The sequence below is a fragment of the Equus przewalskii genome, chromosome 29 (assembly GCF_037783145.1).
Source record: "Equus przewalskii isolate Varuska chromosome 29, EquPr2, whole genome shotgun sequence".
NCBI lineage: Eukaryota > Metazoa > Chordata > Mammalia > Perissodactyla > Equidae > Equus > Equus przewalskii.
This window is the reverse complement of record NC_091859.1, coordinates 29,882,808-30,006,453: the sequence shown is the minus strand read 5'-3', so window position 1 is coordinate 30,006,453 and position 123,646 is coordinate 29,882,808. Positions and strand designations below refer to the sequence as shown.

At 44.9% G+C, this 123,646-nt stretch overlaps 2 protein-coding genes and 3 long non-coding RNA genes across 18 annotated transcripts; 3 read left to right on the top strand and 2 right to left on the bottom strand.

The window, feature by feature from the left end:
* Positions 1-2,239: 2,239 nt before the first annotated feature.
* On the bottom strand, positions 2,240-43,788 carry TCP11L2 (t-complex 11 like 2). 10 transcript variants are annotated; one of them, XM_008527011.2, is made up of 11 exons: positions 39,842-40,392; positions 32,192-32,329; positions 31,552-31,737; positions 29,266-29,401; positions 24,996-25,116; positions 23,738-23,958; positions 21,759-21,895; positions 12,357-12,544; positions 11,976-12,157; positions 9,022-9,194; positions 2,240-4,659 (listed from the first exon to the last, which is right to left on the bottom strand). In XM_008527011.2, exons 3-11 carry the CDS (start codon positions 31,706-31,708, stop codon positions 4,415-4,417), a joined length of 1,560 nt encoding a protein of 519 aa, XP_008525233.1. In that variant the 5' UTR covers positions 31,709-31,737; positions 32,192-32,329; positions 39,842-40,392; the 3' UTR covers positions 2,240-4,414. The 10 variants fall into 10 exon arrangements, with proteins under 10 accessions (XP_008525233.1, XP_070456468.1, XP_070456469.1 ...); XM_070600367.1 differs by lacking the exon at positions 39,842-40,392 and adding an exon at positions 39,270-39,645; XM_070600368.1 differs by lacking the exon at positions 39,842-40,392 and adding an exon at positions 39,270-39,620 and having other exon boundaries at positions 32,192-32,319.
* On the top strand, positions 40,386-54,362 carry LOC103555460 (uncharacterized). Of its 4 annotated transcripts, XR_011534765.1 has the most exons (8): positions 40,413-40,783; positions 41,454-41,916; positions 42,346-42,461; positions 46,837-46,998; positions 48,474-48,572; positions 49,478-49,541; positions 52,582-52,687; positions 53,532-54,362. It is a non-coding gene; the product is annotated as an uncharacterized lncRNA (long non-coding RNA). The 4 variants fall into 4 exon arrangements; XR_011534763.1 differs by lacking the exon at positions 49,478-49,541; XR_011534766.1 differs by lacking the exons at positions 41,454-41,916; positions 42,346-42,461; positions 49,478-49,541 and having other exon boundaries at positions 40,386-40,630.
* Positions 54,363-62,602: 8,240 nt separating this feature from the next.
* LOC139080326 (uncharacterized) lies at positions 62,603-67,046 on the top strand. The gene is made up of 3 exons (XR_011534760.1): positions 62,603-62,766; positions 64,959-65,133; positions 66,646-67,046. It is a non-coding gene; the product is annotated as an uncharacterized lncRNA (long non-coding RNA).
* LOC139080327 (uncharacterized) lies at positions 63,339-66,686 on the bottom strand. 2 transcript variants are annotated; one of them, XR_011534762.1, is made up of 4 exons: positions 66,554-66,665; positions 65,503-65,579; positions 65,107-65,187; positions 64,210-64,335 (listed from the first exon to the last, which is right to left on the bottom strand). It is a non-coding gene; the product is annotated as an uncharacterized lncRNA (long non-coding RNA). The 2 variants fall into 2 exon arrangements; XR_011534761.1 differs by lacking the exon at positions 65,503-65,579 and having other exon boundaries at positions 63,339-64,335; positions 66,554-66,686.
* Positions 67,047-76,521: 9,475 nt separating the features above from the next.
* CKAP4 (cytoskeleton associated protein 4) lies at positions 76,522-85,917 on the top strand. Its single transcript, XM_070600366.1, has 2 exons — positions 76,522-77,153; positions 83,439-85,917. The coding sequence occupies exons 1-2, from the start codon at positions 76,722-76,724 to the stop codon at positions 84,765-84,767; spliced, it is 1,761 nt and encodes a 586-aa protein (XP_070456467.1). The 5' UTR covers positions 76,522-76,721; the 3' UTR covers positions 84,768-85,917.
* The last annotated feature ends 37,729 nt before the right edge of the window (positions 85,918-123,646 follow it).

Sequence of the window (123,646 nt, the reverse complement as noted above, 5' to 3'; positions counted from 1 at the left end):
GATTAGAAGACTGGCTTGTGTTCATGTAGCTATTAAGTAGTGGTAGTGAATTCAAACTCAGGTCTTGTGACTCTCAGCCCCATGCTACTTTTACTGAACAATGAGTGGAACATTTTGGAACTTATCCCCGGAGGTAGAACAGGCTGAATTTTAGTTTCGAGAAGGGTTCCACTGAGGAATAAAAACACGTTCCACAAAAGGGGGTGCTGCCGGTGCCCATGGCATGCTTTGTCAATCAGCCAGAGAATTCTTTACTACTTATCCTAGATCTGGCTTCAGAATCCTCCCAGCAGTGTTCTGTGGAGCTACTACTAAAAGATGAGAGTAGACACATGATTTTAAACCTATTTTCATGAAAAGGGGGTTCATAGGGTTGATCCAAGGAAGCTGGAGGGATCTGAGGTAAAGACTGCCAATGATTACCAATACTCATGTAAGCCTCTTTCTCCTGGGCACATTTTGCTGCCTCCCTTGCAGTTAAATGAGGCCACATAAAGGAGTTCTGGCCAATGGACCGTAAGTGGAAGTGGGCAATCCTTTTCTTTCCCTATCTTCTGAGTGAATGGGGAAGACTCTGAAGATACAGGGGAGAACTGACTCACAGAGGGATGCAAGTTGGGTCTCTCAGGGACTGAATGGAATAGCTCCTCCCCCCGAACCAACCTACCCCCTGCTTTGAACTATAATTTGAGAAATAAGACTATACTGAGGCCACTGAGGCTTGGGAGCTGTTTGTTCAGCAGTCCATCTACACACACCAATAAAGGTTGACTTCTTGTGACTGTGCCCTTCCTTGAATGGTCTTTTGGTGTCATGAGGCAATGCTGGATTGAGTGGTTTCCTCACACATTTCTCACAAATTTTAAAGACCTCATGAATGTACATAATAGTACATTTTTCTTTTTCTGCTCCTCAGAATACACTTCCTATTTCAGAGAAATCCCTGGTTGGGCGACCTTGGTGGGACCATGGGAGTCTAAGTGTCAGCTACTCATTCATTCCATCCACTGCAAATTAGAGCTTGGGCACTTGATCTAGATTCTTCCAAATGAATGTTTGTACCAGGGACTGTAAATCTTCAGCAAATGGACAAAGGGGCAAGGACAGTTGAGGAAACGATCTCTGAAGCCACAGCACTGAATCCAGCTTGGCAGGAGTCCTGAGCTTGCAATGCCTTGGTTCCCACCCATTTTCCAAGCCTGATGCCTCAGATTACGTAGATTCTATGAGGTACTTAATACCTATCCAAAAAACTCCTTTTCTGCTACAATTAGCCAGAGTCTATTTCTACTGCTTGTACCCTGTGTTCATATTTGAGTGTGTGTATGCATACGCACACAACAGAGGAATCTTCCAGCACCAATGGCAAGTGTTTTTGCCAGGGCAATCTTTCCAGAACATAACGTGTCCGTAACGTTCTTCTGTTTCAGAAGATTTGATTCTTTATCTCCTTCAGGACAAAACCCACACATTTTACATGACATCCCAGAATCTTTGTACCTTTCTTGTTTCACCTCTCATCACTTTCACTCATCGACCGCATGCTGGTGCCTGGGCTCACCCTCTCTCCCCACTCTGTCCTCCCCAAGCACGTGGGCTGTGGTGCCTTTCCCTTTCTCGGTAGGCTCCTGCCTATCCTTCCTGTTGTAGCTCAGGAATGAGCTCCACGAAATGGATTTTGATGATTTTCCTCCAGCACCACGTGTACTTGTTTTATGCCGTTATTACATTTTATTGCACTTGTTCACAAGTTTGTCCTTCTCACTAGATTATAAACTTCTTGACAACAGCCTCTGTCTAGTCATCTACATGTCACAGCACCTAGGATACTTCCAGGCACATGGTAGATGCTCACTAGAGGTTTGTTGACTGACCGAATGCATGAACATGACCTGATGTCTGTAAGGCTTTGACAACCACCAGAAGAACCATTCCAGAACAACCACAATAGACTGTTCAATATTCCATCCCTGAGCTATCCATAGGTGGATTAGAGACAAAGACTACATCACGTTCACCATCCAAAGACAAATTATCATCCAACACTGTACATGTGTGCCCCATCCCCCCTTCCGCCCTCCCCCCTTCCCCTCTGGTAACCACTAATCTAATCTCTGTGAATATGATATAATCTACACAGAAATCAAAATCTAATGATGTACACCTGAAATTTTTATAATGTTATAAACCAATGTTATCTCAAAAAAAATTTTTTTTAAAGAAGACAAAGAGACACTGGTTGTCTTGAAATAATTTTTAATGTTTTAAAATTTAGTGCACACAATACATGTTTTAGCAGAAGAATGAAAATGTGTGTATGGTGTTTAATAAAATTGACATCACAAAACAAGACCATGTTAAGAAAACCTCAAAAGTAGAAGTAAACATTTAAGTAAAAACCAAATATACAACATGCTAAAGGATACGATTTTAAAATCCTAATAAATGTAGTTGCCTAAATCCAGACTTGAGACATTGAGATTTATTTTGCAGCTTAAAAAAAAAAGGAAACAGAATGCCCTTCATTTTAATGCATTTAAAAAAATGTTTGCACATTGTTTTCCTGCTGGCAACTGCAGTATAATCAAGTATATAAGAATACCAGCTGGATCCCAATCGAACAATAAAAAAGTACACCACCTGGTTTTCCTGGTAAATATAGAGTTCACCTCAGAAAGACAAAAAAAAAAAACCCACACTGTGTATTACTTTTATGTGTCAGACCCCCCCCCACCCCCGCCGCCCATGCCCCAAAGTGAACACAGTTGAAAACTGCTTCAACTTAAGAGAAAACGAAAACAAAAATCTTTAGCACCTTATGGTTTCTAAGCATAGGAAGAACATACGCAGAATGGAAATATAGAAAGGGAAAAAAAAATGGGTAAGACCAATGATGTGCTCTTCAGTAAAACTCCACTTAAACACAGCTGCTTAAACGGCTAGAATGGCTGATTTATTTATTGGTCATTGTGAGAACAAAACTGACTTTCAAAATTTCCTCAAATTTTGGCAGAACCCTCCAAAATGTAAAGATTGGGGATAATTTATTCACACAATCATTTCCTAGAACTTTCTCAAATAATTACGTAGCACCATAATGGTGGAGGTCGTGGTGAGGAAAAGGAGGTGAGGAAGAAAGGAAGACCCCTTTTGACTTCCGGCCCACTCTTCCCCACCAAACTACTAAGGTTCAATGAGTCCTTAGAAAATGAAACAACCAAAAATGTGTTTTATGCAAATCAAGCTCTTTCTAGACTGGGTCCACCCAAGTGTAGTGCTTCCCTTAACACTGCAAAAGAAGTCTGTCAGGTCAGGACAGACTCCTCTAGAATCCCCATGATGACTAGGGCCAGCCTGGCAAAGCAAAGTTCCAGTGAATGCTCAAGAACGTCAAATGATGATACTTAGAAGAGCTTCTTGGTCATAGTGGGGTAAGAATTTAGTCAGCACAGAAGGCATTTGCTAGCAAGCTATGTGGTTATATGGTTAAAAAGTCCAAATTCTGACTACTTCTTTTTCAGATGTGAGCTTCACTAAGAATGGGGATCTCGCTTTATTAACTTCGCTTCTTCTTACAAGTAAACCAATTCAAACCACTCCTGCCTTATGTAAAAATATTAAAATCTTATATAAACCTTACCAATGGCCTGAGAAATGCAGGACATTCACTAAGAGATTTGTGCAAAAACTGTTTCTCTCAGAGAGCAGGGTAAGTTACAAGGAGAAACCAACCTTTAAAATAAAATTTTAGAAAGGATTTGTTTCTATTTTCACTAGACGAATAAGGGAGATTTTATCTAAAATTTTTATGTGGCTTTAAAATGTATGTAATAAATTTAAATTCTAAACAAATACTGACAATTGGCATTATAAAATGTGATTTGGTACGTTTGTGGAAGCTGAAGACTTACTATGTAAGTTTCTATTACAACACTAAGAAAATTTAATTGTACATTTCAAATACAGTTATGCTCACGTCACATCACTTACCCAGAAAATCAATCCCCTTGGTTATTCTCACAACTTGCAATCCTTTGAGAAGTTGTACCAAAATGAAAAATCATTAAATTTGATAGTGACAAGTGAGGAAATACAAATCCTTAAGGGTTGAGTGAATAAGTCAGATATAAATGCTTACAAAGACATTTAAAAGTATTATATAGGTAATATAATTAATTACAAATTGCTTTCTGTTCATTAAAAAGTCTCTTTTGAACTTGGAAATGATGCATGAAAAGGGTCTATATGCTGTGCGTGTCTTCTGCAATGCTAATATTACTGGATTACACAGATTCAGGCTAACACTGCACCATGGAAAGGACTGAGGATGTCCTGCATCTGTAATGCCATCGATGGAAACAGACTGGGTACCGAAGTGCTCAATTTCCATCTCTTATCCAATGTCAGTTGCTCTTTATTTAGTAGAAGACGAAGTGTCCGCTTTCCCCATGGCTTCCTCACTGAAGAGCAGCTTTCGAAGTATATTTGCGTAAAATGGTCCATACACTTGTTTGTTGAGATTCACAATGTTTGCATATTGAGAGCCTAGCACTTCTAGCTCCTGCTGAATGACAGCAAGGCCTCCTGGCATGGGAGGCATGCATTTTTGAGGGCTCGTAAGACAGAGCAGACTTTTCATGTACAGTTGGATTCGCTTATCTGGGGAAAAATAAGATATCTTTATCAGTCCCATTATTAAAGCACATATTTTTTTTTAAATGAGAATACTAATTACAGTAGGTGGATTGCAATAATATTCCCAATTCTTTACCCTCCCTGTATCCATGCCCTTTACAAGGCAGCTTTGCAGCTCTTCCTATCAAGAGCTGGAGTCTGTTTCCCCAAGTCTTGAATTGGAGTTGGCCTTATAACATCCTTTGGCCAATACAAAATTTGGCAGAAGTGTCGGTGTGCTAGTTCCATGCTGAGGTTTCAAGAGGCATGGTTTGCATCTGCTCTCCCTAGCTACCACTACCATGTGAGCAAGCGTGGGCTTGATGAGAGGCCATATCAAGCGAAGCTCAGCTGTTCTATCTGAGGCCATCCTAGACCAACCAAATCCCAAACACTTGAGAAAGTCCAGCCAAGATCAGCAGAGCTAACCACCTAAGCCACAGCTGACCACAAATGCTTGAGTGAGCCCAGCAAAACCAAAAGAACTACCCAGTTGCCCCATGGACTTGTGAGCAATACTAAATGCTTGGGGTTTTTTTTTTCTTTTTTTTGTGAGGAAGACTGGCCCTGAGATAACATCTGTGCCAATCTTCTTCCTCCACTTTATGTGGGATGCTGCTGCAGTGTGGCTTCATGAGCAGTGCTAGGTCTGTGGCCAGGATCCAAACCTGCGAACCCTGGGCTGCTGAATCAGAGCCCGTGAACTTAACCACTATGCCATCGGGCCGGCCCCTGCTTGTTTTTTTTTAAGCTATGAAGTTTGAGGTGACTTGTTATGCAGTAATAGCTAACTGATAAAAAAATGTACAGCACTTTCGGGGGATGGCAGAGAATCTTTTACAAAAACTCAATACTTAATGCCCATAATTTTAGTTAGGTACACTACAGCTGAGGTTGTAAACTGGCACTGCCAGTTTGGCCCACATAGTGTTTTTTAAAAAATAGAAACCATTTAAAATCAGAAAATTTCATGTAAAAATCCAAATTTCTGGTTCCTCTTGAAAAATCTGCTTAGAGACCTAGAAACTTAGGAGCCCAAATTACCACATGGCAAGAGTGACCACATCCAGGTTTTCCCAGGACAGTCGAAGTTTACACCTGTTATCCTGGCATAATTAATAAGAGCACTCTCAAAAGTGTCCTGGTTTGGAAAACAAATTATATGGTCACCCCACAGGTGGCCGACAGCCTGGAGGCACTGAAGAAGAGCCGCCCCAATGGGCACTCCTTCTCCACCTTTCGCCTCGCTGCTTCAATGCATCTGCATTTCAGACTACTTCACAGAAGCATGCAAAGGCATACACAAACTAGGCTGCCATAGCACTGGACAAACCAGACCTGCTACAGCCCATGCTGCTCTGAGGACTTTCTTTGGCTTTGGAAACAGAAACCTCACAAACAGGAAAGTTTGCTAAGGAGAGCACACTCCATCGAATATGGACAACTAAGACATCAACGAAACTTACCTCCAAACACTCTTCCCAAAAGTCACATGTTCCAGGCAGATCTATCCTAGAACTCAAAGTTCCCAAAGTCCCATGTCCCCATCTTAGCCAGACTGTCTCCTCTTACTAGAATGCCCTTCCACCTCTCCTCATCTCTGCCCAAACTCGAAAGCATTCTTCAATAGAATGAAAAGGTCTCAAAAGATCAACACCAAACTGAGAGCAATGGGAGTCAGGCCGGAACGGGGCTGGAGGAGGCAGTCAAAGATGACTGGGGCCTTGTCTGTAACTTATCAGCAAGAAGAAATTATTCATGTAGGTATCACTTGTGTAACTGAAAACTACTTTTAAAAAAATGTACATGGCTATAAGCACGCAAATAATCCTCACAGTGGGTAATCTATAAATAATTTTTACCTGGTTTTGGTATGCATTTGGTATTGGTTTGAAAGAAAACTTTTCTATATCTTCCATAGCTAAGGTTGGTCTAGTCCTTCTTTTGTCCCAGGGATCCCTCTAACTGCTTAATTTATTCTAACTCCTCTGCAGGCAGAAAAGTAAGAGTCCACTGTGTACTAAAGTTCCCCTTAGACGGGCTGCGTGACTCAGGAGCCCAGGTCTATTTTCATTGCAGATACAATCCAAACACTTTCCTGCAAGATTATTTAAAGAATGAAACTCTTTCAAAATTGTTATTATGCTTACAAGTGGTTCTGTCTCCTCTGTAGACGAGTCAGTTTTTAGGCCAAGACTAAAGTGACAGAAGCGCTTGTCCAGTTAGGAGCAGCCGCACTGAGTCCCTGCCAAAGGCGTGCCCTTGGCTTCCAGAGCCAAAGGAGACACCCTCAAGTGAGTCAACCGAGTTGCTAGGCAACAATACTCTGAATGAGGTTAAAAAATCCCTTCAATTTACAAAAGAACAGGAACGTTGGACTGGGGATGGCTGGGTGGAAAAAAGTTGCTTCACCGGATTTTGAGAAGCCACCTCTGGGTGTGGCATCTCCTGGCTCCTAGCTTCCCTCTCCCTTCTGACATTGCAAGTACTTCCCTTATCTAGAGCAAGGGCACAGAGATGCTCTGGCCACCCTGCCAACAAGCAGCAGGGTTCCAGCTCTGACCGCAATGCCAACCAGAGCAGTAAAGAATACGAGCTCTGGAGTCAGAAAGGCTCGAGGAGAATCCTGACTCTGCAGCCGGCTGGTTATGTGCCTTCAGGTGAGAGCTCCTTAACCACTCCAAGTCTCCAAGGCATTCCCCCCTCCCACAGATATTTATTGAGTGTCATCAATGGGCCCAGCATGGTACGGGGATATAGCACCCTGTCCTCATGAGGCCTGCACTCTCGTTGGGGGCTAGCAGGATGTGGCAGAGACTGCAGTCTGCCCTCTTCCTCCAAGGAACACAACCTCCCAGCTATCAGCTGTTCAGCTGGAGATTAGAGGCTGTGAGGACAGACGCATGTCGGCAGTGAAGGTCACACAGGGAGGGCTCAGCCACGGGCGGCTGTGGTTATGCTGTGCTTGCTCCTGTTATCAGCTGTCACTTCTCAGCAGCCTGCAGTGCTGCACACCAGCATGGCTCTTTTCTGGGGGAGGGGTGGCAGCTTTGAGCTATTAAGTGGCCTGTGTGGCCTAGATGTCCAGCATTCCATGCACCCAGGGATAAGGATGAGAGAAAATAAATAACAGCAAGTATCTGTATTCTTGGCGAAGTCAATGTATTTTGAAAACTTGCAGATTAGCCGTGGAATGTTAGGATATGCTAATTCCACACTCTTTTCCGCCTTCTAGTTTTACTCCCCGCCCTCTGTAGTACACACTTGCTTTGTGCCCCACATCACCCTCTCCCCCTTCTTACGGCCACAGCACCCTGATTTTGTTTGGGGGGATTCTCTCTTCTCTACTCTCAGACCAGGTGTTACAGGTGAAGCTGACTCACTGTGCCTCCAGGAACTGAACAACATCTTGGGCCTGAGTTCCTTCCCCTCTGGCCACCATGCCTGAGTCAAGAATGGGACATGACCTACAGTCAGGCCAACTGGAGCCAATGAGACTCAATTCTGGGGTCATTTGAGCCGACAGGGAAGCCGACTCCTTGTTTTGCACCTAACTTAAACATGGGAAGATGTAGGTCAGAGCTGAAGCCACCTTGCTATGACAGGAAGAGACTGTTTGTGCAGCCAGCTCAGAGGAAGCTAGTGCTGAGGGAGGGAGGTGGGGAAACTAGGGCTGGCAACAGTGTGAGCTCTGACGAAGCTGTACCTGCAGTCAGCCCTCTGGTCTTTTCAGTTATATGAGAAAATACATTTCCTTTTTGCTTGAGCTAGTTTAGAAGTTTAGATTCTGTCACAGGTAACAGAAAAAGTCCTAACTGATACATTCTCCATTTCCCAACTCACCAATAAAAGTTGACACCAAGATGTTCACTTTTTTAGCAATCAGGTACCAAAAAAGCCCACCCACTTGCCTCCCAGTTCCACAGCCTTCTTACTTTTTGTCTCTTGAAGCCTGACCAAGAAAGGGGCCTCAGCTCGCTTTGGCTAGCTCACAGCATAACCAACATCTACTTTCTGTGAACACACTGCCAGCTGGTTTGGATCACTGTATTGATCTAGGATTTTAACATTACCAGCAGCATTATGTTATTTTCTTTGTAAAAATCTATTGGTTTGATAGGAAGATGGAAGGCCCTGAAGCATCCCCTGCCCACTACACAGAGAAGAAGCAATGAGTCCTAAATCTTTGAAAATATTAATACTTTCTTCATATTTTCAATATTTGTTCTCCAAAAGAAGCAGGTAACCTGTTTAAAACTAAAATTTGATGGACATTTATTGGTCAAGACCAGCAAGTTAAAGCAAATCGGAATTGAAGCAGAAACCAATAAAAACATGAGGACTCACCAATCAAAGACCAGACAGGATTGTCCTCCTCTTCGATGCTTGAAAATTGACCTACAAGATTAGCTTGAACCTCAGCATTTAAAGTGGGTAAACCTCTCTCCATCAGGGTCTTGTTAACTTCAACACAAGTCTGAACACCAATAGAATTCAGGACTTCCTTCAAGTTAAAGGTCCTAGAAAACAAAAGACAAAATCCCATCAGAGATAGTTTTTGTTTGTCAGTTTTTCTTTTTAATATACCAACTTGTTTCAAATATCTACCAACTTTCTCCTATAAATACAATAATTACTTCTATTAGAATGTACTTAGAAAACAGTAACTCCTTCCAACCACTAACCCTTATATGTAGTATATTTTTAAATACTTAAAACTACTCAACCACTCAATTCTGTAGGTAGTGTTTAAATAGGACAGCACAGACAGAAAAATATGGTCCCTGAAAATAAGTCTGCAAGCCCATTTTCATGCAGGGCTATCAGAAAAGGAAACAAAATACCTATTTACTTCTTAAAATAAACCCTTTAGTCTGAGTGGATTCATTCATGGATTTTTTTTTTTTTTTTTTTTAGCTTGGAAAACGAGGTAGAATCAATTCCTTTATCCATGCCTGAGCAGGAAATCTATAACACCAATGAAAAACAAGAAATGAAGATATTCAAAGGTGAATACCATAAAGATAAGAAGTTCATTCTCATTGCTACTTTCAAGTAACTGATCAATAATCCAAATATATAGAGTCCAGAAAATTGTAGAAAGTAATTAGCAGTGGGTTATTTAATAGGTAAGGAAAAAAGGGTAATTAGAAAGTGCATTTGTTGGGTCCTCACTATTGGGGAATGATCATTGAAAACTGCATCTCACTATCCAGAAAGGGTCCTTAAGATAGCTCTGCTCAAAATGGGAATTAAAGAATGAGAGAAAGGCCCAACAACAGGAGGCAGCATAATATAGTGGTTAGAGCATAAGCTGTGGTGTCAGGCAGACCTGGGTTCAAGTCCTGACTCCACCACTAAACTTGCTATGTGACTATATCAGCTCTTGGCAGACTGTCAGGCATGTAGTAAATGCTTAATGAGAAGAAGAGAAAAACTGTTTATCATTATTATCATCATTAACAACAATAACAAGTCCTTGGTGTTTCTGCCTTGTCTGGAATTTGTTATAAATCACATTGGACCTGCCTTTGGGGTTCTACAACTGAAAGATAGAATATTTATGACAAAATTTTTACCTCCTGACTTTTACCTACCACAAGGTACTGCCTTAGCTTTCTCTTGATTTTAATCAGTGAGTTCTCAGGCTAAAGAAAAAAACAAATTTTAGCATAAACTATGGCCTCCTATTCACAATAAAGGCGGCAAAATTCTTGCTACTTTTCAAGATGCTTCATCAAACCAAATGTAAATGACACCTGGGTCTCCTGATCACTTGGAACCATCTGCTTTTTTATATTCTGAATGTTATTATCCCATCCACAATGAGGATAATTGAGAATTAACTATATTCATTTCCCAACACAGGTTGGGGGGGGGCAGTTTAAACAAAACAATAATACAACCAGATAGGCAGAGCAACTGTGAAGAGGATGATATAACAACTAAATAGTTACTAACAGCTAACACTTATCAAGCATTTACCATGTCCTGGACACCTATACTAAGTGTTTCATATGAATCATCCTGAGTTCTCGCAACTCCAAGATGGGTACAATTATTACTCCTTTTTTGCAAAAGAGGCAACGAGGCTCAGGGTGATTCAGGAACTTGTTCAAGGTATAACCAACCACAGCCGAGCTGGGATTCAAACCCCTGCCTGTCTGTCCTCTTAGTAACCACTTTGCTATACGCTGTATAAAAATACTTAAGCAGCATTGGGGGATCACTAATGACTTTATTTATTAATAAAGGGTTTCTGGAAAGTAATGGTTACCTCGTGTGGGGAAACACTAAGGTAAGACCAAAAGCAAAACCAGAGGTTTCTTTTGGTTACAGGTCTTGGGCTGAGTGTGAAGCAGCCACGCCTGGTAGGTTCACACCAGAGTCAGCAGCACTCGAGGCCGTCAGGCCAGGGCCCAGGCCTTGGATTCCCTTTCTTGCTTTGCAGCCCAAGGCAAATCCTATTCTCTCTCTGAGCTTCAGTTCAAAATGAGCACTCTGCATTCTGTGACCACTCGGGCTCCTTTTGGCTCTTACTATTCTAGGATTTTCTCAGGGAATTCATGTGCTGTCTGAGTAACGGGTGGGAGTATAGAAGGATGGGAGCATCTCCCCTCAGTGAGAGGAATAAGGAGTCCAAGTCCCTGAAAACACCTGAAAGGGGGACCAGCAGCAGGAGTTAACTCATATAAGACCACAGGAAAATCTGGCCATTGACTAAGATTAGGAATCTTCTGTCTTGGACAGGATTCCCAACAGGATGCTCTAAATGGGATTCTAGTATTTAATGAAGGTATGATACTGGGAATGAATTTTTTAAAAAATAGATCCTTTCCTGGACTTGTTTAACATCTTTAATGGACAGCGATGTCACCTCTTCTAAAGACTTCACAGCAGGCTGGGTCAGTGAAGTTGGTGAACATTTCACTACAGAAAAATGGTGGAATCAGACCAACTTAATCTGAAAAGCCTCTTTGACAGGGTATTTTAAACACTGAGCTTAGTGGATTTCTAGGTTTTGTTTGTTTTTTCCACAGCCCTGTCAAAGAAGTTTTTGCACACACCCATCCTAAGTGGAAATACTACACTCACCCTGGCACTGGTCATGGAAAAGACCTCTCCCTTCCTATGAAAGGACATGTAAGCCTTCAGAGATATTAAAAGAAATTCTAGAAAAAGAAGGTGTAAGATAAGCTTCTCTAAAGCACAGTCCTGAATATCACATCCAGATGCCCAAGGTTATTCACATTCTCTGAAACACATACAAGGGTAGGCAGATAAAAACACTTGGAACTTACTCTTTGCTCATGCCTTCAAGGAGAACAGCTGAAATCCTTTTTAACCTGTCTGCAAGCTCAGGTAGGCCTTCTGTAATAGCACCTACCATGTTGTTGGTAATTAGTGACAGGCAGGCAATAACTTTCAATTGATTCAGCTTTTCTGTCAGTTCCTGAAGACGTGCTCCATCTGTCATGAGTGTCTAGCATATTTATTTAAAACATAAAAATAGAAAAGGAAGCTCAATACCATGAAAATGTAAAACAAGCAGTGTTGCATCCAAATGCCCATTTTTATCTGATTTCAGTAAAGTCATTAAACCACGTGCAACACAGACCAGCTGATTCACAGTTAGAACTTTAAAATATCGGGAAACTTGAGGGAAGAAAAAAATTACTCACCTCTGGTAATTCTTTCTTCTGATAATCCCACTGTAACAGTTTCAAATAACTGTTATTTAGCACCAATGTAGGGCTCAGGCTTGGCTTGGAGCCATTTTCAGCCCCAGGAGACAAAGCAGTCTCAGAAAGAGAAAGTAATTCTTCATTTACAGATTCTTTTATCCATTCTGTAGTTTGATCAAGAGCACCTACAAGTGAAAAGGCCACATATTTGTCCCATAGTTGATGGATCCCTTCATTTGTGCATTTGACATAGATGCTATGTCAGGTGCTGGGGAGGAATGAAAAGACAGCCACCCTACTCAAGGAGGTTATAATCCAGATAGGGAGACAGGTCTGTAAACTAACAATGACAGCAGGATACCCTGAATACCAGATGGCACAGTGGGAGTGGCGGGAGCAGAGGTTGTCCAGCACAGGGTCTAAGAGGAAAAGATCCGTAAGTGACACTTGAAGACAAAAGGCAGACAGAGGAAAGGGCTGTCACTCGAGGCCAGGAGAATAGCCCATACAAAGACCTGGAAAAGTGAGAGAATGTGGCACATTCTGGATGCTACAAACAAATCTGTATTGCTGGTCCATTAAAGAACAAGGGGAAAAAGAGTGGTAGCAGATGGCCCTGGATGGGTACACCGGCCAGCTCACACACAACCTTGAGTTTTGTGCAGAGAAGGTGTTTAGACTAAAGGCATTGATTATTAGACACTTTTGGGTCCTGGACCCCTCTGAGTGTCTGATTCAAATTATGCCTCTCTCAAAATGCACGTGCATGCTGGTGTGTGCACTTTATTGCACTTCAGACCCAGTTCTAAGCTTTCCCACCAGGAACAAATTGGTTTTCATACTGCATTTCTTATAAAATTATGTATTTGGTAGAATTTATAAGGTGACAATTGCTAAAAAAAAAAAAGTGCAGACTGAATACAGGCGCAGATTTGTTAAAATGACCCAGAGAGCAAAATAAAGAAGAGCCACGTTGAAATTCTTCCTCCTACCCACTGGAAGAGGGGTAATTTATGAGTAGCTCTGTTTGCCACACTAAAAACACACTACCCCCAGAATTTCACAACTTTGTTTCTTTGTTTCTCCTCAGATGGCAAATGTTTTTCTTGGTTTTTCTAGTTCTGTTTATAAAGACGTAAAAGACTGGCGGTCTTTTATTTAAAAGATATCCAACAGAGAGAGAAAGTGTGTGTGGAAATCATCACGGATATAATTACAATGTGGCGGTAATAAGCATTTATACTGCGAGCTTAATCATTTACAGCTGACCCAGTTAAGAGCCTACTTGGTTATCTCAAACAAAAGCCAGAGCGTAGCACAGTGGTTCTCCATCCTGGCTGATTTTAGAACCACCTGGGGAGCTTTAAAAAGAGAAAAATGATCTTGGGCACAACTCCTGGAGATTCTGATTTAATCAGTCTGAGATGGTGCCCAGCCATCTGTATTTAAACACCCCAGGTGATCCTAGTACGTAGAGAATTGAGTATGACTGGTAAAGCAGAGCACAAATGGAGAGTGAAAGATCGACTTTTCTCTGTGGGATCTGCTGAGATTTCACTCCCACAAGCTCGTACCCTGACTGCTCTAGGTGGTTCCAAAAGCAAGGTCAACATCATGAGGCACTTGTACCCTTGGTTTCTCATGTGGACAGTAATAAGAGCCTTTCCATTCACTCATTTATTCAATGATAACTGAGCACCTATCCCACACTAGGTACTGTACCAAGTGCTGGGGATTCTTAGATGAGTAAACACAGTCCTAGCGCTCAAGAAGCTTCTAGTCTACTAGGAGAAATCCAAGTACAGGCAATGGCTTTACAGGCGCATTTACCTAAGAATTTCCCACGAGCAGTGAAGGCCCAAGAGCGCCCTACCCGACTTCACGGACTTCATGCTCAATCCACGCTCCTGATCTCCTGCCAGGGAGGTGTGGCCTAACCCCCCTGGAGCTACCTCTGGTTCTCTAAGTCCAAACCCTGCCAGTCCTTAGTGGCCAGATCCCTCTTCGTGTGGGAAGCCTTTCTTGACTGTAGGGACCCATCCTTATTTCTCCCTACTTGGAGCACCCACCTTTGAATTTTCAATCTGGACGTTATTTCTCTTAAACAGCTGAACTGAAAAACAGCTCTACTTTTTAAAAATTGTCATTAAATAGTGCTTTCCTCTCATTTTCAGCTCACTAGTGAGCTCACCGAGAATCCAATCTACGACCTGCATTTGTTCTTTCTTTCCCTTGACTTAGCTCACCGCACACCTTGACAGGTAGTGGAATGTCTGCCATCGTCTTGGCAGACCCATCGGCTTGGGAAACTAATCAGATGTCCCTCCAGTGATATCAGTCACTTAGTAGGTGCTCAAAAAGCCTCTGTTCTCTATTTCTGGCATGAGAGACCTGGTAGGTTTCCAGTTTAAGTCACCACCTCCAGAGGTAACCATGGGCTTAAGGATTGGCTCAAATAGTCTCCTTCAGACTGACAAATTCATTTGGTCCTACCTGCTTGCAGCTATCTGTCCTTTCCCACTGTCATCTAGAAAAATGTTTACTAATGTACATGCTGCATGCAAATCAAACTAAAAGACATGGTGTTTTTTGTCAACTCTTTCAGAAAGCAGAGGAGGGAACACTTCCTAATTCATTTTGTGAGGCCAGTTTTGCCCTGATACTAAACTCAGGCAAAGGCATTACACGAAAAGAAAATTATAGAGCAATGACATATTTCATGAATACAGATGCAAGGGGTGAGCTAAACACCTCAGGACTGCAAAGGTGGGTTCAACATGAGAAAAAAAATCACTGTAAGTCACCACATTAACACAATAAAAGAGGGAAAAAAAACATGATTACTTCAGTAGATGCAGAAAAAGCACATGAGCAAATTTAACATGTGACCTATTTAGATCAAAACTCTCAGCAAACTAGAAATAGAGGAAAACTTCAAGCCAAAAAGCGACATCTATGAGATGCTGCAGTTAACATCATACTTAATAGCCAATGAAGATTCTTCCCCTAGAAAGGCAAGGATGCCCTCTCTCATGACTTCTATTCAACATTTGATTGGAAGGCCTAGTCAGTGCAATAAGGCAAGAAAAATAAATAAATAAAAGGCACATCAATTAAAAAAAAGTAAAACTGTCTTTATTTACAGGCAGCATGATTGTGTGTGTATGTATACGCACATACACACGCACACACGAAAGAAGAAGAAAACATTCAAAAAATCTTCAGGATCTTGGGATATGCAAAGTAAAACTGTCTTTATTTACAGGCAGCATGATTGTGTGTGTATGTATACGCACATACACACGCACACACGAAAGAAGAAGAAAACATTCAAAAAATCTTCAGGATCTTGGGATATGCAAAGATTTTGTAGATACTTCACAACATGCACAAACTATGAAAGAAAAATTTGATAATTTAGACTTCATCAAAATTTAAAACGTCTCCTCTGCAAAGGATAGTGTTAAGAAAATGAAAATAGCAAGCCACAGATGGGGAGAAATTTCCACAACTCATAAATCTGACAAAGGACTTGTTTCCAGAATATATAAAGAGCTCTTCAATTCAATAAGAAAACCTGACTTAAAAATGGGCAAAAGATTTGAATAGACACTTCAAATAAGAAGATAAATAAATGGCTGTTTAGTATATGAAAAGATGCTCAACATCATTAATTATCACAGAAATGCATATAAAACCACAATCAGATACTACTTTTACACCCTTCCTAAATAAAGGATAAAATTAAAAAGACTGATAATACCTAGTGTTGGTGAAAATGTAAACCAACTGGAACTGTCATACACTGATGGTGAGTGTAAAATGGCCCAACTACTTTGGAAAATAATTGGCAATTTCTTTAAAGTTAACCATGTATTTACTATATGACCCAGTCATTCCACTCCTAGGTGTCTACCCAAGAGAAATGAAAACACGTGCACACACAAAGACTGGTACATAAAGGTTCATAGCAGCTTTATTCACAGTAGCCTAAAAACCAGAAACAACGCAAATGTCCACCAACAGGCAAATGCATGAACAAAGTATGGTATAATCATCAGAGGGTACTTCTTGGTAACGCAAACTACTGATACAACATCATGGATGACTCCCAAAAGCCTTATGTTGAGTGAAAGAAGCTAGACAGAAAAGTGAACGCAGAGTATGATTCTATTTAATACGAAGTTCTAAAAGAGGCAAAACTAAGCTATGGTGATAAAAATTATATCAGTGTTTACCTCACTGCGGGGAGGTTGATTGCAAGGGGCACGAGGATTCTTTTTGGGGTGACAGAAATGCTTTATATCTTGCTTGTGGTGGTGGTTACATGGGCATATTCTTTTGCCAAAACTCACAGAATTAAACACTTAAAGTGGGCACATTTTATTGCTTGTATAGCATACTTCAACAAAGTTTAAAAAAATAGATACGGGTTATAAGTTGACCAACTAGGTCACTGAATCTAAGGCAAAAACCTAGTAAACTCAGGTTGAAGTTGCAGAAAGCTTTATCAACACTAAACCCACATGTAAATACTTACGTTACATAAAAGCCATTGATTGTGTCTTTAGCACTACAAAGAGTTCAGTCAGGAGACTGTCCTGTAAAATCTGCCAGTTTAGTATGAAAGACTTCAGTGTTTCAACTTTCTGAGATGAATGCATCAGGGCACCCCCCATACAGATTTATCAAGGAATACAATTCCCATCTCTGCTGAATTCTAATATGGTGCTTAAGTATGAAACCTGGTACCTAAGCACAAAATCTGAGTGACCCCTAAGGAGGCAACGACTCTATATCCTGGTTTTGGGGGATGGCCAGGCTAGCTCTTGGCCTGTACAATTCTGAGCAGGCACCATTCACATCAACTAGGAGAATGGTACAGAATACATGAATGAGACCCCCTGATGTGGTGCAAGGCTTTAGATGTCCCCCTTTTTCAATATTCTGGAAAATATTCAGACCAAGTACCCCAACTTCCAGTTAGGAGAATGTAGTTCCCTTATCCATGACACCTGCTCTTCTATGCCTAGCAACACCTCCCCTCCCCTTCTTTTGGCACAGATTTTCTTTGAGAAATCATTTTCTCTCCTTTCCACACTTTTGTGAATATCAATTAAGAGACCCCTGACCAGGCAACCTCTCCAAGCAGAGCTTGGCTTAGCTGAGTCATATGCCCATCAGACTCTTTCCTGGGACTATGAACGGTGACTACAGCATTAGAAGATGGCCCATTTTGAAGTGCACATTAACCATCCTGACGACAGAGCTAAGAACTTCCCTTGCTTCTTCCTGCCCAGATTCCGGATGCTCTCCTGGTTTCTGGCTTTGCTCAGGCTCAGGTGTTTTAGCTTTTCTGTGAACTGCCCCCATCCTTCCATTCACTTCCATTTTTGCTAAATCAGCCAGAGTTGGTTTCTGATGCTTGCAATATAACCCAGCTGATATAATATAAAAGTGAAAAATCCAAATAAAGTAGCCAAAGCAGCAGCTTGATTTAATCTTGGCTTGGCTCTGGGAGACCTGGCTTCCACTTCTGGCCCCACTACCTATGAGCTGTATGGCTCTGTCTTTGGGAAGGTCATTGCTGAGCATCAGTTTGCTCATCTTTAAAATGTTCCATAAATATCTCCTGAATGCCTTGTGCACCAGGCAAAGAAAATCATACTGCAGTCTGATGTATTTTTGAAAAATATTTATGTCCCAAAGGATTTCTGAAAGAATCACATGAAATGAAGTTCATGAGAACATTTTATCAAATATAAGATATTATCTAAATAAACAAAACCGTTTCCTTCTGAGTATCTTAAAATTTCCTTGCGGTCTGGCCCGCCCCCCAAGGGTAATCTGTTACTCCTTCTACAGGCAGTTTAGTTGTTGGCTCTAATATGGTTACCTTGTTGACGCTTAGTACACCCATCATTGCCTAAGGCTTATTTGGGTGTATTTTAAATAAGGCAATTATATAAAATCTCTCTGTTGGCAAAAGAAAATCTTTTTTGGAGTCAATTCAGAAATCCAGAGTACTTCTCTGTATTAGTTTTCCAATAATTATTTTATAAAAATCATGTACACACAAAAATCCAACACTTTTGTCCCTCTGTGTGATACTGTGAGGCTCTTATTTTGATATTAGGCACAGTGGCCGACTTTTGGCAGAGTGACTTGAGGGTATAATTAACTGCTGACATACACTCTGCTTCCTGGACTCTTGATATCTCTGGGCACATGTTTAGAGCTGGGCAATAATGACCTATAGGCACAGCTGGATTTATTCTATTCTTAAATCTCTGATTATATCCAAGTCAATGTGAAAGGTGCAAATGAATTACAGGTCACTAAGCCTGGATTTTAAGGAGAGAAACAAATCATTTGAGATGAACAAAATTATAATTTAACTGTAAATTGAGGAGTTTGCTCTAGATTACAAGTTATCTTGATTTAAGACAAGGAGACATCTGCACATGTGTGTATATACACACACACAGGCACACAGATGAACCAACCAGCACGTCTCAGGAAAACGCTAAGAACACAGTTACTGCAGTGCAGCTTTCCAATTCAGGCTCTTTGTAGGCTTCTATTTCCCTTAATCCCTCTCTCCCTTTGGAGCTGAAACAATATAGGCCCGAAGTCAGCATTTTTGTTGTAGAAAGATCCTTAAAATTCATCTAATCAGATCTGCCACCCAATGCTAGAGTTCCCTCTGCAAATCCCCCAAAGACAGCTGCTATCTCACTTGAAGAGAGGCAGTGCTGCAGAGAGGCTGAACACACATGCTTTGGGGCAGACACATCTGCATTATCCAGGCTTTACCACTTACTAGCAGTCACCTAGGGTAAGTACCTTAACCAACATTTCTTCATTTATAAACAGTAGGTGATAACAGTACCAGCCTCATAGGGCTAATGTGAGGCTTGAATGGGCTAATAAATGTAAAGTATTTGGCACATAGTAAGGACTTGGCACATAAGTGGTCAAACAAAATGTTAGCTAGCACTGCCTACTATTAGTAAGAGAGAGGCTCATTCCAAAGTTAAATCAGTTGCAGCTGTTAGGAAGGTCAAAACTGGCTGGCTGCTACTTTAGTCTTATGGATCCTAGTCTGCCCTATAGAGCTTAACCAAGTCCCTGAATCGTATCAACAGGGAGGGCAGTGCTCATGGCCCACTGAATCTCCTTGTTACCAAGCAGAATGTGCCCGGCTTCGTCAACTGTTCCTCACGTGACCCTCCACGGCCCATACCCTCGTCCTTGGACATGCTCCAGCCTGCCAGAGTCCCTTTAAAAGTGGCACCTGTTTGGCTCTGTCTACATAAGGCTATCATATTGACTATTTTCACAGAAAAGCTTAGTCCATGACGGGTAGGGTGAGGTGGATGGATCACCTAACACCGCCTTAGACTGTGGTTAATAAAAGCCCAGAGGCTGGTGTCAAGCACTTGCCAATGGGGGAACCAGTTAGCCAGCCTCTTGCCAGCTGTGCAACATCTGGCATTTCAGTTTCCTCACCTGTGAAATGTCTAACAGTACCTACCTCAGTGAGGAATTGTGAGGATTCAATGAGGTACTCCTTCCTCGACTCCCACTCTTTCTTGATGCCTCCCTTCCAGGCCGGTATTGACGCCCACTAGTCCACTGATACTGCTCCCATCAAGGTTATCAAGGATCCCTATGCAGTCACATCCCATGGTTAAGTCTTGGCCTTCATCTTTCTTATGACACTTATGACAGCTGAACACATCTTCCTTCTCCAGTTTCTTCACTTGTCTTACAGGACATCACCCTCTCCTGGCTTTCTTCACCTCTCTGGTTGCTCTTTCAGTCTCCATTCCTAGATCCTTCTCCTCTCCTCAAGCTCTGGAAGCTCCTGAGTCTCAGTCAGGCCCACTCAGTACTCACACTCTCTCTCTAGGGAATCTCATCCAGTGTAAGACTGCAGGTAAGAGCATGCACCATGGAGCCAGACTGCCTGGGTGAGTCTCAGCTCTATCACTTACAAGTTGTGTTATGGAGGCAAGTGATTTAACCTCTCTGTGCCTCAGTTTCCTCATCCATAACATGGGGAATAATTTCCTAAAGTTGTTGTTAAGATTAAATCAGTTAATACAGGTAAAGTGCTTAGAATGTGGCAAACATTTTATACATGTTAGCTACTACTCAGTTCCATGGCTTCATCTACTACAAATACACTGATGAGTCCCAAATGTACATCCCCAGTTCCCACTATTTCCCTGAGCTTGAGTCTCTTATATCTAACTGACTACCTGACATCGCCATGTTGATATCAAACAAGATCTCGAAGTTCACATATCTAAACTGAACTCTTGATTGCATACCATCTCCCAACTTTCTTTCACCTCATCTTCCGTATCACTAAAAGGCATCACTATTCACCCCATTCCTCAGGCAAAAACCTTAGTTATCCTCAACTCCTCCCTTTTCCTTCATTCAGCAATTCTCATTATTTTACTTCCAAAATATATCCAGAACCTGACCTCTTACCACTTCTACCACTACCACCTGGACCAAAACCACCATCATTTCTTGCCCAAGCAACTGGAGTACCACCTAATTGGTACTCCTGCTTCCCTCTTTGCTCCCATAGAAGCCAGAGTATTCTTTAAAAATGAAAACGAGATTTTCTCCCCTGCTCAAAACTCTCCAATGACTTCTATCACACTTGGAATGAAATCTAAATTCCCCTCATTTCCTAACAAGGCTCCATATGGCCTGCCTTTGTCTACTTCTCGGCCTCATCTCCGGCCACTCTATCCTTGCCTACCCTACTCCAGCCACACTGGCTGCCCTGTGTTTGTCCAACTTCACAAGCAAGTTTCTGCTTCAGGGCTTTCATACTTGCAGCTCCCTCTGGCTGGAATGTTCTTCCCTCACGTCTTCACATGCCCCTTCCTCATTCCTTTGCAAACTCAGCTCAAATGTTACCTCTTAGAGAGGCCTTCCCAGTCTACCCCATCTGGAAAAACAACCCCCGCCCCACTCCTGCTCCATTACTCTGTCCCTTTATCCTATTTTTCTTCATAGCACTTAACACATCTGACAATACATGTTTATTTATTTGTCATGCCTACTAGAATGTCAGGTCTTTGGGGTCACAACTTTATTCTGTTTTGTTCACTGCAGTATTCACAGCACTAAGCAGTGTCTGGGACACGGCAGGTGCTCCATAAATATTTTTTTTATGCAATAAGAAATGAAGAGTGCTTAGCACAGTTCCTGGGACATGGAAACAGCTATAAGTTTGTGACGTCAATTTTAGAAGTTAAAAAAACATTTGACAGAAAAGCCAAAATTCTTTAGTGACACTACCTAAGATGTCAAAGATAAAAATATATTTTCACCCAGTTTCAATATATGTACACATTATATTGTACTTACTTGGAGTTTCTTCAAGGATTTCTTGGAACTTGGTTCTCTCATAATCCACCAACTGGCGTTGAAGATGAGGTCTAAGACTCCTAATTGTAAAATTGACCATGTCCATTTTCATGAGGTCCAAGACATGAAATATTTGTCTAAAAATTTTAGAGTTAAAATAGTTAGAGAGATGATCAAGAAATTAAGCTGAAATTCATTAACTATTATCCATTTCATAGGCTGGAAAAGATAACCCCAAAACAGTCCTGAAATTCCAATTGCCACTGGCAAGGTCACTTTCCAGAGAAGGCATTACACGTACATTCCAGGTGTATTCTTCCACGGATCTCAAGAATATTTGCTTTAGCAAATATAATCCCTCCATCTGATCCATTACATCAGCCATAAACTGACAGATAGATGCTAGGAAGTATAAACAATGAGACAAAAGATTCAAGAAGGAGTTTTCATTTGAAAGTCTCTGAAATCTTAAGGAGTCTGAACAGAGTGTGTATGGTTTCTATGCCTAAGGAAATGAGGGGAAAAAAAGAAAAAGAAAAGCAAGAACAGGGCAGTGAGGTACAGGACAAAAATACTTCATTTTAGAGTGGGGCAACCCTGTGCTCAATTGCAGCTCTGCAACTGACCAGCTCTGTGCCCAGGCACAAGTTACTCAATCTCTCTGAGCCTAGTTTCCTCATATGTGAAAGAAAAGGACAAGACCAACCTTGGAGGGGTGTTGTGAAGAGTCAGTGAGATAATGAATGTAAAATGCACACCCAGTAGGTGGTCAATATATGATGAAGAGGAACACCAGATTTGGTATCACACTTGGGTAAAAAGATAACTCAGAGCAAGGATTCTGCCAGTGAAGAACCACAATCTAGCAGAGCTGAGCACAAATCTAAGGATACACGCAGCGCATTTTACAGAGGGGGAGAAGTATGACTTTGAGAGGTTATCAACTTGCCCAAGGTCATAAAGTATGCAAACCAGTTTCCTTCTATCTTTCCAATACTATTACATAAAACTTAATTCTCGGTGTGGCCATATTCTCAAAAAAAGGGGAGAAAAGTTCCCCTCAATGGCAAAAAGTATTGCAGGCTCTTCTTTCCTCCGGGATCAGAAAGAAGTTATTGTCTATGCAGCCAGATTAGATTCTATTTTAACGTACGCCTCACTTTCTCAGGGAAGCTGCGGCAGAGATGGCTAGCCGACCACCGAACATCCATGCTCCCTTTCCACAGTGCGGATTTGTGGTTGGGAAATATGTTTCCAGACAGCAACCACATTTCCCAGGCTCCTTCAGTCCAGGTGGGACCATGGGACTAGTTATAACCAATGGGATGTGTCACTTCTGGGCCGAGGTGGTTAAACACTGGTATGCCTTCCCCATGACCTCTTTTCCGTTCACCAGCTGAATGTAAAGGACTCCAAGGACCCGGGTGTGGCTGGAGCCAAGGAGAGAAGGAGCCTGCGTCTCTGAATGACATGTGGAAGCCTGCCTGACCAAAAACTTGGACTGTGACATGTGGGAGAAATAAACTTTTATTGGTTAAATCACTGAGAATTAAGGGTTTATGTGTCACAGCAGATAGTATTACCCCCACTAATAAAGAAGCCTTCCTAGATCCTTGACTAGATTAGGTCCCTCTGCTGAAGGCTCTATTAATCCCCTCCCCTTCCCCTTGTAATTCCTGTCCAAGGTCTGTCTCCCCATTAGACTGTAAACTCCCTGGGTCAGGGATTGTATCTGGTTTTTTTCATCCTGCATCCCTCAGGCCCAGCACATGCCAACTAACAACCTTGTTAGGTCATTATATCTGAAAACTCTATGTACACAGTAAATGACTGACTTGCTCCTTGCTGATTTGTTTTTTCCCTAGGGTCAAGGATTTCTTTGGGAGCCCAGTTATTATTCTGTGTTCCTCAATTCACACACTTCCCTTGTGAATGAACTCAAAGGTATCCTAAGAAATGGAAGCAGCGACAGTGCTAACCTCAGCACCTCCACAACGTTGCCAGTAGCCTTTAACTCTCTGATATCATCATCTCGCACGGGAGCACAAAGCTTTCCCATCGTGCTGATGACATAGTTGGCCAGGCCTTGGATGTCCACAGCACTGTGCTCAGCCTGCTGCCTAATGAGGTCTGTGTCCAAAACTTCACAGATCTGGTTGCGAAGCCGGTTGCCACCAGGAGTCAGAAACGAGAGAAGAATCTACACAGGGAAAGGAAAAAAAATTAACAGTGCCATGACATGAATAAAGGTTGCTATTTTTTATTTCAGTGTCTAGATGACCATGCTCCCTGTCCATGTTTTAATGTCCTGGATGCCAGAGAAGCTGACACTGACTGGGTGGTGGATCAGAGGAACACTCCGTGTCTCAACTCTAAAAAGAAAGCTCTATCTTCTGAATTAAAGGCCCCCCCAACTCCCATGGAAAGTCACTAACACTACCAGTATGAAAACAAATGGCAGGGAAGTAATATTACTGAAAGAACTTTAAAAAGTTTACAGATAAACTGTGAAAAGAAAGAATAAGTTGCAGACCACAGCTCCAAAAGAACCCTTTAAAGAAGAGCAAATGGAAACACCCCATGGGCTCCATTGGTATATTATATTTCACATATAAAATATTTATTATATATTATATAGGCAACCTGTATTGAGTACTCACTATGCAACAGACACTGTAGTTATACACACAGTATGTGGTTAGGAGCACAGGCTCAAGCCAGAATGCCTCAGTTCAAACCCTCTCCACCCCTCAAAGCTCTGTGACCCTGGGCGAGTGAGGGAAGGCAGTTTATTTATATAAAATAACAACAGGAGCGATGACCTCACAGTGTCATGGTAAGGATAAATGAGTAATCTAATGCTTGGCACAGAGCAAGTGTCTTGTAAATGTTAGCGAAACTGTAACTATCATCTCATTTAATTCTCACAACTACCCTGTAAGTACTCAGGAAACTGAGATGGAAGGAGAGTGAGCATGTCACGAACCAGGTCTATCCCACTCCAGAGTCTGTGCTCTTAACCGTCAGAACCACCCCTCCGTGCGCTGGGTACTGCCCTGCCTTCCTGCCACCGGCCTGTTCCCCAGCCTCCACCCCACCCCAGGAGGGGCAGGCAAAAACCCTGCCAGTGACTGCACTTGCTCAGCCTTTCAAAGAGTCTCCAATACTTTTTGGAGGACGTGAAAAGAGTCTTTGGGGAAAAAAAATGACTGATTAATACAGACAATATCAACTTGCCTCTCTGATTTCTTCAAACAGTTTGATGGCGTGTTCATACTCGGGAGGCTCAGCACACAGTTCTGATTCCAAGACATCCCAGAAGGCCTGGTGGACAATGTGCTTCACTCGACCGGCCAAGCTACAGGAATGAAACGGATTGGTTTTTAAAATAAGCATTATTTTTCCTGACTTTAAAAGACATACATTCATTGTGGAAATCTTAGAAAACACAGAAAAATGAAAAATAAAAATTGGTCATAATCCCATTAATCTTTTGACATATTTTCCTCATTCAATGCATTGTTTTAACATAGTTAAGAGTACCCAGTATGTACAATATTATATATTTTTTTCATTTAATATTCTGTCCTAGTGTTCCCCCTAGACTTTTTTTTTTTTTTTTTTTTTGCTGAGGAAGATTAGCCCTGAGCTAACATCTGTGCCAATCTTCCTTTATTTTGCATGTGGGTCATCAGCATGGCTGATGACTGGCCTAGGTCTGCATCCAGGATCCAAATCTGTGAACCCGGGTCACTGAAGGGGAGTGCACTAAACTTAACCACTATGCCACAAGGCCAGCCCCTCCTCTAGACTTCTTAAATGCTTCTTTCCTATATCTTTCAATAAATTCATAAAATTCTGTCCTAAGGAGATACCATAATTTACCTTCCCACTCTTCTGCATAGATCTTTAGACTTGTTCTAGATTTTTGGGATGAGACAGCTAAGTTGCTCTTTGCTCAACAGCTGAAGTTTCATGGCACAAAATAGAACAGATTGGCCCCAAGGAGACATGAATTTGAATGCCTGCCAACGTCAGCTTAGCTGTTCCATTTAAAGTTAGCCAGACCAAACTGCTGAAATAGGAGCCTTCCTAGGAAGAGCTCACAATAAAATAGGTGGCCACCTTGCTTCACTCTGTATGTCAATGCCCTAAAATAGGTGCACATTAAAATACACATCCCTACTGAACTCCTACACTATTTTGCCATAGCTTTCAGAAAAGCACATATTTCCCAACACTGTAATTACTTATGGGTCTCTGTCCTCCACAGGGCTCTCCACCTCTCCCAGGCAGAGGCCACAAATTCTCCTAGCTACCTACCACTGTACCTAGCACAGCACCTGGCATATACTGAGTGTTCAATGAATGCATGGTGAATGAATTAATAATTTGATAGTTAAGCATATCTTCTAATTTTTCTTTTCAAAGTACATATAGCTAAATATACAATAATGCTATGAGATATGAAAAATTAGCTTTCTGAGGAGTGTGAGTTAAAATTGTTTCTATAACTGAAAATACTATATTCAACCCAGCAACTTTCAATGTTAAAACTTATTCTAGTTGCTTGACTAGATTTATTCAACATAAATGCCATTTCCAAGGTCTGAGACTCTCCTGAGCAAGCACAGAACAAGTAGGAAGGCAAACATCGCTGGGACAGACTTTTGCTCTTGACTTTACAAGCCTCATACACTTGGCTTGAATGCACCAACCAGGAATGAGCCAAAACAATTTTATGGTTCCTTCAGGGACGTCAGAATTTAAATTTAAGTTTTTCTAAAGACTGCAAGGCACTTTTTAGCTCTTTAATTTTCTGGAGGGGAAGGGAGGAGTGGAGATGAGATCAATCAAACCTAGAAGTATTCCTACTGGGTATCAGAAACTTGACATTTTACCAAGCGTTTTCCCCAAAGACAGTAGCAAAATATGAGTCAGCCATATTTTACAAAGTAACAATTTGGCCACTGTGGAGAGTCATCTGAAAATCAACAGCTAATAATAGATTATTCCACTTTTAAACAAAGGTAATGTGTCCCAACTCCGCATGTTGTTTCCCTTACTCATATTTTCTAGCCATGGCAGAAAGTGAAGGAAGAGAAATTCATACTTTCCATCGTATCAAAGTACTTACATGCAGGGCACTTGTCTGCCCATGAGTATGCATTTGAAGTGAGTATTGTAGTCCTCACCTTATCCTTGGAGGATGTGAGGCTCAGATATGGTCTCAGCAGAACAACGATTCAAATCCCAGAGTCTGTCTGATCCTAAAATGCCTTCAACACAGCCTGTATTTGCAACTTTTGAATTTAAAGCACAAATACTCCCAAATTGGCTTTTGCCATACTTCACAAAACACATTCATTTTAAGTTCAAAGATGCATTTTTACTAGTCAGTCAATAAATATCTGTTCAACATTCAATATGTGGTAGGTCCTGTTTTAGGCGTGGTGAAAAGAAAGTCTCTGCTCTTAAAAAGCTTATATGTTAGTGGGGGCAGAAAGATGAAAAAAAACCCATCAATAACGAATAAGACAGTTTGAGAGCCATGAGGAAGACAGAGAAAGACACTGTGGTGGACAGTGATGAAGAGGGTGCTGATCTGCTGGGTGGCTGAAGAAAGCTTCTCTAGCACAGTGACCTTTGAGTTGAGACTAGAACGGGGAAAAGGAAGCAGCTGGCGAGCATCTAGGGGAAGCAGACTGAAAAAGAAGACAGAAGGACAAAGCCCCTGGGACAGGACCAACTGACCAGTTATCTTGGAGTACACCAGCGGGACAGGATCAAGCTGGTGATCAAGCAGGATCAGCAGCAAGGAAGCCAGCGTGGCTGAAGCACAGTAAGCAGGACGCAAAGGAGTCAGAGAGACAGCCAGGGAAGTGGGGCCTTGCTGGCTATACTTAAGAGTTTGGGTTTTTATTCTTAGCGTAACAGAAAACCGTTGAAAGGTTTTAAGCAAAGAAATGATCTACTCTGATTAAGCCTTTAGAAAGACCACTATGGCTACTGTGTGAGTGTGGAGGATGGTCTATGGGGAGCTAAGGATGGAGACGGGGCAACTAGTAGGACTGCAGGAGTCCAGGTCAGAGATGATGGGGGCCTGGCCTAGGGGTGTAGCTCTAGAGTTGGGACAAAGGATCATGGCGAAATGCAGTTATTATAGAAAACCAAAAGATACACCTACTTTGGCTAGTAATCTTAAAAAATATTCATGATTCTTATGACCAATATCCCCAGGAGCAGGAGGACTATGATCTACATTTTTTTTTAAAGTGAACTGACCATTTATTTTTTATTTTTGATTGGCACCTGAGCTAACATCTGATGCCCATCTTTTTCTTTTTTTTTCTCCTCCTTCTTCTCCCCAAAGCCTCCCAGTCCATAGTTGTATATTCTAGTTGTAGGTCCTCTGGTTGTGCTGTGTGGGACGCTGCCTCAGCATGGCCTGATGAGCGGTGCTAGGTCCACGCCTGGGATCTCAACCAGTGAAACCCTGGGCCACAAAGCAGGCTCACAAACTTAACTGCTCAGCCACAGGGTCGGCCCTATGATCTACCTTTTAAAAGAACGAAATTAGTATGTTTACTATTTTTCTGCTTTCAAACTAACAAAAAGTTCTGAATGGAATCAAATAGTATATATTGTCTTAATTGGTAGAGAGAATGCCTCTGGAATTAGAAATGGCACTGTGAGGTTGAAGATTCAATGCTGTCATCCATGAGCCAACTTTACCGATGAGGGTGATTTATCTGTAGTCACGGCCTCCAGCCGTTGCCTCCTCTTTGTCCCAGGGGATTTGAAGGCCTCTGAAGCCAGAGAGGTTGAGGTGGGATATAAGGGTGCGGCTCTAACTAGAGGTCTCGGGGGTGGGGGCAGGATGGGGTGCCCATGCAGCTGTGATTCCTACCCTCCAGATGCTTTTGGATCACCTACTTTTAGCACTTGGACAGCTTAGCTGCATTTATTTATCTTCACAACCTGAATATCAGTTTTTAATAAGTCAATCTACAAATATTTCTTGAGAATGAACCATATGTCAGGCACTGTGCTGGACAACAGGGATAGAGCAGCCAACAATACAGACATAGTTAATCCATTAACGGTGCTTTTGGTCAAGTGGAAAAGACAGACATTGAACATAAGATTATAAGACATCTTAGCAAAGCGGAAGTAGAGGGGGCTACAGGAGTCTTTAGCAGGGGATTTAATGTAGCCTAGTGGGCTCAGGAATGTCAGGAAAAGCTTCCCTTAGGAAGTGACAAAGAAGCTGAGTTGCAAAGATTATGGGTAACATGTACCCTAGAGGAATGGTTTGAAAACAAGTATAAGACCTTGTTAGAGAACTAAATAATGTTTACTTCCAGTGGATATTATACAAGAACTTTCGAGAATCAGTGTGAATATGTGTGTATGTGTGTGTGTGGGGGGCGCGGGTGTGCACGCACACACACACACACACAGAAGCTGCAGCACAGTTTATGCACAAAATACACCTCCAGGTTACCTATTCTCAGGGAGGGCATCTTGTTTCAATTGGAAGTTCTCATTTACAGCAATTTCGTGAGCAAGAGTCAGGTTTGATAAGTTCCTTGTTGCAGCCATCACTTCGTCAAATGTTACAACCCTGGGAGGGCTTGTTGCTGAAAGAAAAACAGAAACCAGCTAATGTCATGGAAGAAAAAATGTAATGCAATGAAGCCTCCTGATGCAGACAGAGTTTAAGCTGTTCCAACATATATTTTCAGGGTTTCACAAGTGAGAAGAATATATACTAAAATGGGTGGAGTCCTCTGCTTAATACTTAAAGACTTCAAAAATTTAAGGACTCCTCTAATAGCTTTGATTACTGTATTGATAACAAATTACCAAATGTTTCTGAGATAATCTTATTAACATAGGCTACTATAAGTTACATTTTTTTAATTAAATCACCTCATTTCTAGTGCCTATTGATATACGCATTTATTACATGACTATACAGGAAATCGTGCCTACTTTTTATTCTGTAATTCATAACTCTCATTAACTGAAACAGACTCAATATGAAATGACTAATTTTTTAAAACTATAATTTCTAAAAGTATAGGCAGTATATAGCATAATGCTTAGGTCTGAGTCTTAGTTTTGCTAATTGATACTTATCGTTTGACTTCACTGAGCCATAACTTACCTCCTCACACGGCTGTCCTGAGGTGATTAAATAAGATAATTTAAGTAAAGAAGAACACAGTAAGAACTTGATAAATGTAGATAATTAAAATAAAACAAATGTGATAAGCCAGATGACCTACTTCTCAGAAGGAAGTAGTAAATAATTATTCTAGTTATTTCTAAAGATTATTCTAAAAAATATTTAACAAATCACGTCTTTTTGAAATCATTTTTGCAACTCTTAGCATCTGTTAATTAAAAATCATTACTTCAAACAGTACTGACTGGCAATACTTTGCTACCTAAATCATTTTAAAAAGAAGGGGGGGAGGAAGGAGAGAGGGAGGAGCATGGTAATACACAGAACTAGTAAAACCCTTCTTTAGGATGCCTAGGTCCCCTGTTGGGGGCGTCAACCCTAAAGATAGTATAAAGAGTGAGAAAAAGCACAGAAACCTGAGTCACTTCTAGTAAATTCTTTTCCCAACTCTGTGTCATTAAGAGTCTCCTTAAAAATGTCTGTACCCTTTGGTCCAATAATCCAATCATATCCAAAGGAATTCCTCGAAAGGCTTTACACTCCAAGATGTTAGAAAGTGCTTTTTGAAACAGCAAAAAAAAAAAAAAAAAAAAAAAAGGAAATGAACTAAACATCCAATGACAAACCAATAGTTAAATAAATTATAGTGCATTCACTTGATGAAGTAGTCGGTAGTCATAAAAACAATGTTTCAATGTTTTAAAAATATATTATCACGAGTGAATGTTTTAGTTATAATACTAAGTGAAAAGAGTCCACACATAGATACACACACATACGTCTATGTGAGAGTGAAGATATGACAAAGTACCGCCAGCTGTCGTCTTTGGGTGATATTATAGGAAATATTTTCTTTTCCTTATACTTATGTACTTTCCAAATTTTAAAAAAGAGACTGTCTAAATTTAAAATAAACAGAAACTTTTTTGAAGTGGGCATTTGATCATATTAAACATTAGTTGCTTCTTTCTGCATTGGGTGTGTCAGTTAAAGGTGTTATATTTTCTATACAAAATGCCAATTAAAAAGCTAAAAAAAAAAAAAGATAAACACATCTGCTTTACACATCTCCAGCTTCCATACACAAAACAAGTCGTCTCCCTTCACTGTGGCCAGCCACTCTTTTAATTCTTCCTCACACCCCTAGTGTAGTAATTCTTGTGGGCACTTTTCTGGGGTGATTTGCACAACAGTTTTTGAAATCGGCAGGAAACCCTTTAGATTATTTCACTTCCTGCCCGACCCTCGAATTGGGGCAAGTTTCCTTCCATGTAAATCAGAAATGGTAAGAACAGGCCAATTTAAATTAATCTTTGCATGGGGCCCAGGAAGTGATCTCAAGGAGAGGCTTTCCCCTACCTGAGAGAGAAGACAGCTGGGGTTGGGGGACCTGATTTACAGTCAAGCCAAAGCAGATCAGGGTCAATAATGAAAATAAACTTTAGCGGCTATTTATTCCTGCCTTGGCAGTTCTATTCTGGTACGTCTAGAAAGGAGGGGGAAGTCTGTCCTTTGCTGTCACTCATTTATGAGTTTTAAAAGCTAACACACATCTAGAACCACCCCCATCCCCCAGCCCCTGCTTCCCTGACGGCTTACAAGCAGGAGAGCTGGATTTGCTGGAGGAGTCGCTTGTAAAGCTCTGCCTGGAGCACTCATAGTCACTGAGTGAAGCCATGCTTTCGGAAAACCGGGAAGAGTCTGAATCGCTTGGCTGCTCCTCGCCCACACACTGCTTTTCGCCATTGAAGGGCATTTTGTGTCACTTGAGCGTGGGTAAAGCACCTGCATAGACAAACAGACCTTGTGTCAACATTCTGTACTTTCAGTGGCAGCACAGATGCTTCTTCCGGTGTAGAAGCCATGCCTGCACGTGTCACAGCGCTGGAGGGGCCCCCAGAAGATTACCTCATCCTTCCTGTAGCACTCTGGCCAGCCTAACACTAGGCCTTCAAGCCTGCCTTCCAGAAGACTGATTCCACAGCCATAGGTGTGAGCTTACTCAGGACACACTCAGTGAGAATATGGAGCAGCTCTCAGCAATAACAGATGCTTCAAAAGAAATGTGCAGAGCACACACAGCTCTCTCGTCCTGGGTCACCAAAACACAGGAAGGTAAGAGTGTGGCACTCTGGGGTCAGACTGCCCTGGTTAGAAGCTCCTCTGTCTTTTGCCATGTGACCTTAGGGAAGTCACTGGACCACCTCCCTCGTTAGAAAAACTGGGCTGGAAGACTAACCTCATAGGGTTGCTTGAAGATTAGGATTATTCTTATTAATGTGCTTAGCACAGCACTCAAATGTTAGCTGTTATTATTGTTCTGATGTCTTTGTTTTAAATATTTTTGAAATCAGCCTCTTTAGTTCTCTGTAAGCCCCTTGAAGAAAAGAGAAGGCAAATTAAAACCTCTGGCTGGCAAGTCTTCAAGTTCTTCTCCATTTTTCCATCAACTGCCATGGTATGAAGAGTAAGCCCTGATATTTGGTTTCTACTTCACAATTTACAAAGTACTCACCACCACCTGATGAACAAACAGGCACAAAAGATCCTGATTCATGGGGTTGGGACATGGATGGGACTCCAAGGGACAAGGGGACTTACTATGCCATAAAACCAGTCCTTTGGCTCTGCATCCAGTGCTGTTTCTGGGACATCAGATTACCTCCCTGGGAAGGACAGTTGTGGCCAGTCACCCCCTAGAAAGGAGATCCTGGGCACACGGGATGCCCAGGCATGAGCCCAGGAGCCTCAGCCAGGCCCATGAGGGAGCTGGCCTTGATATGAGTGTGGTATTCGCTGACACTGAGGGGAAACCTGGGCCAGAGGAGAAAAGCATCTCAAATCCTGAATGGACAGTAACGATAGTAAGGGTTCACTGAGTCTCTTTAAACCTAATCAGCCTGTGCAAGGAGGTACGCAGAGCTTTAAAGCTGCCAGAATGTGAAACCACAACCACGCACAGTATGCCTGGAAACTGAGTGCCTACTGTGCACCAGGCACAGGGAAAAGCAACTACAAACAAAATAGGCAGGGCCCTACTCTCATGGCTCTCAAGTCCAGTTGCCAAAAACTGTGTGTGCCAGATGCTAGAAGACAAGAAAAGGGAAAACAAGGCATTGGTGAGGAAGCGTGAGAAAGGAGAGGCAGGGCTGGGACTAAGCGGGAATCAATCTAGCCTTTTTTGAGAGAAACCGTGCCATTTTTTATCCCTTGGGTGGTGACAGAGACAAGGATGGGCCCGAGAGGGACTTATTGAGGATCAAAAGCCCAAGGGCATTTGTGCCTGGCTTCACCTAAACAACTTTCTTCAGTCCTGCCACTCATAGAAATGCAACCTTGCTTGGCCCACCACCTCCGCAAACAAAAACCACTAACTCAGAGGCTGCCCCTGTAGACTGAAGGGCAAGGAGTGGACTGGAGCTGCCAGGAAGATACTGTGCAGAGACGTTCACCTTATCCTAGAGTGCCAAGGCCAACCACCACGAGCACAGGCTATATAATAGCCCTGAACCCTTGCATCCTCAGTGGTGAAACAACCTCCTTCACCCCAAGCAAACCAGATTTGACTTGAGCTTTAACTCCTGTCTGCTGGGGGTGGGGGGATGGATATAGAGAACAGAAGAAAAGGGTCTGTTCTAACCCTTTCACTTCCACCAAACCCCAAATCCTAAATGGAATGCTTGCCCTTCCCTCTAGCTTTCTCTCTCTTTACCAACATTTTACTTCACTGATGGCATTTCTTACAAATGCTACCTTCTCCAGGAAGCCTTCCCTCTACCCTTTTGGCCAGAGCTAATGGCACCCTTCTCTGTACACCTGCAGCACACCTCCTGTATCTCCACCACAGAGCTCTGTCCCTTGTACAGTTATTTTCCTCCCATGGCTACTTCCGACTCTCCTTAATAAGGCAGGGGCTGTGTCTTGTCCATTACCAGTCTCAAGTATGTGACAAGTTTCATTCGGTGTCAGCTGAATTGGAATCATTGACTCCCATTTGGTATAGCTTCAACCAGAACATTTGCAAACTGATATCACTGCACATTTCCAGGCCTGGCACTGCCGAAGTTCAAGCTGGGAGCAGAATCCACCACCTAAACCCATCTTGTTAGGCTTAAGATTCAGTATTTCCCGGTCCTGTCACACTCTTATTTGAATATCTTAAACTCTGTTTCCACTTTATTTTTTTCAGTCATTCCACTGTCACTATTGTGTTATGTATGCTCTGCCCTTAATTTCTCTTCACTTTGGCTGTTTTTCCAAGTAAAGGTGAATAAAAGCTTTCATCCATTGGAATTTATGAATGAGGTTAATAGCTATAACTGTCCATTTCATTTTTCTACTCCAGCTGAACAGCACACTTTGTAGGTTTCTTAATTGAGTTTAATAAGGCAGCAAAGTACAAAGATTTAAAAAACAAAAAGATCTAGGTTAGGAGTTACAAGTCCACGGTTTGAGGCCTGGGTCTGTCATTAATTTGCTGCGTGACTTTATGCACATCACATCTGCTCTCTTCTCCTCGTTTTTCTGAGTGGGTTGGGCAAGCTATAAGGTGCCTTTCACCTAGGTATTGCTAAAATGCTATAAACCCAGGGTCCCATGGCGCATCACTAGGAGTTCTGAGAAATTAAACATGCTCATGGCAGCCACGCTTAATAACGTGCAACTACGTTTTCTTCCAACAATTCACTGGAGATCGAGTTTCCAGTACAGGGGAGGCAAGAGAAAATTTAAAAGCTTCAAAATGTCTAGAAACTCTCGTTTAGCTGATAGAAGGCTCCATGTTTCAATTGGGCTTTGTGGATCTAAGCAGAAACTTTTCTTTGAAGCCAAAATGTCCATTATATTAAAAAATTGCCTGTTTCCTCATACGGTCATATTAAGAATACCTAACTCATAGGCTGGTGTGAGATTTCATTCAGTCTATATATGCAGAGTGCTTGGAACAGTGACTGCCACTGAGTATACAGGTTGCAGATGTTTGCTATTATCAGTATTATTTGCTTTCATTATTGTCATCATCATCATTTCAGGTAGTAAAAACTCTAGAAGGAAGAAAAATTTTATCCCATGACGATAAAAGCATGTTCTATAGATAAACAAGACCAGTGGTTAACTTGGACAGAACTCTTGGACTTGTCTGAAATACAAAAACCAAAAGCAAATGGCCCACCCTGGTAAATGGTCTTCTGCAAGTTCCTTCACACTTGGTCTTCCCTTTTCGGTCTTAGGTTTCCATATAAGTCATCTGAGGACAAAGCTACTTGACTCAAAGGGCAGTGAGGGTATTTAATCTGTTTTTAAAACTATTCTGAATTCTCTCTTAGAACAGTGATAACGAAAAGAAGCCATTTCTTTAAGAAAGGTAATGCTTCTCATACCAACAAACTTAGACCTACCTAACGTTCACCATTGTAACTCACAGGCAAACCAAACAACTTTTCAGGAACACCACATCTCATCCTACCTGGAGGATTTACTCACTGGCGAAAGGTAAAGTGAAGGTGAAGACAGAAGATAACTCCAAGCAAAGTCACCAACACTACAGTGGGTCACTATTCAAAGAGAATAATCACATTTTTCATTGTACTGTTCCATATTTTATAATAATAAATGCAATATTATGTGATTCCTTCCAAGGTCAATGACTGGGAGGCAGCAGACACTTAAATATTTATTGTTGGATGAATGAATGGCAGCGTGACTATTGACATTTTAGAGAGGAAGGAATGGGTACAAGGACCTGAAGGGGCCAGTCCTGTGTTCCACCACAGATGGAGGGGAGATGAGTTTTTAATTTGCTAGTGATTCCTCAACCTGTGTCCAGATTACTGACTTTACATCCTTATTTCTTTCCTGCAGCAAATTCTACCTTGCACAGATCCACCAGTGACAATGCACATGTCCCTAAAGCAGTAAGAACACTGGCTCTGGAGCCAGGTGGACTGGGTTCTTGATCTTAACTCTTGATATTTACTGGCTGAAGACAGGGCACTCACCATTTATAAACTGGGGAGAATAATAGTATCTACCTTACAGAATCGTTGTGAAGATTAATTTTGAAATAGTCTACGTCAAGTACTTAAGCCCCTAGTAAAAGCTTGACAGATTGTCAACCACTATTTCATTCTTACTAAAAGAAGCTATGAATTCCAAAAATGTCAATGTCATAAAAACAAAGACAGACAGACGGTATGTCCCAAAGGAAAAGAGATTTGACAACATAGTGCAATAGATGATTCTTGACTGGATCCTATAACGGAGGGGAAAAAATGCTATAACAGACATTATTGGGTCAGTTGACAACATTGCTACTATACTTGAATCTACTGTCTGTATTACAATGTTAAATTTACTGAAGTTGATAAAGGTACTATGATTATATATTTGGGAATAAAGGGCCATGATATATGCAACTTTCAAATGATTCAAATGAGAGAAAAAGAGAAAACAATAAAGCACATGGAACAAAATGTTAATAGGCAAATATGAGTAAAAGGTAGACAATAGTTCTTCGTACTGTTTTTGCAACCTTTTTTTGGTAAGTTGAAAATTATTTTCAAGCAAAAAGTTAAACGAGAAGAAGTAATAAACTGAAACTTCAAGTCTAACTCAGAATAGTCCAGTCTCCTGCAGTTCTTGGATTTTGATTTTTCCCTCCACTGCAATAGCTTAGATACCCCTCTAGTGCAAAACCTCTTCCAGACAGTCAAACTTGTCCCAATGTCCTTCTTGAACAGTACCCAGAGCATAAAACAGGAAATAGGCCAGAGTGCTTCAGAAGAGGCAACAAATCATTTCTCTTAAGAGTTCATCTCCAAGTGGTTTCCCTTTTCGTGAGAAGTGGTTGATAATCGCTCTGTGACTGGCTTCTACTCACCTCACCTGTACCACTCTCCTCACCAACCCTTCTCGCTCCACACACAATGGCCTTCTTTGGGTTCCTCAGACAAGCCAAACTTTCTGCTTTGGAGCACCTGGACCTGCTGTGCTCCTCCCCTGAGATGTCTTCTCCCTGATCGCCAGTGATTGGCACCTTTTTGTCATTCAGATTTGAAATTAAACGTTACATCTGCAAAGTGACCTTCCCTGCTATCGCCACTCACTCTATCTCAATGAGTCACGTAGAGCTTAGAACGCTACCTGGGATAGAGCGAGAGCTCAACGGGTATGGCTGAGGAACAAGACAAGCTACTCCTATTCATAAGACAACTTGGGTTTTCCTTCTCTTCCACCTCACTCACTTCACTCATTTTCTCATTACACAGTCACTTAAAGTACTAGAGTTGTTGTCTGCATAGCTATATCCCTACCAAATTTTAAGCTGCTTTCAGAAAAGAGCTATAGCTCCACCCTCCTATTGCCAGTGCCTACCCCAACACATTTCCAAGGCACCAATAATTCAACCAGAAAAGATTCATAGTTCCAGAGCATAAAGAAATGTTTACATTGTGTCTTTCCACCATCCTAAAGCTCAATAATAGCAAATATTAACAATAAGAGTTAATAGCTATTGAGCACTTATTATGACCCGGCTCCCATGATAAGTGTTTTAAATATTTTATCTCCTTGAATCTTCATTATAACCTTGTTAGCTAAGGTATTGTTATTACTGCCATTTTATAGATAAGAACTTGAGGCTTAGAGAAGTTAAATTACTTGCCTAAGGGTTTACAGCAGCAGCAGAGGCACAACTCAAATCTAGGCAGTGGATCCCTAAAGCCCATGCTTTCTACCATCCTAGAACAGCTGGAGAAAACGTGGTGTGCTGTTTGCCCTTTCCACTTCCATTCTGTCAAATCGATCTACCCATCATCACGTGGACACTTGTACATGTGGTAGCAAGCTGCCTTACCCCCAAGGGGCTGCTCAAGTGCTATACTGCGAAAGGCATCACTGAAAGAATCCATTGTCCACAATAATTCTCAACCATCCCACTAGACTGACTGAAAATCCTCCATCCGGGAGCCATTCTTTAAGCGCTGCAAAATCCCTTGTTACAACCCAAATATTATCAAAAGGGTTAACTGCCTACAACTAGTATGAGTCAAAAAATATTTTGAAGTGAATTATTCAGATTATCCAGCAGTGCTCTGAGGAATGGAACCCATCCAGTTAAGGTTAGGTCACGGAAAAAAGAAATTTCAAGAAACGTCTAGTGGTATCATCCTTGAAGACGAGATCAAGGTCAGGTGCAAGGACAAGCATCCACATATGTGTACCAAAGGGCAAGGAATCAGAGGAGGGAGGCTGGGCTTTGAAGAAAAAATTGCAGATGGTATGGAAAATCTCCCTCTGCAAAAGGCTGCTTTAGAATCAGCCCCAAACAGCAGCGTTCAGAAGTTATTCATATGCAGCAGAGCAAAAACCACAGAGCAGGGAGGTAGGTGCCTGCTCCATTCAGCTCGAGAATACTGGTCTTCATCAAATTAGAGCCAACAAAGAGCTAGATAAAAGCCAACAAGCCAGTCATTGTCTAAAAAAGCAGATGTTCACGCTACACATAACATTACAGCATCAGGGAAAGGGTTTCTAGGCACTTTTCACACTTGAAAACACTTCTCCTCCCACCCCTGGCTGGCTGGTTTTAGTACCTGTGCTTCCCCCCCTGGGGCCCTCGACCCCTCACAAAATGGCATTGAAGCTGCTTTCACACATGACTGGGTGCCTTCCGCCCTGGGCCACTTCAAGGCGGGCAACCTCCCCCGGCTGCCAGGGTGATGTATGAAATCCCTGGAGGCAAGAGGAAAAGGCAGGCAGGGGGTCTCCTAAAGTGGGAACCACTGCAGGAACCTCATTACGGTTGGCAGGTGGCAAGGAGCAAGGTCTCTGAGGGGGCTGGAGATCCTGAGGCCACGGGGATCTTGGGGGCTGAGGAGCCCACTGGGGACAAGGACAACTTATCTAGTTTCTTCAAGTAACAGGACAACCATCCAAGACAATACTTCCCAAACTTCAGTCGTTTGAGTACTACTCTGCACGCGTTTTCACATCCCCATCCTCACCTATACTCTATTTATCAATCACTTCTCTTTATCTTGACTAGATGTTTGCATTTAAATACATTTGTTTTAAAAAGGAAACTTTATATCATTGTGAAATCGCTCGTGGAATGGAAGTTTTTCCTAATACTAACAGAAACATAACCACGTTGGTCCACCTGCCACCTCGAATCATTGCCGTTACCCCAGCGCTGCCACCCAGAGTCCCCAGCTTCGGGAAGCACAAGCCATCCCTGAGAGGCCAAGGGTTCGAGCCCGGGGCTGACTGGCACTTCCCGCCTCTTCCCTCTAACTGAGCCTAAGGTCCAGGGGACTCACCGGGACTCTGCACACCCCTCGCCCACGTCCTGCGGCCGCCCCTCCCCTCCAGCAGCACGTTTCCTGTCAAAACAAACCCTGAAGGGAGGGGACCGCGGGGCCCGAGCCGAGCGCCGCGGAAACCTCGGCAACAAACCCCAAACACACGCCGCGGGCCCCGCCCGTCCCCACCGCGGCTCGGTTCGCCCATCCCGGCCGGGCCGGGGGCCGCAGGCCAGACGGGTGCCCCCTCCTGGAGCCCGGACAGATGGTGGGAAGCCGCTCGCAGCGCGGTCGCTGGCACGGGCCCAGCGGCATGGAAACAGCGCCAAGCGGCCGCGACCCCACCGAAGCCCGCGGCCACCCTGACACACGCCCCGCTCCCACGCGGGACGGCGGTTCGAGGTCAAACAAGGGGGGTGGGGGGAGCAAGAAGCGCGGCTTCCTCGCCCCCGACGCCGGCGTCCCAGGACCGAGTTCCGAGGTGGGGCGGGGGAGGCCCTCGGGCTGCCCTGGGGCGAGGTGTCCCCCTCCGCCGGCCCAGGCCCATCACCTCAGAGCCGGCGACACGCTCCCCCGGGATGGATACGCACCGGGTCCCGCGCGGAGACAGGCGGAGGAGAAAGCGACTGAGCGAGCCCGGGTCGCGGGGTGGGGTAGGTGGGTCTCTGAGTGTCCCCTCACTGAGCACGGTGAAAACACCTCGAAAACTCACCAGTCCAACAACCCCCCGCCTCCCCGACCCCCCCACGCGGTATTTAAAGGGCCGGGAGAGACTCTAGGGAGGCAGCCACGGCGTGGCCATCACACAACCGGCGAGCGGGGGGAAGACGGCACAGGGGCCAGGGGAAATCCAGGGCACTTCGGGCTCTGACAGCAGAGCGGTGACAGATTTGACCTACTACAGAACATTTTCCCTCATGTTTAGATGAAAGAGGCCGAGGAGAGCTTGGATTGGAGGTGTTTGGGATGCGCGAGAGAGCGTTCCCCCCCGCGGGCTGCGAGTGGTGCGGTCCAGGGACTGCTAGGGGCGGGGAGAGAAGTGTTTACGGAACTGGGGCAGCCGTGCCGCCCGGAGCACCCGGCGTTGGAGGCGGGGCCTGCAGGGGCCCTAGGGGGCGGGGCCGAGTGGGGCGCGGAGGGCGGGGCGGAGCGGGGGCGCTGGGGGCGGGGCGAAGCCGTCGGCGGATCGGCTCGTGGAGCGCTGGACTGACCTCCCTAGGCTTCCGGGACGCCCCAGCGTGGACCATGCTGCAAGCTTCCGGCCGGCGGGGGGACGTTTTACTGCGGAACACCCCTCATCTAGACGGGGCGATCTAAATTGGGTGCCCACCATCACACCGTCCGCGCATACAGAGACAACCCAACCGACAACGTGGCAAGTATGTTCCCACGGACGTCGGCAACCTAGCGTGTCACGGACGTTTGTATCTGCACCTCCACGTAAACACGAATCCAGATTTGCATGTGGCTGGACGGGACGATTAGCTACTGGAGTTACCCCCACCCAGGCTCTCTGAAGACGTAAACTTGGTGTGCGTGCAAAAGATAACGCATCTTACTTCCTCTAGGGTTGTTGGCAGCACCTATCTCTGGGAGAAGTTTCGACATGAGTTAATGTAAATAAGCAGTCCCAGGATGGGCTCTGTGCGGTCAGGCCTACTGTTCAGCTCCTGTGGGCATGCTGCAGGGTGTAGAGAAACACCCTTCCCCCGACCGCGCACAGGGAAGCCATTGTATCTTCTGCCGGGTGTCAGGTGGTATTATTTGGGGGAGAGTTTCCTCCAGGAATGTAAGTGAATTTTGAATAGGTTTAAGTATTTCTATTTAGTGCTGAAATTATGTCTGGATTGTGGAGGTAGAATTGATTCTAGAAGAAAACCAGACAGGCAACATTTTAAAGGAGGCTGGAAAGCAACTTACCTAGATGGAATAATTCAGTGTTACAACATAGAGTCTTCTTGAGTTCAAACTCTGGCTCTGTCATTTACTACCCATGAGATGATAACTATCTCACTGGGTTATTGTGAGGATGAAATGGGATAAAGCATGTGAAATGCTTAGAGCTATACACAGTAAGCACTCAGTGTTAGTTATTGAAACTATTTGGTAAACTACTCTGAACAAACTTAGCTGGTGATCTGTATAAATTTTTATTTGTGTGTCCTTATGCCACTCTCTCCTCCTTTTTCCTAAAATGTACAGATCAAGAGATTGAAGAGAAAATGTGGTTGCCACCAAGATTCTTTCCTATGAACATGCCCGTGTTTATATCATTTGTTGGAATCAGCAGTCAGGATGAGAGAAGCCTCCAATTTCAATTCTTGCCAAATAATAACCGCCATACAACAACTGCCATCACCACCCTAAAAACTCCACAATAGCAAGATTAACCAAAAATATCCCCAAACTTCTGGACACTGTGACAATGACACATGGCAGCTTTGCTTCCTTTTTGAGCATTGTAGGAGCTTGTTAAGTACTGTTTTTATGCTATTATGTAACTTGGAGCAGATGAGCATGAGTCAGGAATTGTCCTGCCTACCTGGGTGACCAGCTACCTGACCCTAGGCATGGCACTTACATAAAGCCCAAATATGTAACTCTCAAAGCCACAAGGAAGCAGTTTTTGTCAAAGCAGATGAGTCAAGTTTCAGCTTGTGCTCTGGTGAGAACCTTGAGATGGAAGGGGGGTTGCGGGCGGGTAACATCAGAGACTCAAGCCAGAGACAGAAAATATCCTGGAAACACAATCTTCTGTTACTTCGACATTAAATAACTTGCTGTCTGGAGACCTTCTGGTCAATTACCTGACCAACTGCCCTTGGCCTGGCTTGTATATAAAAGCACTTTGAAAAAACATGGTGCTATAAAATATTAGACAGGTCACTTAAAAAAGGAACCTTGTATCACATTCTTGCTCAGAGAGCTCAGGCAATTAGCGTAAAGTCCTTCTTGCTCAAATTATGTTCATGACCTTCTGAAAACTGTGTCTGAAAAGGCAACCTCTTTAGTAAATAAAATAGTCAGCTTTTTATTTGAAAATGACGTTTTGTGACACCTAATTTTTCTAACCTTCCTTTTTTGAACCACCTAGGAAACTCCTGGTAATGAAGTCTGTTTTCCCCGTAAAATTAAGCAAGAGACTAAATTTGATTTGTTGCCTTTGGCAAATGACTATGGGCAGATCAAAATTTTGCTCAGTAAAGAAATGTAAGCACTTACTTTCTTTTTACACATCTTTAATCTGAGTTTTAAGTTACAATGAATCCTTGAAATAAATCAGAAAATGCAAAAATGTACTTTTAATATGGATTTGCAAGCTCTCAACCATTTGACTTTTTTAGTGTAGCTGCATCTTGTGCTGATCTAGCATAATGCAAATTCAGCTATACTACTCAGATAGGGCAAGGTGTGGGGAACACAACAGAATAATATACACCCTGGCAGTGATTTTGACCCCTATTCTTTCTCTGGGAGTGGGGAGCCCTCTCTTCTTGAGTTGCTCTCAGTTTCAGAGCTTCTCATTTTGTCCCAAGCTTCGTACCCAGGGCTGGCTTCATGGGTGTGCAACCTGTGCAGTTGCACGAGACCCTACACTTGGAAGAGCCCCACACTTGGTTTAATGTTCCGCTGCCACCATCTTGCAATTCTTAGCTTTTGAACAAGGGACCTTGCATTTTCATTTTGCACTGGGCCTTGCAAATTATGTAGCTGGTCCTGATCTCACCATCCAGAATACGTCTCGTGTTTAAAGGTACTTATTTTCCCTTAACCTGTCCCCACATGCAAATCAATTATTTTATCTAGTACTCAGATGAAGGAACATGTATCTGTTTCAATGCTGTAAGCAAAAACCTGAGTGTATCCCAGGTCTTATGGCCCACTTAAGGAAATTTCAAGGATGATTTTGAGTGCACATGATTTTGACCCTATGTTTTTTCTTTAGAATCTAATCCCTTACATAAGATGTGACTCCACTGTAAGTAGAAAAATTGATTAAATTGAGTCCCATCTCTTTTTCTCCCCCCGTCCATCTTAAGATGCTGGGAAGGGCTGAAAACAGGAAGAGGGGGCAGGCAATAGAAAGTAGAAGGAAGAAAATAATGTGGCTAACATAAACTAGATAATCGGTCACTGAACGTTCAAAATTTAACCAGACCTTCTTGTCAGATTTTGTCATTCTTTTTCTTTTTCTTTTGGTCTGGAAGATAAGGCAGCTCTAGATCATTGACCAGTTTTGACTGTTAATCAAAATGCTCATGCTTGATCAAGTTTCCAAAGCACCAAAACCAGTTTTTCCCTTGACTCCACTGAACTGAATTAGTATAAAATTGGAGGTTATTTCTCATTCTAGTTGCCTGTACCCTCATGCCTAGGACACAGCCCCAGACCCTAACCCCTTACATACTAAAAGGAAAAACATTGTTAGTATCCTGCCTTCACCCTCCTTGGGCCCTCTCCACTTACCTGGAAACCACTGTTGTCCCCTGGAAAGCAAAAGACAGAGTGAGGACCAGCAGTGAAGACAACTCTGGGCAGGAAGTAGGAGGGGCCAAGGAGAGTTGAGGCTCAGAGGAGCACCTATGGGAGGCCAAAGAGGTGATGGCTCAGAGCCCAGGCCAAGACAGTCACACTCCTTACCCCACCTCTGGGCCAGCAGGGAGTCATTTTCTAAATGCCTCCATAGTCCTGTTCAGGCTCGAGTGAACATTTAGGCCCTCACTTTAAAAGTCATTTCGAGTACCCAGTGGGGTGGGGGAAGAGCTTCTAAAATAAGAGGCAAAACTCAGAAGACACAAAGGAAAAGATTAAGAAATGTGACTCTTCAGATAGAGTGTTCAATATGAAAACATGAGTTTTAGAGCAATGATTATGTGGTGATACCATTTATGCTTGAAAGAGAATTTGCATTAGAGAGTGCATATGTGAATTCTGTATATATGAAATGCGTAGAAATGGACTACAAAGTTATCCTCCGAACTGTTTAAGAAGCAAGTAGAGAGATGTCCCTGATTTATTCTATATATATACAAATGGCTTATTTCTTTTACAGTAAGAATGTATTCATTCATATGTTACTAATGTAATTTCACGCTGCCATACAATGATACTGCTCTTATCATCGTATGTCCTCCTAAATATGCCTTAGTGGTGGGCTATTAACACTACCCAATAAATAACCTTCCTATTTCCTTTTTATTCATATTTTTAAAAGTCATGAGAGCAAGTGGAACGTTTCATATAAACTATAGAAAGGAATAGATTTGCGAAAGGCCCCTCACTGTGGTATGTCAACATTATGCTGGGTGGGAAAATACTAATCTTTACTTTTTAAGTTGTTCCCTTCAAGCCAATTCTTAGATAGTCAAAATACGTGGAATTTACTTTCATTTTAAAAACGTACTTTGCCCCAACCTGTGACCTCTAAAGTTTTCCTTCCTTTAATGATAAATTGGAAAGGTATTCTTTGCCGAAGTGGTATAGGACTTATATAATGCTACCACCTTTTGAGGATGAAAAATTGAGAGTCCTGACCATTCAGATGCATGTACGGTAGCTTTTAGCTGAGTTCCTGAGGGTCTGGTGAAAGGAATTATATTAGGGCACTGAGGGTTTATGAGTGACCAAACGGATGTTCAGTGACTCACTGAATTGGCAGGTCAAGAATAGAAACCAGAACCCATTTCATGGCTTCTCTTTCCACACACACATACGCGTAGTGTCACATGCAAAGTATTACCTTTTGGCATAATTATCTAATTTCCATAACAACATGTCAACAAGCATGCCAGCACTATATCAACTAAGTGCCCGAAGTATTTATAATTACATTCCATTACTCTAGAAGGGTGATTGGACCAGGAACTGGGGTGGCTATGCCTTCCAGAAAGCAAGGAGAATGGAATGCTGCCAAGTCTCCCAAAATATAAAGCTGTTTATGCTTCTCTCGTATATATATGAAGCAGTCAGAGCAAACAGGAGTTAAATTCTGCTACAAGGAAATCTGGAGTAAAGAGCAACAAGGTGTTTCTGGCTGATTCCTTGAGAAAGATTTCTGGGCATGACATTGTTCATATTACAAGTACACCTGCATGTACATAATCAGCAAATCCTGAAAACCTGTGTAGAACATAATTGTGTACAAGTGAATTTTAATGCTCAAGCCAAATTCTTTATTTCAAGGAAAGTTACTGTGATTATACTTGTAAATTAAAAAAATTTAAAAAAATTAAAATTTTTTTTAATTTACAAGTATATGTAGATCAAAGTTTTCAAAGAGAAAATCAATTAAGGTACAAACTAACTGTATATAAAGAACAAATGTGGTATCCTGGAAAGAGGGTGTGCCTTGGGTTCAGACAGACCAGAGGGCTCACAGCCAAGTTCTACCATATATTATATATATGCCCTTATCTTCACAGATGTAAAATGGGGATAATGATGTTGTGGGGGCCATTTGTCATTTTGATATGCAGCTTCCCAAATGGTAGTCCCATTATTACTGTTTACTGTAGAAGCCAAAGTAGAGAGTGATGTGGTAATTCCATTAATACTTTGCTACTGAAGGTGAAAGAGGGAAAGCCATTCTCTCTTGCCAGACCCTGACAGCTAGGCCGTAGGTGTGGGACCTAAGCATATCCTGTTAGATGCTGCCCACCACGAGCAGACAGGGATGATTCACGGAGCCTGCAGTGATGGTGTCCAATGCATGGCATCCTTAGCAGATCCCCCTGTGGCATGATCTTAGCTATGCATGGCTTCCTTTAGTTCTTTCCTGAGCCTGGTTCTTCAGCCTTCCTCTCAATTCCATGAGCTCCCCAAGACTATTCTGGCATGTCTATTCAAAGTATCTGTTATTGGCTGCTAAGAACCTTGAATAGAGTAAATACTTACCCCACAGTTTGTTGGAAAATTAAGAGGGATAATATATGTAAAGAGTTGAGCAGAGTGCCAGGTACATTGTATGGATCAATAAACTATAGCTACTATTATTATGCTCTTGTTATTTACCGATCTAATATTTACAATTTCAACTGGTCCTGAGCAACTTAAAGGTCTGTGATGTGGGATAATTTAAAATTCTGCCAAGGAACAAATTCGAATCCAACAAGTTGTTGGTACAGGAGCCATTTACTTAGCTAAGGAGCCTTACAAACCATTCAGTATTGACTTAGTGTCACTATGGCCATTCTCTACTCATCAGACCAGTAAGTCAGGACCCGTTCGGGAAACAAGAATCCATTCCATATAGTTCAATAGAAGGAATTCAATAGAGAGAAGAAATTATACGCAGGTGGGAAGAGCTAAAAGTCCTATTATGGGATGGTGACACAACTCAGATAATGGAATCAGTGGGAAGCTACATCCCTGGAGCTAAAAGAGCAAAGGGACCAAAGCAGAACCTGGGAGTCAGGACTGCCCTTAGGCCCTGAGACCATGGAACAAGGGACTGATGAATGGGAGGTAGAACCATAGAGGAGATAAGCCACTGCTGGAGAGTTTTCACAAGGAGTAGAAAGGGGAGGAGAAGGAGGGACAGGAGTGGGTTCTTCTCCCTTATTCCCATCCTCCTATCTCCCTCCAGGGCCTCATATCAGCCAACCTTGAAGCCAGTTGGCAGAGAGCCTGGGAAATGTTTCCAGGGATCAGTCCTGGAAGACAGAGCAGAGCAGGGGAAGGGAAGAGAAAGGACCTCCAAGCAAGCGGGGAAATAACCAGATAACCAGTACAGTGAATTTCACCAAGGGTAAGAAAGGATCATTTACATTTTAAAAAGTTTTATCTGATGGCGCTTTATTAGAATGACATTCTAGATTGATATTTGTTAGTTGGGGCATTCAGGAACTATCCCAAGAAAATGCCGTGGGTCTGCAATAATCCCTCATTCAACAATTATTCATTCATTAAATTAGCAACTACGGACTAAGTGCCTAGTATGACCTAGACATTTTGCCGGGTGCGGGAGATAAAAAAAAGTTAAATGAGACACAATTCCTTTTCATAAAGCTGCATTTTAGTAGGGGAGCCCTTCTTACCATTCTAGTACAGTGCTTGGCACTATGATGAATTCAGTAAATATTTATTTTATGAATACAAATGAGTAAAGAATATATCGGTTAAACACCTCACCTCCACCATTGTACTAAACATTGTTACCAAGGGGAAGAAAGGTGAATATGTGGACTATAAATGAACTTTTAATTATGAGAGGAGGGTGAAAGGGCTAACAAAAGTATTGCAATTGGAATATGATTCTCTGCTTTTACATATTCAACTTAATTTAAAGAAATATTTATTGAGTGCTTCTTAGGTGCTGGATATCAGTCGTTGCAAGGAAAATATCAATGAACAAAAAGCCGTGATCTTTCCCCTAATGGAATCACAGTCCAGTGAGAAGATAGGCCAAGAAACGGGCTATTTTACTATTCTGTGACAAATGCTAAGAGCACAGGTATAGAGCCAAAAGGGCAGATCTGGTTTCTAATCCCTGCTCTGTCACTTATGAGCTGAGTGATTTGGGGCAGGTTAATTCAGTTAAGCTCCAGTTTCGTCTGTAAGATGGGCTAGTAATACCTTCTTCTTAGTATTAAGCACATGAGATAATGTGTGTGTCTAATCATGTGCCTGACATAGTTGGTGCTCAATAATGTTAGCAATTATTGTGCAATTGTTGGATTTACTATTTACTATTGGTTCAGATATTTTACAGTTTTGTAAAGGTAGATATAAATTTACTGAAAACCGATAACAGCATGGAAGATTCTTGTCCATTACCAATACAAATGAAATTATTTCTGTTCCATAAAGATAACCCCAAAGGTTACTGTTTATTGCCCTGTAAAATATTAGCCGATTTTGTATCTAATCCAATAATCTTATTCTAAGATTTTTTTAAACGCCTGCTTTGTTTTGTTTTGTTTGAGCTTCAGTGCGTGGTTGTGTATCCTAGTTGTTAGTTCTCTATATGAGCTGCCGCCACAGTGTGACAACTGACAGACAGGTGGTGTGGTTCCACGACCAGCAAATGAACCCGGGCCAGGGAGAACGCTGAATCTTAACCACTAGACCACCGGGGCTGGCTCATAAATGCCTTTCTTGCTAGGATATATAAACCTCTGTTCCTCAAATGCTCCTTAAATCGCCTTTATCATTTTACTGGCTACCCCTTTAGTTAATAAAATGAATACCTTTTTTTAAACCTATGTATGTTCTATTTTACAGAATCATGTTGTTCAACTTCTTGCAAATTGAATCTTGATAAATAGAAGTCAATCCACGTTGTCATGGAGGAGGAGCATGTGATCTGGAGCTGAGGACCAGGTAGGGCTTCCAAGAGAAATTGGTATCTAAGCAGACATGGGTAAAAAATTTTCGAGGGACCTCAATAGATTAGATGTGAGCCCATGGATATGGTATTTGGGTTAAATTCATTGCAGAAAAAATACTGGAGATGTTAGCTGAACTGACTTGGAAGAAATTCAGCACTGCTTAGCCAAAAATCTGGATTGGTTTAAACTATTTCAGTGGTGCTTTTATAATTCTCAAAAATGACAGTAAATGGCTCACTTTGGTATATGCAAACTGTGGGAGATTCATTATTCCTATTAAATGAGGTGAGGAATTCACTGCAGTTCCTAGATCTAGGGTGACAGTCCTGAGAGATTTCCTCAGGGGCCCAGAACTGGAACATAAACTTGGTGAAGAGGGCACTGCAATGAGTGGGTTTCAGCCCACAGGTGTGTTTTGTTGGAATTTGCATGCTGCAGACCCCGTGTCTCTTGCACGTGGCCTATGGCATTCATTTACATGATTCACCTGGCCCTTTTGGCATTTGCGTTATCTCCATGAAGGAAACAAGGGCCCTTACCATTATTTTCATCTATAAGATCTGCTAAGCATGACTAGATAGAAAAACAGACGTCAGGCGAGCTTTGAAAACGTGTATCACACATACCATGTAATGATGTGATTACATGAAAGTCACTCATTTTAGACTACTAGTTCCTGGGGATTAAGGACTGTATCCAATTCATAACTATCAAGACAAGCGGTTTGATTGTCCAAGGACTGCACCCGGAGGCTCATCTCAGGTTGCCTGTGAGCCCACTGGGATTTGGGGGGTTCTTCTCCACCAGCAGTGGAGGTTGTGCCCAAATTCAACTTTTCATGAGTGCCTCAGCTCTCCAGGCTGGGCCACTAGTGTTTACTGTTGCTCTCTTCGACAGCTGCCTCCTACTAGCAGACTGCCTGGTGGCCGTGGTGAAGACCACCATGTTTCTTCCAGGCAAGGTCATTCTCATGCTTGCTCTGAAAAAGGGGGGAATACCAGGGGTGGGGGTTTGTCTTCTGCAGCACATTTCTGAAGCATGTTGGGCTGTGTCCTCACCCAAGTGTACCTCTCTGTATATGCCAAGAGAACAGGAGGCACTTCTGCCTGTGCATTGAAGCCTGCACTAAGCGATGCTTGCTGTTGTTTGCCCCAAACCCTTGTCAGACAATAACCCTCCATACCCATCTTTAAATTAATCTATATTCTTTCACACAGTGCCTGTCACATAGTAGGTACTCAATATTGTGCATGCTGATCCATAAGACGACCTTACAGGCAAAACTTCTAAATATTGGTTGGGAGGGCAGAAAGCTAGTTGGTAGGGAAATCACTGATGTGGAGGAAAATTAACCCTGACAAACTTTAAATTAAACTTTCTTTTCTTCCTTTTGCTTTGCTTGAAAACCAGGAAATATACAAGGTAGTCAGAGAGATCAGAAAGCTAATTGTGAAAATTAAGAGGGAAATTTATTCCCTTATCTCTGTCCCTTTTAAGAAGATCTGAAGCTACATGGGAGCTAACTGCAGAGGCTCTTGTGGAAAAGCTAGATGGATTTTTCTGGAGCTAGGAAAAGCTGAAACAAACTCCAGTTAAAGTAAAGATCGGTTAGGATTTCCCAGAACTTTGTGAACACCAGTGTTTAAGCAGTGGTTCAAACAATATAATTATTTATAAAGACACATGATCTAAGCATTTCCTTTGGGAGTTAGTAGCAGGGGTTGAAGAAACTAGCATAATTGAAATTAGCATAAAAGGCGGTGGATTTATTAAAATAAACCTGGATTTGAATTGAAGCCTTACCACCTGTTAGCCTTACCACAGTTAGATATGAACATGTAACTGAGTTCTGGCCCGTGGAATGAGGGGGAGTGATGGGTGCCACTTTCCAGACTGGCCCTTAAACACCCTTCTCCCCATCCGTGGACTGTGTGCAGATAATGTAGAGGCCCGAGAAGCCAGAAATCATGAGACAGAAGGAACTAGGGTCCCTGGCTGCCTGCTGGCCAGGAATACCCATTTGAACTGAGCGAGAGCGAGAAGTAAGCCGTTACTTATTTTTTTTACTTTATTCTTTTTTGGTGAGGAAGAGTCACCCTGAGCTCACATCTGTGCCGTTCTTCCTCTGTTTTGTATGTGGGATGCCGCCACAGCATGGCTGATGAGTGGAGTAGGTTCATGCCTGGGATCTGAACCTGTGAACCCCGGGCCCCTGAAGCAGAGCATGAGGACATTTAACCACTTGGCCACTGGGCCGGCCCCAAAGCTGTTATTTAGATTTGGGGCAGTTGGCTTCACCCTCATTTTATATATATATATATATATATAAAATATAATTATATAACTATATACTTTCATTTATTATATATAATACATAAAATACATATATAATATATTCATTTGTAATGTATCATATATAATAAATATATAATCAACTACAGTATGTACCTTCATTTATTATATATGATATATAATTATATATCATATATAATAACATAACATATATAGCATATATAATATGTAATAAATATATAACATGCTTATATTGAGCCATTACCATGTGTCAAGCACTATCCTAGGCACTAGAGATACAAGATAGTCAAGGGCCCAGGCCTCAGGGAGCTTACAATTTAGGAGGGAAGACAGATAATAATTCGCAAATATATACCATGATTTTAGGTAGCAATAAGCGCTATGGAAAAAATAATGCCCAGAAAGGGGACTGAATGTGATGGGGGGAGGTGGATGGAAGAATGGTCAAGGAAGGCTTCTCAGGGGCTCAGCCAGTTGTTAAATGAGCGACTCTCACCGCTAACTTCTATGCACTGCTTCATAACGCATAAAAAGACTGAGGCTGAGACTCTGCAGTCTACGTGTCTCCCTTGCTAGGGGCTTCTCGTTAAGTCTCATAATTGGGGACTGGGGGTGTGCACTAGAAGGAAGGAGACTGTGAGGCTGGAGAGAAAAGAGGACATTGCTCCTCAGCAATGGCCCATTGCCTTGGCAGCCTTCAGCCTTTTTTCCCTTGGGCATTCCCACGACCAATCTCATGATGTCCCTCAATGGGTGCCCCGGCAGCCAGCCAGCCCCTCATCTGAAGTCTAGGTCTCAGCTCTGTGGGCAAAGTCAATAGGCTTGAGGTCCTGTGGGAATGCAGATTCAGTGGAACTGGGACACCAGAGGAAGAAGAAAGATAGGAAGTAGTGATCTAAGAATGGGCTGCTTGATTTTATACTTTGGAGATGGTACCCTTATTGTCAAGGACCCAGGCTAGGGCAATGCTGCCTGATAGAGCTTTCAGCAACGATGGAAACACTCTATAATCTCAATATACTCAAGTCACATGTGACTATGAGGAACTTAAAATGTGGCTAGTGCCACTGAGGAACACAGTGTTGAATTTTATTTCATTTTAATTCATTTAAATTTAAATAGCCAGGTTCTGATGGGATAGATTCACACAAAGAGAGAGAATTGCAAGACAGTATGATTTTAAAAGCACCCAGGGTGCTAAGGGAGCATAGAAGAGGTGCATTTAGGCTAATTTGAGAATTATGGGGGAGCCTCCCGGAAAACCTCCATGTTCCCAAATCCAGTGGTGAATCCTCAGTCCTCAACCTGCTTGATCTCTGTATGGTGTACATCACAGTTTGAACGCTCTCCATCTTCAAACACGTTCTCTGCTTTGTTTCTGTGCATCAGACTCTCCTACTTCTCTGACCATTCCTTCTCAGTCTTCGCAGGTTCTTCTTCCCCTGATGAGCCCTTTGGATGATGGCGTTCCTGGAGGGTATGACTTGTCCCTCTTTTGTTCTCAGTCTGCCCACATCTCCTCAGCAGATGCCCTCGTCCCCCTCCATGACTCCTATAACTATTTGTGTACTAGCCTCTTCAAATCTAAACCTTTCTACCTTTGAGTGGATGAGGAGCTGAGAGTCACAAAACTGGTTTTAATCGTCTCATTTGCAAGTCGTATATAAGTAGTCTGACATCTCTCTTAGGAGCCTGGGAGTGTTGTCACTCACTTTCTTGGGATCTCAGATGATACCATTGCTGTCTCATTTATATATCCTGTTACATCTGTTCCTTCCACTGGACCTTATGCAGGTAAGGGCTGCATTAGTTTTCTTCACGATTGTCTCTCCAGTGCCTCGTGCAGCATTTGGTGCATTATTTGCTTCCTTTTGTAGATGAATGAATGAGTGAATGAGCTGCCCTAAAGCTGAGTCCTGAGGGATGAGTTAGCTAGAAGAAGAATGGGAGTGTTCTGGGTAAAGGGATGGCATGACAGAAGTCACAGAGGTGAGAGCAGTGTGTACCTGGCGGGGAAAAGCTGGATTTCAAGAGCAAGAGCAAATAGCTACCTTCCACATTATTTAGTTGATTTCTCTTTATACAATACTCACTAATCTACTTTTTCTTTATCCTATGGAAAATGAGGGAAAAAAGAGAAGACCAGCTTTTGGTCTTATATTTAGGTCCTGAAGCAATGGCTTTGTATCTAGTGGTGGAGCTCAGATATTCCTGCCCATCATATTTCTTTCCAGTTTTCCATGTTTTCCTGTATTTCCCAAGGAGGTGAGAGAGCTCCAGAGAGATCAGTGTCTCTGCTTCCATACCACCTTCCTCAAGGCCTCATATTTTGTATTCCTCCTCCTTCACTGACAATCAGGTTTCAAGGAAATACGAAGTTGTCCTCACAAAAATGTCAGAGAACAATTTTGTGAAATGGCATCATGCCATGCCCCTACTCAAAAACCATCAGTGGTTTCCCATTACCCCCAAGTAAAAATCCAAACTTCTTAACATAGATTTCAAGGACTTCATTGATTGGGCAGCAACCAAGCCTTTCTGCCATATCTCTCGCCAAACTTTCTGTAGTTACTACAGCTGTGTAACAAATTAGTCCCAAAATTTAGTGGCATAAAACAACCTTTTATTATGCTCACAGATTCTAGGGTGTCAGGAATTTGAACAGGACTCAGAAGGGAAGGCTCATCTCTCTCCACTATGTCTGGGACCTCAGCTAGAAGACGTGAAGGCAGAGGATGAGCGTCATCGGCAGTTTGCACACTTGCCTGTCTGGCAGTTGATGCTGCGAAGATTCAAATAACTGGGGTCCTGGGGCCTCTCTCTGTGCCCTTTCCCTGTGGTCTCTCCAGACTGGTGACTTCAGCGTAACTGGACTTCTCCCATGTGGGTTGCCAATAATATGTCCTGAGAGAGAGAGAGAGAGAAAGAGAGAAAGAGAGAGAGAAAGAGAGAGGGAGGCGAGCCAGCTGGATACGGTATCACTGTATCACCTGTTCTAACCTGGCTTTGGAAGTCCCACAATCTCACTTCCACCACATTCTATTAGTTAGAAGCCCGTCATGAGGGCCGGCCCATATTCAAATGGAGGGGTATTAGACCCACCTTTTGTGGGAGGAGCTTCAAAGAATTTTAAGACATGTTTTAAAACTACCACAATCCCCACTTATGCTTTAGGGGCACCAAATCACCCATCGATCCTTGAATTTGTGGCCATGCTCTTACTTAAACACTACCCTTTTGTTGCAGTGCCATTGGTACCACAAGTTTACCTCCTAAATTTCTACTCACCATTTATGATTCAGCTTAGATGCCATCTGCATTGTAATCTTCTACAGCCTTACCTTTGGAAGTGATCACACCTTCTCTGTTCTGCCCAGGGCCCTATTTCAATTTTCCTTAGGCGACCTGAATACGTATTTGTTAAATGGATAAACAAAATAGCATAATAAAACGCCAAATGAGAAAGTGACTATAAGTGATATGTACAACATCTTTTTGAGTTTGCTTCTGTTTGTGTTTATTTTCCCCTCTGGATTTTTAGTGTCTTGAAGGCAGGGAATGAGTTTGACCTACCCTTGTAGCCACCTCCCACCCCTGCTTCCACCTCCAGCTCTCCCAGCAGTGCTTTGGCCAGAGTAGGCTTTCAAAGAACGTTCGTTAGATGAACGAGCCTGCCTGCCTCCCCCAAAACACGCACACATGCGCGCGCACACACACGCACACACACACACGTGTGCATATTTTGCTAATTTGCTCCTTTTCTATTAACCAGGTAATATTTGGTTTGAGGCACATTCGAGCAGTTGGAAGAGATCATCTCCAAATGCTGAAAGAGCATGAAATGCTCTTAATCCACCAGACGCCATAGGTCAGAGTGAATGGTATTTGTCTTGGCTACCCTCCAACCAACAACCACTTTCCTGGAGAAGGCCCATGCTGTTGTTCCAAACAGACAAGTGTCACCCTTCAGCCCATCCTTTCGAGCCCCTTCTTTCCCTGACTTTCTCTTCTCCAAAGGCAGAACTTTCTGGGCCACAGCAAACGGATTACCTAAGATCATTCTACTCATAGTAAATATCAGTGCTAAAACAAACAAACAAAAAACAACTCACTGTTGAGCAGTTTCCGATTTATAAATAAGAGATGTTCCGAAAATTTTCAGGGGATACTTTGCAAGCCTACCTCGTTGCACACATGAACCTAAAGTTCCTCAGGTGACTCACAAAACACTCTTCTGGCAATAATATCTCAAAATACTGATTAGTTGCCATGAAAAAAATGATACAATGCTAGTAAATAAACAGAACTGAAAAAAAAAAGTGGGCATAGTTTTTGAAACAACTCCAGCAGGCTGATGTTTGAGGGAAAAGCTCATTTAAGGAAAGAAAAAATGAGAATGTGGTTGCAGAATTTGGGGACACATACACTAAAGACTTTTTGACCCTCTGCAGGAATTTGAAGATTGACTTACCTGGTTCATTTTTATATCTAACTCTGATTCCCAACGCATGCTTTTTTTTCCCCGAGGTATAACCCCAAAGTGCCAGCCCTCCCAAGCTTATGAGTAGAAAAGGAAGTCACATTTCCTTTCTGTACTCAAACGGTGATCGCATAGGTGCCGACTAGCTGTGTTGCTGGAAACGTATCTCCTGGTTTTTTTTTTTTTTTTTTTTTGAGGAAGATTAGCCCTGAGCTAACTGCCGCCAATCCTCCTCTTTTTGCTGAGGAAGACAGGCCCTGAGCTAACATCTGTGCCATCTTCCTCTACTTTATATGGGGGATGCCTATCACAGCATAGCTTGCCAAGCGGTGCCATGTCCATACCTGGGATCCGAACTGGCGAACCCCAGACTGCCAAAGCGGAACGTGCGCACTTAACCGCTGCACCACCAGGCCGGCCCCATGGAAATGTATTTCCTTTAAAGCATCCTCCAGTTACTCCTGAGCAGCCACATGTGCCTCCCACTTCCAAACACTGCAGAGCATCAGCCCTGCTTGTCCCCTCTGACTCAGATTCCTTGTGTGTCCAGGCCCCCTGCTTAAGTGATGCTTGGACACCTCTGCCACTATAAGCCATAGGTCAGTCAAGGTCCATGCCAAATGGCAACCTCTGGATGCTTCCAAACCTTCCAGACCTTGTGCTGGGCTCAGTGCAGAGGTGGGAGCTGAGCCCCCTCCCTGGCCCTGAACACACTCTCAGTTGCTCATGCTTGGAATCGAGATCTTTCTCTATCAGTTCCATCACAGTGTGGCCTCCTGGAGACACTTCTGTCGGTGTACAGACCAAGACCTTTACCACTCATCAGATTATTAATCAGACTTGACTCTTTATATTTTTTCTTCAGTGGACTGGAAAGAGAAGATGGCAGCCAAGATCTCCTAAAGATATTATAAGACCCAGAAGAGGAGTGGCAAGGAAGAAGAGGCTTTAAAAGGATGTGTATCTTTGTGTGAATGTCCTATCTTGGCCATGGAGTGAGGTAGAGTCAGGCAAGTTACCATTAATTCATGCAGCAAATTTTTATTGAGCACCTACTGTGTGCCAGACACTGTTTGTATCCGGGGAGCCAAGCAGTGAACAAAGCAGGCAAAGTCCATGTCCTCAAGGAGCTCACATTTTAGGAGGGGAAGGCAGGCAGCACAGAAATAAATAAACAGATCCACATGAGAATTTCAGGTATGACAAGTGCTATGATGAAATATAAAGCTGGGTAAGGAAATAGACAGGCGGGGCGTGCTATTTTAGGGAGCCTGGTCAGGCAAGGCCTTAATGCTAAAGTTGAGCAGGAATATGAAGGAAGCATGGGCATAAGCCTGCAGGTGTCTGGGTAAAGAATGTTCTAGGGAGCAGGAATAGCAAGTGCAAAGGGCCTCAGGTGGAAGCACGCTGGCACACTTAAGGAACAGCCAGGGAGCAAGTGTGGCTGGAGTGTGGTGGGGAAGAGGGAGGGGGTGGGACATGAGATTGGAGGTCACCTGGGCCAGATCACACAGGCCAGAAAATGATGAGAAGCGACTGGAGAGAAGTGACAGGAAGATGTTTTGAAAGAATCCCCCTGGCTGCTGTGAAGATAACAGAAGAAAAAGAAGGAAGCAGGGAGACCCCTTGGGAGGCTCTGGCAGCAATTCAAGCTGGAGATGGTGCTGGTTGTCCTGAGGTGGTGCGGGTGGCCTCATCCCTGTGGAAAGAGCATGCCTGTGAATAGCAGTGGGGTGTGCCCCTCTTGAATCCTGTCCTGGGGACATACCGGGAGGTACAGCTTTCTGTCTCCCGTGTCTGACAGTGAGAAGGAGATCACCTGGTATGGATACACTTGAATGCTAAATGAGGAAGAACACAGTGCCATCAAAGGCCGTCAGGAACATCCCCAAATGCAACCTGAGGCTCTGGTGTCTCCTTGCAGTTAATGTTTCCTTGCCAAGGGAACAAATGGGACTAGTGAATGACAACCATTGCTCTTAAGGAAGGCACGCCAGGACGACTGCCTCGGTTTAGTTTGGATGCTTTCAGCTTTGAGGAACAAAATCCAATTCTAACTGGCTTAACCAGTGAGCAAATCATCTCCCACAACAGGTCTGGGGGTATTTAGTTTGCTCCCGCATTCTGATACACATATCTTTATACACAGAACCCCCTGACCTGCTCCGCTCTCTCTTTTCTCCCTTCTAGCATGCAAGGAAATGTGCTGACTTATCATGCTTATTACTATTGTCTTTCTTCTTCCATGAGAATGAAGCTCCATGAGGGCAGGCACCATTGTTTTGTTCACTTATGTATCCTAAGTGTCTACAGCAGTGCCTGGAACAGTGTAGGCACTTAATAAATATTTGTTGAACGAATGAGCAAAAGGATGAGATATTTTCCTTCAGATCCCAAATGAAACAAAGGAAGGTCATGATGGTCCCACAATTTCTCTCCTGGAGAAGTAAGAAAAAGTCAGGAAACTCCATTTGCAGGAACAGTTTCCTTGTGGTCTCCAAAGGGACAAGGTGTAAGCTACAAACCAAACCCGAAAATTCATTCAGCAAACAGACTGTTGTTTGTTCTCCAACCAGTGAATGAGGAATGCCAGGTTGAAGATAGTTCAAATAGTCTTCAGCCTTCACCAAGCGGTGGATATCACTGGACAATGTATTTGAGAAAGATTAAAAAGCGGATAGTCCCTTTGAGAGGTCTCAGCATCTCGACTTTGTGTCTTGACCAACAGCACCCTAACTTTGGCAGGCCCTACACGCATGAGAAAAAGAAGAAGCAGTCGGCACCATTCCCTTGGGACTGCAGTTCATTTTATTTCAGTGTCTGCTTATTAGGCCTCACTTTCCTATTTTTTGGGTACCGTGGAAGATTCTGGGAGACAACAATGACCAAGTTTAGTGAGGGAGCTAATTCAGTGCAGGAGACAAACATATAGACAGGTAATTATAATCAAATGTTATAGGTGTGGTATTGGATGTATATGCCAGGCATGGGTAGAAAGAAGTGATTAACTCCATGTGGGAGGGAACAGATAAGACTGCAGAGAAGTGGGGACTCTTAAGTAGGGTTTTGAAGGCTGAGTAGGAGTTTACCAGGCCAACATGGAATCGGAGAGGGCAGACTGACACTCCAGGGAGAACAACTGGCAGGTACAAAGATATGGATGTATGAAGCAGTGCTATGTGTTTAGAGAAACACAATTGGTTATGGACTGAACTACAAAGGAGGGAAGTTACCAAAATTGAGACTGGAGAGCTGGGGAAGGACCAGAGTATTAATACTTTGTATGCTCTGATAAGGGGCTTGAGGTTTATTTTAGATGGTGAGTTTTCATGAGGAGAGTGAGAAGATCAGATTTGTGTTTAGAAAGTTCTCTCTGGCATCCAGGGGCCAGATGGTTGAGAAGGGCTGGCAGAAGTCAGGGAGACTCACTTGTGTGGAAAAAATAATCAAGGTTGGCAGTTTCCTACACTGCCCACCAGGTGGAGCAAGTAGGCCAGAACAGCCTGGTTGCTGGCTGGGGGGTAAGGAGAGAGGATACAACCAGAGAAAGTACCAGCAACGGGCTGTTTGCGTGAGCAGGAGGCTCCTAAGTCAGGTGCTCATAACTCTGGAAATAACTGTATTGATTAAAAAAATTCTCCAGCAAAAAGTGGAAGTCACCTAAATGTCCACAAAAAGAGGACACATTAAATATCACAAAACATTCACCTACTGGATGACAAGGAAGCCATTTAAAGGAATGAGGTAGCTTTGTGTGTTCCTGCATGAAAAAATGTCCGAATGGAAAGCGTAAGTTGTAGAAGAGTGTATAATATGACCTCTGTTGTGCAAATGTCTAGAAAGATGATCATAAAATTATATCAGTGAGAGTTTCAACAGGGGATTTTGGGGCCATTGACTTTGTGTGTGTGTGTGTGTCTAACAGTTTTATTGAGATAAGTTGGCATACAATAAACACACATATTTAAAATGTACAGTTTCGTAAGTTTTGACATACGCACACACCTATGAAACCATCACCACGATCGCAATAGTGAATATTTCCATCACCCTCAAAAGTTTCCTCGCATTCCTTTTTAACCCCTCCCTAGCATCCTTTCCTGTCCCCTGTCCCCAGGCAACCACTGATCTGCTTTCTGTCACGAAAGGTTTGTATCTTTCAGAAATTTACATAAACAGAATCATACAATATGTCTTATTTTTGGTCTTGATTCTTCCATTTAGCAAAATTAATTTGAGATTCATCCACGTTGTTAAGTGTATCAATAAGTAATTCCTTTTAATTGCTGAATAGCATTCCATTGGGTGGGTGTATCACAATTTGCTTATCGTTCATCTGCTGATGGACGTTTGGATTGTTAACAGTTTCTGGCTGTTACAAATAAAGCTGCTAGGAGCACTTGTGGACCAGTCTTTGTGTTTGCATGCGCTTTCGTTTCTCTTGTGTAAATACCAAGGAGGGGAATGGCCAGCTCACATGGTAGTTGCATGTTTAACTTTTTAAGAAACTGCAAAATTGGTTTCCAAAGTGGCTGTACCAGTTTACGTCCCACCAGCACTGTGTGAACGTGCCAGTTTCTCTACATCCTTGCCAGTATCCGGCACGATCAGACGTTTTAATTTTAGCTCTTCTTATGGTTGATTTAAATGATCATTTCTTTAATGACTAATGATGTACATTTTTAATATACTTATTTGCCCCCCTGTAGATCTCCTTTGGTCAGGTGTCTATTCAAATTTTTGTGGTCTATTGACACTTATATTTCACTTTGTATTTCATAGCGCTTTAAATTTACAATGATCATATATCTCTTTTATAATTAAAAAGCTAATTTAAAGTATCTCAACCCAGAATACAACAATAATTACAGTTTGTACTTTAACCTTAATGGTAATATTGTAACTACGGGCCCTCCAGGACCGGTTCAACCGACTCTATCTTATCAGCAGGGTAATGAAGAGCTGTCTTTCAGGAACTGAGACCCCTTGTCCAGTTCAGGCTCGTTGAATCATCAACCCATCAATTGGACCCGTGCAAATGCTCCATAAGTGACCTTTTCGATGTCAAAGAGCTAAAAGCCCCACCTTCAGATCATGGTAACGCCACCATTTTGTGAACATGCATCTTATGAAGAGGCATGAAGCTTGACTATGCTTGCGCAGATCATTAATGACCTCACTTTTCCTACCTCCAACCATCTACCTCCACACTTCAGACCACCCCCACCTTTCATCCCATAAATTGTGCCCCAAGCCCTGGATTGGGAAGACAGATCTGAGGGCACATGCCCCCTGTCTCCTTGCAGATTGATCTCACAAAATAAAGCTACATTTCTTTTCCCAAAAGCTGATGCTGTAATGATTGGCTTTTTGTTTTTGTTTTTGTTTTTTTGCTGAGGAAAATTATCCCTGAGCTAACATCTGTGCCAATCTTCCTCTACTTTATATGTGGGTCACCACTACAGTGTGGCTGACAAGTGGTGTAGGTCAGCACCTGGGATCCAAACCTGAGAACCTGGGTCACCAAAGTGGAATGTGCCATACTTAACCACTACGCCATGGGGCTGGCCCCCAAAATTGGCTTTTTTTATGTGCGTCAGGCAAGACAATCCCAATTTTGTGCAGTAACAGCATAGTATGCTGGGGTGAAGGCAAATCCCCATTATATCCTTAAAAGATAATATATTTGGTGCCCAGTCTCAAATTACTAGGAAGAGACCTCAAAACCAATATGATTTTTATTTCCATAGATTATGGCTTTTGAGAGATACCATGAGTTTAGACTCAAGTGAACCTGGCTTCAAACTGCACTTCTTCCACTGATCAGCCATGTGATCATGGGCAAATTCTCAGAGCTTCGATTTTCTTTCTTTAGAAAAATCTGACGTATCGTTTCCCTCACAGGTTCATTTGGAGGATTAAGTTTGATACTATATTATATTTAGCATGACTAGCATGGAACACGTGTTCCACAAATATCAGTACTTCTATGACAAGCAGTTCAGGTGTCTTGACAACCAATTGTCCCATGCTCAAAATTCAAGCTAACGCTAAAAATAAAGCACAGTCACCGTATTTTGTAAAGGAACTGTTGAAACCAATGTCAAGACAGGAACATCCTCTGTGATAATCACCAGCTACCCCCAACCCCTGTTTGTTCTTAAAGAATCTGAAAGAAGAGTGGTGGTTTGCTTTTGATTTTGAAAGAGGGGGAAAAAACCCCAGGAAACAGGAAACTTAGGTTGAAAATGGACTGTACTGAGCATCTTAGCACATGTTGACTTTCTTCGGAGAACCCTCAATATCCTCTGTTGCCCAACCCACCAAGCGGTCTTGCAGATGCTCACGGTACCCTGCAGGGTGGTGCAGAGCTAATGTCCTGCACATTTCAAATTGGGGTTATTGTCAAGTTAGGGTTATTGGGGTTAGCACCAGTCATTAATGCTGTATATTTTGTTATGCAATGGAGAGAATCTTGGCAGCCACAGCCAAAGAGAAGCTTTGGGAAGGGAAATACGAGAAATACCAGCTGAACCCATGCCAGAGAAAGGAACACAGAACTCGAGACTCCTGGGTGTCTGGCCCTGGAATCTTTAAGGGGCCCAAGTCCACAGGCTGCTCCATCCCCCTGAGTGCCATCGCCCTTTCCCCTCACCTCTGTTATAGCCCCAGTGAGCTCGTATGGGTGTTACTTGTTCCATAAGCTGTGAGTTCTTAAGAAACTTAATGTTTATGTTCTTAAGGATTGTTGCTTGTGTATTTTTCCAATTTTGTATAGCTTCAGCATCTGGCCCAAACCAGGTTCTCAATTAAATTTAAATATTTAAACGTAATAGAGGAGGATAAAATGTTTGCTCTCCACCAACACAACTGCCTTTTAAGAAGAGTAGATTTGGTTTCAATGAAAGGTCCTTTTGTTCACTGGGCACCTGGAAGGGCCAGGAGCTGAGTCTGGAGGTTGGGGCTTGAGTGGCTGAATAGCTGTGCATCACAGAGAGGAGAGCCTGGAGCTGAGTGTGGAGTGAGGGTGGGGTAGGAAGGCAACGGGTAGGGAGGGAGGGAGAGAGAGGATCCAGGGAGATATTCACAGAGCACAGCAGCCAATAAATAATACATCTCCAGGACCTGGTGGCCCAAGGACTTTGTTTTGTTTAGTTTTCAGAAGGCTGTTTAACATTCACGTTGAAGTTGTTTGAGTTTCCATAGTGTAAACCTCTCCTCGCCCTCCCATATCTTGGACAACATGTTCACGTTCAGAGCACCTGTAGTGTGGGTTTTCTGTAGAACCCAGGAAGGGGCTGAGGTTCCATCTGGGTCAGGGACACAGAGGTGAGACCATTTCCTGAGTGAACTAGTTCAGTGGAGTCAGAAGAAGCCAAAAGAAAGTAAACAGGTAACAATCTGGGGTGAGGCTTTTCAACCTCCCTTAGGATACGAATTTGGGAGTTTCTAACTCATGTTATCTTATGGGGCAGAGAGATTACAGCTGACCTTTGGAAAGATAGGCGACAACGTAGGACAGTGTAAGAGCCAATGAAGGGAGCAAACATCAGTGCCAGAGCTTAGGGACAGGAAGCGGAAGTTCTCCTGAAAGAGGTAAGCCTCGAACTAGCCTTGAAGGATAGATCTACTGCTTAAAAGAAGTTTATTTTGTATATTTATACATATACAGTTATGTATATAATTATATGTAAATTATTTATCTATTTTCTTCTCTTAGTCAGGAGGGTGGAGTGGATAGTGTACTTTGGCTCTGAAATCAAACAGACCAGGCTCTAAATCTTGGCTATCAGCTGTGTGACTTTGGGCAAGTTACTTAAGCTCTCTGAGCCTCAGTTTCTTCATTTGTAAACTGGAGATAATAAGAGTATCCACCTCATAGGGTTGCTGTGAAATTTAAATAAAATAATTTGTGAAAAGTGTTTCGCATGAGATAAATACTGAATAATATTCAATAAACGGTATCCATTTTTATGTAAATTTATTGAACACAATTTGGAAAATATGGAGAAAAGCAGAACTAAAACCACCAACAGTCCCACCACCCAAAGAAGAAAATTTAACCTTTGGGGTCTATCTTTCTAGTTTTCAGTCAATGCCTAGTTTAGTTTGCCTTTTTTCTTTTTGTATTGCCAGTCATTCTGAAGATAAAATTTAAATCCTAACTTTTATTTAGTTAACATAAGAATTTTTTCCATCTTATTATAATCTCTTCAAAACATTTTCAATGACCGTGATACATTAAGTGGAACTGATGTATTGTAATTTACTTAATCATTCTCCTATTGTTAGATATTTGTGTGGATTCCAGGGTTTTTTTCCTATTCCAAATAACTTGGTGATGAACAAGTTCATGCATAAACCTTTTCCTTTACTTGGATTGTTTCTTTAGAAAAGATTCCCAGAAATGAACTCACTGATGTAGAAGGTATGAACAGTTTTAATGCTCTTCCTTGTTGTCAAAAGAATTCAGAAGGCATCCGGAGGAGGGGCTTCTATCTCCAGACTCATCCCTTACAGTCTCTTTTTTGCCTCTTTTCCAAGAGGAGGAGGAAGAGGAGAAATGTGACTAACTAGTGCCGGGGGCTCACTGAGTCACCTTTGCCAGCGGGCAGGGTCGCCAGGCAGAAAGAGGTCTGGAGGCGGGTATAGCTTCCCTCGCCAGTGTGTTGAATGCAGTCTGAGAGAAACGCCGCAGAGCATGAACTTCTGGAGGACACCTGGACATTCTCTTTGTTCTCAGAACTCCCATGTGGCAAGCAGGCCTGGGACCCCTCCTGGCCTCTGCCAGGGCTCCTTGCCAGGCTCAGAGGCAGATGCACTTTCTCTTGAGATTCATCTCTCTGTGGCTCCATCTCATCCGGCACTTATGGATATGCACTGGATCACCTTTCCTTGCCAATGGCTGACCCCATATTCATGGTCGGGGAGAAGGCTGCCCTCTTCATTGTCTAGCCGTGACCTTGCAGAACAGTTTCATGCATCAGAGTTCTGCTTTGAGGTGCAGAGCCTAAAGCCCAGCTAAAAATAAAGCTCCCCCTTGGGGTTTTGCCTCCCTGGGGGACCACCAGGGATGTCTCTCCATTTGTAAAGTGGGGATAATGGAAGTTTCAGGTGGGCTTGGGTGCTCTTAGCGTCTCTGGCTGCATTGCCCAAAGTTCTCTGGATTGCTAGTGACAGAAATCCAGCTCAAGCACCTTAAGGAAAGTGGTGTGCTGGTGAATGTTTAATAAGTGGCTCTCCAGGGAAAAAAAAAAAAAAACAAAACCCTGATTTGGAGTGTTTGCAAATTTCCACGGGCTAGAAACTCCCCCGTGACTGTAAATACTTCTACCAGGGCCCATTTTGAGCTCCAACCCATTTAATAACCAGTTCACAAAATTCCTGAAAATTTAACAATAGGCTCTTGCCAGACAGAAGGAGCCCACTCTGGTGTACACTTAAGGGAGGGGGATGATTGACTCATGTCCTCAACATGTGGGAAGAGCAGGGACACAGAAAATGACCTCAGGAATGACAGGAACCAGGGAATCTAACGCCAACAGGATTCTCTCTGCAAACCAACCTATTTTTTTCCATCTGCAGATATACGCTCTCCATATTTCAAGAGACATGACTGCTGGCAGCTTCCAGAGTCACATCCTCACTGATTCACAACGAGACAAAAAGGAGGGCTTCTCCTCCAGCCAGCGCTAGTTTGAAAAATCCCAGTGAAGGGTTGACTAGCCTTTACCTGTGTGCTTTCCCCTTGGATGAGAGGGTAGGTGTGCTGCCTGAGGATCCTGGGGTCTCTCAGAAGAAGACGGGGACTTGCCTATCAGACAAAACCAATAATTTCCATTACGGTGACCATCTCAATACCATCAGCACTTGGTTCTCATTTCTACTAGTCTTCAAAGTGGCCGGATCCATGACAGCATGACAGAGCTGTCTCACCCTACCTGCCTTGGCATTATGTTGTACAGTTTTTTAAAAGCTCAGTTAATTTCATAGGCAAAAATAATAACCCACTGGTATTTTAAATACTTCTATTTCTTATATTACAAGCGAGGTTAGCAATGTGTTCCTATATGTTGAATAACCGTATTTCCTCTTTTGTGAATTATTTTCATCTCTTATGTTTACTTACCTCCTGGAGTTTTAAGGTTTTAAAAAAATCTCTTCGTCTTACAAATATTTACTGATCTGTTATTGCAGGCCAAGCATCTACAGACACAGAAAACACAAGAGCAAACAAGATAGACAGGGTTCCTATCTTCAGAGCACTTACCCTATTCATATGGTCTTTTTAGATAATAATATATCAACTTTTGCTTGTCCTATTTACAGCAAATATTTTCCCTCTATGCTGTCCTTATTCTTCAGTACAGCAGTCGTACATTTTCATGTAGTTAAATCTGATCTATTTTCTCCTTTTAATAAAACCTTTTTCTTCTATGCTTAGAATTCCATTTCTCCACCAAAATTTTAAGATGATTCATTTATTTAATTATTTTCCTAGGCTTGAAACTTTTGTATTCAAGGATTTAATTCATTTGTAATTTGTCATAGAGTGGGGGGGGTGAGCTGAGCATCTAAATTGGTCATTTTTCCCAAACATTTAACTTATCGAAGTCTTCCTTGCTCGATTGATTTGTAAAGATGACAGACAGAACTTTGATCAATGGAGAGATGAGGTAGGGAATTGATGAAGGGCAATTGGAGTTGCTCGTTTAGGGAACTGGTCCGGGAAATGGAGGAGGGGGAGCTGCAAGCCATTAATGGGTGTGGAGTTTGTCTGGAATAAAGGGCCCATATATTGTACTGATTCTTAATACGGGATGGACACACCTGTCGACTGGGGAGCTTTAAAGAAGTTCCCACGCCTGGGCCCTACCATTGGTAGGTCTGATATGAGGCCGGGGTTCATCTATTTTTTACAAGCTCCCTGGGCACTGCTCCCTGGCATAAAGCTAGTCAGATAAGTAGGGAGCAGATTGAGAGAGGTGTCAATGCTAAGCTGAATTTAGCTATAGGTCCAGGAAGCCTGTGAGGGGAGAGTAGAAAGAGTGTGGACTTTGGACTCAGGCAGACATAGGCTTCAATCCATTTTTGCCACTTGCAGGCTGTGTTATCGGGTCAGATCACTGGCCCTCTCTGAGTCATATTTTTCTGTCCTAAATAGACTTAATAATATTTACCTAATGGGGTTGTGATGATTCAACGGGAAATCAGGTATGAGATGCCTGGCTCAGCACCTGACGTTAATGAACTCTCCCTTCCTCCTCTTGAGGGAGCCTCCGGCTCAGGCCAGGCCTGCTTCGTAGCCGCCTTAGGATGAACCGATGGGACTGACGTCGCCAGAGAGAACATGCACATACTCATCAGGGTGAGAGATGGAAAGAGGTGCATGTTGTCCTTTAATGCCAGAGGTTTCAGAAACCTTCAAAGAGCCTGTCCCTTTTTGGGGAGGAACCCTTCTTCCTTGGAGAAATGGAGAGCAGCTTTGAACTTCACAAAAGCCTTGCCTTCATAAGCTTGGCAAAGGCAAAATCGGGCTCCACTAGAGGACCCTTCGGCTCAGTAGCGAAGATAATCCCAGCTCCTGGGCAGCTCAGCCTGTAAACCAAGGACAGCTGTTGTGAAAATAACACAGTCATAGTCATTTTTATTAAAAAACAATTCTCATGCAAATCTGTTTACAGAGCAAAGAATCTCCTTTCTGCGGGATGGAAAATACTGTTACTTCTCAGAAGATCCACTTGCCTTAAATTCATAGCATTCATATTCATTTAGTGAGCTGACAAATATTTATTGATATCAGTTCTGTTTGACAACTACTTTGGAACCAGCCTCTGCATAGTACTCATTTAAAACTGATTTTCCATGCTACCCTGTATTACAAATCGACATCAAATATTTATTTTAGGATTGAGTGCTAATCAGTATCCCTTGGAGGTGATCCATCCAAGAGGCAGTAAGGACTGGTGGAAAGGGAGAGGGGTTTGGAATCAGACACACGTGTTTCAAACCCTGACTCTTGATAATCTGGGATGAGCTGTGTGATTTTAGGCCAATTGCTAAAACACTCTGGGCCCCAGCCTTATTTTTCTCTAAAACAAGAATGTCTTTTTTACTCTAAAGCCAGTGTTCTCTTCCTGGAAGGGTGGCATTTGGTTGGGTGGAGAAGAGGAAAGAGGTTATTCATTCTAGAAGACGGGAACTTGCCTGGTACCAGAGAGGAGAGAGAAAGAGGCCAGCCTGCCCACGGGGGAGGGTGTGTTTGGGAACAATGAGAGAGAACATTGGGACAGTAAAAGAAGGGCCCTTCTGCTTTGTACATGGGTCACATGGCAAAAGCCCAGGCTTTAGGACAGGTGTCTTGGAAGTTTCTAGATGATGGAAGGGCTTGAGCTGCAGGGGCTGGGTGCCTCAGGAGTCACATTGCAACTGAATTGAAAGTTTTCTATGAGTAGAGTTCTTGTCTGCTTCACCTTCACTGGACACCAGAGAAATGGATCAAGAGAGAGATGGTTGGGGCTGCCTGGTGATATAGTCGTTAAGTTTGCACGATCCACTTTGGCGGCCCAGGGTTTATGGGTTCAGATCCCAGGTGTGGACCTACATGCCGCTCATCAAGCCATACTGTGGCGGCATCCCATATATAAAGTAGAGGAAGATTGGCACAGATGTTAGCTCAGGGACAATCTTCCTCACCAAAAAAAAAAAAAGAGAGAGAGAGAGAGAGAGCAAGAGAGAGAGGGAGACAGTATTTTTTTCACTTGAAGAAACAACAAGTAGACTTAGGATTATTGAACCAAGAGGGACTTAAGTTAGATAGTAATACTGACTTCCTCACTGTGAGAAAAGGACAAGATTATTCTACCTCACCAAGGAGTCTCCTTTCTAAGAGATTTGAAATCTCCTGGTTGGCGAGGCTCAGAGAGGAGTTCATTAGTTCGTGAGTGACACTCAATCTCTTCCAGATCCTGGACACGTCTCCTGAATTACTGTGATGATCATTGTGTTTGAAAGTTTCCTGGTGAACTCTGAGCTCCCTCACTCTCATCTACCCTTTTCTAGGCAGAAGCCTCTTCAGAGACTAATCTGAGTTACAAACAGCAGGCTCCTAGTTCTGGCCGCTGGATCCCAGGTGACACCAAAGCCGATGCGGATGCTGGGCCCAGAGCCCAGGCGCTTGCCCTTCCCCTAAGGGGGGCCCAGGACTGATCAGAATTCACAGAATCCAAACTGCTGGACTCCCCTGTCTATCTTTTTGAAGGTTGAGGAATTCAACCAAAGTGATTTTCGTTGCATTTACATACAGTTCTCCTATCACTTTAAGACGTAAGGATTTTCAGAGCAAAAGGCCAATGTAAGGAAACAGTAAGTCTCCAGTGCAGCAAAATTTGAAGGGATTGCCAGGTGTTAATGGTGAGGGAACATCAGCCTGCACAGGACAGTGCAAGTCAGTTCACCAAGCAGTCACTGAGCTCTTACGAGGTGCCAGGTCTTGGGCTGGATACTGGGTGGTGGGGGTGGCAGAGACCCAGAGATAATAGTGACGATGACAATGACAACAATAACAGCAACATGTGCCGAGAGCTGACTATGGGCCAGGCATTGTGCTCATTCATTTGTTTATTCAACAAATAGTAAGGGCTCCATAAATATCGTTGGATGAATTGCTCATCATCCCAGCTATACTGGCCTCCTCTCTGCTCCTCAGATGCACCTCAGGGGCCTTTGCATTCGCTCCTTCTCTACCTGGAAAAAGAATCTTCCAGATATTTGCATGGGCTGGCTCCCTCACTTCCTTCAGGTCTTTACTCAAATATCACCTTCTCAGAGAAATCTCCCTGATCTCCTAATCTAACATGGCACCCCCCTCCAATCCCACAGCCTCCCTGCTCCCCTTTCCCCACGTTACATCCCTCCCTTAGCACCATCTAGAGTACACTGTTTTACTAATGTGCTATTGCCTGGTCTCCCTGTTGGTGCAAAAGCTCCATAAGGGCCAGGCCTTTGGACTCCTTTGTTCACTGCTGTCGCCCCCTTGTCTAGATCATGTGCTCAAATTTGTTCAATGCATGAATCAGATGAAAGAAATACTTTCTCAGTGTCAATCATCCACCCAATAATAAGCACTAAGGATGGTGCAGTGAATGAGGCAGACAAAGTTTTTGCTCTCCAGAGGTCCACAGCCTGGTGGGGATAAGATTTTATGCTAACTACATAATAATCTCCATTCTGCCAAAATAGAGCATGCTGGGTGCTTTACTGATATTACTTCACTAAAACACCACCACAACAACCCTAGGCCATTGGTACTATAAGCCACAGTTTACAGACACTATTTTAGTTTTTTCTATAGCTGAAAATCCACAAATATGCTCTGAATTATAGAGGGGCTGGATTGATTTAGTTGGCAGATGTTAGTGACAGTTACGTGTATGTAACTGACAGGTACAGTGGTCTTTTTTGTATTCATGACTTCCGATGGTCCTGCAAAGTATTCATCCTACTCTATAAACGAGGAAAGTGAGGACTAGAGAAGTTAGATAACTTTCCAGAGCCACACAACCCAGTAACTCTTCCACATAGGATCAAACCCAATTCCTATCCTTACCACACCTCCTCATTCCAAGGAACACGAACGAGGGAGAGACTAGTGGAGGGGGGAGAAGTGGTCCAGGGACTAGCTTATCCTAGGGAAGGAGGCAGCTGGGACTTCCAGGTTGGAGGGCTGGGGAGAAGAGCTTGAACAAAGAACAGAGGCTTGCAGGTGGCTGCAGGGCAGGGAGAGGTAGGTTGAGTAGAATCCTAGGTGGGAGGGGAGGCATCATTTCCACACCCCTGTCCCACACACATACTCTTGGTCATTGTGGCTTGATTCTAATAAGGAGATATGGGAGGTTCTTGAGCAAGGCTGGGACAGGATGAAAATGGTCTCCGCGGAGTAGAGTTTTTACAGCAACTTCTCCATCCCATTCACTTAGGAATCCATCATATCCACACACTTTGTCTATTTTTTTTTGGTTAAATTAGCAACATACATTTATAACATCCTCTCTGAACCTATCTTAAAACGCTGCATTTCCACATAATACCCACTTCTACTAACTTTCAAAACTTTGAGACTTTCCCCAAACCCTCGCCCACTAAAGAGTGGGTACCCTAACAGTGCAGGCTGCAGAGAATGAGAAGCCTCGCCTTGTAAGTTAGGTACTGTCATATCCATCCAATCATCCATCCATCATATATTGAGCGCCTCCTACAATCCAGGCAAACTACCCGGCCCTAGGGATAAGAAAAGGAACAGATCACAGTCTCTGCCCTGAAAGCTCGAGGGTGGATGACAGTAAGTCATCATGGTGAGTGCTATGACCCATCTGGGAGCTGGGGGAGCACCAGGAAAGGACACCTTATCCAGGTAGGGGTGGAGCCAAGAAAACAGTCAAGGAAGCCGAGCTCCTGAGACAACACGGCAAATTAGGGAAACTGTAGGAATGTCCAGTCTGGCTAAACACAGGGTAGGAAGAGATTCGAGGGAGAAATGAGGCTAGAGAGAGAAGCAGGGGCCAGATTATGAAGGACTTTTCAATATCATGCTAAGGCAGGAGTTCTCAAAACATATATATTTTTTGCCTACAACACACCTAAAGGGTAAAACATACATCCACCAGCAGCATGGTGAGAGGAAGCAGTTGTGGAGGTGAATTATCAGTGTCAGAGATACAACCCTGCCCAGTCCTTCCCAGTTTGAGATTCACGATGCTTATTAAGAGTCTGGATTTTATCAGAAGGCTGACTGGCCTTGGATAGGCGATTTCATCACACTAGGCATTGTCTTCTTATCTGTCTGTACATTCACGTGCTAGTGGAGAGTGGGAGCTCTAGGATCAACTGCCTAGATTCTAGCCAGACTCCTACCATTCTCAAGCTGTGTCACCTTGTATGAGTTGTCCACCTACACGGATCATTACCACTCTGTGCTTACATCAAAGGCTCACTGAGGATGGAAGGAGGTAACACATGTTAAGCTCCTGGCATAGTGCCTGGCACACAGTAAGTGATCAATAAATGTCAATTTACTGTGATATTGTAGCTCCCTTGCAGCCTAACAGTGTTAGCAATCACCCTCTCTTTGTCATCACCATCCCCATCATCATTGCCTTCATCATCATCATCATTACTATTATCGCCATCATTCCCATCATCACCATCATCATTACTATCATCGCCATCATTCCCATCATCATCATCATCATCATCACTATCATCGCCATCATTCCCATCACCATGATATTGAAGTTCTAAGAGAACATTCCTCACTGGGTTCCTCTCCTCCATTGTCCTTCCTTGTGGTTGTCTTATGAAAGAGAAGGCCCTATGTAGAGGAATTTTAATAACGTGAAGTTCATAGCATTTATTGAGCTCCTACTATGTGCCAGCACTGTTCTAGGTATGAGGGATACCAGAGTGAGCTAAATAAAGTTCCTACTCACGGAACTTAAAGTCTAATGAGAAGAGACAGGCACTAATAATCAAACAAGCAGAAATACCGTATGTCAGAGAAAATGAATACTATAGAGAAATGTAAAGAAGGGAAAGAATGATACAGTGTCTCGGGTTGGGCGCTTATTTTATATAAGACGGTCAAGAAAGAACTCGCCTAGAGGTGACATTTGAATTGAGGATGTGAAGGACACTGCCATGTGGATACCTGGGGGTAAAGTTCACCTGGCACAAGGGACAAAATCACAAAGCCTCCAAGCTAGGCACACACCTGGCATACGGAGGAGCAATAAGGGGGCTGTGTGCCTGGACAGTAGTGATCAGGGGTCGAGTAAGAGGGAACGGGATCAGAGAGGCAGCGGAGGGCTGGAACACGGGGGCATTGGGGACACTGTAAAAACTTTGCCTTTTAGTCCGATTGACTTGGAAAGTTATCGGAGGGTTTTGAAAAGAGGTGTTACATGATCTGACATATTTTCAGGGATCACTCTAGCTTCTGTGTTTAAAATAGACCACAGGGCAGGAAGCGCTTAAGCAGGGAAGCCAGTATGGGGTTATTTCAACAACCCAAGTGTGAGTTGGTGGTGACTTGAATCATGGGTAGTGGTGCAGGTCACGAGAAGAGGGAGATGCTGGATGTACTTTGAAGGTGAAGCCAACTAAATTTGCTAATATATTGCATTGGGTGGGGGGACGGGTGAAAGAAAGAGAGGAGTGAAGGATGATCCCTGAGCGACTGGACGGATATGTGCTGGAATGAGGGAGACTATGCGTGCAGGACAGGTGGAGGAGAAAATCAATTTCATGTTCACATTGCCTCTATAGTGTAGATACTCTAATTATTTTCCTCAAAAACTGGGACTCAGTGAAGTAAAGCTTGTGGTCTATAAGTCACTTTGGTGCTGCAAACTCCAAGAAATAATGCCCTTACTGCATGGAGCTATAGCATCTGATACTGGGGAGCTCCTGGGAATGTGAACCCCTGAGGCTGGGAGGGGCGGTCCTAGCTCTCCAGAGCCAACTAAAGGAGGCCCCCATCTCTAACACAGCCTGTTAGCAGGGCACTCAGGCTCATGCCTTGGCCTCTGGGGGTCTTGTCAACCTGGACCAGAGACGAGGCCATCAACAGTAACAGGGCCTTTCTATTTAGGCATTCTAACTGAAATGCAGAAAACCAAGAGGGCTGCAGGCTTACAAAGCTCTACTTTAGAATTCATGATCCATGTAGTCCAAGAGCCCTCAGGAGCGTCTTTGCACAAGCTGGGGGAAAGGAAGAAACATCTGCGGGCTCCTCCTCATCTCTACCCACATTCCTGACCATCCCACAGACTTTAGGAGGATGAAGTGGAAAAGAGATGGAGGAGAAGAAATCAGGAGGAAAAGAAGGGAAACTTCCTCTAAATTCACGCTGTGCCAACTCAGAAAATGGGGTAGAATGGAATTCTCCAGAAAGAAACCCTGCTGCCTTCCTGTTCTAGGAGACACACTTCATGACTGCTTCCCAACCTCCTCCTCTGGGTGTAGCCAACCACCACAGTGGAACCACGCTTCAGGGGAAAACACTACTTGCTTTTTTCAAGTTAAACACATCAGAGCCTGTGGTCTATAAACCACATGGGGTGGCGGGAGCTCCAAAAAATAATGATGAAAGAAAATCGTTGAACTCTAGACATAGAAGCTTTCACTCTGTGACTCTGCAAATTGTATTAGCCACCCTTCATTCACTGAGCCTTGCTACGCGCCCCGTAGCAAGACCATGTCTTTCATTTAATCCTCACAACAACCAGGTGAGGTTGTTCTTATTACCCCCATCTCACAGATGAAGACACAGAGGTTCAGAGAGGTCACACTTCCTAGTCAGTCATGGAGCTGAATTTGAACCCAAGTCAGTCTATGCCAGAGCCTATATCTTAACCATTATATTTCACTACCTCCCAGCGGAAAGGGACAGAGGAAAACACTGAAAATAGTAACAGTGCCGTCCCCCTACACTCGATTCTTTCAGTGCTCAGTAGAGGCAGAAAGTTGAGAAACTTTCCATTCTTATATCTGGCCTACAGTCCGAATCAACTTTAAAAATTTTAAATAATTATTTCTGATAATCAGATGACTATTTTCTCTAAGAAACAGATTAATAATGAGAAAGAGCTTTAGAGGTGCAGAAGGGGTGACCTTGAAATCTAGAGGGGAAGTTAAATACACCTCGCAAGGTTCAGAGTTAGTTTGGTGGCAGAACGAAGGCTAAAAAAGCAGGGCTCCTGCCTCCCAGGCCAGAGCTTGGCTGGGCCGCCAAAGCCACTTCTCAAGTTATCACGGCTCTGCCCCGACGTGGATGACTGTTGGAAGGTGGGTGATTGCCTTTGTGTGTGCTAGAGATTTGAAACACAATCTGAACTTGGCTGAAGTTTTTAAAATAAGATTCTTCTAGCACCTTCTGATGAGTTAGCCTTATGCTTTCCTCAGCCATCTTTCCCCACGCCTGGGTCAGAGCGGTGTGCCCTGTTGAACTAGGATGTTCCTACTATAGCTCCCGGTATTTAGCTGGAGTGGGGACGCTCCTTTCTGTCTGGGACAGATGATTATATTTCTAGTCCAGAACCTGCTATAATTTACTCCAGCCTCCCAGAATAATAGAGACTGTTCTGCCTGTCTGGCTGGCCCCTACCGATTTCTGCAACCTGGACCCACGCCACCCGGCTTATCTTTCTTCCCGACATCGCAGCACACACCCCCATGTCAGACAGGTGTCCTGGGCTCACCCCATTTCCGCCACAAAAATATCCTCCCCGCTCTCCCCCTATGCAAATCCATTCTTCAAGGCTTTGTTCAAGACCTTTCTGCCCCGGAAGACTTCCTCATGTACAGCCCAATGATTTGCTTTCCAAGTTCTAATTACATTTATATTCGCAACGACATAATTTAGCCCTCAAAACGTTTCTGCACATTTCTCCAAAGGTAACGCAGGCCCCTGGAGGGCAGGCACACATGTGTTCGTTCATTCACCAGAGTTTTTTAAAAGCATCTTATAAGCTGAGATACAGAGAAAATAGGCAGTGGTGGTTCCTGTCCTTAAAGGAGACTGCGGTAGTTTTCAGACATCTGCCTGGCACATAGTGGGCCCTCAACAAAGGTTTGCTATAGTGACCTAACATACATAACGCCTCTTGATGCAATTATTTGCTGTCTCTAATCCCGTGAAAGGTATCAGGTGGTGTTAGAGCAAAGGCATCATTAAGAGGTGGCATTTGAACGAGGCCTTAAGGGCAGAGAATTTTTTTTAAAAAATACAATTGGCAGAAGAAACAGCGTTCCTACGCAGCGCCAGGAGCACACAGTGCCAGGCACACACCAGATACCAGGTTTGGAGGAAACCAGCTGAATGGAGCTGAGGTCTGTCGCTGCCCCAGCACCAACCAGCCCTATTGAGCAGGCAAGTTGCTTCATTTCCCTGGGGCCCCGTTTCCTTCCCTCTCCGAAGAGATTAAGCAGCACAGGCTCTAAAAGACACAGACCGAGGTTCAAATCATGACTGTGTGCGACCTTCAGCCAAGCATTTAGGGTGGGGACTCAGCCTCAGTCTCCCTCCTATAAAATGGGTAAAATAATTCCTACTTTACGCGGTTTTTGTGAAGTTGTAAGAACATATGAAACTTGCTAAGCACAGTGCCTAGCGTTATCCTATTTCCTTCTACCAAAGTAGGGGTGACAACTCTGATCTGCCTCCCTCTCGGTGCGGCACACACAGCACAGAGCCTGTCCGCAGGAGCGGCTGTGGACAGACTGCGGGACCCCCTAAAGACAAAATGGACTTGAAACGGCTTCAGAAAAAGAGTCGACAGTGGACTGACTGGGCTGTGGGACGATCAATACACGTGTTCCCTTGAACAGACTTCATGCAGTCCAAGAATCTTTGCTAACTCTCCTCAAACATGCCTCCGAGCCGACGGTTTTTAGCCAGCCCTCTTGGCCTCCGCCTTCAAACCCTAGGAAAGAGACAAGGCCCAACCCGGTGGCGGGCTAGAGGGTAGGAAGGCGGGGTGGGGGTGGGGGACGGATTTCCCTAACTCCCTGCCGAAAGGCACGGGGAGGTCTGTTCCCGCCCCTGACTCCCACTCCCAGGGGCAGGACTCCCGGGGCGCCCCCCCTCCATTTCCTCTCTCTGCACAAGTCGAAAAGGGAGGGGGTTCGCACTTGGCCCACGGCACCGGGTCACCCCCGGCTCCCCTCCCTCCGACCCGCCTGGCCACCCCCACCTCGGCCGCCTATCCCCGGGGCCCCCGTGGCCCCAGCTCAGTCGCCAGTCCCAGCTCCTGTCTACCCAGCCCTCCAGCCCCTCCCTTGGGTCCCCTCGGCAGCCGGCCCCCGCCTCCGTAGACGCAGCCCCGCCGCCCTCCCCATCTCGGCCGCCTCCTGCCCCCTCCTGCCGCGGCCTCCGGAGACCCCGCTGGGACACCCTCCCCGGCGGGCCCCGGGAGACCCCGCTCGGCCGCCCCCCGCGGCAGCCCCATCCGCCCCACGGGGCCGCCCCCTCCCTCTTTGGGATCGTGGCGGCAGGGGGAGGGGCCGCCCGCGGGCCCGCGTGCGTGGCAGGCTCTCCCGGCTCGGCTCTGCCGGCCGCCCTGCCCGGGAGGCGGGGTCGGCGCGGCGGCGGCAGGCCCCCTCCCCCGCCCTCCGCGCCCGGCCTCCTCCCTGGCCCGCCCGCCCGGCCGCCCGCTCGCTCCCGGCCGCTCCGACGCCAGCAGCGCCCGCGTGCCGCTCGCCCAGCCCCGGGGAGCCCCAGGAAGTTTCCCGGGCCGCGTGCCCCGCTCGCTCGCCCCGCAGCCCGCGGCCTCCCCCGCCGCCGCGCCCGCCATGCCCTCGGCCAAACAAAGGGGCTCCAAGGGCGGCCACGGCGCCGCGAGCCCCCCGGACAGGGGCGCCCACCCGTCGGGCGGCGCGGATGACGTGGCGAAGAAGCCGCCGCCGGCGCCGCAGCAGCCGCCGCCGCCCGCGCCGCACCCGCAGCAGCACCCGCCGCAGCATCCGCAGCCCCCGGCGCACGGCAAGGGCGGCCACCGCGGCGCCAAGTCCGCCGCCGCCGCCGCGTCCTCGGCGTCCTGCTCGCGCAGGCTCGGCCGGGCGCTCAACTTTCTCTTCTACCTCGCCCTGGTGGCGGCGGCCGCCTTCTCGGGCTGGTGTGTCCACCACGTCCTGGAGGAGGTCCAGCAGGTCCGGCGCGGCCACCAGGACTTCTCCCGGCAGAGGGACGAGCTGGGTCAGGGCTTGCAGGGCGTCGAGCAGAAGGTGGGTACCCCCGGACCCCCAGCCCCGGCCGCCCGGCTGCGGTCCCCGCACTCCCAGCCGGGCGGCCTCGTGCCCTCCCGGCCGGGCCCTTCGCCCTGCCCAGGCCTTGTGGCCAGAGTCGGCCCCCTCCTCGACCAGCGGCCCGGCTGCCCCCACCCCGGCGCCCTAGATCCGAGGCAGTCCCCAGACCCTCTTTGTTAATGGCCGCGGAGGAATCGGCCCCCAGGGATGGACCGCGGCGAGGGTGGTCAGGCCGGCCCGGGAGGGTGGGCCAAGGGCCTGTCACAGGACATTAGCGGTGACCTGTAAGGAAGCCGGCAGGCTCTGGGGAGCCCATTCTTTTTGGATTAGGAACCGCTGAATGGGCAGAGTTGTCTGAAAAGGAGGTTGGAAGGGAAGCCGGCGCATCCCTGGAAGCCTCGGGCAAGGCCGCACCTCAGATCTCCCAGTGGAGGCATCTGAGCCAGTTTTTAATAGACCCAGAGCCCGGGGAAGGAGAGGCTAGTAATCTTATTCATTTGCGAAGTTCAAATGAAATGTTACATATCTTGAGGCCCCTTGTCCGTTATTGGTCCAGTGTACCCACGTGGGCTTTTGAAGTAGTGTATTTCAGCTTTAGAGGAAAGGAAGGGCCAAAAATACTGGGTCATCCTGGTGAATAATACCACGAGGCACATTTATATGGTGTTTAGAGGGCTTACTCATTTATTATCTGATTCTCATAGTAACCCCGGCAGGGAGGGAGGACTGGCTGTTTGACTCCATTTTCCAGGCGGGAAAATTGAGGTTTAGAGAGATTCAGTCAACTGTTAAGACCCCAGCCGGGGAGCAGCGGACTGCATGAGAATATCTAGGCCAGGCCCAGTTCAGGGTCCAGAGGGCCTGTTTCAGGTGTGGGTGGACCCACCTTTCAACGCAAAGTTGCTTAGGTTTCACCCTGTCTGTGTTTTTCCCACACCAAGTGTGGCTCCTTCAGTCTCATTCCTCCTCCTCCGTCCTCCGCTCGTGTCATTGCTCAGTGAAAGTTGGTTGCATGACGGAAACAAAAAATCCCGCCACGACTTCTGAGCCCGGAACTGCTGCCTCCTTTTCCCAGCATGCTGCCTGCCCTGCCAAGTTTCTATCGACTTTTGTGGAGTATGCAGGACTAGGAATTTCCTCTTAAGACTGGCAGGGCAACTGGAATGAGTCAGCCTACTCCATGCTTCAGGCCAAGGGAGGTGACTTCTCGAAGGGAATTAAGTAGGCAGCCCTGCTTTGCCTGTTCTGAATGTCAAATCGTTCTTAAAAAATAGACATACTGCTGGCCTGTACTCACTAGCTCCTCCGATTCCTCTCTTTCATCTACCCACCTATTTCTCAATCAAAATGTTTGTTGATGTCTGATAGTCAACGGGCTCTGCGTAGGAGGGCTCGAAGGTGCAAAAGACACAAGTCCTACTTGTGAAATGGCACGTTAAGTATGTTTTGATGAGAGTAACTGCTCTGTGAGTTCAGAAGAGAGCGGGTGTGGAGTTGGCCCCAGCCTGTGTCCAATGGCCAGGGTCCCGCCAGTCTAGCTTTAGCGGGTGAGCGATAACTGTTGAGAGAAGGGATGAAGGACACGCAGGCAGGGGTATTGTCTTGAGCATCTTTGAGGGACAGCAGGTGGCTGCCCTGCCCGCAGCGGGTAACATTTAGGAAGTAGTGAGAGGAGAGATTGAAGCTGAGGCCGGGGTGGGGAGGTCTTGAATTGGGGTTGAAGAAATTGGGCTGTCTTCTCTCTGCTTCCTCCCTGCCCCTCCCTCGCTCTCTCCTTTCTGGTCCCCGCCCCTTCTCCTTCGCAGCTGTGTACAGATTCCTTCCCTCTCTGGGGTTCAGTTTTCCCATCTACGCAGTGAGGGGAGGGCTCCGTCTAGATTTTTAAGAATCCACCTGGCTATACACCTTGTTTAATTCAGTCCTGTAATCAAGCTATTATTTAGTGCCTCGTATTTATTGTACACTCATCTCTTTTGACTCTCACAACAACCCCAAGAGGTAAGTACTATTATCATGCCCCTTTCATGGACGAGGAAAGTGAGACACAGGGAGGCCAAGTAACTTTGTATGGTTACACAGCTAGTCAGTGGCAGGGCTGGGCTTCAAACCGTAGAGAATGCCCACAACACTCTTAACCACTTGTCTTTTCCTTTTGTTATCTTTCCCATGCCTTGCCTGGTATGTAGTAGTTGCTCAATTAATGCTTATTCCATTGACTTGGAACTCACACCCAGAACAGTATTAGGATTTGCCACCGTGTGTGGCCACTTCTGTCTGTGCCTCTGGGGTGGCCAGTAAATGCGTTATTTGGCATTGATGAGTGAGTAATGATGGGTCCTCTGACAACTGAAATTTGAGCCCTTTCTAAGTCTGTATGAGGCTTGGCGGGGGGCGAGGTTTGGTCCTTAGCAGGGACTTATACTTACAGTATTATTATGTGTTCATTGTGGGCCAGGCTTTCTGTGAAGTGCTGCCTAGCCACTGTCTGAGGCAGGTCCCGTTTCTTAGCTCCATTTCACAGATGGGCCAGCAGCCTGGAGCCGTTGTGTTACTCATTCAGAGTCGCACACAGACCCTCTGTGGTGGAGCGGGGATTGGGGTCGGAGCAGTGTGACTCTGAAGCACCCTCCTCCCCCGCCCTATTGGGTGTCCTCTGTCTCTCGTTCTCAGATGCTCTCGGGATAGGGAAGTGGCCCGCGTCTTCTGAGTGGCCGCAGCAGGGGCAGAGTGGCTGGCCTGGCCTTACCTGGACGATTCAGCGGGCACCGTGGGCGCCGGGCTTCAGGAAATGCTGGCGGTTCAGTTGCAGGCCCTCTGTGGGGCCCGTGTTGCCCTGGTGGATCCAGGGTGGCATGCAGCGGTGTCGGAGAAGGCTGAGGCCTGGCCGGGCTGGTGTAATGAGAGTGGCGCTGTTTGTGGAAGAGCGAGTTCTCTGGTCCTGTTACACTGTCTCCTCTTGACTCTGGACGAGGGGTCAGGGCTTCGGGTTTAGGCAGCATCTCCTCCAGGCTCTCAGTGCACTTTGAACACACACATCTCTAGAGGTTAAGAGCTCAGGTTCTGAAGCCAGACATTCTGGCATTTTGATCCTCAGCTCTGTGACTTTCCAGTCTCTCATTTGTAAAACAGAGATCAATGGGAGCCTCCACCTCATGAGATTATTACGAGGATGTAATGAGATGATGTCTCTGAAGGACTTTGATTATCGATGCACAGTAAGTGCGCTTTGAATGTCAGCTACCATTCCCCACCCCCCCCCACCCCCCGCTGTGAGCTCCTTGAGGACAGGGATGCTGTCCTAGCCAGTAGTTTCCCTCTGGCATCTTGCACACCACTTAGTGGGCACCCCACGTATTTTGGGGGAACAGAGCATTCATTGCATATTGATGATATTGAGGTCTTTGTGTGTGAAGATGAACTCACACCACCATCCATACGGGGAACTTTTCTGTGTTCATAGTGTTGGGGGTGGATTTGACTTCATCCATAATTACTGATCTAGTCCCCTTCCTAGCTGTTTGTTAAGAGGCAGCCCAGGTTAGGGGTGACAGTCAGGGACCAGAGGGGAAATAGACCAGCTTGGTCTTCACCAGGCTTTACCCTGTTCATTCATTCATTCTTTGATTCATCAGAGACCACTGATGAAGGCCGGCCCTGCTGTGTGTGCCGTGCTCCCCTGTTCACGCCATTGTTCTGAGTGCTGTACGTGGAACAGGCAGGCGCTCTGAGCCAATAACCTAGTTTCAGAGGGGAGCTCTTTCCAGTACCTTCTCCAAGTGTCCTTTACGACTCAGGTTATATTTGGTTGAGCAGGGAACTTGTCTATTCTGGAGTCCCTGAGAACCTTGTTCTAATCTGTCTTAAAATCACAGACTGGTGGAAGCCAGAAGGGACTTGAGAAACCTACTTGTTAAAAGGCGAGGAGCTTGGGACCCGGAGAGCGAGTGTGACTTACTCGTGCTCCCAGAGCTGATTATTGACGGGGCTGGAACTGGACCCGAGGTGTCTGTTCAGGTTCTTGAGGCGTTTTCACTTGGCACTGGGCTGAGGATGGTCAGGAATCTCCAGGCTTCTGAGTGACTTCAGAAAAAAGTCTAAACAATAATGAAGACGATAGCTATTGTTTATCGATCATTCACTATGTGTTAGGCACAGTTTAACCACTTTACAAATATTAACTCACTTAATCCTCACAAGACAAGCCTATGAGGCTGGTACTATTTTTGTTCCCATCCTGCAGCCGAGGAAACCAAGGCACAGAGATGCTAAATAACTTGCCCAAGATCACACAGCGGGGATGGATCCAAGCTAGGATGTGAACATAGGCTGTCTGGCTCCAGAGCCCATGCTGTTTATTCTTTAACTTCTTATCATGGAAATGTTTAAACATAAGTCAAAGAAGGGATCAATATAATGAACCCCAGTTTCAATAATAAGCTTTTTGCTATTCTTGTTTCATTGCATCATTGGCCCTCCTTCCCCCATTTTGTTTTGTTTTTTGGGGGCTGAAGTTGGAGTAGTCTGAAGCACCCTACTCCCCCACCCTGTTGGGTGCCCAGCTGGTCTCTTTTGTTCTCAGATGCTCTCGGGATGGGCAAGTGGCCCGTGTCTTCTGAGTGGCCGCAGCAGGGGCAGAGCGGCTGGCCTGGCCTTACCTGGACGATTCAGTGGGCACCATGGGTGCCGGGCTTCAGGAAATGCTGGCGGTTCTGTTCCGCCCCTGAAGGGCCTGTGTTGCCCTGGCAGACCCAGGAGATGGTGAACCAGGATCTAATTTTGACTGAGACATTAGTTCCCCTAAAGTATTTTAGGATTTATTTCTAACAAATAAGAGTTCCTTTCTTTCCCTTCCCTTTCCTGTCCTTTCCTTGCTTCTTTTGGCAAAACACAGTGTCTTACACCTAACAAAGTTAACAGTAATTCTGGATTATCCTCTAATCCCCAGTCCAAAATCACATTTCCCTGACTCTCTCAACATCTCTTTTACACTTGGTTTGTTTGAATCAGGATCCATGTAAGTCCACACGTTACATCTGATTGATCAATCTCTTAAATTTCCTTTAATCTGTAATCGTTTCCTGTCTTTCCTCCTTTAAAAATGCCATTGGATTGTTGAGGATCCTGGTTATTTGTCCTGTAGAATTTCCCACCTTTTGGGTTTGGCCGATTGCATCCTCGTGGCTGTTCCTCTCTTGTACGGTTTCTGTGACTTGGTGGTTAGAGCTGGAGGCTTGATAGATTCCGATTCTTCTCTTTTTTTGTGAGCAAGCTTTCCAGGGAGCACCACATGCCACACGTCAGGATGAAGCCCAGGTCATTAATCCGTATTGTCAGCCTTAGTACGTTAAATCAATTCCCAGGGTGGTTCCCAGGTCAGACCCTGTTGAGGGTAGAATGTATGTAGAGTGAATGTCTGGTGACAAACAGGATCATAATGTGTTCACAAAATCAGGGAATGCTAAGGGATCATTTGGTCCACTGATCATATTTTCAGATGAGGACAGTGACTTGTTTAGGGCCACATAGCTAGAAGTGGTGAGCAGAGACCCGAACCTTTGTCTCTTTCCTCCCAGCCGGGTGTCTTCTGTGTGCCTCAGATTTTTCCCTATGAAAACTTGTGAGACTCTTTTAGTTGCAAGAGCTAGAAACTCAGCTTCAACTGGCTTAGAGAGGGAGGGAGGGAGAGAGAGTTTATTGGCTCAAACTAAAAAGTTCAAGAGGAGATTCCTTCAGGTATAGCTGTATCCAGGGACTCAAATTGTGTCTTCAGAACTTGATCTTGCTGTCTCTCGGTTCTGCTTCCCTCTGTGCTGGCTTGATTCTTAGACTGGCATTCTTTGTGTGCTGGTCTGAGCTGTTTCAGGCTTTCCTTCATCCTATAGCTGGCAATCCCAGCAGAAAAAGGTTTTCTTTCTCAGTAGTTTTAACAGAAGTCCTGGAATTCACTTGTTGACCTGCCTTAGGCCACATGCCCATCCCTGGGCTAATCACTGTGGCTCCTGGTGGAGGGGGAGGGTGGGGAACAGAAAGTGAGGATTGATCAGGCCTGGGGTACAAACCACCCCTGGAGCACTTGGAGGGGCCCTTTGGGTGGTCCTCCAAACCACGTGGACTGTGTATGGAAGGGTGGTTCTTCAAGGAAAATTAGAGTGCCATTCTGGAAGAGGGGGGACCTGGAAGCTGGGCAGACACAGAGAGATACAGCTATGTTGCGTAAAACTCCTCAGCTCTTCTCAGCAGGTAACGTCTGGATTTTGGTTGCAGGTGCAGTCTCTGCAGGCCACGGTCGGGACTTTCGAGTCCATCTTGAGAAGCTCCCAACATAAACAAGATCTCACGGAGAAAGCCGTGAAGCAGGGGGAGAGCGAGATCAACCGGATCAGTGAGGTTCTGCAGAAGCTCCAGAATGAGATCCTCAAAGACCTGTCGGATGGGATCCACGTGGTGAAGGATGCCCGCGAGCGGGACTTCACGTCCCTGGAGAACACGGTGGAGGAGAGGCTGACAGAGCTCACCAAGTCCATCAACGACAACATTGCCATCTTCACCGAAGTCCAAAAGAGGAGCCAGAAGGAAATCAATGAGGTGAAGGCCAAGGTCGCCTCTCTGGAAGACTCCGAGGGGTACAAGCAGGATTTGAAAGCCTTGAAGGAAGTCGTGGAGGAAATACAAACCTCTATGAAGTCCAAAGAAAAGGACCTTGAGGCACTAAGAAGCACGCTCCAGACCATGGAGTCTGACGTCTACACCGAGGTCAAAGAGCTGGTGAACCTCAAGCAGGAGCAGCAGAGGTTCAAGGAGGTGGCCGACTCGGAGCGCCTCACCCTCCAGGCCCTCACGGAGAAGATCCTCCAGGCGGAGGAGTCCACCGCCCGCCTCCCGGAGGAGATCAGGAGACTTGAGGAAGAGCTCCGCCAGCTGAAGGCCGAATCCCTCCAGCCCCAAGAAGACGCAGTCTTTAGAAACTCTGATGCCCTCGACGTGCTGCAGGAAAAGAGTCGGGGATTGGACTCCAGGCTCCACACCGTGGAGGACGGGGTCCACGCCGTGCAGACGGCCTCCGCGCAGCAGACCGCCAGCCTGGAGTCCCTCCTGGCCAAGAGCGAGGAACACGAGCAGCGCCTGGCCGCCCTGCAGGAGCGCGTGCGGGGCCTGGGCGCGCCCTCAGAGGGCGACCAGGGCGGCCTGGCCAGCACGGTGAGGAGCCTGGGGGAGGCCCAGCTCGCGCTCTACGGCGACGTGGAGGAGCTGAAGAGAAGCCTGGGCGAGCTCCCCAGCACCGTGGAGGCGCTCCAGAAGGTGCAGGAGCAGGTGCACACGCTGCTCGGCCAGGACCCAGCCCGGGCGGCCCCTGCGCCTCCCCAGGACTTCCTGGACAGACTCTCTTCTCTAGACAACCTAAAAGCCTCAGTCAGCCAGGTGGAATCGGACTTGAAAATGCTCAGGACTGCCGTGGACAGTTTGGTCGCCTACTCAGTGAAAATAGAGACCAACGAGAACAACCTGGAATCCGCCAAGGGCTTGCTAGATGACCTGAGAAGTGATCTGGATAGGTTGTTTGTGAAAGTGGAAAAGATTCACGAAAACCTGTAAAGGAACTGTGGGTGGCAGGGCGTGGATTTAAAGTCCAGTTTCTTATGACCAAAAAATGTGTTCTTTTCTCCCTCGCGCCCCTCCCCCCACGTCCCGTCCCCTCCTCCGGGGCCTTGGGCACCACCTGGCACACCAAGGCATTTTGTATTTTTGAGCCCGGTTAATTTATTTGCGATTATTGCCACACGCCACTGGTTTCTCAAGTTTTCTGCTTCTGCTTTTGGTTGGTTTCCTGAAGGCCTGGCCGCCGCGAATCAGAGGTGCTTTTCAGAAGGGATGTCCCTAGTGTCAGGGCAGAACCGTGATGGCTTCAGCTGAGGATTAACAGAAGCAGATTAACTCTAACCTCAAAAGCCCTGCCTGGCTGGCAGATTTCAAGTAAAAAGAGTGGGGGGGAGGAGGCACTTTTCTTTCTAATTGTCGTTAAGGAAAATTAATTTTACTCTTTTTTTTTTTAATACTTCTGGCTGAAGTTTTAAGAGCTGTCACTCCCTTCTTGTCTTCCACTTTAAGCCAGTTAAAACCCATCAGTGTCAGCTCTGAATTGGGAGGGGGGCAAGCCCCCCTCGGTTTTTAGTCAAAAAGAATCAGCTGCTTGACAGTCGCCTCCCTCGGGGTGGGCGTCTTTTCCACTCCTGAATCATCTCGTGATCCCAGAGGTAACTATGCAAAGAATCCAGATGGTTCTGAATGTGAAGCACGACACCCCGCTGAGTGCCCTCTGGCGGACCCGTGTCACCTCTTGTGGGGTCCCCAAATAACGCATAGGTTTGGAACCCCTGAGAGGGGAGTCCTTGGGTTCTTCCAGGAAATGTCTTATGAGGGCTGTCCCCAAAGGCGTGGGCTGTCTGCCTGGGGAGTGGAGGCCAAGTCGTCGTATTTCACCATGATGTCCGTGAAGAGGTTTGCTGTCCGAGCAGAGCCCCGCCTGTCAGTGAGGAGCGTGTGCATTTTCTGTAGTTGTTCCGTTTCCCTTCCCCTCTCAGCTGTACTGTTCTTTAACGGCTGTCTTGCCCTTCAAAAAAGAAAAAAAAAAAAAAGAAAAGGAAAAGAAAAGAAAAAAAAGGTTTGTTTAGTTTACTGTGAAATGAACTGTATGGCTTATTTACAGTATTTTTAATTCTTAATAAACACTTGAGCTTTGTTACGACTTTTCCAGACTGGTTGCTTTCTGAGAATTTGGTCATTGTGTGTTTTATTAACGTGGAGTATTCAGGATTAGAAAGATAGGTAAGTTTTTAATTGTAAGACCTTTTGTTTCAATTCTGAAACCAGGATGGCCTCCCTCTTAGGCCTGGAGACACACTTTGGATTGACCATTAGCAGGTATGTTTCTCTCATTGCTTGACTCCAACTCTTAGCTGTGGTAGAGGGTCTCAACCCTGACTGCCGATGAGAGTCTCCCGGGAGCTTTGAACAAACGCCTGGGCCCGCCCCCACCGACTCGGATTCAGTGGGTGTACAGGGGGCTGGCACTGGCACTTTGAACTTGCAGCCAGGTTTGCGAACCACTGTCTTAGGCCCCATAGTGCCCTTCAGCCCCAGCGCAAACCTGGGCGTGTTTCCTTTACTTCCCAGGTTGCCTTCCACCTGCCACCGAATAGCGACTGGTGCTGTTCATGGAGTACCAGGCATTGGGTTGAGCACATCACAGGCCTCTGTTGCTTCCTCCTCATATTCCCTGGAGGTAGGCAGTATCATTCCCCGTGTTGCAGAGGGGCAGCAGGCTGAGGGCATCATGCAAGATCATTGCTAGGAAGTGGCAGGGCTGAGATTTGGACCCAGTCCCTGCTCTAACTGTGATAGCATCCTCCACCTTCCACCGGCACCAGTGCAGGGCCACATTGACCTGGGCAGCCCCCGCTGTCCTCTGTTTCAGAGCCTGAGGCTGCAGGAGCTCGTTTCTCTCCCACCCAGGGAGTAGCAGGGGGCCAAGACTTGAGTGCATATGTAGCTTCATGCTCTCCTTCCTCCCTGGAGGGCCCCTTGGCTCTGAACTTCTGTCAGTCATTCTCTCAGTTATTCCGGGTCCCTGAGGCGGCCTCCCTAAGGCTTCACAACTCTGAGCATGATGTTTCTCCCAAAACAGTTGGCAAATGAGGATGGGCCCTTTAGAGGTGGTAGAAGTCATTTGTATTTTTATCTAGAAGTAGAAAAGTTAATATGTATGCTTTAAGAGCATAAACTCCCACGCATGGAGAAAATTAAATTCTGGTTCTTTCTGAGGCCGGTTGGTGGCATCAGGCATATTCTTGTTCTCTCTCTTGCCATCACTTCTGCTGTCTTTAATCTCAGACTATGGAGTGGTTTAATAGATTGTCATTTAATATTATCGTAGAAAACATCTGTAAGGGTCGGAGAAATAAATAAAAATTCAGGTGGTGAAAATAAAAGGAATGCATTATGAATTCACACATTCCTGATGGTGAGACGGTTAACGGTAGATCTTACCCCAGATAACACTCACAATTCAGTCTTGCTCATGTGTCTCCTCACTCATTCATTCAAGGAACATTTATTGAGCCCATAGCCAGACATTTTGCTAAGTATCAGTGAATTCAAGACACATGAGACAGGATTCTTGTCTTCAAAGGGCTTATAGCCCAGTGGGGGCGACAGTCATGTAAACTGGTAGATGTCATAAGGAATGACAGGTGCTATAGCCAGGTGCAATGGGGCCCGGAGGAGGGAGCGGCCAGTTCTGCCGGGGTTGGGCTGGGGTGGTTAGAACAGGTTTGCAAAGGCCTGCGGGCAGTCCCTCGGAATGCTTCTATGAGTGATGGGAACCTTCAGGAAACGTGAAGTTGCCCTGTCCTTTGAACAGGGAGTAGGCACAAATTATTGAAGGTATTGATTAAGCTGCAGATGGTCCAGCACCAGGGTAAGAGGCTGCAGTGAAATTCCCCAGGCAAGACTGTCAGCACACTGGTGAGGAGACTGCTCCACCTCTTCCCATGTCACTTAGAATGGTGGTGATGGTGAGGATGGTGATGGTGATGATGATGGTGAGAGTGATGATGATGGTGAGGATGGCGATGATGATGGTGGTGTTGGTGGTGGTGATGATGGGGATAGTGGTGACGATGGTGATGGATGAAGGTGAGGGTGATGATGATGGTGATGGATGATGGTGAGGGTGATGATGGGGATGGTGGTGACGATGGTGATGGATGAAGCTGAGGGTGATGATGATGGTGGTGATGGTGGTGGTGATGATGGTAAGGAGGAGGATGATGGTGAGAGTGATGATGATGGTGGTGATGGTGAGGATGGTGATGATGGTGATGGATGATGGTGAGGGTGATGATGGGGATGGTGGTGACGATGGTGATGGATGATGGTGAGGGTGATGATGGGGATGGTGGTGACGATGGTGATGGATGAAGGTGAGGGTGATGATGATGGTGGTGATGGTGAGGATGGTGATCATGGTGATGGATGAAGGTGAGGGTGATGATGGGGATGGTGGTGACGATGGTGATGGATGAAGGTGAGGGTGATGATGATGGTGGTGATGGTGGTGGTGATGATGGTAAGGAGGAGGATGATGGTGGTGATGATGACGATACATCGCAGGGTGGTTGTGAGGGTTGAATGAGGTAGGTGGAGAAGTTTCAAGCTGAGCACAGCATCTGGTACATAGTAAGAGCTCCAGGGCTTGCTCACGTGCAGCCATATTACAGGTTAAAAGATTGAAATAACTCTGTGCTGCTTGGTAAATAGCTGCAGCCCAGAGCTCTCTGAGTGCCCTCCCTTTGGACCACTAGACCTCCTCACAGCCCAGCACCTAATAGGTTAACACCTTGGCATAGCAGGCGCCCCCAGAACTCTGCTCCAGCCCAAGGCCAGTGTTAGTTCTGATGGGTGGGTACGTAAGCAATGGTTAAATATACATATATATATATATGTTTTGGTGTGGAAGATTCACTCTGAGATAACATCTGTTGCCAGTCTTCCTCTTCTTTTGCTTGAGGAAGATTCGCCCTGAGCTAACATCTGTGCCAGTCTTCCTTTATTTTGTATGTGGGTTGCTGCCACAGCATGGCTGATGAGTGGTGTAGGTCTGTGCCTGGGATCTGAACCCACGAACCTGGGCTGCCAAGGTGCAGTGTGCTGGACTTAACCACTACACCACAGGGCTGGCCCCTTAAATGTTTTGAAATCACCCTATGTCTTCCTCAAAGCATGCCTCCGAGCTATTGATCTGTTTTTCCAGTAACATCTGGTCACACACAGGGTTCCAAGCTGAAGTCACCGTTTCGTGCTGGAGCAAGTGGAACCACTGCTCCCCTCATTGCTTGAGCCAGAAGATCAGGAGTCACCCTGTCTCCCTGCCTCGCCACATCCACGTGGATTGAAACCCTGACATAGCCACCCCTATCCCACTTCCCCCAGCCTTCTCTCCATCACCAGATGGTGCCTGGATTCCAACAGCAGCCCCTCACTGTGCCCCCCACCTGTTAACAGAAATGGGGTCATGCACTCAATATTCATTCAACAATATTCGGAGAGCACCACTCTTTGCTGGACACTGAGGAGATGACTAAAAACAAAACAGATATGGTTCCTGCCTTCATGACTCTCACGGTCCAGTTGGGAGGAGACCAGCAGTAAATACGGAGAGAAACAGACAGATACCAATGTACAAATTGCGTTACGTGTCTTGAGGGACAGGAACAGCCCCTAACTGGCCTCTCTGCCTCTAGCCTGGCTCCCACGCAGGGAATTCCACACACGTGACCTGCATGATCTTTCTCGAAAGCGAATCTGCCTGTGCCCCGCACTAGATCCTTCAGTGTCTCTCCTTTGGCTTCAGGAGAAAATCCCAGCTCCGTGGTGTGGCTGAGAAGGAGCTTTCTGACTGCTCTCTCTGCCATCCGGCCTCATCTTCCGAGGATGCTGCTCGTGGCTGCAGTGACCAGCTGACCCATTCCTCAGGCATCCCTTGCTTGTTCACCTCGGTGCCTTTGCACACTCTTTCCTCCTAATTCTCTGCCTCTCCGAACCTGAACCGTGGGTTGAATTTAGAAGCTCTTCCTAGGAGCTCCCACACTCCAAGCTTCTCCCTTCGAAAGTGCTCCTCCCCCTGTGTTATGACTGCTTTCTTGTCTGTCTTCCCACTGGATGGTGCACTCCATGGGTGGTAGGACTGTGTCTTTTATCTCTATCCACGGAGACATCCCAGGACTCAGCCCACATCAGTAACGACAGAATTAACTAACATTTATTGAGCACTTTCTATGTGCCAACCACTCTTCTTCTAAGGGGTTTGCAAGGATTAGCTCATTCAGTTGGTACAAGTCATTAGTGAAGGTGCTATTATTATCCCCATTTTACAGAAGGAGAAAGTGGGGCACAGAGAAGTTGAGTAATTGTTCCACGTGCTTACTAGTCACAGCTAGTAAGTGGTAGAGCCAGATTTAGAACCCAATAGTCCAGGTTAAAAATCTGGGCTCTGAACTACTCTGGAACTGGTTTCCTTTTCTTCACGCAAAAACACCTACCACTTTTTCAGTTTATTTATTTATTTCTTTTGAGGAAGATTAGCCCTGAGTTAACTACTGCCAGTCCTCCTCTTTTTTTGCTGAGGAAGACTGGCCCCGAGCTAACATCCATGCCCATCTTCTTCTACTTTATATGTGGGAAGCCTACGACAGCATGGCGTGCCAAGCGGTGCCATGTCCGCACCCAGGATCCGACCTGGTGAACTCTGGGCCACCGAGAAGCAGAACGTGAGCACTTAACTGCTGTGCCACCAGGCTGGCCCCTTCAGCTTACTTTTTATTGAAGTATAGCTTGCATGCTTTAAGGCATACACATCTTAAGTACACAGCTGAATTCGTTTTTAATATAATACGCCACGTGTTAACCACCAGATCAAGATATAGAACATTTCCAGCATGCCAGAGGCTTCCTACGCCCCACAGCCAATAGCCCCCTAAGGTAACCACTATTCTGGCTGCTATCCCCATAGACTACTTTTGCCCATTTTTAAATTTCACGTAGATGGAATCATACCATATGGACCTCGTAGTCCTTCAAAAAACCTGCAGCTTGATTGAGATATAATTCATGTATTATAAAATCTACCCTATTAAAATATACAACTATTCTGGGGCTGGCCCGGTGGCATAGTGGTTAAGTTTGCGTGCTCCACTTCGGCAGCGTGGGGTTCACGATTTTGGATCCCTACACACCGCTCATCAAGCCATGCTGTGGTGGTGTCCCACATACAAAATAGAGGAAGATTGGCAACAGATATTCGCTCAGGGCCAATCTTCCTCACCAAAAAAAAAAAAAAAAAACCCAAAAAAGAAAAGGTACAACTGTTCTTAGTATATTCACAGAAGGCTGGACACATTCCTATCTTAATAAATCTTGCCCCTGTTACATATATGTATGTAAATACATATGTGGCCCATACAGGTGTTCAGGAAACAGCAGCTGTTTGCATACACATGGACTTTTGAACTGGACATTGCAGTTTGCGGCCTCCATCTTGCTGGTCAGTGACTCAGAGAGAAAAAGAAGAGTGAGGCATGGTGGACGTGTTCTTCCTCTTGCCTCTCTGGCTGGGTCAACAGAGGAAGAGGTGGAAACCACAGAGGCAGAGCGACCGATGGGCCTTCCCGCTCCTCAGGCTGTGTTTGGTCAAGGGATTGATTCCACAAGCACAGCTATTTATCAAACTGGGCACCGAGCTGCAGCCACCCTGGGAGACGAGATGAAATATGGGGTCTCCTTGCCCTGGGAGATTCCCAGCTGAACAGGGCACACAGATGTGTAAATGGCACTATCATCGTGTGCAGCGTGACGTGCGCTGTGGGAAATGCGTGCATTAGGAGGTACTGCCGAGGTCCCGGACCTTCGTTGTGTGGCCTGCCAGCATTCGCCCTCCGTTGTTTAGCTACGACTCCTCTAGTTTTCGTTAGAGAATCACCCCTCCCCACTCTCAGTCCACGTGGGTTTGATGGGACTGACCGGGATGAGCACTGACACAGGTTCGGTACCAATCGGGTGTGGCTGCCCCCGTAAGGATGCTTACTGTCCCACGGAGTCACTTGTAGAAACTCACAGGTTCATTATGTTATTCTTAATACCTTTTTTCTCCTCTCAACATTTTATTACAAAAATTCCAACAGAAAAGTTGAAAGAATTGTCCAGGGAACACTCATATATCTACTACTTAGACAGTACGGTGAACGTTTTGCTGTATTTGCTTATCACGTATATATCCATCTTCCCAGATTCTTGATACGTTTTCGTATGTCAGAAATATTTTATAATTTAAAATTTTTAAAAAGGGAGAAGAAACACATAGGGAAATGCTCACACTGTTATTATTTAAAATAGTATAGATAAGAAAACAAACAATGACCTCCATATATTTCATGAAGTGCTATTTTTAAGCATGATTAATTACTTTTCATAATAATGATAGCTGAGTAGTCATGTGGGGGGGAGGGGCCTAGAGAGCTAAGGCTGGAAAGGGGTTCCACTCTAACTCCCTTATTTTACAGATAGGGAGACCGAGTCTCAGAGAGAGGAAGTTGTTCTGCCAAGCTGACAAACTAACCATTGAGGAGACAGGGCCTGGTTCCTCCCCTGCTCTGCCACTGCTTGTTTTTGGCTCCGCCCCTCGCCTAAGCAAAGATCTGAACTGCTAAGGATCAGGACAGCTGAGTTCCTGCGGACAGCGAACTGCCCTCTGGGAGAGAAGGGGAGTGGCACCTTGGCCGCGCTGAGCAAGTTGGTCTTGAACACCCTGGAGCAATACCTGTGGGGCAATGGGCTGTGGGGAAACCACAGCCTATCTGTGTTTAAACCCCTGGTGATGTTCTGTTGCAATGCCTGGTACCAGTTGGGTGCGGCTGCCCCGTGTTAGGATGCTCACTGTCCTACGGAGTCACTTGTGGAAACTCACAGGTCTTTCTTTCTCATTGGCTGGTATGGTGCTGGCTTGTTATCCTTGGGAGAGTCCCCAGCTGGAGTTGTAAGGATGGCAGGCAGGTGGAAAAGGACCTGGGATCAGGAAGCTGGTCCTGGTTCCGGTCTGCTCGCCTGAGTTGCCTTGGATAATTCATCTTCTCTCTCTGAGCCTCTGTCTGTCCTCCTGTCTGTAAGGTGAGGCGGGTAATAAAATCGTCTCCAAGTTCTCTTCCAGCTTCAACTTTCCTTGACGTTATCATTGATAGTATTCTTTGGGGGCTTCCTGAGGGAAAAAGGCAAGAAGGTGGGCAAATACCTGGGGGGCAGGGATGACATCTGTCTTAAGAAAGGCTGCGTCCCCAGCTCCCATCAGTGTCTGGCATGTGCTGGGTGCTCATTTTCTTTCCTACTGGGGTGGGGCCAGTGATTTGTTAGATTTGTCGTTGGGGATAGTTGCCAGGCTGGGCTGACATCTTGTATAACCTCGTGTGAAATCTGTTCACTTCAGAAGATGCCTGGATGCACCAGTAACAAATCAAAAGGAGCTCAACTCTTGAACTTTCAGCTGGGGAGTAGCCCCAAATCAGCCCAACCAGCGGCCGTAGGAAGCCGAGATGCCACTGGAAGTGAGAATTTCGCGCCCTCTAGTGTCTGAGTCGGGGATCACAGGAATGATGTCTTCATTTTTAGCTATTGTGTTTCAGAAAGGAGGCATAAATCCAGTTGCACCATTAAAATATACCAGAAAAATCTGATATTTAAAAGACCTATGAGTGTATTTTTATGTGACATGACCACTTTTCTCATATGTGTACTCTTCCCCTAATTTGCCCATTCTGAAAACTTAGACGATGAGAAAGGGTTTTGTTAAGAGCAATCTTTTGTTGGTAGAAGCTTATAGAGTCTTAAGGGTCTGTGTCCTTCCTGTGTCAGCTAGCACAGAAGGGTGGGCACAGACCCTGGGGGCAGCTCAGTCCAATGTTGCATGCTTAGTCGTTAACCTAAGAAGTAGCCACCCATAGTTGTGTATCTGTGTTTCATGTCACACATCAGATTGAATACATTTATTTTTGCACTTAGTCCTGGAGATTATGCTGGGGAGTAAGAACGGCTGCCTCTGATTTGCTGATCAGTCACTGCCGCTGAGAAAGGTCCATTTATCTGCCCTGGGGTCACACAGTGAGTGGTAGAACCAGCATGCGGATTCACGTCTGTCTGTTTCTAACGCCTCTTCTTTGTCCACTAAAAATCACACTCCCTTTTCCAAAGCAATACAACTGGCATCCCATAATATCCAAGGACACAACTCTCTGTTGTGTATATAACACTGGTGGTTAAGAAACTGGGTTCTGGAACCAGAGAATCTGAGCTCCAATCCCAGCCTTACTACTTTCTACTGTCTGACATATGGAAAGCTACTGAAGGGCTCCCTGCCTCAGTTTCCCCATTATGAATGGGAATGATGCTAATGATAACACCTACTTCATAGGGCCGTGTGAGGCTTAAAACAGTTACTACGTCTAACTATCACACAGTAAGGTGCTCAATAAATATGACATAAAAATGGACTATAAGGCAGAGAATGGAAACATGAGGCTCATGGAGAGAGCCTGCCTAGAGAGCCCTGCAAAATGCGTGGTTAGAACTTCGAGTCTGAGCATCTTCAGGTGGGACCATGTCCTCCAATTCTCACAGTTCCCTCCATTCACCCATGTCTGGTTCTCCATCCACTTAGGACTGTTGTCTGGCTCCTGAAGGCGTTTGGGGGTTTGATCCTTGCAGTGTATGAGATGCATACATGGAAATTCACCCTGAGAAATGGAAACTTTTTGTAAATGTACTTTAAGGCTTGTGACTTCACAGCTTTGTCTGTCAGAGATCTTAGGGTTCTCTCAACGTGCAATGTATTTTCTCCTGCAAGAGCAGAGGCTCTTCTAGACAGGAACTGAGGCCCAGGGCAGCCCCTCTCCTCTGCCCAGCTCCAGCTCTGCGTTTTTTCTTCTCTGCTTCCTCAGATGTCTACCTGCAAGAGAGAGTGAGTGAGACCCTCAAAGACAGACACAGCCTCAAGCCTCAACCCCCAGAGCCTTTCCCCCTTAGAAAGTCTGCGCTGAGTAGGTCTCAGAACCTTGAGACAGTCCTGAAAGCTAGGCGCAGCCCAGGCAGGTAATTTCCCTCCACTGCCAGAAGAGGGCAGTGTAGTGCAGAGGACAGAGAAAGGACTAGGCCCAGGAGCTGTGGGTTCTAATCCAGACTCTGCCTGGAAGCAGCTGTGATCTGCAAAACAAGCCCCGCCGAGCTTTTCCTGATGGCCCCTTCGAGCTCTGAGGTTCTCAGATCCCGTCAGGAGAGTACTGGAATGAATCAGCCAAGAATTCCAAGTGGGCTTATGTAAGGAAGAAACCAGAAGCTGGGGAGGGGGGATGGAGGGGAGTGGATGGGTCCAGCTGGAAGTTTCTTTTGTGGGGGCTCAGATCTCTCTAAGTGAATCCAGCAGGGGGAAAAAGCCTTAAAACAGCTCTCTTAGGGTCACGTGCTCGGGGTGGGCGGCGTGGCAAACCATCCCGCGTAGTTTGGAACCGAGCATTATAGTCTGCTTCTGCCCTTGTTGGGGTGAATGTTAATCCCAAAGAAACACCACCACGCACTGGTGGTTTGCCTGTCTCTGCATTTTATCATAGCAGAGCCTATTTTTTTCTTGATGGAAATTCCTTCCAGAAATGGCTGTGGTGGCCTTGGGGTGCCCCTTGGCAGAGAGAAAAAGTGAAGCCAGTAGGCAAAACCCTTCCTGGCACAGCCCAGCTGCACTGAACATGCCTTATTATGCTTTAGAAACCCCGCTGGAGTCCTGGGGTCCCCCGCTGACCTTGGGCAGGGTCTTTTTCCATTGGAGTCATTTGAGGGGGTGCCTGGAAGTCAGGGACAGTGAGATGGAGTCTTAAGAGAGCACTAAGTGTCTAGCTTGTCCTTAAGAGACGGATGGGCATTTTTGGTGGTTTGGGGTATATGCATCTCCACTGGCTTCTAGTTCTGCCAAACTCATCCAAAGGCGGCCGCAGAAGCACACACTCTGCACAGGTGAGCCTTGATCAGGGGCTTCCTACTGTTTCCCATTTTCCAGACTGTTCCTGCATCTGTTGGCTGTGGACCTCTTACCTCACTTCCTGTTATTACCCTTGGACTTCTTGGAGCTAGAAGGGGCAGGATAGCCTAGTGGCTAGGAACACACGCTCTGGAGCTCTGTTGTCTGAGCGTGTGACTCAGGGCAAGTTACTTAACTCCTTATTGCCTCAGTTTCTCACCGCAAAATGGGGATGATTATCATGGTACCTACCTCACAGAGCATTAAAGTGCTCAGCACGTTATTAGCAGGTACTTGATAAAGATTTATTGACTATACACATACGTGTCTATATTACAGACACTTATGTATGTAGAGAAAAAAATCCCCAAAGAAAGTACATTCAAAAATCATTCTCTCTATTCTTTGTCTGCCTAAGGCGGGGCACAGGGACACAACTAAATAATCAACACATCATCAGTGGTTATTAAATGTTTGCTGAAATTGCTGTTTTCCTGCTTTAGCTCATTTATTCTTCACAAGTGTGTGAAGTATGTTATATTATTAGTCTCATTTTATAGCCAAGGAAATCAAAGCTCAGAGAGGTTACATGGCTTGACCAAGGTCACTTAGCTAGTCAGGGGCAGAATCAAGATCGGAACATTCTAGAGGCTGTGTCCCGGACCACTGTGCTGCCATGCCCGAGCATGTGGCTAAGTGTCCAGTAATACTGGTTGAATGAATGACCCCAACTTCCTGGAATGAGACACTGTCCATCCTCCCCTCCTCTCCTGTATCTTCAGCTTCTTCGCTCCTGGCTCTGTCCAGTCAAGTCGTAAACATGTTCATCTCTCCATGTTCAGGAAGAACGAAGAAAAGAAAAGGAAGCCTCCAGGGCCCATCCCCCTTCTGGCCTCCGCCCCACAGGCTAACTTCCTGAAGGTGCCAGCTGCGCTAGTCTCTCCTTTTCCTTCCTCTTCAGTCCCCTCCATCTGAATTCCCCTCTGTGCTGTCAAAATGGTTGCTGCTGAAGTCACCAATGCTCTCCAAGATCCAAGATCCTCCCATCCTCACCTCCCTTGAGCTCACAGCTGTGTTCACTATAGGTGTCCGCTCCCTCCCTTTGGCATCACATTACTTCACCCTTCTGGTTTCCTTCTCACTTCCTTGGCCACTCCCTCTTGGGATCTGCAGGCTTCTCTTCTCGACCAGACCTAAAGGCTTGGTCATGGGCAGTCCTCTCTCCTTGCTTTGTCCTCTCTTCCTGGGTGATGCCATCTGTTCCTTGGCTCAGCATGCCACCTCTGTAGGCTGAGGATACCAAGGTTTTACCTCTAGTCCAGACCTCTCTCTTGAGTTTTGGATCAGCTCTGCTTAGGTGCATACTTGACATTTCTACCTGGATATCTAAAGACCTCACAGCAGACTCTGTCATTGGAACATCCTTTCTATCTGAGGAAAGAGGCACAGATGTTCTCTCTTCTAATACTCAGCCAATCACAAACTCAGCCTGGAGCTTTGAGTCTTTGAGGTGCAGAGATAATCAGAGCTCATTTACAATGATACCGAAGAAATTGAGAGTCCAGCGTTGAGGTGGCGAGTGTCCAGGGGTGACGATGCCCGTTGGCAGCATCAACAGACTGTTTTCACATGAACTTTGCTTCCCTCTTGTCTTAATATTTTCAGTGACTGGGTTTCCAGGCTTTCTGATGAACCAGTACGCCACCAGATATCCTTCCAAGCCAGGATGGTTTGGCTTGGAACCCTGCAATCAGCAGAGATTGCAGCCAAGACTTATGAAAGGTACAAGCTTATTAAATTCATTATACCCCAAATGAGCTCATTATCCACTGTTCTGAAACCTTCTCCTCCTCCACTGAACTGTATCAGAGTAAATGGCTTCTCCATCTATCCAGTTTCTCATATGAGAAACATGAGTCCTTACCCTTCCCTCTCCATTACTCTCCGATCTAGTCACCAAATCCTATTGATGCATCTTTCTAAATATTTCCCTAGAATGGTTATTATCAAAAAGACAATGAAGAACAAATGTTGGAGACGATGTGGAGAAAAGGGAACCCTTGCGCACTGTTGGTGGAATGTAAATTGGTACAACCACTATGGAAAGCAGTATGGAGTTTCCTCAAAAAATTAAAAATAGAACTACCAGATGATCCAGCGATTCCATTTCTGGGTATTTATCTGAAGAAAATGAGGACACTAATTTGAAAAGATATATGTAGCCTCATGTTCATTGCAGCGTTATTTACAATACCAAGATATGGAAACAACCTAACTGTCCATAATGGATGAATGGTTGGAGAAATTGTGGTATATATGGTGGAATATTTTTCAACCATAAAAAAGAATGAAATCTTGCCATTTGTGACAACATGGATGGACCTCAAAGGCATTATGCTAAGTGAAATAAGTCAGACAGGGAAAGACAAATACCATATCATCTATCTTATATGTAGAATCTAAAAACAAAGACAAAAAACCAAGTCCATAGATACAGAGAACAGATTAGTGGTTGCAAGAGGTAGGGGATAGGTGGAATGGGAGAAATGGATAAACCACTTTTTTGTTTTATAGTTTAAGTAAATTGAATAAAAATTTTAAAAAATTTGCAAGAACTTTTCCTGCTCTCCACTACTATGACTCTGGTCCAAACCGCCATCTTCTCTTGCCCAGACTCTTGTAATTGCCTCCTGACTGGTGTCCTTGCTTCCCCCAGTCCGTCCTTCACACAGAAGCCAGAGTGATGTTTCAGAAAGACAAAGCTAATTATATCACTCCTTTGCTTAAAACCTATGGTGCCTTGTGTTGCTCTGAGGGTAAAGTCCAAAATCACATTGGAGTCCCTAAATTCACACTAGAAGCACATTCACCGCTCAGTTTCCTGCCAATGAAAAACTCATTACTGCCTCAGTGACTTAGCACAATCTGGTCCTTCTGCCTAGAATATTCTTCCCACTACCCACCTCCGTCAGGCCAACACTTGGTCATCTTTTTGACTTTAGTTCAAATGCTACATCCTCACAAAAGTCTTCCTTGATTCTCCAGGCTAAGTCAGATCCTTCTAATATATGATCTTCTGGCATTGTGGATTTCTCTGTTTCAGCTCTTATTTAACTGAAATTAATTATTTCTCTATTTCCTTGATTTTCTGATATATATGTTTCTAAATACTTTAACATCTCTGAAATCAGGATGCATCATACAATTGAATGTGTCTCAGAAATATCATCAGTTGTGTTTTTCTTTTTTAGTGATATGTAAAATAAGGGTGCAACTTACAAGCAATGCTATCTTAGACCAGATGAACCATGGTAATTATATAGTTATTTGTTTGCCTGATGTAACTCCTAGACTGTCAGCCATGTCTATCTTGATGAGCACTGTATTGCCAACACTAGCACATATAGTACCTGGCACATTGTAGACACTGGATAAAGACATGTTGAATATATACATACATGTATATATTATAGATACTAGTGTATGCAAAGAAAAAAATCCCAGAAGAAAATAAATGAAAAACCCATTATCTTGACTTCTGCTTCTGGCCAAGGTAGAGTAATAGTCCTGGATTTACCCACTCATCTAAAATAACTAGCAAACTGAGCCAAATATATGAAACAATGATTTTCAGGACACTAGACATCAGGCAAGAAAAGATACTGATCTTTGAGAAGAAGGGAAACAAATGAAGTGAGCCCTACAACTACCCTAACTTACTGCCTTGAGAGAGTTTCCAGGCTATGGTGCAGGCAGGGAGAATCCAGGTGGATCCTGACAGTCTCCCTGAGTTGAGGAGACAGAGGTCTCTGCCTGGGGAGGCCATAATAACTAGAAACAGGATAGAAAACTGGAGAGGAGAGAGAACTTTGAAGTTCTGCAGACAATCTTCCTCAAGTCTTCAACTGAACATCCATCTGCACCTGTGTTTGAGGAGACTACAGAGCTGGGGAAAAAACTACACAAACGGATGAGAGTTCACTCAGGGCTGGAAATAGTTTCTGTTCCTACCAAAGTGAAAACCTCGTAATTAACGGGGCATCAGGTACTCAGTAGAATTTTGCCTTAGTTGCGGGGAAAACTAGCCCTGGATTAAACATTAAACTCTGCTCTGGTCCCGCCTAACAAAGTTTCAAAGCAAGACTTGAAAATAGCGTACTGTTTCTGGGTAACTTAACTATGTCCCAGAACAAAGTTCAAGAGGATTTAAAAGAATACAAGAATATTCAATACGCAAAAAGGTAAAATCTACAATGTCTGGCACTTAATAAAACATTATGAGTTATGTGAAAAGCAGGGAAATACAACCATAATGAGAAGAAAAGTCAGTCAATCAAAACTGACCTAGAAATGACACAGATGTTAGAAATTGTAGACAAGGACATTAAAATAATTACTAATTCTGTATTTAATAATTTACTATTTATTTAATAATTGTATTCTATACATTTTAGAAGTTAGAGGAAAGATTGAACATGTTCAGTAGAAATATGGGAGATATAAAAAAGACTCAAATTGAACATCTAGAGACGAAAAGATTGAACTGCTAGAGATGAAAAGAACAATTTCCAAGATGGGACTAATAGCAGATTAAACATTTGAGAAGAAAAACTTAATGAACTTGAAGACATAACAATGGAAACTATCCAAAATAAAACATAGAAAAAAGACTGAAAAAAATGAACAGAGCATCAGCAAGCTGTGGTACAAGTACAAGTGACCTAATATACATGTAATTGGAATCTCTGAAGGAGTGGGGACAGAAAAATATTTGAAGAAATAATGGTTGACAATTCTCAAATTTGATGAAAAGTATAAACCCATAGATGCATGATGCTTCCTGAACTCCAAGAAACATGAAGAAAACTACACTAAGGCACATCCTAATCAAATTGCTTGAGGCCAGTGACAAATAGAGAATCTTAAAAGCAAACAGAGGGGGAAAAAAACCACATTATGAACCAAAGAACAAAGGTAAGGAAGACAACAGATTTCTTGTCGGAAACGATGCAAGCTAAAAGACAGTGGAGTAAGATACTTAAATTATTGAAAACAAAACAAAACAAAAACAACCGTCAAGCCAGAGAAATATCTTTCAAAAATGAAGACAAAGTAAAGTTGAAATAATTTATCATTAGCCAACTTGCACTATAAGAAATATTAAGGGAAGTCTGTTAGGCAGAAGGAAAATGATAGCAGATGGAAATTTGGATCTACACAAAGGAATGAAGAGCCCTAGAAATGTTAGTTACATGGGTAAGTATTCTTATTATTTAAATCTCTGTAAACTATAATTGTTTAAAAAAGAATCACAGTATATTGTGGGATTTAGAACATGTAGAAGCAAAATGTATGACAATAATAGCACAAAAGAAGAGGGTGAAATAAAAGGATATTGTTCTGAGTACTTTATATTATGTGTAAAGTGGCATCATCTCACTTGGAGGGAGACTGTGATAAACTAAAGATGTATATTATAAACCCTAGAACAACCACTAAAATCACAAAACAAAGAGTTATATTACAGTCAATAAGCCAACAGAAGAGATGAAATGTGAAGGAATTCCAAAAGTGTAGAAGAAAATTTTTTGGAGTGATGAATATGATCATTATATTATTGTGGTGATGGTTTCATGGGTGTATACGTATGTCAAAACTTACTAAATTGTTCCCTTTAAACATATGCCCTTTATTGTGTGTCAATTATACTCAGTCATGCTGAGTATGGTAGGATTATGAATCACTTTCATTTTCTTCATCATCATTTTCTATGTTTTCCAGCATGAAAATGGGGAAGATAAAACCAGTAAATCTGTTTTTGTAAAGGCTTTATATCTAGCCCTTCCTTTTATCATTGCTTTCTTCTCCTTAAGGAAAAATCACAAAATTCTCCTGTTTTCCATACTTTTTCCTTTGCCTTCTCCGTAATCCACCTAGCCAAGGATCACTAGCTTCATCACCTTAAAATGTTCCTCTCATGCATCTCTCCCCAGCCTGCCCATCATCTACAATTTAGCTGAGGTCCTGAATCCTCCCCCAGGCATTTAACACCTTGAGTTAACCTAGCAGCTTTCTGATGGGGTCTGGCTAGCCTATTCCAGTGGGCACATTTTGGTGGGACTCAGTCCTCCCGGGCAGCGTGTTCCCTGAGCCCTGGCCACTGCCAGCCCTGCAAAGGGAAAGAACAAGCAGGAGGCTTCCCCGCCCCCAGGACAGCAGTCTGCCCGCTGAGCCCGGGGCCTGGGCAATGGAGGGTGGGCTAGGAAGATGGAGACTGGCTGCTCTCCTCCCACCCTGCTCAAGTGTCCCAGAAAAGAGAAGACCTTGAACTGAAAGTGAGGCGCACAGACCACTGAATCTCTCAGAGTCTGCCAGAGTTTGGGGCTGAATCTTTCTCCCAGCCATAAATTCTGAAAAATAATACATATAATCCCAACATTAATTATTTCTCTCTCCCCATTTCCTCCCTCCTTCCCTCCCTTCTTCAACTGTCTCTCTTTCCCAATCCTCCTTTTCCTTCTCCACCCACTTCCACCAACCCACCCTCCCTTCTCTCACACGAGACGCTCCTCTTCTTTCTTCTCTCTATTTCTTGGTCTGTGTTTTCAAAACGCATGCTCTTAAAAAGTGCCCGGCTGATGGAGGGCTCCCTTGCGAGGCTGTTTCTAACAGGTGTGTCTCATTAAGCCAAGGGCTCCCCGAGGCCCAGCCCCTGGCTGTCATTTCCTCCCTGCCCACCTGCCATGGCCCACTCCATTTCTCTCTCCATCCAGCTTCAGCTTTTGCTGAGCACAAGAGAGGCCTGCCTTTAGCAGGTGTGCCCCTGGCGACCTGTTGGGCTGCCAAAAACAACGCTCCTGGTACCAGGCAAGAGCTTTCCCCGTGGCAGAATGTTTATGGAACTTTTCCTCAGAAAAATCTGGAGTCTAGCAGTTTTAAACCATGGGGAGGGATCCTAAAAAACAACTTTTTTTGCACTTTCTCCAAAGCAAAGGCAAATTACATTGTTTATGGAGAGAAAAAGAAAAATACATGAAACCAACAATAATGCAGGGTAATTACAGAGGATGGGGTGAAACACTGTCAGCGATCTGAGAGGAGGCTGTTGTTTTTTTCCTTAGCGCTTTTCATGTTGGATGCAAAATAGCCATGGCTGTGCTAAATTCCTGTGGATGGTCCTTTTTTGCCAGGATGGATCTGGTTGGGACAAAATCTTTCGGTTCTGAGTAAGGGTGGAAAGCATAATAAGCGTTTGTTGGAAAGATCATCAATTCCTTGACCTTCTCTAGGCTCTGGGTGTCCTGGGGAGCTGTGATTCTGAAGCTCCTGGTTCTGTTTCTGTGACATCTGGCTTTGGTCTAATGAAGGTTCAGTGACCTTGGGCCCCCGGTCATAAAGCCCTGTGTTTACACTTCACGCCTCTGCTAGAGCTTCAACTACCTGCTGACTCACCAAGTCACTCACCTTAAATGTCACCAGGGCCATGAGGTGGGGGCCTGAAAACAAGCAGACAGAGCGGCTTTTGAAGAACTTGCACAGAGGGGCCTTGCCTCAGCTTCCTACGGCTGCTATAACAAATGACCACAAACTTCGTGCCTTAGAACAACACAGATTTATTCTCTTACAGTTCTGGAAGTCAGAGTCCAAAATTGGCTTCACTGGGCTAAAATCAAGGCATTGGCAGAGCTGTGTTCCTTCTGGAGGCTCAAGAATCTGTTTCCTTGTGTTTTCCAGCTTCTAGAGGCCACGCACATTCCTTGGCTCATGGCCCCTTCCTCCATCTTCAAAGCTAGCCATGTAGCATCTTCAAATCTACATGACATCACTCCGACACTCTGCTTTCATCTTTGCCTGTCCCTCTCTAACTCTTTTAAAGAGCCCTGTAATTACACTGGACTCACCTAGACCATCCAGAATAATCTCCCCATGTCAAGGTCTTTAACTTAATCGCATTTGCAAAGTCCTTTTTTCCATGTAAGGCAACATATTCACAGGTTTCAGGCATTAGGATGTGGACCCCTTTGGGGGACCATTATTCTGCCTACTGCAGGCCTCTTTCAAAGGTAGTTGCCTTGTGTCATGTGGTGAGATCCAGAGGACAGGGGGGACTTGCTTTAAGTTGGAGAGCCAGTCATGGACTAAGATGGGACTCGAATCCTAGTTTAGGACCCCCTGTCTTTCCATGGCACCAGCATTTGAGGGTGATGGGCTGGGGATCCTTACAATGCGAATCTTAGCCTTCTTAGAGAGGAAGAATGTGACAGTCCAAGGTCAGATGGTGTTGGAAGGATTGTTGAAAAAATTGTAGAGAGCTTCACTTTGTGCCAAGACTATGGTATGTGATTAAACGCCTAACTTCACAAAATCACCCCCCAAACACCGTGTAGGCGGGGCACTTATTAGCTCCATTCTACAACGAAGAAGACCGAGGCTAAGGGAGATGAAATAATTTGCTCAAGGAAGCAACAAAGCCAGAACACAACATCAGGTCTGTCTGACTTCAAAACTCATGTTCTTGAGGACTTTGCTACAAAGGGAGGACTCTTAAAATACTTTGCTGGTGGGAGGAAATTTTGCTATTCCTCCTAATTTACCTGTAAGGATGAGTTAATTCAACACCGCTCAGAGGACAGAATAGAAATTTATGGAGACATTCTAGGCACAGAGAGGTTGAATAACTTGTCTAATGTCACACAGCTGGGCAGAGGCATGGCCAAGAATAGATGCCCGAAGCAATCCAAACTTTGGGACCTCTGTGTCAAGGATTATTTGTGTTATGAAAGTGACGCTAGAAGAAGTGGCCCCTGCATCCTTCAGTCTTCTCCAGAGGATAGAGAAGGATGCACAGAGAGGTGTCTCCTGAACAGAAGATGGTAGGATAAAGTCCAGCACCATTGCCATGGCCAGCAAAGCCCTCCATGAGGACCTGGCTCCTGCCTTCCAAGTACAGCTCCTACCTCTCTCCCTTGGCTTGTTATGCCCTCCCACGCTGGCCTTTTTTCAGTTATGCCAACACTCCAAATTCCTCCCTACCTCAGGGCCTTTGCACTTGTCCTCCCTCTGCCTAGAACATACTTCCCCAGTACTTACATGGCTGACAACATTTTTTGTCATTCAGACCTCTCACCTCCTCAGGAGGCCTTCGCTGACGACCCAATCAAAGTTCTCACAACACTTCCCATCTGTAATCATCAGTCTCTGTCTTGTAACATTGTTATTTTTTGCTTCACTGCATTTACTACTATAGGATTTTCTTATTCATTTACTTTTTTGTTTTGAGTCCCCACCCCCACCCTCTCAATAAGCTTCATTGAACTTATTGTGCCTGAGGCCCCAGCCTAATTATTCATAGCCCTGTCCTCTAACGCCTGATGCAGGGTTTGCTCTGAATAAATATTAGTTGAATGAATGAATAAGGGTTGACTAGGTGAACAAAGATGGAGGGGAGGCATACGACTCTAGACAGAGGGAACAGCATTTGCAAAGGCATGGGGCTTTGAGAGAGTGGTGGGTGGTCAGCCATCTGGTGTGGCTGGAGTTTCAATGTTGAGATGGAGAGTGGAGGAGATGAGTTGTCCAGATGGGCAGCGCCAGCTCACGCAGGGTCTTGTCTGCCAACCCAAAGAGCTTGGAGTTTATCCTGACAGAGATGGAAAACCACTGAAGGATTTTGAGCAGGGATGTGTCGCTGTTAGTGTTTCATGTTTTCTAGACCACTTGGGTTGAGTATGAAGAATGGATCTGATCAGGGTAAGGCTGGAGGCGGGGAAAACAGGTAGGAGGGGGTTGGACGGTCCAGATGTGGAGGCAAGAGCCCAAATAATTTGTTTAGTCTGGTGATGTTGCCAATGGTCTTTGAGTGGTTCCTGTAATTTATGCTTTTGTATATATACATGTTGGTTCTCCAGCCACACTGGCTTCCTTCCTCTTTGGAGCAGATGTTGTTAGTGCCCTGCCCATAGCCATGTCCCTCCCCATCCCACTTCATGCCTGAGGCACCCGGCAGGGACAGGCGTCTGGACCTGGGCAACCTCAGCCAATTGCCCATGCTGGCGGATAAACACCTCAGCCTCCTCCCACCCCAGGGGAACAGCTCTGAGGCATATTCTGCGCCATCTCTGGGATGTCCCCAGTGGAACCGAGCCTCAAGGGTAACTGCTTATGGAAGAACGTTCTCTATAATGGCTTCCACCATCCCCATCTCACTTCCTCACTCCCTTCTCAGTGTTTCTGGGATTGACTACCAAACAAATTCCTTACATTCAAATTCTTATCTCAGGGTCTGCTTCTGAGGGATTCTATCCTAAATCACTGCTCCTCACACCTCATACACGCTTCTGTTTTAGGGTCTTTGAATTTGTAGTCCCTGGCTTGCTCTTCCTCCAGGTTTCCAGAAGCCTCCCTCTTTTATCTTTTCAGACCTTTCGTGAGATAGCACCTTCGTGATCAGTCAGGATGGGTTAGTTATGCTGAGGTAACAAACAAGCCCCTAATCTCCGTGGCTTAACCAACGAAGATTTATTTGTCCTCATGCCACACTCCCACTGAGGGTAGTAGGGGTGCTCTGCTCATCAGAGTCCCTTGGGACCCAGGTTGATGGAAGCTCCACGGAGATACAGATGCCGCGGTCACCACTGCGTGGTAGGGGCTGTGACGAAGCGGTACTGCCCCTTCTGCTCACATGTCATAGGTCAGAGCAAATGCATGGCTGCACCTAACAGGGAGCAGAGAAGAGCAATCCTACCTCGCGTCCAGGAGGCAGAGAGCTGGGCGTACTTGATCAACATCCCAGCGACTCCTACGTCTCAGGGAGGGTGGCTTTGCCAACTGGAACAGCATAGAAGCTGGTCATGTTCTGTGTCTTGATCAGGGTGCTGGCAACACGGGTATGTTCACTTTGGGAAAATTTGTTGAGTTGAACATTTACGATATGTTCACTTTTCCTTATGTGTATGATTCTTCAATGGAAAGTTCGAAATATGTCTTCCTGTCCTTGCCATGCCTTTTCTGCGTCTTCCCCACAGCTTTGATCACCATCTAACTGACTACATATTGTACTACTTTGTTTTGTTGGTCTCTCCTGTTGGAATGTAAACTCCATAAAGAGAGAGGGCGTTTTCAATTTTTTTTTGGTCGGATCTTTCACTGCTGTTTGACCAGGTTCTGACGTATCGTAGGCACTCAATGTTTACATATTAAATAAATGAGTATTTGGAACCAGGTGTAATATTCAAAATCTTTCATAGCTAGAAGGCACAGGCATGATTCAATCAGGACGGATACTTACTGTAAACAACTGGAACAGCCTCACTGGGCATACTGGCTGAATATTAGCCCTGACTGGGACACTAAAGGCAGCATTGGAAAATCTTATCCTCTCCCTTCAGCAGTGTATTAGGCACCTGGGAACAGGCATTGCCGGGGCTAATGTCTGTGTAATTAGCAAGAGGAAGGGGAACTCACACCTACTGAGGATTTAATCTTGTGCCTGGTCCCGGACTGAGCCTTTTATAACTATTATTTAATTTAACTTCATGGCCTAAGTTGTTTTATTTTAAAATAAACGCAAATTGCATAGCCCAACATTCTTTTCCCTCTGGGCCTCTCTTTTCCTCTCTCTGCCTCCACTTTAGCAGTGCACCTGGCAGGCTCCTGGGACCTCGGCGGGTGATTAAAACCAGGTTAGGAAAAGTGGGCTGCCACACGGGTCTGGCTGAGACCAGCACCTCCAGCAATCAGAGAAGGTCAACATCGAGATTGTCAAATGGGACCCCTTTTCTATCTGTGTTCACACCTCGTCTTTCCCTGTCACATGTGACACCTAGAAGATTTGTCACTGAAGCTGCCTGGCTGGCCCAGGGGCTCATACATCACGGCCTAGAAGCTGTTATTCTTTCAACTCCTTATTATTATTGTTTTATTGCAGTAGTGGCTCGAGAATGCTAAGTCTGCTTTTTATGACTTTTGGCTTGCTTCAAGACCAGGCCTCTGGGTCTGGCTTGGAAAAGAACTTTAGCGTGAACTTCACAGACTCCACGCTCAGTCCCTCTTTGATTCGCTCAGTGGATTCCACAGTACATTCAGGGAGCCAGTCCAAGAACTCGGCAGGGTTTGGGTTCTGTTAGGCTGTTTTAAATGACTGTTGGTGGTGATGGCCCCAGAAAAGAGTGGAGACTTCAGAATCCAGAGTTGTGACAACACTTCCCTGGGAGGATGATTTTATTTCTGTGTTCCTGCCCTACCACCACAGGGCATCAGAGATGAAAATGAATTTAGTCAGTCAATCAATTAACAAATATTAGTGGGTATCTTCTCTGGCTCCAGGCACAGGACGTGGAGCTGGGGGTGCAGCAGTGCACAAATAGAGACGATGAGGTTATCCCATCATTCATCCAATGGTTATTTACCCAGGATACACAGAGGGCCAGACCCTGTGCTGGGCGCAGAGAAAGCAGAGGACAATAAGGCATGATCTCTGCCTTATAACCTAGTGGTTAAGAACACGAGTGGGAGAGTCAGAGAGATGTGGGTTCAAATCCCACATCTGTCTGCTAGTAGCTAGGTGACCTTGGGCAAGTTGATCCGACTCTTCATGCTTTAGTTTCCATGTCTGTAAAATAGGGTTAATAGTGGTACCTACCTTATAGGTTGCTGTTATTAAATGACCTAAATGGTAGGTCTTTGGGATACTATCTGGTAAGTATTCAGTATACGTTGTTATTGCTTTTATTATTATTAATTCTATTAATCCAGTCAAGGAAACAAATAGGCCAAATCTAACAATGTGGTGAAATCTATAAGGAATGTAAGGTTTTGGACACAGAGAAGAATAAATTCTTCTGGCGGAACAAGAAAAAGCTTCATATGAAAGGGATTTTCAGGTGTGGAATGGGGGTAGGAGGAACCGGAGAAGGATAATCAGTAAGAGAGAACAATGTGAGCAAAGACACAGAGGCTTTGGAACCCAAGACGTGATTCAGAAGACCAAGAAAGCTTCAGAAAGAATGACAGGAGGTGAGACTGGACAAACGTTGTGGCATTAATGTGGACGCTGAAGCTAGGTAGACCTGAGTTCAAAACCTGGTTCTGCCACTTACCACCTCGATGCTTTCCATTATTGAACCCCTTTGGGTCTCTGCAAAGGGTAATAATTTTGCCTGCTTATGCCTTGTGACCCATGTTTTCCAAGTCATTCCAACTTGGGAGAAAAATGGTGTCCCCAAATTGTCCCAAAGAATATTTCTCTACTCTTTTCCTCTTGTATTTTGAGGAACTACAGACCAGTATGGAGTAATCCTCACCATTTCTAAATATTCCCAAGAAAAGTCAAGCCTGTGTGTGTTTGTGTGTGTGTGTGTGCATGTGCACGTGTACAGGCACCATGAACTCATTTAGCGGTTTGGAAATGTCTATAAATCCCTTCTCAGCATCAGTCATAGATGCAGCTAACACAACTGTGGTTTGCCGCTTTCCCTCCAAAGGGAAAATGTGCTTTATTTCAGTCATAGGTTAGTGAAAAGAAAGATGCAACCTTTTCTTCTCCAAGTTTTGGACTCCTTGAATTCTATCCATAGGTACTTCGGGATATGTGGACCCCAGATGTCTCAGATATGTCTTATGCTGTATAATAAACTACTTCAAAACTTGGTGACTTAAAACAACAAAATTTTATTTTATTGCACAAATTTGTACACAGGAATTTAGGCAGGGCTCTGCTGGGTGATTCTCTTTCCATATGGCGTCAGCTAGAATCGCTTGGTGGCGTTTGTCTGATGACTGGTCTGATCTGGAGGCTCCAAGAGACCAAAGAAGAAGTCATGAGTCCTCTCCAAAGGCTAGACCCAGAATTGGCATAGTGTCACTTTCTCCATATTCTAACAATCAAAACAGTCACAGGCCAGCCCAGATTCAGGGGAGGCAAAATAGATCCCACCTTAATGGGTGAGGTGTCAAAGAATTTATGATCATCTTTAATCCACCATGCTAGGTTAATAATCTGTGCTCCCTTAGGCGGTACATTTCCTAGGGGGGCACTCCCTGGTCACTCATGCAAACAGACTTCTGCCAAGCTAGCCCCATCAATCTGCTGGACAAGCCACACATGTCGAAATGTTAGGTTGAACACGACTTAAATGCCCTCGCTGCCACTCCCGTACACTCATAGAATGTGCACAGAGTAAATGTGACAGTACATGTCAAGTCCCCGTTATGGTGACTTGTGCTCAGATAATGTCACTTCCATTCCCGTTTGCTTTCCATTTTCACAAAATGATAGCAAATACTCTCAGAATTCAGAGAAGGGAGGGCTTGTTTTATGAGAGACAACAGGAAAACCTCTATGGGGCTTAACAAAAAGAACTCTAGTGTCTTCTTTATGCCAGACCCTGTGCTAAGTGCCTTACAGGCACATCTCATTTAATTTAATCTTCCCACAAGTCTATGAAGCAAGTATTGTTGTTTCCTCATTTTTCCGATGAGGAAACTGAGGTTCAGAGACTAAATAATTTGTCTAAGATCACATAGTAATGAGTGATAGAGATGGAATCTGGGCACTGTAATTACAGAGCTGTACCTTTGACCATCATAATATATTGGTTATCTGTTGCTATGTCACAAATAATCCCAAAACTTATTGGCTTAAAACAACAATGACATTTGTCATCTTACACAGTTTCTGTAAGTAAGGAATTCAGGAACTGCTTGCATGGGTGCTAAGGGTCTGCTAGGAGGTTAAAGTCAAAGTGTCAGCTGAGGCTGCAGTCAGCTGAAGGCTTCCTGAAAGCTGGAGGATCTCATTCTCAGATGGCTCACGCACAGGGCTGACAAGTCAGTCAATGCTCGCTGTTGGCAGGGGACCTCAGTTCCTCACCATGTGGACTTCTCCAAAATGTTGCTTGAGTGTCCTCCCAACATGGCAGCTGGTTTTCTATGGAGTGAATGTTCAAAGAGAGAGAAAGGTAGAAATTGCACTTAAAGAAAAAGGACCTAGCCTCAGAAGTCACATACCATCATTTCCACAATATTCTTTTGGTAACATAGATCAGCCCTACTCACTGTGGAAGGGGACTGCACAGAGGCATGATTACTAGAAGGCAAAGATTGTTGGGGACCGTCTCGGAGGCTGGCTGCCACAATGTACTTTTTAACACACAGAAAGCACTTGATATAATATTTCACATCTTTGGAATAGTATTAATGGAAGTGATCGATTTTGGGGTTGGATCTATACCGCACAGTATATTAATAGTTAGAAAAGATAGGAGGATGAGGCTATCATTTCTTTTTGCTTTTGGCCCCTAATCATTATCATCATTGGTAACTGACATCATCACTGTCATTGTCATTGTCACCATCATCATCACCGTTCTAGAGATGTCCTAGGCTACCTTCATAGGAGTGTACAATCTATGATCTTAAAGATCGGGACAGAAGACTATAGAGTCCACATATGTATAAAGTTAGATATATACTGTTGTTTTGGTAGAGTAGAGTGAGTGAATAGTGAGCTACAGCAAAGAGCTACTCGTTTGTTCTCTGGGAAGCCAGTCTCTATTGAGGCCTAGAAAGTGAAGGACTCGGTACCCTATCTGAGGACTGTGAGGGAAAGATCTTAGTCAACTAAAGCATGCTGACCCCAAATGCCCTTGCTGTATGTTCCCTTGGCATTCTGAATTTGTAATTTCTTGTGTAACAGGATGTTAAATTTGACTTTTGGTGTTTTGGCAAAAGTACCCAAGGGTTGAGACCATCTGTGCAGTACACGCTAAGAGATTGTGAAATCAGTTTTTATTCTAAAAAGTTCTTAGCTCATTGCCTATATGGAGGACATACCATGGGGTAGGAGTGGGGATTCATCTTGAGACGTTGGACAGTGAGTAGTCAGAGGAGGGGAAGGGAGAGGCGTTCTTCTCTCCCCTTCCTCCAAGTCAGATGAGGAGGACTTCTGAGAAGAACTGGGAAAAATCTCTAGCATTGGAGGGACTTAGCGACTGGTGCACAACTCATGCCTGGAGGGTCTAAAGAGAGAGTCAGACTGGAGCTGCCTTGATGTGAAAGAGAAGAAGAAGGAAGAGGCCAGTATGAACAGTCCTCCCAATGGCAGTGGGAGCCTGGATATGGTCCCAAGAGAGGGGAGCCAGACTTGAGTCATTTTAAGAGGTGTCCCCATCCAAGAGAACACTTGTGAGGCACAAGGTGACTCCAACAGAGAGTGTCTGAATAGGATAGCTGGCTGGAAGCGAGGGGTTGAGGAGCCAGCTGGGGGAGGCATGGCCCACATCAGGGAATTATAGGAGGCTAATTCCATCGCTGGCAGAGAGGAGTGGAGAGGAAGTCCTCATGGGAGAAAGCACCAGAGTTTGGACATCTGCATTAATGAGGATGTTCCACTCGTACAGATGACCCCGGCTCCATAAGACCTTCTCACCTTCTTTACCCCTCCCATCTCTCCCTCCTGCTCCCTGGGCCTGTTGCCCTGGTCCCAGAGGAACCTAAAGAAGCAGTGAGTGGAAAAGAAGGGCAAGAATCAGCAAAAAAACCCACACAATTCCCTTCTCCACTACAGCTTCCGAGCCTGGGCGAGTCCCAAGATGAGGGGCGGGGGAGAAATTTTTCACTGGATGACAGATTGGAGCTTTGCCATTAGACCTAATGGGACTTTACAAATTAGCCGAAACAAGAAGCTATTCTTTAATACCTAAGAGTGGCCAGAATAAATATGGGATCCATCAAAGATGCCTAAGATTTCCAGCGAATAGGAAGATAGAGCAGGTTCGAAGGGGCAGTGATGAGAAAATAAAATTGGGGCCGGCTGATTCCAGCTCCTTCAGTAAGCTAGTCGCATTTTTACAGATGTTCTTTTCTGCTGCACTGTAAGCTCTGTGAGAGCAAGAGTCCATGTTAGTCTTGCTCACAATGGGATTCCCAGAACCAACTACAGGATGTAGCACATGGTGGGTGCTCAGCAAAACTTTTGAATTGCACTGTGTTGAGTTGAAAGTTTTGGCTAAGAGTTGGCTGAATGTGAGGCCAAGTCTAGTGTTTTAGTGGGAGAGAAAGAAACCACCTTTTCGTCATTTAGAATCCAGTGAGGAATGAATGACTTGATGGCAAGAGCACTATGTGGCAAGCCCTGGGTTCTGGTCCTAGGTCTGCTACCAGCAGGCTGGTTACCTTGGGCATGTCACCAGAACTCTCTGGGCTTCAGTTTTCTGATCCGGAAAATGAAGAGGTCAGTTGGTTTGGCAAGTGGATGCCGAACAAGGCTGTACATGAGAATCATTGGGGGTGCTCTGTAAGCACAGATTCCTGGACCCACCCTATGCCCATTCTGATTGGGGGTGGTGGTGTCTAGAATAGAGTTCCAGATTCTGTAGGGTTTCCTAGATAATTCTGACATCCAAGTCAGCTTAGGAACCACTGGTTAAGATGATTGCTAAGGTCTGTTCAAGCTTTAAGGATTCCAAATCACTTTCCATATCTCAAAAATGGGAATAATCTTAGTGTCTGCCCCATAAGGTTGATGTGAAGATTAGATGAAATAATACATGTAAAGGGTTGGGAGCAGCTTCTGGCATATGCTACCTACTCAGTAAATAATGTCTCATAAACTATAAAAATAGATAATCACCAGCAGAGTAGAATTGTCAACTTTAAAATTGGTTTTAAACCCACAGATAGAATGCCGAATCTTTTCTTGTTTTCATTTTATTTTCCTACGCATTTCTAACCTGGGCCATGCCCTTTCTCCCTCTCATGTGTTTGTAATTATTTTCTCTTTAAAATGTTTTCTTATTCATCCCACCCACCTCCCACGCTTGCAGTTGTGTTTCCCCTCATGCTGAAATCATGGCCATTTCTCACTAATTTCCTGGTTCTCAGGGCAAACTTCCACAAGGACCTCGCCTCAGGGTCTCTGAAATGAAATGTCTTAGAAAGTCCTTGGTGTGCAAGGCTAGTTTTCTGTACGTTGCAGAACGAGTTGAACAAGGCCTTAGGGCAGCGGGTACCAGCTTCCATGGCCAAGGCCTGATAGAGGCATTGCTGTCGGTCTAGTGAATGTTAATCTTGGTCATGCTCAGCTTCCTGGCTGGTTTTCATTGCATCCCGACTTGGCCAAAGCCAAGCATTTTGTGCTGGGCCAGCAGTTGTGAAATCCACAGCAGATCCAGTGGTATTGTGTGTCTATTTTTAGACGCTGTGTCCTCAGGGCCACAGAGAACGGGGGTTCTGTGGTATTTCGCTGCTTCTCCTGGGCCTTGCTGTCAGGGAGCTGACCTCATTTTTCACTCACCATCAATAATTGACTGCAGAGCCATCTCTGAACTTCTCCAGAACCGTCTCAGGCTTTCTCTCCACACCCTCCCATCACTGAGCTGCGAGTACCCTGCCTGGCTTCTTGGAAGGAAATGGATTCTGGCCTAAAGCACTGCTCCAATACATTTCTCTATAGCTGCAAAGAATAGGCCAAAGGCTGGTATATCCTAATTCCCTGCAGGTCCCTGCTTTTGATGAGCTGTTAAGCAAGGGGACGATTAGAACTGGAGAGAGTGGGGCTGGGTAGGCTTATTCCAAGTTTTGTCAAACCCGGTACAGGGCAAGTGGTAGACAAGGCGGCTCACTCACTCTCTCCCTTCTCACCCACCCCGTTATCTACCAGCATTGCAGCACTTAACAAATTGTACTGTTAGTTGCATGTTAATTTGTCTGCATCTGCTAGTAGATTATAAACTACTACAGCCCAGGCACATGGTGGGAGCTCAGATAATATTTGTTGAGTGGATTTTGAATAAGCTACGTGGGGACTGGGTCTTGTCCACCATCTATTTCCAGTTTCACACGGGATGTGGAACTGGGAGGTGCCCTATCATACTTGTGAATGAATGAATTTTGGCATCTATGTCTTTGAGTGTGGCAGATATGGTTTCAAATGGTGGTTCCATACCATATGGCCAAAATTGATGAGTTTTCTTTCTCAGTCTCACTTCCCTCACCTGCATAAAGGAGATAATAGCATTGGTCACACAGAGCTTATTGTGAGCATTGGATAAATGAATGCGTTAGTTAATGCAAACATTTGGAAAAGAGAGACCCTCAGAGCATTAGTGGTGACTCTAGGAGAAAGGAAATTAGAGAGAGTTGAGCCGTAGCGGAAAGGGTGGGAAGAGAGGCAGAGATCGTGGGCCATGGGCCCAAGAGAGGTCCATGAAGGGTATAGAATTCATCTATTTCTCTCAACTAGTAACCATTACTGGCTGCCTAGTCTGCCCTCTCTTTCTGAATCAGAGACTTAGAGGTCTAGCTAGGGAGACTGGAGAAGGTTCCTGCCTGGCTCCAATACTCAGCCTGGGGTACGTGGGGTCCCCCAGACTTCATAGAGAGAGTGGTTTTGGGATGGGATGCAGGTCACTGAGTCCACAGGAATCCCCAGACTTTGGGAGGCTGAGCGTAAACCCAAGTGCCCTGCCCAGATCTGGAAGATCAGTCCTGGTTGCACCGAGGTGAATGGGTTTTTCAGACTGTGACTTCTCCAAAATTCTTAGCGTCTACAATCAGTTTACACACTTAGTGCTTGAAATATATTGTATAGAATATTTGGCCGATTGAAAGTCTAGATAGCAGTACCGTATGATAACAGGGCTTCTCCTACGTTTTGTGTATTCTCAGGAGTGCTGTAAATAGGGGAGAGAAAGGAGAGAGAACCATGTGTATGTAATATGTATCAAATCTATCAGGGTCTGACACCTTCTAGAGATTTGATAGCCATTACTTCTTCTTCTCCTCTGTGGGATTAAAAACTAGTAAAAAAAAAAAAAAAAGCCAAATCAGAAGAAAACGAAGGAAGCTCAAACGCTCAACTCCAAAGCTAAATCCACTAGTGCAAAAATCTTGCAGAATCGTAAATTTCTTGCATTTGTTTCCAAGGCTCTGTTTGATCATCCCAAACCAGCTTTCTGTTCTTGCTGGATGCCTGGGAGAAAAAAGCTCCAATAATGAGTCTGGAGAGTTTTCTCTTTTGCCCTGACTATCATCCAGCTGTCTGTGCTGGGAAACATACTGCGTGAGTGAATGGAAGAGGACAACAGAGCTCATGAACAGTCTCTCCTCACTTGCCAAAATGGACAGGGGAGCAGCCAGGGCACAGGGAAGAGCCTGGACGGGGAGCCAGGAGACCTGGGTGCTTGCCCTTGCTCTGCCACTGGTGACCCATGTAACGGTGAGCATCACTTGACTCATCTGGTCCTCAGTTTCCCCATCTGTCAAATGAAAGGCCTAAACCAAATCACTTCCAAAGCCTTGGCAGTGGATCCTATTATTGGTCCAATTACTCACTGTCTTTCTCATGAGAGGATTATACATCCCTGCCCATTGCCACACAGCTTTCAGTGCTTTCATTAATATCAGGTTTGGCCATAGACTTGCTTTGACCAATGGAATGTGGGCAGACATGACAGAGCCATCACTGAGCAGAAGCTTTAACAGCCATTGTGTGGTTCAGTTACTGTTCCATTCCTTTCTGCCATGAGACTAAGACAGGAGCTGCTCCCCAGCCTGGGTCCTACAATGGGGAAGATGTTGGGAGTGGAGCCACGGAGCCAGAGTCAACCTGCAGCCAACAAGCAGTGTGAGTGAGAAGTAAATCTGTGTTGTCGCAGGCCATTGGAAGCTTAGGGTTGTCTGTTATGACAGCCTTACCCAGGGAAAGTGGGCAAGTACAGTCTCCGGCTTTGAAATTCTGAATCTTCTTGCCTCCACTGCAGGATCCCCTCGATCGTTCCTCTCCCAGCAGACAGCATGCTCCTTCTAAAACCAGATCTGACTGTGTCCCTTAGGGCTCTTTTCGTTGCAAGAAAACCCAACTCAATAAGCACAAGACCAAAAAAACAAAACAAAAGGAGTTTATTAGTATTAGTTTATTTAACTGAAAAGTTCAGGATGGATTTGGCCAGCTTTATCCAGAGGTACAGTATTATCATCAGGACTCCATCTCTCTTATCTCTTGACTCTGCTTTCCCATTTTTGGCTTCATTCTTAGGCTGCATATGATAGCAAGATAGCTACCTTAGCTACCTTCTCTAGGCTTAAGCCCCTCTAGGTCCAATCCAGCCTAAAGAAGACACTCTTTTACCAATAGTGCTTACATAAATCCCAAGATTCACTCCGATTGGACCAACTTGGGTGAATGCCCATCCCTGAAATAAACCCTATAAAGTCAGAAGGATGGAATTATTATGATAGGCTTACCTCTAAATCAATCACTGTGGCTTGGGGAATTCTGGGCTCTGATTGGTCAAGTCTGGTCACATGCCCTTCCTCTACCTCTAAGAGTTGTAGACAGGTGGTTCTCCAAAAGAAATCTGAGCTACTACTGCCAGGAGAGAGGGGATGGATCTTGGCAGGAACATCAGCAAATGTGCATTATACTGATTACGTCATTTGCATGGTATAAAAAAAAACCCCAAAAAACTAAAGAAAACCTTTCAAGAAAGAAAAAAAACAGAACCTCATAATTTTCAGGATCAAATCCCAACTCTTTGATCTGGCCATTGTTGACTTTGCTGACCTCACCTTCCTCCCCACCTCTGCTAAATCCTTTCCTCTTGGCCAACGTCACGCCCTCAGTCGAGAGGTGCCTTGAAGAAAAACAAAGACATGCCAAAATAGGGTTAGGAAAATTGTGGTATATTTTAAATGTTTTGGTCAACTAACACTTTCAACACAAGCATGAAAATTTCAAAGGTCAGACAATGTCATTTTTTTTTAATAGAAATTCACATTTGTTTTTTTTTAAAGATTGGCGCCTGAGCTAACAAGTGTTGCCAATCTTCTTCTTTGTTTTTAAAATTCTTCTCCCCGAAGCTCCCCAGTACATAGTTGTATATTCTAGTTGTAGGTCCTTCTGGTTCTGCTATGTGGGACGCTGCCTCAGTGTGGCCTGATGAGTGGTGCCTGATGAGCAGTGCCATGTCCATGCCCAGGATCTGAACCGGCGAAACCCTGGGCCACAGAAGCAGAGCATGTGAACTTAACCACTCAGCCATGGGGCGGGCCCCAGACAATGTCATTTAATGATTAGGATGGGAAGCCTGAGTTTGGGGCCCTCGGTGATGGTGAGGCCCAAGTTGAATGGGCTTCCAGCCACGCTCAACCTCTCAACCCCCTCAACTGTCCCCAGCTTGAGAGGCCTTCTGCAGCCTGACCAACCAGTTACAGTGTCTGAAAATCATGTTCTTTTCCAAATGCTGTTCCCTAGCCTGAAATGCCTTTCCCCTACACCTTTCCTTTGCCTGCTCAAATTCATGCCCTTTAAATTCAAGTCCAGGGGTCATTAATCTTTTTATGCTTTGGGCCCCATTGAAAAAAATGAATTAATGATATAATAATATATGTGCTTCTTAATTAATGTATTAAATAACAAGATCCAGCAGCAAGTCTAACAACTACCATTGTTTCGATGTAGTGTTGTGTGTGAATGTTCCTTCAAGGTTTCTGCACAAATGAAATGTGGTATGAGAATATCTGTGATGACAATTTGTGACAGTCCAGGTACTGCTCATACCACCGTGGTTCGTTGCCTATGCTCATCATAGAAAGACATGCTTCATTTCAGTTAGAGGTTAGTGAAATTCAAGATAAATCTTTTTCTCAGCCAAGTTCAAGGAGGCCCTAAATTTGAGCTACAGACTGCAGGTTAACTAGTCTGATTTGGATGGCCCTGACCTAAGATCTCGAAGCATTTTGCGTGTGTCTCTGTGTCATGACCCCTTCACCTCTTCTGCTCTCAAAGCTGGGCTGAGACACATGGGCAGCCTCAGCCAGCCTGTAACCTGCCCTTCCACCAGCTACTTACAGGAGGGGAGCGGGTGACAGGGAAGATGGAAAGGAGGTCGGACCCTCAGCCTCAGCTCCAGTCCCCAGCTCCATCCCGTGCCACCCAAACTGGCATCCTTCACCCAATAAAATTGCCACCCTTCCTAGAGAGTGATTGAGTGTTTCTAAATTGCTGTTTCCGAGCTCGACCCTTGGAGTTCCAGTATTGGAGGAGGTGCTGGAAGCCTCTTTCTTCAGAGGCAATTTCTACTTCCCCGGTATTTGTAAAATCTTCCCTAAGGAACCTTTTCTTCTCTGTTACAAAGGTTTTACTCCCTAGGACAAGTGCTTAGCTGGGTCTCTCCCTTAATCTGGAGGAATAATGATCACCAACTGGCTGACTGTAGGTTACCTGAGGACAGGGCCCAGGGCTCCGTATCCCTTGTTCCTAGTATGATTAGATAGTTAATATTTCTGGAAGGGAAACTTCTACGAAGAAGCAATGGTTAATGAAGACCAAGAAGTCAAGATGAAAACCGAAAATACCTGACTCTCACTCAGGCCTAAGGCTTTCATTCAGGCATTTTTATTCATCAAACCAGTCTTTCCTCTTTACGCCCTCTCCTGCTCTCCCACCCAACACCGTGTCCTAATTAAGCGGTTTCGTTTTATAACCTGGCACCAGGAAACGACATGAACCACAGGCCTCCCAAAAGAACACCTGCTCCCTATATTTTTTGGGTGAAAGGACTGACAGATGCTATGGAGCGGCTGAGAATATGTTCATAACAAGCTCAGAGTGAAGAAAATACTGCTTTTCACATATATATATTTTTTACCACCAAAAGGTTAAAAAATAAAAACAAAAAGGCTGTGCAGCTTGCGTACACTTTTATCACTGGGCCGTTTCCCAGAGGCCCCGAGGGCCTTCGGCCCAGTTGTGCAGCAAATTGGTTCAGATTTAATTTGGTGACTCTATTGATGTGCCACTTTTGTTCTAGGCAATCTGCTGGTTTCTTCCTGGGGCCACCTGGCTCACCAGGTGATGTCGCTTTGGTGGCAGACTTTGGTTTATTGAGGTTTGAGGGTCCGCAGATGGTAGGGTAGGCTGGAAGTCTAGCACTCTTAAGCTCCTTAAAAATTTGGGAATAAGAGGACTACTCTAAAAAGTTAGGAGATTTTACATTAAAAAAATCTGGATTTCCAGCCTCTTTTGGAAAATTGGAAGGCTTGACAATATTGGGTCCACTGTCCCAGGTTCCAAGCCTGGCTGGTTTGAGTGGTGGCTGCCACCACCTTCAGATGTTCACTGATTCTCCTCTGCCAACCTCTGCCCTCTATGTTTAAAACCCTTTAGGTTTCCCATTGCTGTGAGGACACAGACCAACATTTTTTCCAGGGCCCACAAGGCTTACGCAGCCTGACTCCTGCCTACCTCTCCGACCTCATCTTGTGCCAGGAATAACAACAGCAAACACACATACAGTGCTAAATGTGTGCCAGGCTCTTTTAATCCTCAGGACAACCCTGGGAGGGAGGGACTATTATTATCCTCACTTTGCTGGTGGGGAAAGTGAGGCACAGAGACGTCAACTAACTTGTCCAATAGCACACAGCTTAGAAGAGTCCGGGCTGGGATTCAAACCCAGGTAGCCAGCCCCTTGGAGGCTCTGCTCTTAGCCACTTCACTCCCTCTCTTTGCATTCCAGTCACATGGTTCCCTCCCACCACAGGCTTTTCCCGGTGCTGTTCCCCTGTCTAACATGCTTTCCTCTTGTCCCCAACCTTCTTCAGAACTGGATTTCCCCTCATCCTTCAGTTCCAGCTCAAATGCCACTTCCTCAGGGAGGCCTCCCGGTGTCTGAACCCCCAGAGCTCATAGTTTTGGTTCCTTTGCTCTCGAGCAACACTCTCCAATAGAAGCTTCTGTGATGATGGAAATGCTCTATGTTGATGGTGGCCGGTATAGTAGTTACTAGTCACATTGCTTGTTGGGCACTTGGCTCATGTGACTGAATTATTCATTTTGTTTAATTTTAATTAACTGCAAGTTGAATTTAAATAGCCGCATGTGGCAAGTGGCTACCACATTGGATGCCATCGCTCTTGAGCGTTCGTCTCATGTTGGAATTGTGCCCCCTTGCTCCTGTCGATTTGGTCTGTGTCTGTCTCCGTCACAGACCATAAGTCCAGGAGGGTGGGCTTGGTGTCGTTTGTTTTCTGCTATATCCCTGACCCCGTAGTCAGTGCCTGGCCCCTTCCAGACATTGGCTGAATGGTGAACTTTATAGATTTTGTCTTCACCAGAGAAGAACGTGCTAGAGAGGGGCAGTCTGACACCCCAGGGCAGGAGGTGACATTGCAGCATCGTGGATTTGGGGCCAGAGCTGCCTTTGAACCCAGGCTCCAAAGCTTCTGAGCTCTGTGCGCCTCGGTTTTCTCATCAGGAAAATGGCAATGGTGATAATCTCTACCTCCGAGGATTGTCGTGAGGAGTAAATGGATAGTTGTTGATAATAATAGTTCAGATTTACCACAAGTTTATGCCCTCTACGAGTTTTCCACGTATCATTTCATTCAATCATCTCAGCGAGCTGAGGCACGGAGGGGCTAGGTGACATCGGGACACATAGGGTGGCAGAGTGGTGCAGCCGTGTTTCAGCTCACCTGTCTCCCTCCTCAGTGCTTGATCTTAATCATCGTGTAAAAAGTCCGGCTCATGGCAGAAATCCCAGCGTGTTTAACCGTGGCCCACTCATCCCCCTGAGTCTTTGCTCCGTCCTCCCCCTGCCAGCTCCTCCCCGGTCCAGATGCAGCAATGAAACCCCCTGTTGGTGTGAACCCCTTCTGGGGGCAGCTCTGGGCAGCCAGGGCCTTTGAGGGGTCCAGGTGGCTGAGCCCAGCAGAGCAGGAGGACTCGTCCCTCACAATAGCCCCAGAGGGCCTGAGGCTTGGGGACAGGCAGGGCGCCAGGTGTCAGTGAATGGGCTGGCGACCTGGCCAATCTCTCGGGTGACCCTACTGCTGCCCCCGACCCGAGCAGCTCCACTCGTCACTGTGAGGCTGGTCCAGCTGTGAGAGGTCAGCCTCTCTACCCTCAGGCGGGGCAGCTTCCATTCAGGCTCCTTGGAGAATCCTCTCTGAGGGATTCAGACGCTGAGGCTGAGAAGGCGGGGTGGGGGTGGGGGGAGTGGAGTAGAGTGGAGACGAGGAGAGGGCAAAGGGGAGGAGGAAAGGAACTTTGTGGGGGAGAGTTCAGCTCTGTCCAGAGACCAGGGCACTTTGAAATTTGTAATTTCTTGGGCCATACTTTGCAACAAGGCTTATCCTGATAATAATGATAATTAACCTTTTTCAAGCATTTGAAATGTGTCGGCCACTATTCTAATCACTCTACCCTTCAAAGTAGGTTCTATGATTTAATTCCATTTGACAGACGAAGAAACTAAGGAACAGAGAGGTTAAGTAACTTGCCAAAGGTCACACAGTAAGTGGTAGAGCCAGGATTACAACCCGAGTAGTTGGATTTTTAGAACCTAAGTCTCCATGAAATAATAAACCCAGATTATTTCATCATCTAAGTGCTTGTTGGGAACCCCAAAGATTAGCTATCTGGTATACCCTGCCAGCTCATTTCGCAGTTGGCAGATCAGAAGTCTAGAGAGGAGGAGTCTTGAGGATTTGCACAAGGACATCCCTGTGACCAGAGATGGAGCTGGGTAAGAACGCAGTTCCTGACTTCTGCTTCACATATAAATCAGGACTCGGCTAGGCTAAAACAACCAGAATTCCAGCACTCCTGTGACTTCTGGTAGAGACTGCAACGACGTATGCCTGGAAGCACGTTCTATGAGATGCTCCGTGAAAGAAGGGTCCAGCGGCGGGTGAAGGGCGGGCAGTGTCCTGCAGAGACTCAGGGCGTATTTGCTTCCAAGAGCAGCTCTCCACATCAGCTTGCTCACGGACTTTTGGTAAACTGTTTGATTCAGTGGAACTTAGAGAGAAGGACCAGCTGCAGCTCAGGTTGGGACGAGGGAGGTGGAAATCAGATGAAGTTGGGAGGGTGTATGGTGTCGGGGAAAGGCCGTGGACTCCAGAGTTGGGCAGACGTGGGGACAGATCCTGTCCCTTGTGTGATGTACTGCCTGTGTGATGCTGTGCCCCTCCTTAGACCCTGCTGTCCCACTTGGACAACAACGGCTCTCATGCCTGTGGGAGCAGAGATGAAGTTGCTGAGACACCTACACATGGGGGCCAACTTGACTATTGATATTAATAATCTTAGAATAATTAACAAGAGTTCCAAACATATATTAAGAGAATGTAGATTCTTTGGGTATTAATAGACATTATTTGACAAAAATTTCTGTGACCAAATAAGTTGAGAAAATGCTTAGTTAATCCAGGGACACAGATAGATTTCTTTCTGCAGGACTTCTCAGTGCCTTTAGTTGGGTTCTTTTCCAACTCCATCTCCAGTCATGTTTCTTAGGATTACTAATTCTGATTTTTTTAAAGGGGAAACTTTGCTTTTTCATTTATTTTTCGATAACTATTTGTGTCCTCTAAGTCTTAAAGCACCCAGAATCTCTCGTGATACTTTGAATGTTAACTAGTGAGGTATCCGGCACCAAAGGGATGATTGATATGTGTGTCACACACGGTGTCATGGGGGATAAAACCAGCATTTATTGAGTGAGTGCTTACTCTGTGCTGGTTACTTTACACACATAATCTTATTTATGTCTCACAAAAGTCATGTGTAAGTTATTATCCCCATTTTATAGACTGGGAAACTGAGGCCCAGATAGCTCAAATAGTCAAGGCTACCCAAGTGGTTTATGGCCCAGCTGGACTTAAAACCCAACTTCAGGCTGACTTCATCGTCCACGCTCTTAGAGTGGTGGGTAGAACACGGACTTTAGGAATATCAGAAAACGAGAAGGGACCAAATAGGAAAATGAGCATCTTCCTGAGCAATGAGACGTAAATAGAGGATTGGGGTTGGGGGAGTGAGTTAGCTGGGCCCCATGCTTTCCTCTGGCCCGAGTGCTGGGGA

Excerpts from the sequence above, each read along its gene's own strand:
- CKAP4 (XM_070600366.1), top strand. The coding sequence starts at position 76,722 with ATGCCCTCGGCCAAACAAAGGGGCTCCAAGGGCGGCCACGGCGCCGCG. Across the intron at positions 77,154-83,438 it reads TGCAGGGCGTCGAGCAGAAG|GTGCAGTCTCTGCAGGCCAC; the intron begins GTGGGTACCCCC and ends TTTTGGTTGCAG.
- TCP11L2 (XM_008527013.2), bottom strand. The coding sequence starts at position 31,708 with ATGCCCTTCAATGGCGAAAAGCAGTGTGTGGGCGAGGAGCAGCCAAGC. Across the intron at positions 29,402-31,551 it reads CAAATCCAGCTCTCCTGCTT|CAACAAGCCCTCCCAGGGTT; the intron begins GTAAGCCGTCAG and ends TTTTTCTTTCAG. Across the intron at positions 4,660-9,021 it reads TCCTGTCTGGTCTTTGATTG|ATAAGCGAATCCAACTGTAC; the intron begins GTGAGTCCTCAT and ends ATTTTTCCCCAG.